Genomic DNA, 144,179 nt, shown 5'->3' on the forward strand with positions numbered 1-144,179 from the left:
ACATATATATATATATATATGTATGCATCGATTGGTGATGACATGGCTCTAGTGAGCATTCGACTTCATATCTATACATCATTCTCGTTTGGCATTGAGCCATTTTCTAATTTCACATTTGGCTTTATATCCCTATGTTCTTATGCTTTGGTGTTATCCAGCTTGATGTATTTAACAGCTTTATAGAAACAAACTACTATATATATATATATATATATATATATATATATATATATATATATATATATATATGTATGTATGTATATACACACACACACACACAGTTATTTTATGATTTTTTCTCAAACACTATGAGCCGGGATGTATGCGACATGAAAAATGTATGCACAAACAAGTCTTGGGCTGATGTATGTGGTAGCAATGTGGTTTCTAATTCCTCACTCATGCAAGCTATGGTTCAAACAAAGAATGTTGAGAATGTAGATGTGGAGGAGTTGAAGGAACGGGAGCGACGTTCCAAGAACATTGTTATTCGTGGAATTTCCAAATAGAAGTTAGAGACACCTCCTTCTGTTGCCATTGTTATTGAAGATTTCTTCAAAACCCACTTTGGCATGTCCGGAGTTATGGTCTATGGAGCACATAGAGTGGGGAAGCAAGGAGCTCCTCGCTCGGGAGAACGGCCAATTGTATGCACCATGCCGGATGAGACCAAGCGAAAGATTATCCTTGATAATAGTTGGATCTATTTGAGGAATACAAAATGTTTTGTATGTGAAGATCGCACTATTAAGCAACAAATATGCGTCGCAAGGCATATGAGGAAAAGAATAATAAAAACAAGGAAATCTCTCATGAAGAAAATGTGCCCAAGGAGGAGGCAAGTCTCTCAAGCAAATAGGGATGCGTGACCTATGAGACCGAGTTACAATTGAAAATATGCTTTTGGAATTGTAATGGATACCCATGGAATGCGGGGTTTGGCATTGATGAACTAACAAGCAAAGCCGATGTTGTACTTCTTGTTGAAACTTGGGAGCATGATACACAAAGGATTAACGGCTTGGAGGATTACAATGTACATTCATTGATGTGGTCAAAGAATCTCAAGCAACGAAGAGGAAAAGGAGGGTTAGCATGTATAATTAAGAAAGGATTGGAAGATTTTGTATCAATTGTGAAAGATGACAAGTACAAACGTTATGTATGGCTGAAAATTATGACACCAAAAAGAGCACCCATTTTTGTAGCCGGTTGCTACATTCCTCATCATGATTCTCCCTTTTATGCTTGCATGGATAGAGATCAACCATTTTCTGATTTGGAAGAGGACATTGCTTATTTCAAAGGTGTAGGTGATGTTATTGTATTTGGGGATATGAATGCTCGCACAAAAACATTGCAACATGATACTCAACAATTTGATATGCCATACATTTCAAGGGAGTTGGAGGAAGTTCACTTGTATGATCGTACTTCAATGGATGAGAAAGAGCCCGATCACTATGGAAAGTTACTTTTACACATGTGTAATAGCACGGGTATGCTCATTGCCAATGGTGTATCTTTGTGGAGTGGAACCAATGGATTTACATGTAGAAGACATAATGGGGATAGTGTGATTGACTATATGCTACTCTTTGAAGCCATCATGTATCACATAAAGAGTTTTATGTTTGGTCAATGGACCCTGGAATCCGACCATCGCACCTTATGTATTGACCTTTCATGTGGAGAAGCAACTAAGCATGATAATCTCAGCCAAAGGAAAGAGAATTTATCACTATGTATGGATTTCAAACGGGCACCAATGTACATTGAAATGGTTGAGCAAAAATTATGGATGACAAAGCTTCAATGTGATGCACCATTGGAAACTAAATGGGAAGCTTTCAAGAAAGCTATTTGTTCTTGTGCGGAAGAATGCTTTGCCATAAAGCATCTCCATGGTATCAACAAAGATAGATCACGCAAAAGGTGGTTTGATAAAGAATGTCAAGATGCTCGAAAGTCCTTGATAAAGCTTGATGCAACTATGGACAAAGACAACTATCAAAGTCATTTGCATACATACAAGGCATTGATTCAAAAGAAGAGAAGAAGATGGGAAGTAAAGCAACAAGAATTTCAAGTCCAAGAAAAGGCACATGCATGTGGAAGATTTTGGAGAAACTTGAGAGGCAAGCGGGTTGAGAATTTTGGTAACTTGAGTCTAGTGGATATGTACACACATTGTAGGCAATTATATGAGCAAGAAAATACTGAAAAAATGCCATTTTATGGTTCACTCCCATGTATGCCGTCTTTTTTTACTATTGAGGATGTATGCGGTGGGCTTGAAAAGTTGGCCACTCGCAAAGCGGGAGATCTTCAAGGTATCAAGCCGGAGATGATCAAATGGACGGGAGATTTTACCCATGAGTGGATATGTGATATGTTCAACCTTGCACTTCAACATGGTATGCCTTATGATTGGAGTACTAATTGGGTTAAGCCTTTGCATAAAGGAGGGGATGTAAAGAATGTAAGCAACTACCGGACTATAATGATTGGGTCTCTTATGGAAAAGTTATTTGGGTGCATAATGGAGATGAAATTGAGTGATTGGGCTGAAGAGAATGACAAGCGTGCAAAGGGACAAGCGGGTTTTCGTCGATGCCATAGCACCTTTGATCATCTTGTCACTCTTCGTGTTCTCATGGAGGAAAGTCGGTTGAAAGGCAAGCGATTGTATTGTTGTTTTGTGGACTTTAAGAAAGCCTTTGATATGATTCCACGTAACAATTTGTGGAGAAGGATGGAAGAACTCCAAGTGCCAAGTGAGTTTATGCTTGCGGTTTCTCGAATCTATGAGAAGGTGATTTGTCAATTGCGCATGGGAAGAGAAATTTCAGAAATTTTTGTAAGCACTATTGGGGTTAAACAAGGATGTCCATTGTCACCAACTCTCTTTGGTCTATGCATCGATCAATTGGAACAAATGGTACTTGAATTTATGCAAGAAGAAGGCATTGAAGAGGTCACTATTTGCAATGCGGTAATCATGCTTTTGTTGTATGCGGATGATGTAGTGCTTCTAGCACACACTTTAGAAGATGCACAAAAGCTTATGGTTGTCCTTGAGAACTTTTGCTTGCATAGTGGGCTGATTGTAAATGAATCCAAAACAAAGGTTATGCTTGTGAAAACCAACCATAAGGAGAAGCCTTGCATTGTGTACAACAACGAGACACTTGAAGTTGTTGAGAGCTTTAAGTACCTTGGCCTTGAGGTTCCATCCAATCACAAGTGGCATGAATGTGCTATGCGTCATTTGGAAGCGGGAAAGAGAGCATATTATGCATTTGAGAACATGTGTAATGCGGGAAACATCAAGTGTTGGGTTCTCAAGAAGTATCTTTTTGATGCATTGGTGACACCGGTTCTTCTTTATGGAGTTGAAGTGTGGGGTGGGAGCATCTCAAAGTCTACTTGGAAAGAGTTTGAGAATGTCCAAAAGCGTTTTCTTACAAACTTTCTCCAAGTTAAGACACAAACACCATATATGCTCCTACTTCTTGAGTCGGGATCTCTTCCAATTGAGGTTATGGGCATGGAAAGGGTTGTGGAGTACATGATAAAGATGCGTCAAAACCCCTCACATCGACTTCCTACAATTGCATGGGAAGCAAGCAAAAAAGTTCAAAAGACGCATAAAAGCAAGATCTTGAGCACGGGATGGATGCAAGACATAAAGAAGTGGTTTGGGAGATGGGATGCATTACACTTGCTACATGATGCTTCAATTGACTCTCAAGTGAATGAAGCTTTTCTACAACGCCAATGTATTACGGCTTGGGAGAAATCCGGTGGGTCACGCTTCATACATTACACCACCTATATTGCCCCCAACTACAAAACCATGTTCTTCGCTGAGAGAGGAAACCGTACTCACACTTACATGCTTGAGCCTATTCCCTTGTCCACGAGACGCACTATCGCAGCAATTCGACTTAGCTCCCATTTCCTTCGATGCGAGATAGGGCGTTGGGGCAATGGAGAAGAGTCAAATCGATTGTGCACATTATGCTCACTGCAAGTTCGAGAGTCTGAGTACCACACACTACTAGAGTGCTCAGCTTTTGATCACATCCGAACTTGCTTCTTTCACATTTTCAGCCATAACTTAGACCTACACACTTTCCTCTCCCAGCCAAAGTGTGGGCTCTCCATTGCGACTCTCATCACTACAATTTTGGAGCATTGAGAGTCACTCATCAGCCGTACACATACTACATCACATGTAACTTTGGTCCCATAGGTCATATTTGACCTCCGAGGACGATAATAAAATCTATCTATCTATCTCTCTCTCTCTCTCTCTCTCTCTCTCTCTCTCTCTCTCTCTCTCTCTCTCTCTCTCTCTCTCTATGTCCCCCCCCCCCCCTCCCTCCACTATAACATTTTCTCAAAGTTTATTGCAAACATTTACCGCGTTTTATAGTGACAAAGTGAAAAATGGAGTGGCCAAAGAGGAGAGAGGGGGTGAGAAGAAGTTCTTTTGAAAATTAGATATTATCAATAGCATTATCGTGCTTGTTATCGCTATTATTATGATGAATTTATCACCCTTATTACCTCTACTATTACCACACAACACTTTGGAGCAAAAAAAAAATCAAATTTGGGATGCTCTTTCTATTTACTAAAAAACAATTTTGGGTACTTCTTTCTATTTTACCAAACAAAACTCTATAGAGCATGTATTTATCATAAAAAGCAAACAAAGAAAATGGCAAACATTTGATCATTAAGTTAATCACATACATATGATTAACATAATTAAAAATGCTTAATTCTTTGGAGCAAAAATATCCAAATTTGAGTACTTATTTCTATGTTACAAAAAAATAGAGAGTATTTGATATTTTTCATGATATTTTTTTAAAAAAAGAAGACAAATGATAAATATTTGATCAGTAAACTATTCACACACATTTGATTAACATAAAATAGAATGCTTGATAAAATTAGAGAGAGAGAGAGAGAGGCGACACGAAAAAAAAAATCTCATAGAATAAAATACTCAAAATGTTTATGAATCATCTTCAAAAAGATCTCTACAAGTGGCATCACCTAGATCTAAACCCATGGCTCCTAGATAAACAAAGAGAGAAACTCAATCATCATTTGTAAATGTGTTGGCTTCATTATCTTTGAATTCGCCATCTTCCATCTCATCATCAACATCATGGAAAACTGCAATCATCCTCTTTGCTAAGATTGGCAATGAGACTTGATTTATTGATCTCTCTCTCTCTCTCTCTCTCTCTCTCTCTCTCGCTTTCCTCTTTGGTCTCTTTCTAATCCATAGTAGAAGGTGGGAGAGGGTTGAAGATGGTCCCCAATTCATTAGAGGCAAAAATGGTTCTTCAACGAGGTGTTAATGGAACTACGAAACAAATTTTTGGTCGGTGAATTGATGGGATATAGATGATGCGCGTGTAGAACAAAAGTTCAAAGTGAGTCACATTAGTATTACTGTACAAACAAGTAAAGATAAATTTTCTAATCACTCACCTGCTCACAAGTGCACGGAAAAACTAAGTTGTCGTACCTCCTTGTGTGGTGCACACTAGAGTTCACCATGCAGAGTCCATTCACATGTTGTCTATGCAAACCAGTTGCACTCGAAGATGAAGGTATAAAAGGTCCTAAAATTGACCTTTATTATCTTTTTGATAGTGACCCTGCAATACCTGGCTTCATCACCATTTGTGTCAAAGTTTCTCATATATGATGCCACAATCCATGGTGGTTCGATGCTTGTCAATGTGGCATGAACACAAGTGTTTACGCTTTGACCACGCACATAGAGCTAAAGGACAAGCACTATAGAATAGAAAAAACTTATGCAATCAATTACAAAGATAAAATCTGAGAAAAAACTATGCAATATGGTGTAAGCATATGAGTACTATACTTTTGGCATGCAACCTCATTCATATTCCCATTCTTTGTCGGTGATGTCCGCATGCCATTGCTTCGTTCATTCTTTAATGGATCCACTGAGCACTAATGAGATTTGGGAAAGATGCAAGGTGTCCAAGAACTAGGGGTGTTGTCCTACTTCCATTAACTTGCGTACATGCTCGGGGCATCCACTAGGAAATATGTAAGATAGCACGTGCAAATAAAATAATGGATTTACAATTAGGTATATTTACAAAAAAAACGTACTTAAAAAAAGGTTTTTCTTATTGAGAAAGTGAAAATTTTCATACATAAGGGGTACATATAATACTTGAAAATATATTGGTAAGGGATTATTTAAATACCTCTTGTTAGCATGTGCTATATACAATTTTTACATGATGGACTCCCGAGAGTACATGCTTATCTCTCTTGCACATGAGTTGCCTTTGCCATTGTGTACACCTCCACCTACTTGTTCATAAACTTTGTATTTGAGGATACATAAATGGTTGACCACTTGGCATAGATCCACATGTCCATGTTAATCAATTTTCCCTTTCCATTAGAAGGTGTGAATTCATCCATGCATCCTCCTCATGTGATCACAAGTAAGGCATAAAGAGTCAATAGAAGCCAGAAAATCCAAAATATCACTACAACAAAAACAAGTGCCTTTGACACAGATTTTGAGGCCAACCGTCAAAAATTGCATCGAAATCCACGCCCTTATGAAACAGTCGAAAGACGCCTCAATATCTACGTCGATAATCATAGTTTTCAACACCTATTTCGACGCCTATATCGAGGACCATATCAAAAAAAATAAATTCTTGGACAGAGGACATGCAGCCTTTCCTGTGCCCAGTGAAAAGATGGACACATCCGCAACTAGACTGCCTGTCCTCTGCCCAAGAAGCGAGCAACACCAAAATAAACCGTGCTCCTGCAAAAATTTCGGCAGAGTTCTCTTCGTTATAACATAAAGTTTTCAAAAAAAACCATATATACGCCTCCTACATGATATCCATGTAGGATCTCACATGAGATTTAAGGCACAACTTGATGGAAGAAATGAAAGTAAAAACGAATTGAACTTCATAACGAACTTTGTGCAAAACCATAATCAAAACCATAACCATAACCATGATCAAAACCATAACGATAACCATAACCATAACCATAACCAAAATCATAACCATAACCATAAAGTTTGTTAAATTCATGCATAATTATCATAACCAAAACCATGATCAACACCTGTCCAAAACTATATATAACTTGTCCAAAACCATGATCAAAACCATCCATAACCATAACCATAACCATAACTATAATCAAAACCATAACCAAAACCATGATCAACACCTATCTGTGCATGTCTATACAAGAAAGAAACAGAGAGATGTGTATGTGTCTCACAAAACATATATAGAAAAACGACTGATGACTCGCGTGTCACAACCTACACATAAAGGGACAAGTACAAAATTAGTATGATATTACTTCACATATACTTAATTAATTAAGTCAACTCACACATATTATTTGTCTCGATCGAATCTCTCACCTCAATCGATCAGCGAGACTCTAAGGCCTCTCAGTCTACAGTCTCTCCTGCGGCAGGAAGATCATTCAATACATCATAAAAACCTTTCTGATATCCATCTGTCTCCTCGTGGCGTGTCGGGGCTCAATGCATTGCAAGATTCTGCGTTTATACAAAAAACAAAGTAATTAAGAATACATGATTCATCGCTCTTGAGAAAAAGCGCCATAGCTAGGAATGGATTGGAAACTCACAAACTCATAGCGAAAGGTGTCAAAGCCTCCGCTGCCAAGATGAGATGTGCCCCTAGTACCTTTGTGGCAAGATGCTGCTGTGTAAACCTCGTGTCCGCTGTCTCCTCCTCCTCCCTGATCTGCTACCACGACTCATGTGAGATTCCCGAAGGCTTCGGCGAGCCCTGCCTGAAAGCTTGACGAGCTGCATCTCGACGATGTTTCACGGTGTCCCGTGCAACATTCGTGATCCACCTCCTCGGAAGCTTTGCTGAACCCGGAGCAGGCCGATACTCTGTCATGATGGTCTCCACTATATAATTGATTTTGTTGTGGTCCTGATGAGTCCAAGATGTCATGATGGTGCTAGAAAACTGCACCTTCGCGAGCTGGCAAACCCGTTGTCTCATCTCACTCCCAACACTATCCATGTCAACCTGTCTATCTGGACGCACAATATAGACCTTGGAGACATTAGGATCATGTGCCCCCCAAGGTGTCCGAGGTGTGCTAAGAGGTGTGTCGAGAGGTGTGCCTGCGTAGGATGGGGGTCGTGAGTGAGGAGGGGTCGAAGCATCCATGGAGCCTCCTCCACAACAACCACCATCTCCACCTGACGATTGCCGAGATCGGCGAGTGCACCTATGAAGCGGAGATGCTGACGTACCCGCCTCTGTCGTACCCCTAGGTGTTGAAGCAGCCGTGATGGGAGACCTCGCAGGTGTCATACCCATAGGCGTCCCCCTCCCCATAGGCATCCCTCCATAGGTGTTGGACCCTCGGGTGTGAAGCCCGGAGGCATGGTACCTGTACCTCTAGAGACGCCTGTGCCATCTCAGTGGGCGTCATCTGTGTGACGAAGACTATAAATTCATCCGTACTCATAGAACTGGGATGTGGCGACTGGTCTGCCATACTAAAGTGTTGTACAAAGAAAGTTAAAGAAACCGTCAGAATACCTTTGTTTAAATTAAGAAAGAGCTTAATTGTAAATCAACATCTTTACACAAACACTTACAATCCTCGACTAGCGAGGCATCATCGATAAGATCTTGCACCATATCATCGTCTATCTCTAACTGCAGACATAACTCTGTCCCAACTCGTTCTGGTGGATTGTTTTCATCCATTGCATCTTCATCTACAAGTGTCATATCTGCCTCGTCTACGTCATCCCTCGTATATCTGTCAGCTTCCTCTGCCATACCTTCGTCTATCTCATCTAATGTCACAATAGTATCTGCGTTGTCTGGCAGACTTTCCTCAAGGAGCTCTTGCCCTTCAAATACTTGTTTATTTCTTGGAGCAACCTGAACCACAAACCACCATTGTGGCTCTCGAGGGTCCAGTACAAAGACCACTTTCTCGCAATGTTCGGGGAGCGCAAACGTGTCGCTCGCATCTACCCAAACCTTTGTAGAATCTATCTGCACAAGCTTGTTTCCATATTTGCGTACTGTTGCATTGCGGCCATAAGTAATCACATTGAACCACTTCACATCCAACAAAAACATCTCAAACCTTCTGAAGCTGACTTTCAAGATATCTAACACCAAACCACAGTAATCCAGGTGCTAGTGCTCTCACTCGTGTCTTTGGCATTTGCCCTGCTCTTTTGCATGAAACTAACCATTACCCCACTGTCAAACTTGTTTCTTCTTCTGTCAATTTGTTGTGTTCTGAAATGATTTCCATGCGGCCACAATGCCATATATGTATGATACCTCGAGTCACATCCAATAGCCAGCTCTTCCTCTTCTGGAGATATGGGTTCTCCGATCTGTCAAGCTGCTCTCACTGTCTTGTCCAACCATGCCATTGTAGGGAATTCATGTAGAGGAGCGAGATGGTCTGGCAAGGGTAAGCCTCTAGTCGTTCGGCTTTGCCTGAAATCGTGTCGCTCCTTATTGAGTCTCTCTTTCTCTTCTTCGTACCTTTCAAGCAATTTTTGCATTGGCTCTGAATTTAGTATACAGAACTTCATGAACTTTTCTCGCATGCCGTCATCCATTTTCTACGGCACCCCTTGCCCCTGCGGCTCCTCTCCCACCAATCTTGCATCCTCCTCATCGCTCCATAGTCGAGGAATTTTTGGGCCAGAAATGGATAGAAATTTGTTCATCAAGACAAGAGACTCTTGCACCAGCCATCCTTCTGCCATGCTCCCCTCTGGACGCGCTTTTTGGCGAACAAAACCCTTAAGTGTTTTCATGAAACACTCTAGAAAGAACATCCAACGGCTGTGGACTGTACATGCCACTGCAACCTCATCTACTACATGGACGAGCAAGTGCATTTGGATAGTTAGGCAGCTCGTGGGTAGATACTTCTCAATCATGCAAACTGCCTCAATGGAGTCATCCCTTGTGACTACAATGGATTCCTCTCGTATCTCCTTGGAAGAGATCCACCGCACTAGCTGTGAAATCTTGTATATGCAGGATCGGACTTCCTTCGTTAAACACCCCTTGATCCCAATTGGAAGAATAAATTGCACGAACTTATGCTAGTAGTGCAATTTTAGTCCTGATAGTTGATCGTCACAGGTGAATGCTATCTTGAGACATCGCATGCATCCTGCTGGCGTCCTGAACTCTGAAATCACCCTTTTGACTTGTCGTTCCTTGCTTTTTAGCAATATCCATGGCGCTCTTGGAAGCTTTGTTTGGCCCGCTGCATTGGTGAAAGGCCACAGCTTTGGCATCTTTCCAACTAATTGCAAATCATCTTGTGAAGCTCGATTGTCTTTCATTCCTATGATTGTCTTCTAGAGGAGCTCTCCCACATTCTTGAATATATGCATTGGATCTAGAAAATGGTTAATTAGTAGATCACCCTAGTACGGCAGCGTATGGAGAATGGACAAACGCTTCATTCCTGGAACAGGTTGCTCGTCATGTTGCTCCCATCGGCGACGCCACTCTTGTACATGCATAGGACGACATTCGACGCGACCAAGCTGACCTTCGTGCAAGTGATGTCCATCTGGAAGATAACGAGGGTGGCCTTGATAAATTGTCTTTTGAAGCGAGGCAGAATAGCAGACATCCAAAGACGGTCCGCAAATTGGACATGCATTGTATCCCAAAGTTGTAAGCCTTGCATTTATTAAAACATGATTTAGTACTACAAAAAGTGCTTGCGAATAGCAAGAATTTTGTAAATCATCCACCATTACCAAAAGCTTCACCGTATCCTAGCCAATCATGCATAGTCCACATAAGAAGTCCATGGATCCTTGCATGCTGTTGTGCTGCTGGTTCAACCGCATCTGCTATGTCAATCCCATGCCATAAATCCTAGAGCTCGTCCACTAGTGGTGCGAGATAAACAGCCGTGTTTTTTGCCTTGAACTTACCAGGCACAATCAAGCCTAATATCAAATGACCCTTCTTGATGGCAAGCCACGGTGGGAGGTTGTAATTGACAAGGAACACAAGCCAAGTGATCCATGACGAGCTTCTCAAGCCAAATGGATTGACTCCATCCATTTCCATGCCCAAACGCAAATTGCACGGTTCACTCTTAAAATGTGGCCAGGTATCTTCAATGTGTCTCCAAGCCTTTGAATCAGCGGACACCCTAAATGTTGCATCACTGGATCTATTCATAGAATGCCACTGCATCAACTTTGCAATGGAACCACAACAAAACATGCTTTTTATCCTCAGAATAATAGGGTTATGCCGCAACACTTTAGCTGGAACTGATTCGCCAACCGCATCTTATTGTTCCGCACTTAGGACACGAGAGACAATCTGCGAATTCATTGCGAAAAAGAATGCAATCATTTGGACATGCATGAATCTTGTTGTAGTCCAAGCCAACTGAGGTCAGTAGTCGCTTTGCGTCTATCCTGGAGGGGGGCATTTCATTGCCAGCCGGGAGTACTTGCTCCCGCAACAACCTCTTTAAGACACATTAAATTAAGACCTCCCCAAGCACGTCACCGTTGCACTCGGAAAATCTCTTTTGTAAGCTACATACCTAAACAAAGCAATGACGCTTGCATCTAACCACCCGTACACTGACTGCAGATTCAAAAACAACAGACAAGTATGAGACACAGATATTTTGACGCCTTCATAGATTGGTTGACGTGCCAACTTTCTCAACATGTCTTCAGGAGATAGATGCACGTCTTCTGGTGCTACTTCATTTAGCGTTCTCCTCACTTGGTTGGAGAAGGCATCCAACATATCCTCCATGTCGTCCTCTTGTGTCTGTAACCCCTCCTCTGTTTCCATCCTTGGCTCTGGATTGGTCAGACCTTCATACATAATCCTTTTTCTCTCTCTCTCAGATGTAGGTGTTATGTCACAAAAATCAATGCCCATTTTGTAGGAGTCGTATCGTAGATTCTGTACGGTTTCTCTAGCAAACTCTCCATACTTGTGCACATGCTCATTACATATCCTAGGCTTGCGCAGGATTTGATACTTGCAGAGCGTACACGAGTATGCAATCTTTTCCTCCATGTTAGCCGATGACGTTGCCATCTACAATGATTATGAATGTTGTCTCAATATATATACTCCTTACAATGTAAACTACCTTGCATTCTCTGGCCTTGCCCGATCTCCGCACACCTCGGTCCAGAGGTGTACGGAGATCAGGACCACCGGATCAAAATGTCGTCTTTATTGGTCAAATCCTATATGGGTGACACATGCATGCACACCCAGGTGTACATGACAATGCATGTAGTGGACAAAACCCCTTTGCCTCTTTTAGTTCCATAGTTTCTTCTAGAGGGAGAGAGAGAGATAGAGAGATAGTTTTTGTCCTTTTCACACAATTGGCCAGCATCCAAGCTAACTCTTTCACCACTGCTTTCTCTATCTACTACTATCTCTCTCTCTCTCTTTCTCTCTCTCTCTCTCTCTCTCTCTCTCTCTCTCTCTCTAGATCTCTCTCTCTTTCTCTACCTCTATCTCTCTCTCTCTCTCTCTCTCTCTCTCTCTCTCTCTCTCTCTCTCTCTCTCTCTCTCTCTCTCTCTCTCTAGATCTCTCTCTCTATCCATCTCCGTAGCTATCTCTAGTTAGTTCTCTCTCTCTCTCTCTCTCTCTCTCTCTCTCTCTCTCTCTCTCTCTCTATTTTTCTATCTTTACCCCTCTCTCTATTTCTCTATCTTTACCTCTCTCTCTCTCTCTGTCTATTCCTCTCTCTCTCTCTCTCTCTCTCTCTCTCTCTCTCTCTCTATATATATATATATATATATATATATATCACTCTCTATCTCTCTTTCTCTCTCTCTCTCTCTCTACTTCCTCTCTCTCTCTCTCTCTCTCTCTCTCTCTCTCTCTCTCTCTTTCTCTATCTCTCTCTCTTTCTCTATCTCTCTCTCTCTCTCTCTACTTCCCTCTCTCTCTCTCTCTCTCTCTCTCTCTCTCTCTCTCTCTCTCTCTCTCTTTCTCTCTCTCTCTCTCTTCTCTCTCTCTCTCTCTCTCTCTCTCTCTCTCTCTCTCTCTCTCTCTCTCTCTCTCTCTCTCTCTCTCTCTCTCTCTCCCTCTCCTACACATACACACACAACAATGTAGCTTGAGAGAGATAGAGAGAGGGAGGGAGATGGGGGGGGGGGGGGGGGGGGGGGGGAGGGGGAACAATACCTGCACTGCAGGTTTCCAAGAAGGGGCTAGATCTATGCGCGCACTTGTAGGCAAAAATGACCACCTGCGCGCAGGTGGGGTTTCTTTCACCATTTTTTTTCCATCGATAGACGTGTCGCTATACGCGTGGAAATACACGCTTTTCGACAGACATTGCCACATGTATTTCCACGTACATATCGACACATGCTATGCCCGTCGAAATGCATGTGGAAAGGTACGCTGCGTCGAAATGTTGCACGTCGAAAAGCACGTAGAGTGTTTTAGATATATAAAAATTCCTCTTGTACAATCTATTCTTTGGCCATTCATGTCTTTGGGTGGGCTTGTAGTTGCACAAAATCTTTGACATTTTTTAGTTATCTCTCTAGAAAGAATATCCATTCTGCATTGACTACTCCACATATAGATATCTTCTCAACCACATGAACCAAGAGGTGGACTTGACTAACAAGAACGGATCGGGTAATTGCATCCTCAAGGGCATACACTTTTTCCATGGCAAGCGTTCGAACAACATGAATGGAATCTATTTCAAGTTCTTTCAAGATTTAAAAATTACAAGATAACATACAAGAGTATCGACGTAGTGCATGTTGAGGATCTAGTGTATATAGAATAGTTAAGTGGAACACAGATATGATGTACCTTACCAACTTGGTGAGTTTGAAAGTAGTTTCCCTCACTTCTTGTCCCTACATGTGCACATACTCATAAGAGAAATGAACTACAATGTCAAAAGATTAAGACAATATATTTTTTTAGTCATACATAAAACATTACAAGACGTTATGTGCACTTGTGAAGGCTGTAGCGACGAAAACACACTGGGTTATTTTCCTCCCCAGCGTTGCTAAAACGTCTCTTCAAACGTCGCAAAGAAAACGTCCCTACAGGTGTCGCTATAAGCGTTGCTATATAGAGACGCATAAATTAAGTGATGCCTATAGCAATGTATATAGCCGCGCTTATAGGGACACTCATAGAGATGCTACAGAACCTCAAATAGAGATGCCTATAGCAATGCCCGGGAATAAACATTTTTGGGTGACAAGGCAATGAATGCCCTACCACCCATCAACTATATTGAACATGAACTTTTCAGAATAAAGATGCAAAACTGACAAAGGTATTTCGACAAAAGTGAAGTGATAAAATTAATACAATGACAAAATTACACACATCATAGGAAAAATCACTGGATTGTTAATCTTTGACCAAAACGTAATAGTTACAACACGATTTTCATTATTGAGAAAATACATCTTTGACCAATAATTACAAAAATGATGTACAAACGTCATCTCATTATACATGCTATGAAAAAAGAAAACTAGTGCTATCTAGCTACGGCTAGATTGACATCGTCTAGCCCGACGTCTCATCGCGTCCAAGCGGCATATCTGCCGGATTCTACAACAATGAGACTTTCTGTAAGTATAAACATATAATGACAAAACAATCTATATTTTAGATTATCATTAAAATACAACAAATGTAAGAGAGTAAAGTTAAATACTAACCATGCCGAAGCGAGAACTGAGAATGTCCATAAGGGCGTTTAAGCCCTTTCCGCCCACATACTTGCATCGTACAGTGTGGGGTCACGTCCTGTCATCGACCATTATTCAAAACATACAAAGAATATGTTATGTTAGAATTTAAAAGTACAATTATCCATAACTACCAAACCTAAAGAGCAATGCAAAAACAGTTACAAAGTCAGCCTCAAATGATGCCCACCTGCCGCTCCCCAAGTGGTGCAAGCTCTCTGCCTGTACTCGCGCTTTGGCTGCCTTCTTTTGTTGCTTCCACTTGCCAAGATTCTTGCGTGCTTCTTGCTTTGCATTTTTTCAATCTGCTTTGGCCAACCAATCTAGCATGTTCCACCCATGCTTTATTGATTTTTGCACTTCAAAATGCTTGTGCTTGCAGTGTTCGCACATACGCACCTTCATCATGTATTCATTGAAGTGCTCATCTCAATTTGAAATAAGAAACTCGTCATGCATCATGATGATGACTCTCTCTTTCAATTCATTTAGCACTTCATCGATGGGGGTACAGACTACAGGTGTCTTCAATGGAGTCTGGGCCCCGAAGCGAGGAGTGACGAGTGGTGTGTAGCGAGGAACGGCCAACAATCGTGCAAAATGTGGAGTAGAGGGCGATGCCGTGGTTGGTGTGGGGGCGGACAAAAAAGGGGAAGGTAAAGAGCCTTGACAACTACGAGGCGGTGTCAAAGCATCAGCGACGGCTTCTCCACAGCAATCACCACCGCCACCACTAGAGCGTCGATGCCTAAAAGAGTGTGTAGATCGTCTAATCGACACCAAACTCTCGGAGCGCACTTATTGATCTGATACGGAGGGAGACGTTAAAGGAGTGGAATGACGTGAGGATGCTCTAGAGCGATGGTGCTCCTCGTACCACCTCCTTTGCTCAGGATCCAAGGAAGAAAGAAACTGATCATCATCCATGCCTGCATTAAATACACAAACATTAAATCTGAAGAATAAATGGATAAGAAAATTTGAACAAATTATAATTTGATTAATCAAAATTTAAAATTTCACAAGTATAGCATAGAGACAAGAATGGACAAAACTCCACATGAATACAATATATATTATAAAAAGGAGCAAAATTGCTTAGATACAATGTTTATGGCTTTAAGAGGTCTCTCTCTCATCCTCGGATAACTAAGTATAACTCCCTATGTCTATATAGAGCTCTCCATTTAGGCATATGTCCTGCGTTTCATTTTGTAGGTCCTTCGCATGCATCCCATAGAGAGTGGCAGCATCAAGCTCGTCTAGCACGTGGCACCACCTCGGTGGCTTCCAAATCAGCATCCTCTCCGATCTTTCCATTGATGCCACTGTGATTTTCACATTATAGCCCTCATATATCCGTGCACTACAAGGGGATACCTCTATGACATACCACCAGCTTGGTGCAGACTTTTTAGGATGAAATATCACCTGCAAGAGCCACATAACTTACATGAGTGCTTCCAAACCCCCAGTCCTCTAAAGTTGGATGTTCAATATTTACAAAATTACTTGTTCACAATGCTCGGATAGCACAAAAGTGTCTCGAAGGTCGGTCCATTTTTTGGTTGGTGAGTCCACCTCAAGGAAACCTGACTCTCCTTTGCGCACAGTAGCATTGCAACCCTTCATGTTTATCTTGAACCATTGCACGTTGAACAATCCACAAAAAATTCTCTATAATCGATCCTCAGAATCTCTTGTAGCATACCGAAGTAAGTGAACCGTCGTCGATTAGATTGTTTGAGTTTTGCCATGATTCCACAATCTTGTGTAAAACGCTTTTTGTCGATCCGTTCCACCCTAAAACGTCAACCTTTACACCATGTTTCCGTGTATGAATTATATTACAACCAACAAAGATTATGAGTGGCCGTCTAACCATCTAGAAAGCCACGAAACGTACATTGCAAACTTACCTTGGTCGCGCAATCCCGAGGGTACTCCCACTCCTCCTCAGTCACTTGTTCTCCACATTGTTGTGCGCTTTTCAATTGGTCGTGCCACCATCTTAAGCTCATCAATGTTGGTAGGCTCTCAAGGCTCGTCGGATAATGTATTGGTGGTCATCTTCCCTGTCTCCACTCAATTCGTACCTTTTGTCACTCTGGTTTTGCATCCTCGTATTATGAAATCCACTTTTGCATCAGTGGATTGTGAAGCATGCACAATCGATTGATCTTAGCCTCTAAATCTTTCGTCATTTTCTTTTCAACACTAAGATTGCATATGAAAATCCTAGATATGCACTCATCATCTATGGTGCACCACAGCGTGTCTCGGGTACGATCAAATCCGTCTAGCCACTCTCCAATGTAAACTAGGGACTCTGATACCAGCCAACCCTCTGCCATGCTACCCTCCATGCATGCTTCTTACGCACATATCCCTTGAGCGTTTTCATGAAACGTTCTAAAAAGAACATCCATTTAGAATGCATTGTGCCTGCTATTTCCACCTCATCAACTATGTGAACAAGAAGATACACTTGACGGTTAGCATGGTAGTAGTAAAGTGTCTCTCGAACATGCATACAACATCCACAATGTTTAGTTTGGAGGATGGTATGGAACCTACATGGATCTCCTGTTGGGAGATCCATTACACCAACTTTGCCAATTTGTAGACTGTGGTATGGATGTCAAGAGACAAACAAACCTCAATCGCCACCGGTAAAATAAACTGCAAAACACGTCTAGCAATGGTATCAAAGTCCACACATGGATATGCTACACAGTTTCCACTATAATATACTCCACTTCAAACATACCTGACACATTTTATGCTAGTCCTGTGACTTCAAGCCAGCAATCTCCCCTTCTTTAGTGAAACATGTTCGGAGCGAGTGCGTTACACGAGTGGGCGTTCGCACGGATTGAATGATCTCTTTTACTTTGCGTTCTTAGTCTCTTGTCATAATTCATGGTACTTTAAGGAGTTTTATAGATCCATCCGGTGCTGTCTGTGGCCAGTATTTCTCCATACGATCCGCATTTCTAAGGTCAATTTTGACTCCCAGAGTATCTTTCTTGCCGATGAGATGGTCTAACAACAGATTACCCACATTCTTGAATATGTGCATTGGATCGAGCAAGTGATTGATCATGAGTGTGGGCCAATATGGTAACTCATACCATAGAGAGAGTCTCTTCATCCCTGGGGGCAAACCGTCATCACACATCTCCTTTTGCTCTAACCATGCTCGAGCAGACATCCTTGGTGGCTCTCTTCCCAAAAAACCAACATGTAACTCATGATTCTCTGGAAGATGCACTTGATGACCTTCGTAGATTTGCTTCTTCAGTGAGGACGCCCAACGTACATTAAGTCTAGGTCCACATGTGACACATGTTTTGTATTTGCTTGTTTGAATCCCTGCATGTATACACATGATAATAGATAAGATTGAGAAAACTAAAGGTTTATAGTGTTTGAGTTTGAGTATATATCACCTAAGAATACAATAGTTCTGGATAGTCATGAATGTTCCACATTAGAATGCCTCTGATCAAAGCATTGCATCGACCTGTGTGTCGGCTCATATCCACCACTTCTATGTCAATCCACACTTGGTGTAGCTCTTCCAATAGTGGATAAAGATACACATCCACATTCTTCACTTTAAACCACCCCGACATAATCAAGCTTAGAAACAAGTGCCCCTTTTTTGTAGTCAACCATAGGGAAATGTTGTAGTTGACCACGAGGGAATGATGCTAGGGTGAACATCAACTTACATTCAAAAAAATGCTCGATGTGAGGCAGTAAAGGAAAGTGTCACAAAACCTTCTATGGATTTTTTTGTCTGTGGAGGTCTACTCGATATCTCTTGGAATCACATTTCAGACACTTCTCCATGTCTATGTATTCCCCTAGGAGAAGAATGCAGTCGTTAGGAAAAGAGTGAATAGAATTTTAATCCATCCCCAAGTTTCACAAGATCTTTCTTGCTTCCTCTCTGGAATTGGCATCACATTATCAACTGGCAATATGTGCTCTTTGAGCAATCTACACAGTGAAAAAAGTGCGGTACACTTGTGTAATTTGATACATTATACATTTAGAGTTTTTATTGAAGTAAACACATTATAACAGATCACCTGAAAAGTGTTGCGATGCTAGTGTCACTCCATCCAAACTATGCCTGCATGTTGACAAGAACCAGGGGTGCCTTCAATTTAGACACACGTACTCCACCACAGAATGGCGTATCGGCTTCACTTCTCATGTCATCATAGATAATCCTTTTTGAATCCATGATCGTCTTGATCATTTCATTGATCTCAGGCTCAAGCATAGCCTCATTGAGACTATGGTCTGCACGATCACCCTCCGAGCTATCAAAGAATGCATCTTGTGGCCTCACATATGCTACTTGACCGAAGCGCCTGCTAACACATTTATTGGGTTGCAAGATTGCTGCCTGTTGGCCAGTGTCAAAGTCCAATGAGTTGTAATTCGCAACAACTCGATCTATAATAGATGGGTCAAATTCGTGAATGTGCTTCAAGGAAACACGTCTTGTCCATCACACAACATCTTTGTATTGATTACAAGGACATAAGATCCTTGTTGAGAGATAGGCGTTTCGGTTGGATGGCCCCACATCGTCATCACTACTCATAATGAATGTAAAAACGTTATAGCATGAACATAAATTTAATCTTCTATTGGTATCCTTCGTCTCTTGTCTCTCTCTCTCTCTTCCTCTCTCTCTCTCTCTCTCTCTCTCTCTCTCTCTCTCTCTCTCTCTCTCTCTCTCTCTCTCATTCTCCCTCACAATGAAGAAACCATAGATCACACTGTAACCTACCTCAAATTCTCTAGCCCTGTCCGATCCCCACACACCTCGGTCTAGAGGTGCATGGAGATGAAAATCATTGGGTTATAATCCCGTCTTTCTTGGTCAATGCCTATATTTGTGAGTACAAGAAATCTACACACCCACGTCTACATGACAATGCATGTAGTGGACAAAACCCCTTTGCCTCTTGTTTAGCTGTAGCAATTCATGGCAGCTTAACATCTCTTCACAGTAGTAGCTTCTTCGAGGGATTACTGTGCACATTACATGTCAGCCTTCATTCTGAGTATCATACCATTGAAAGCTTTCCAACTTAATGCCGCATTCGTGGAAAGGTAGAGAGGGAGAAAGAGAGAGAGATGTTTGCACTTGTGATCTTGCATACAACATCGCAACGTTTTTTGGAGAGAAAGAGAGGAAGAAAGAGAGCGAGATGTTTGCACTTGTGAGCATGAAAACAACAACATACGTAAACTCATGTGAGCTACATGCAAACTACTGCAAACATAATCATAAACCTAACTCTAAATTTAAAACATATTCCTGAAGCTAAAATTTAATATCAAAATTAAATCCAAAATCTAATCTTAAATCTAACCTAATCTCTCTCTCTCTCTCTCTCTCTCTCTCTCTCTCTCTCTCTCTCTCTCTCTCTCTCTCTCTCTCTCTCTCTCTCAAACACGCATGCACATATGCAAAACAAAAGTGCAAATTTTTCAAATGAAAATTGCTCTTGCTACGTCGTCCGCTTTAACTGCTCTAATTCCTACTCAGCACCACAAGTGCTCTCTCCCTCTCGCTCTCTCTCTCTCTCTCTCTCTCTCTCTCTCTCTCTCTCTCTCTCTCTCTCTCACACACACACACACACACACACACACACACACACACACACACACACACACACACAAGTCAGCTTGATATGTTGTGAAAGTTCTGAGTTATCCACTTTCCTCTTCTATCACTCAAGCGCAATAGAAGGAGATTGCTTTCAGCAACTAGTGTGGATGCCTTCCCTTTAAAACATTACAAAGCTAACTAGCTAGCTTCAAACACCTTTAATCTCTACAAAAAAGAGAAAGATGGTTGGGCCTCTTCTTCAGCTCTAAACCTTGAATCTTGAGTTAAATCCTAAACCTAACCCCAAAGCTCTAATATTAATTCTAAATCTAGACTCTAGTTTAAATATAAAAACTAAATCCTAAACCTGTGTCGACTCTCTATCTCTATCTCTTTCCCTATGTCTTTATCTATATATATCATAGTACGTCTATTTACAAAGATAGACATTGGCGAAGCTCTTCACCGACCAATGCACTATTTTCTTGGACAACGCAGACACTATATTAGATCCACAAGGAGTTTATCGGATTGGTCTCATAAATCATTTTGAAATTTTGAAGAAGTTTAATATAAAATTTCATTTTATATTCTCTCTCTTTCTCTATTTTTTAATCTTTACTCTCTCTCTCTCTCTCTCTCTCTCTCTCTCTTTCTCTCTCTCTTTTCCTCTCTCAATGTGTGTGTGTGTGTGTGTGTGTGTGTATGTGTTCTTTGTTTATGCATGTGTGCGTACATTCTTTGCTCTCTCTCTCTCTCTCTCAATGTGTGTGTGTATGTTATTTTTTTATGCATGTGTGTACATTCTCTCTGTCTCTCTCTCTCTCTCTCTCTCTCTCTCTCTCTCTCACACACACACACACACACACACACACACACACACACACACATACACAATGTGTGTGTGTGTGGGAGAGAAGGAGAGAGAGAGAAAGAGGGAAAGGGAACATGAGAGGAAGTAGAAGGAAGGAGATTACTTGGCTCTCCTTCCTCTCCTCGTGTGTGTGTGTGTGTGTGTGTGGGGGGGGGGGGGGAGAGAGAGAGAGAGAGAGAGAGAGAGAGAGAGAGAGAGAGAGAGAGAGAGAGGTGCAGCTATACTTGTTTCACTAGAGCCTCGAAACTCAGATATGAGATCTGAGTTTTTGGTGCTTGCAGATTATTTTTTTACCCTGTTAACCCTCACGGATCACAGACACCCTATCACCTACGACAGACGTTGTACTATTTACTTGGTAGAGTCAGGTACCGGAATTTTCGGTCCAATAGGAATGGTTAAGAGTGATCGCTGATGAGAGGTGCACTCTAAAACTGGAACATATAACGTTTGGGTAAGATTGGCTAAGTGTGGGCGCCCAAGTGTGAATGGGGCGAGCTCATATAAAAGTCAATTAAACCTAAAATTCAGTCATTCTCTCATTTGTGCAATTGAAGAGTGCTCTTGCTCCATCTCCATCTTCTTCTTCTTCATCTCCTTGTGTGTTTATGCGAGAGAGAGAGAGAGAGAGAGAGAGAGAGAGAGAGAGTGGGCGATCAAGCATTGCGGCGGCACAACGGCGGCGAGGCGGTTGAGCACGGCGTAGCGGCGTCTCCCTCTTCTTCGCGGCGAGGAATCCTCCACGAAGCAAGCGTAGAGCGGTGAGTGACACACCATCGTCATCTTTGAGCTTACTAGTTTAGGCTTGTTGTGTGCTTGGAGCCATTTGTGGCTCGCACGCGGTGTATCGCCAAGTTCCTTGCATTGACACGTGCGACATACGCACATATTTTTTGCGCCGTTGTCCGGGAATGCCATTTACTAAGCTTGAATGGCACTCTCTGCTTCTTTTGTGGTGAAATTTCAATTGTAGGAAAGGTAAGGAAGGAGGGTGTGTGTGTTGAGAAGAAGGATTTTGTGTTATACTTTGTATTTTTTTTGTTAATGGAGTTTTCAAAGATACTGTGTTTATTCTCTGTGTATTAAGGTTGTTAGTTTTCTGTGTGATGTAATGTACAATAAGTAGGAAGTAGATCTGTGAGAGCTAATAGAGTGTGTTAGTGTGTAACAGTAGGTGTATTAGTTAGAAGTAGGTAGATAGAGTGTGTGTGTGTGTGCTCTCGCACAGGCAGCGGCGACCTTATCCTTTAAAAAAAAAAAAATAATAATAAATAAATTTAAAGGTAGGACTGAGATCGGGAATATCTCCCAGACCCAAGCCCAGACCCAAGCCCAAGCTCACGCTCAAGCCTAGCCCTCAGTCGCCTTTTAAAATTACGAATTTTAGCTTCACACGTAGCTAAAATTTGATTTTTTGAGGACCAACGGAACTTCAGATGCCTGAAAATTGTGTTGTAAAGCACACAGCGACCCTCTAAGTGGTACGCTTGTTTTGAGCCATCACACACTTTAATCAAAAAAATCAAACAATAAAAAACATTAAAAACATAAAAAACACTAGTGAACACGAACGCTTAAAAAAGGTAAGCGGTTAACCTTCGAGGTTATTCGCCGATGCTTGTAGGGTGCCAAAGGCACATGCATCTGCGCTTTGGTCGTGTGCTAGAGACGGAGCAACTAGAGAGAATTTCGACTTACGCGAGTTCTCAATATCCACCTACTTTAGGTTTTGGGCCCTCGGCGGGGACCCAAGGCAGTACAAACCAAGACCCGAACATAGCGGCTAGTGACTCTTCCTCTGACTACGACGTCATGGAGGGTTTCCAAATGCCTAATCATGATAGCTCAAGCCAAGACATGCATGCCATGGACCGGCGGTCCGGGTTGAGCGTGATTAGCCACTTGAAGGAAACCTTTAGTAGAGCCACTCGCTCTGAACATGGAGCTAATGATGTAAATGAGGGAGGTGGAGAAGTAAATTCTCCATTCGTGACCAACCTAGACCCTATGTCCTTAGAAAATGTGCATGTGAATACTTCATTCACTGCACCTCCTGACTCTTTAAAGTTATTTCCCTCCGAGGTCATATTACCCGATGATAGAAGCCTTGTTGAAGTGCAAGAGGTTGAGCGATATATCTTTGCAGCGAGGGAAAAGGAAGTCGAGAGCTTACGTAAGGCAGAGCAACGAAGAGAGTTAAAATCTAAAGGTCCTATGTCAATATCTTTGCTAAGAGAGCTATCGAGTGCTCCTGACTTAGCAACCGCTAAGGGCCAACCCCTAGAAAGTAACATTGCATCTACCTCAAGGGACACCCCTAGAACCTCAATCCTAGATGGAGTGTTCTTAAATGAGAACTGGGAGTACGAACTACAAACGGAAACTCTGACCGACCTATACACAGGTCATACCTATCACGTGGGTTGGTTAGATGTCCTATAATCCACAATGGGTGCTACTAGTATGGAGGATCAACAACAAAGAGTTTGTGAGGTCATCCATAGAGTCATTGAGTTAGAGAGACAGAACAAGGGGATCAACATGCCTTCAACGGGTCTCATGAGATTCTTAGATACAGGAAAGGCTAAAAAACCGACCTTATTGCAAATGGAGACTCCCTCGGTAAGTCCGATGGATCCCTCATATGTTGTTTTGCCAGGGGTCTCATTGCAATCTGAGCCCACAAGTGATAGCTTCACCTTTCCAAGTCTAGCTCATCTTTCCCTTGATGAAACCATGGCTACCATGCCTACCCCAATGATGGGCATGCCAAGGAACATGCCATGGACCTCATTTGTTAGTAAAGCACCTCTACATGGTAGCTCAATGCCTGCAATAGTACCTACAAGTGTGTACCAATCGTATACATCCATGGGTCCTCATACTCATGTAGTCCCTACTCCTCCCATTGTTTCAACTACCTATGCTCCACAACCACAACACCCAAGTTCTTATTTCCATGGGACTATACCGGCTAGCATTAGTATGTCACATCCGACGTCTCATATGCCTAGGGCCACACATATGAACTATGGACCACCACATGGCACAACATCGTACACAACGTGGAACCCAAGGGCTTCCTATGCGCCAAGCCCAATGCCAATACCTACTCCACAAGTAGTCTCTGGAGCGCCTTCACCCACGGTGCCTGCTCACTTAGGTGACTTGGCAACATTTGCTCAAGCTATTGGTCGATCTATTGCTGAGAATATGTGTAACACGCCTGATAGAGAGCCTAGAAGTAAGGCAGTACAAATAGCCAAGCTCACACAAAAATTTAGTGGAGACGGGGATGTGAGAAAGCATATCAAAGTGTTTGAACAAATATGGGATTCTCTAGGAGAACACAATGACCTGCATAAGAGCAATGCTTTAAGCCTAACCTTAAGTGGAAAGGCCGGGGATTGGTATAGAACCCTAAGGGTGGAAGAAAAAATGATTTACACTACTCTTAGGAGACTGTTCTTGAAAGAATACATACGAGAGGGACAACTTTGGGGTGTAGCCTCTCAGCTCCAAAAAGCCCAACGAGAGGAAGGAGAGTCGGTGAGAGATTTTATTAGTCGTTTGAAGCATTTGAATTCTCGTTGTAATCCAAATGAGCACTTCAACAATAACCAATTGCTCGATAGATTCATTTGGGGATTATGAAATGAGGATATCTACAATGGCCTAGTCATTAGAGGTATCACCACTTGGGAAGCAGTCACCACCAATGCAATCCAATTGGAGGACAATTTAATGATTCAAGGAGAAAGAGTATCTGTTGAGCCTAAATCTATTAGCTCGCAAGCATCAGGGCATCAGCCAATGACCCTAAAGCCTATTGCTAAAGAGCCAAAGATATCTGAGATGACTTTAGCAGATCTCACCAAGGCTATTCAAGAGTCTTAGAGACAATCATGCTCCGCAAAACAATCATATGTATCCAAGAAGGGAGCAGCAATGGTGCTCAGTATGCTATGTACCGCATAGTACTAGTGAATGCTCTACTTTTAGAGTGAAATTCAATGGGAATTGCAATGCATGTGGGAGGTATGGTCATCAAGCTAAGGATTGCATAGTATTTAAGTACGCGATGGCCAATAGACCAACCTTAGCATGGACAGACACACCTCGAGTGCGTGCATTGATGCCGGCCCCACCTCTTGAACAAACAACACAACACATGGTCCCTAGGGCCCAAAATGTTTTTCAAACAACACCCTTACCACCTCCAGTGCTAGGACCGCAACCACCACATCCAAGAATCACTTCTGTGAATCAAGTGGGTTGTGAGTCATCTATTGCTTGTTTGGAAGGTTGTGAGGGATATAGATCCTAATATTGCCTATGGTATGGATGTGCTTGAAGAAATTCTACAATACTACATGAAGGACTATTGGGGGCAAGTCAAACCTGTATATCAAGTAGCTACTCTTGCGGCAAGAGGCCAAAATATCAATTACACTGCTAAGAGATCACCTCTTCAATTCTATGAGTGTGGAGGTCCACATCGTGTAGACGAGTGTCCTATTAGGCTACAAAAGAACGCCACACTAATGCAAACCAACCAAGTGAGCACGTCTACAATGCCAATACTCATGTGTAATCAATGTGGCATAGATCATTTGATTGCCCAGTGTCCAAATAATCCAAATGCACAGAAGATCACGCCATTAAACTTGATTGAAGTTATCGAGGAGCCATCACAAAGTACACTTGTGGTATCTAGTAAACGTACTCACACGATCGATGCTCCAAAAACAAAATTATATTCTTGAGGAAAGAGACACGACATCAATTGCTCAATCTCAGAAAAAGAAGAAAACACGAAGAAAGAGATCGCAAAAAGCAGCGAAGTCAGACCCCAGTTCAAAGACCAACATAGGGACTGGTGACAACCCCGTATATATGAACGACGCTGAAGAAGATTCTGATTCAAGTGAAACCATGGAGACCAAAACGACCACTAAGATAGAAACGAACAAGGAAGATCTTCATGAGCGACAATGGTTAGGATCCAAGAAGAAGATAGGAACTTATCCAAACCCTACAGAGGAGATTGAGCGACTCAAGGAATTAAGGATTTTGGTAGAAGATACCCAAAGGGATCTAGAACCAGCACCTAGGAAGATCTAGATTACAGACACCATGTTCCCTACGCAACATCAACCTCACCATGTCCATAGACCCTTAGCCATACCTAGTGTCATCCAAGAAGAAAGTGACTTAAAGTCATGGGAAAGTGGGCGTACTCACTTCTTGATGGAAAGAATGTTTACAGAGGGACTACTTGATCCTATCGAAGAAATGGAGATCCCATCTTCCCCACATTAAGGGACTCAAGTCCAAAAGGTGCCATTAAACATTGCCAAATTGATGGATTTCATGTCTTCAGAAGTTAGAACCACCATCATGTCCAAACTATATAATGATCTTGAGCTAGTCTCAGCTCTTTGAGCCTTTCTCAATGAAGAACTAAAGTTTGGACTACCACAATTTGAACATATGGATGGAGCTGGGGAGATGCCAACAGAGGAGGAACACTGAGATCCACAACCCATCCTAGATGAGAACCTTGTTATAGAAATACTTGTTAAAAAGTTGGGACAATACTGCAACCATACCAATCACTACTAAGGGATTAACTGTGAAGGGAATCCTTGATGGTGGCGTTGGGGTTAGCATTGTGACAAAATTATTGGGAAACTATGGGAAGACCTCACCTTGTGACCACAACCATAGTAGTGAAGATGGCCAATGGGTCTATTGTTAAACCTATTGGGATGCTAGAAGATCTCAAGATCAAGGTCTTTGGACATAAAATAAGGATTACCTTCATTGTTATGGATTTCTCCAAACACACTATGGCATCGGAGATGATCTTAGGACGTCCTTTCATGAGGGAAGAAAAAATGGTGCATGACTGGTCTAAAAACCATTTCTACTTGCAGTTCCAAGATTTTGTCATTCGAGTGGATCTTGTTACTGGTCGAGCACATCCTCTAGGAAGCAGGTTTATAATTGATCATAGATATGACACAACAGTTCACTTGGCCCCATTGCAGTATTGTTACAGGTGTAAAGCAGACACTGATGTTGGGGAAGATTCTCCTTATATGGATGTACTACCTGGGATGACTGAGTCGGACAATGTGGATTGGGTCCACCTAGCAGCAACCATAGACACTTGGGTAAATAAGGGGATGACCTGGGTAACACCTGAGGGGGATGAAATGCTCATACCCTTAAATATGCTACAAGCAATGTATATAGCTTCTGACAAGACTCGTCCTAATATAACGAAGAAAATATACAAGTGGGTCCCTAAAGCTTGTTTAGCGACCCTAGCTAGTGCTGAAAAACAAAAGCCTTGTAAGAAACGTCCCACTGGCCCCAATAAATGTTGTGTTGGATTCCTAAAAAAACTATTGGAAGCCCAAGGCTACTATCAAGAAAATGATCAAATCTGGGTGCAAAAACGTAGATTGTGTTCCTATCTGTCACCTGAACCATGTGAGCCCAATCCCGTAGCTCCAAAACGAATCAACAATCGCGGAAAGAAAAAAATCACAAAATGCTACACACCCGCTCCAGAGCTAGTTTGGGTACCGAAAAAAGAACGATTTGTTCCACCTAGCTCAGGAAGGGGGGAGTCCCATGAAGCTTCTAGCTCCTCATGTAATGCATCCATAGAGGTAAAAGATTCTCCACAGCCTCCACCTACAATAGTGGACCTCCATAAAGCTACAAAGAATTCCACACCTCCTAGTGTTCAAGAATCAAGTGATGAACCACTTCAATTTCTATCCTGGGGAAGTACCTTACCACCCTTGCAACTCGACGAGGCACCTAAGGTAATAGAAAACTACTGGCAAAAATCCTCACCTATTACCAACTGGAACAATTGCTTTCAAAAGGTGACGAGCACATTTCAAACTGTATGATCTACCCAAGGAAGGAGGGAGTGTTTTCTGACAGTCATCATTCACTCACTCCCCTCTCAACCTTCCTCCCTGACCTCTCAATCTCCCAATCTTAGGGAATGTACATATAAAGCCTTATACTCACAAAAAACAAAAATAATAAAGAGCAAGAGCAATTAGCAAACGAGTATGCACAATAAAAGTCAAAACATTGACCCAAACCTACACATTCACATCCGTACACTGAAACAGAAACCTATGTCATAAAAAACCTTTGATCCTCATCACTCGAGTGATGGAGGGTAGGTAGGATTATTACAATAGGAGTGTTTCTGTTTTAGAGTTGAGTGATTAGCAAAGTTCTTTCTTCCCACTGATGCGCCTCATGGAGGTATTCTTTGTGTTTCCTCGTGTGTACAGGAACGTGTTGCTGTGGGTAGGATTTGGACCTTCATGGAATCTTTCTCTCGTTCACACTTCAAATCAAGCACGACCATCAACACAAACATGTGTTTCTTGTCCATTAGCATTGCCTCTTATCCTTTTTGCATCCATGTTTGTCTGGTTTGATTGTGATTGGTAGCATAATATTCAGCGCATTTGCTTAGTACCAAACATGAAATTCAATGTAATTTTTTGTCATAATCACTTGTCTAGATTTAAAAATCAAGCAGTCCGACTAAGCTAGTTTGACCAAGTTAGGCGTTACAGATCTTCTCTTAATACCATGGGGAATGCCTTTCTAATAATCAATGGTTACTTAGGTTCTTACTCCGATTTAGGAAGCATTGCGTGAAATGTACTAGGGCTTTTTAGTGGGCTTAGTCCCTATTGACCTTTAGCTTACGTATTATAAAGGGAGTTTACTAGTGTGATGAGCCTGGGAAGGTGTAACAGTGTTATATGACTCCCCAAAGTTACAAAATCAAAATGCTGAAAACGAAAAAAAAAAGTGCCACAATCTAAAATCTTAAGCTGGAAAAGAAATCCCATCTTGATTTGGTACTTCACTCACATGTATCGCCTATGGTACTAGAGCCCTAGAGGTTCCCAGTGTGGACGTCGCTTTTCCTCGAAAAGCAAAAAACCCAAGGCATACAAAATAAGCACACACATCAAAATTGAAACAATGTGAAAAGACTTTGGGGGGTCAAAGAAAAGGTAATCAGTCAGGCGATGATTTCATGAGCAATTCCTTTTATCGTAGCTTAACTACTGATAGCCATTTTTTGGCTGTCCAAATTGCCATAGTGAGCTACCTCACCCTACCAAAATTACCCAAACACTGTGGCTATCCCTACCATTTTACTGTGCATAGGCGTGTGTGAGTTATGGGACTTTCCCCATATTTTCTTAAAAACCCTCAATTAGCTAGTCACTGGGCTAGTTGAGCCAAACAAAAAAGAGGTATATTATGGCCTCTTTGTGTGTAAATATTTCATTGTATATAAGGCCTAAATATAAGGAATTTTCATAATTATTTTGGTATTTATTTAAATATTTATACTTAGGTGTGTGTTATTTATGCTATGTACATTGACTCACCATTACCACAATTTTTCTTACCATACTCTTTATTCCATAAAGAAACAATTTGATGCAAGCTTCTCTTATTTTTGGTGTAACTCCATCCCAACAAAAATCCAAAAAAGCTAGTTTTATTTATGTGTATAGTTTTTCACTATTGTGATTTTTTTTCTTCCTACATCTATTCTCTATTACTCTCATAAATTAGAACACCAAAAATATTCATATTTTTATGGTAGACTTATAATAAGAGAGATTTATTTTGACCCCTTTATATTTTTTTCACCTGTATTATTTATATTTGACATGCACATATTTTTTTAGACCCCTCAATATTTGATTTCCTTAGTTGTACTATTCATTTAATTATATCATGATTTCAACAATATATTCAATTATAGACCTACCAAATAAGGTCAAGGGTATGTGGCATTCATGCATGCACTATCGAGGGCTCACTCTTGGAGGCATTCAAAAGAATCATCCAAAGAAGGACCCCACAAGGACTTTGTGCAGTGGAAAACGGCAGTCGGTTTTGCTGAATTTTCAAAGGTCACTTTCTCTCCGAATTTGAAAAGGTGATACAAACAAAAGTGGTAGCTCATGAGCTAAAATTTTACCTCAAATGTTTTCATATTTTTTTGAGCTACAAGCTGTGAGCTATGATTTTATTGGTGGACCCCAGTTTGCCCATGCTATGTAGCCACACTCCCTCTTCCACTTTATCATTTTTCTCTTTCACACACACTTCCCCACTCATCATCACCACCTGTCTCACCACTCCTCTCTGGACCCTACTCACCTTCTTCTCAACCCTGAAGAATAAGAGAAACCATGGTGAACTCATGTCTCCTACACACACTTCCATTCCAAAACTGACCACCTAGTCTCATTTTTCCTTCTCCATATTACCCATATCTATCAAAAAAACCACAAAATTCAAAATCTTCTCTTGAAAGACAGCATCATGGTGATTGATTACTCATATTTAATTACCTTGGCTCCCAAGGAAGGTCAAGTGTGGAGAAAAAATGTACCGTCAAAGCTAGTGGACCGTCAACAAGCGTCAACATTGACCCTACTCAAGATACTTGGAGCATCAACATTGTAAGAAATCCATATTTTCTTACCTATTAAGAGTTTTTTCTTCCTTATTTGTATCCTACATGGATACTCCCATTGTAAATATCCAATTCCATTTGTAAATCAATAAAAATAGTAACTCTACTAATTTACTAACACTAACCTACTATGAAAAGTCCTATCACCTCCACTTCTCTCCTCTCTGTCTTCTTCATCTATCTCCACCAACTTCTTCATAATTTCAAGCAAAAGAAATTAGATAAGTGCTGAAAATATAACCCAAGCATCGTTAGAGGAGTAACCCTAGCCCTCAAAATTGCTATAAAAGGAGGGTGTAGCTAGCCCAAAAGGGGAGGAGCTATAAGCAAGAGCACTATGCTATAGCTTGAGAAGCCAAGCTCAACCTCTCTAGAAGGATCTCTTGAGTGGAATCTCATTGTCTTATGCATATGCATGTGTTGTAGTAGGGGTGATTAGCAAGGGAACTCTATGCCATTGTAAGAGAGAGTGATCAATCAATTGAGAGTAGGAAATCTATCATTTCTCCTACTAGTGTAAGCCCAACATTTGCTGAATAAAGGAGGGTGGATTTGGACTAAGCTTGGATACTTTGTCTCTCTTCCAACGTGAAGTAATGGACAACAATGATGTGTAAGTGTCTTGGTGTTTTTTAAGTTCTTGATAGCTTGTCTCTGGGTGTTGTCATCAATTTACCCATAAATGCCACATACTGTAAGAGGGCGACAGGGTGGAGAGGACTCCCCTGGTCTTAATACAGTGATTGGGTTTGGCTTTTCTTGTGATGTGTTGTGGTGTAATTTACTCAAGCTATGTTGAACAAATGCTAATCTCACTTTGATTGGTCATGACAGATTTGTAAGAAGGTATTAATGCAACAAGCATCCCCTCCCCCTTATCTCTCTTTCTTACATATATAATTGTGTTTTCTTGATCACTACCGATACATTTCAAAGTATCCTGAGCACTATCGCTCTCTCTCTCTCTCTCTCTCTCTCTCTCTCTCTCTCTCTCTCTCTCTCTCTCTCTCTCTCTCTCTCTCTCTCTCTCTCTCTCTCTCTATCTATATGTGTCCTAGTTCGCATCCAAAACTAGGTGGTGCCCCAAATTTCTGTAGGGTTAGGTTGCGGATTTGTGCGTGTGTTTGTTGTTTTTTTCCAACCCCAACCCAATTGAGCAGCACGGGAGCCTAGAAGAGTGCTTAGAGGCCACTCTTCTTTTTGCCCATCCCGGACCGCCTCAAATTGGTGCCCCCACTGAGGAACCAACTTGTGTATGTTGCTGTGTAGGATCAATCTTTAGAATAGTGAAGTAGTTTGCATGAATCACGAGAATTTGTATGATCTTTTCATTCCGATTGCAAGGCAAAAGGTACACATAATTGTTAGTACTAAGTTGCAATTTCAACGTGTAATTCGTAGAATTTTAGGTTCTCTTAGGTTAGCTGAAATAAACGCTTCGGTAAATCCTTTTATTTTGCCTCTCATTAGGTACGACCTTAGTTTGGATGTCTATATTTTTGTTTTGTTTTAAGAATTAGGTCATGCATAGACCATGGATAATGGCCCAGGAATAGAGGTTTTCCCCTTTCATTTCACTCCACAGATTAGAGTAAACATTGCAATTAGTAGAAACATCCATTTTCAACAACGTATGGTGTTCATGTTTGGTGCCCAAAGAGTAGGAGAAATTCTCGCGTCACCAAACCCTGTCATTCTACCTCTTATTGATTATCATAGGTCATTTGATGTGAATATTTTTATTTTGTTGTAGAATAGATTGCAATTTAGAAAATATTATTGTGTAAATCTTTTAAAGAAAAAAAAAACAAAAACGCGTCACTTTGAAATCAATTAAATGGAGAGCCAACGCCAAATGTCTAGATATCCTCTTTTCTTTGGAGAGCGTGGAGAGGATGCATAATTATTTTTAGCGAATTTCAAGATGTCTTGCCATATCAAGAGGATAGTAACTGATCAAGAACGTGTAGAAATGTTTGAGGTGGTCCTTAGGAAAGATGCTAGCACTTGGTTTGACTCTTTGCCTGAGGAAGTTAAGGGGAATTACACAGAAGTTCTAAATCGTTTCAAGAAATACTTCTTTGATCCCCAAAACACTCAAAAATTATGGCAAGACATTGTTTCTCATAAGCAAAAAGACTTAGATGACTACTACTTGTAGAAGCAAGAGTTTCTATGTCTTTGGGCTCTATGGATACGAAATGTTTCTAACCTTGGTGATGGTGAAAAATTTCTAAAGAAGGAGAGGTTCATAGCCGGACTCTTTCCTGACCTTAAGGTAAAAGTTGAGGTGGGTGCACCTGCTACTTTTGATGCAGCGGAAACTAGGAGTGCTGAGAAGTATAGAAAACTCAAGTGCTTTAGGGGAGAGGTTCCAATAGAAGGTCTTAGATCCAAAGGTAAGTCACAAGCATCAACATCTAGGGATATTCCTGAGGTAACAGCAGAAGTGATTGAGAAGTTAGATGAATCTTTAAGCAGCTTGTCAATTCACCTTGCACAAGCTGTAGGTCCAAAGGGACAAGCAAAGAAGTCTGAAGAGCGAGATTCACGACCTAGGAGAGTCTTGCAATGTTGGAATTGCGGTGAGTCTGGACATGGGATGTATAATTGTCCTTGGCCCCGTGAGGAGCCAGGGAGACCTAGCTTGAATTACCCAGTGATGAATGCAGGTGACGGAACTGGTCAACAACCAAGGCTTCTACAAAAACCAAATGGACGAAGACCACCTCCACAAGGGGTAGAAGGAGTTCCACCTTTGCCAGATCCAAATGTGCATGTGGTAGAGGTGACAAATTCAAATGAGGTTGACATGGAAGAAAATGGCATTAAGCCTGGCCGAGGGAAGGGTAAAGAGAAAGAAGGTGTCACATCACAGAGTGACCATGGACGAGGCAAGAAGGAAAAGGAGACCAAGGAAGCTAAGAGGACTCGACGTCGTATCAATTTCCAAGACTTCCCTCTTGGACATGGTATGGCTCCATACAACCTGTTAGAAGACATGCGAGGTAAGGGTCCTGATATTTCATGGCCTCAATTCCTTGCATTATGCCCACAAGTTAGAAGGGATTTAACAAAGGCATTTAGCACTAGGAGAAAGGTAAAAGAGAGTGTGCCTGTTGTAAAAATTGCACAAGCTGAAATGAATGAGAATATTACACCTGTGCTAGATTGTTACATCAAAGGAAGGTTGGTTAGGAAAGGTCTAGTGGATGGGGGCGTACAAATTTGCATCATGACAGAGGGACTCATGCAAAGACTAGGCATGCACATCCATGAGACACCTGAAATTAAAGTCAAGATGGCAAACAATAGCAAGGATAGGTGAGTAGGCATTTGTAAAAATGTTTTTGTGGAGGCCTTTGGCATTAAGAAGGCAGGGGATTTCTATGTCATGTCTACCAAAGGAAATGGTTACCTATTTATCCTAGGAAGACCATGGCTAATGAAAATGCGAGCTTTGTAGGATTGAGAGAGTAGAAAGCTAATTTGCAGGAATGACAATAATAAGAAGGTTGTCTTTGACATGAAGGAGCAACGCCAAGAGGAGATCCATGAAGAATCATCTCAAAGTGAGACGGAGGAAGGACCGATAGCACTTCAGAAGGAGAAAGTAGCGGCAGCATTACTGAAGAGGAGTCTTCCATTGAAGTCATGGGGGTAAGGTTTAAGCCACACAACCAAGAGACCTCTTGCCCAGGTTTGGAAGAGGTAGGTTCCCAAGAGAACCAAAAGGTGGAAGATGAAAGAATTCTAGAAGGTATGTTATCTACAACACTTACAAAGGATGGAAGAGAGGAGCTCAAAGGTGTGCTAAGGAAATTTCCTAGGCTTTTGGCTAAAGACTACACCAATGTGCGTGGAGTAGATGCTGTTCAACACAAAATTGAGTTGAATCCAGAGGCCACACCTAAGGCTCAGAAGCTACGAAGGCTAGGAGTCATCAAGGAGCAGGCTTTACTCAAGGAGGTAAGAAAGCTTCTAGCAGCAGGTTTCATTTATCCAGTGGAGAATTCAAAGTGGGTCTCTCCGGTTGTTGTCACTCCTAAGAAAAAAAGCAAGTGGAGAGTGTGTGTGGATTACCGACCACTCAATGAGGCAACAAAAAGAGATCACTTTCCCCTCCCATTTCAGGATGAGATACTAAATGAGGTAGCTGGTCATGAGAAGTACACTGTGTGTGATGGCTACTCGGGTTACTTTCAAACAGGTATCACATTGGAAGATTAGTTGAAAACAACCTTCATCACTCCTTGGGGTTGTTATATGCTTTTAGAGTCATGCCATTTGGTCTGACAAAAGCTCTTGAAACTTTCCAACGCTTCATGAACATGGTGTTTCAAGCATTCTTTGGAAAGTCCATTAGGGTTTTTATTGATGATTTTTGCATTTATAGCTCAAATCATTGCATCTACAAAGGGTAGAAGAAGGTTTAAAGAAGCTTTACGACATGGGAGGTCAACTCAACCCCGACAAGTGTCACATAGGTGAGGATGAAGTGATCTTGCTTGGTCACAAGGTTTCCTATAAAGGCATTGAGGTGGATCCTTCAAAGGCAAAGGCTCTTATTGAGCTCCCATCACCTAAGAATCTCAAAGAGTTCATCTCATTCATTCAAAAGGTGAAGTATATGTCACGCTTTTTTCACTTAGCTTCGGAGTTGCTTCATCCTTTGCAAAAGTTGACACAACAAGTAGAATTTGCATGGTCTGATGAGCTTAAAGAGTACTTTTGTAACATTAAAGTCATTTTATCAGAGCTACCAACACTCATGCCTCCTTGTTGGGAGTACACATTCTCTGTTAGCTCTAGTGTTGGAAGGGAAACAATTGGTGCTGTGTTGCTACAACAAGATCCCCTCTGTACCAGGATGTGACCCATCTACTTTGCTAGTAGGGTCATGAATGCCTTGGAGAGAGGCTACATAGAAGCAAAACTCATGATTCTTTCTCTCATGTTTGCGGTGAGAAAGTTTAGATCCTACTTTCTACCAAAACCTTTTGTAATTCTCACTGCAGAAAATTTGTTCCCTTGGGTGTCATCTCAAATGAATCTTAGTACTAGGATCTCAAAATGGATTATGGAGTTGCAAGAGTTCCAATACTCTTTCAAGGTAGAAGATAGTGCGCGTGCACAATTGGCAGGGATTCTCACTTATAGGGTACATGAAAAGGAAATTAAGGTGCCTGAGGTAAAGACCCTACCATTGCCACCACCAAAAAGTATTCCTAATGCTTTTACCTTGTTCTTTGATGGAGCTTTTCGACGAGCCACCGGTAAAGCAGGGGAAGGGCTAATGTTGCTCAACCCAAGTGGAGAGGTGTTCATGAAAGAGAAGGTCAATCTACCACGTTCAACTAGCACCAATGAAGCAGAATACGACAGACTACTTCATATGCATTGGCCAAGGTATACAATGTCTCATGGTAAAAGGGGATGCACTTCTCATTGTGAAGCAAATTTTAGGCATTTGAGCATGCAAGAAGGAAATCCTAACGACAAAAGTTCATGCCATTCATAGATTGTTTAATCAGTTTGAAGAAGTGCAACTATATCATATTCCTAGGAAACAAAATGAAGATGCCGATTTACTTGCACAACAAGCAGTTACATGTGTTGAGAAAGAAGTGCAGGTCATCATGGTGGCAACAACTATTAAGCAACTGAGATACCAGGGATTGGAGTCATTGACTTCCATTATTGGCTACATTTTGGAGGGTGAGTTTCCATAAGACTTTACGAAGGCTCAGAAGAGGAGACTCGTGAAGAAGGCAAGCGGGTATCTCTTCCTAGAAGGATCCCTCTATCAAAGAGGGAAGGATCAAGTGTGCCGAAGAGTACCAACTATTGAGGATATCCCAGCCATTCTAAAAGGTTTGCATAAAGAAACATGTGGTGGTCATTTTGCCCAAGAATTAACTGTGAAGAAGATTTTGCTTGCGGGGTATGTTTGGCCAAGCTTGCATGTGGATGTCCAACATTGGTGTAAAAGTTGTCACAATTGTCAGGTAAATTAGAATAGAAGATTGGTTTATGGTCCAAGGGAAATCGTGCTTGCAAATGGACCCTATGAAAAGTGGGGCATTGATGCTATGGGTCCTCTGTCTAGGAAAAAAAATGGTAAACTCTACATTCTAGTGGCTATAGACTATATGACTAGGTGGGTGGAAGCACAAAGTGTGGCAAAGGTAAATGAGAGGAAAGTGAGCAAATTTGTCTACACTCACATTTGTTGTAGATTTGGTACACCTTTGGAAATTGTTTCTCATAATGGTCCAAGGTTTAGAAAGGGCTTGCTCACAAAAGTCTATGAAGAATTCTTTATCGTCACAGTACACCCTACTATCCCTAGTCAAATGGTCTGGTAGAAAAAGCTAATGGTGTCATTGCAGGCATCATTAGAAACATGGTGAGAAACAAGAAAAATTTGTTGGATGACTTCTTGGATGGTGCCTTATGGGCCTATCGGACTATCTACAAGGAAGCGACAGAGTTCACACCCTTCCACCTAGTCTATGGTAAAGAGGCTTTACAACCAATTGAGCTCAATATTCCAAAAATGCGACTTCATGGCAAAGCAGGACAAGATGATCAAGAAGCATGGATGGATCGACTTCTTACCTTAGCTGAGCTTGAATGGAAAAGAGAAGCAGCTTACAAGTGCTACAAGAGGAAAGCTATGCAGGCGAAGGAGAAGCTTGACAAGAAACTAAAGGACAAAGGCATCAATGAAGGAGATCTTGTGCTAAGGTATGACAATCGACTCGATAATCATTTTGATGCCAAATTTGAAACTAGATGGCAGGGGCCATACATAGTTAAGAAGGCGTTCAATTCAAGTTACTATCAACTTATCGACTTGAATGGAAAAGAGCACTCTAGGAAGGTAAATGGTTATCGCTTGAAGCCCTATTTGAGTCGCCTTCTACCAACGGATCTACCAAAGATCTGTCAAAGGGCAGCTATCTCATGTAAGTATTGTTTCATGAAGCATGAGTGTAACTCGAGCCAAAATGCCAAGGGGCCAAACAATGAAGATCTTGTCAAGGACTGTGAAGCACTCTCTTTGGAAAAGATTCTCTATGATGGTACATGAATATACCATCGTCTGGGGGAATGGCATAGTGAGCTACCTTACCCTACCAAAATCACCCAAACACTGTGGCTATCCCTACCTTTTCACTGTACATAGGCGTGTGTGAGTTATCGGACTTTCCCCATATTTTCTTTAAACCCTCCATTAGCTAGTCACTAGGCTAGTTGAGCAAAAAAAAAAAAGGTATATTATGGACTTTTTGAGTGTAAATATTTCATTGTATACAGGGCCTAAATATAAGGATTTTTTATAATTATTTTGGTATTTATTTAAATATTTATACTTAGGTGTGTGTTATTTATGCTATGTACATTGACTCACCATTACCACAATTTTTCTTACCATACTCTTTATTCCATAAAGAAATAATTTCATGCAAGCTTCTCTTATTTTTGGTGTAAATCCATCCCAATAAATCCAAAAAAACTAGTTTTATTTATGTGTATAGTTTTTCACTATTGTGATGTTTTGCCTTCCTACATCTATTCTCTATTACTCTCATAAATTAGAACACCAAAAATATTTATCTTTTTATGGTAGAATTATAATGAGAGAGATTTATTTTGACCCCTTTATATTTTTTCACCTATATTATTTATATTTGACATGCACATATTTTTTTAGACCCCTCAATATTTGATTTCCTTAGTTGTACTATTCATTTATATCATGATTTCAACAATATCTTCAATTATAGACCTACCAAATAAGGTCAAGGGTATGTGGCATTCATGCATGCTCTATGGAGGGCTCACTCTTGGAGGCATTCAAAAGAATCATCCAAAGAAGGACCCCACAAGGACTTTGTGTAGTGGAAAAAGACAGTCGATTTTGCTGAATTTTTGAAGATCACTTTCTCTCCGAATATGAAAAGGTGATACAAACAAAAATTGTAGCTCGTGAGCTTTACTTTTACCTCAAATTTTTTCATATTTTTTTGAGCTACGAGATGTGAGCTATGATTTTATTGGTGGACCCCAATTTTCTCATACTATGCAGCCACACTCCCTCTTCCACTTTATCATTTTTCTGTTTCACACACACTTCTCCACTCATCATCCCCACCTCTCTCACCAGTCCTCTCTGCACCCTACTCACCTTCTTCTCAACCTTGAAGAATAAGAGAAACCATGGTGAACTCATGTCTCCTACACACATTCCATTCCAAAATTGACCACCTAGTCTCATTTTTCCTCCTCCATATTACCCATATCTATCAAAAAAACCACAAAATTCAGACTCTTCTCTTGAAAGATAGCATCATGGTGATTGATTACTCATATTTAAGTACCTTGTCTCCCAAGGAAGATCAAGAGTGGAGAAAAAACGTACCGTCAAAGCTATTGCACCGTCAACAAGCGTCAAAATTGACCCTACTCAAGACACTTGAAACATCAACATTGTAAGAAATCCATATTTTCTTACCTATTGAGAGTTTTTTCTTCCTTATTTGTATCCTACATGGATACTCCCATTGTAAATATCCAATTCGATTTGTAAATCAATAGAAATACTAACTCTACTAATTTACTAACACTAACCTACTATGAAAAGTCCTATCACCTCCACTCCTCTCCTCTCTCTCTTCTTCATCTATCCCCACCAAATTCTTGATAATTTCAAGCAAAAGAAATTAGATAAGTGCTGAAAATCTAACCCAACCATGGTTAGAGGAGTAACCCTAGCCCTCGAAATTGCTATAAAAGGAGGGTGTAGCTAGCACAAAAGGGGGGGAGCCATAAGCAAGAGCACTATGTTATAGCTTGAGAAGCCAAGCTTAACCTCTCTAGAAGGAGCTCTTGAGTGGAAGCTCATTGTATTATGCATATGCATGTGTTGTAGTAGGGGTGATTAGCAAGGGAACTCTATGCCATTGTAAGAGAGTGATCAGTCAATTGAGAGGAGGAAATCTATTATTTCTCCCACTAGTGTAAACCCAACATTTGTTGAATCAAGGAGGGCGGATTTGGACTAATCTTGGATACTTTGTTTCTCTTCCAACGAAGTAATGGACAACAATGATGTGTAAGTGTCTTGGTGTTTTTTAAGTTCTTGATAGCTTGTCTCTGGGTGTTGTCATCAATTTAGCCATAAATTCCACATACTCTAAGAGGGCGGCTCGGTGGAGAGGACTCCCCTGGCCTTAAGACAGTGATTGGGGTGGCTTTTCTTGTGATGTGTTGTGGTGTAATGTACTCAAGCTATGTTGAACAAATACTAATCTCACTTTGATTGGTCATGACAGATTTGTAATTAAGAAGGTATTAATGCAACAAGCATCCCCTCCCCCTTCTCTCTCTTTCTTACATATATAATTGTGTTTTTTTGATCACTGTCGATAAATTTCAAAGCAGCCCGAGCACTATCTCTCTCTCTCTCTCTCTCTCTCTCTCTCTCTCTCTCTCTCTCTCTCTCTCTCTCTCTCTCTCTCTCTCTATGCGTGTCCTAGTTCGCATCCAAAACTAGGTGGTGCCCCAAATTTGTGTAGGGTTAGGTTGCGGGTTTGTGTGTGTGTTTGTTGTTTTTTTCCAACCCCAACCCAATTGAGCAGCACGGGAGCCTAGAAGAGTGCTTAGAGGCCACTCTTCTTGTTGCCCGGCCTCGACCGCCTCACTACAAGGTCTTCTAGGTATAGCCTCTAGTCAGCCCTCGGACATGAAATACTTGGCTCTCGCGATTAAACAACTTAATTGACCAGAGAAAATTGAGAAGCTTACCCATGGTATTAATAGTCGATCTTTAGTGCCTTTCGACCGTTAAATTAGCGACCCCAAACTTGTTTACTTTTTTACCTTTATAGTTTTTTATGCGTTTGATTATATTTCAATTAATGTTTATTGCTGACAAATCGTTTAAAGTTCTGTTACCAATCAAATTGTCTGCCTACAACTGCATATGCTTTTTAATTGCTTATGAGAGTGCAATTACTGTGCCAATGTTGTTTGATTTTGCAGTGAGACTAAAGAAGGCTAAGGACACTCTTCGCAAAGGCTCTTCCACCTCGACGAACGAGCTTCAACTCAATAGCTTCCGAGGACGGAATCTACATCAGGAAGGGGGGCATGTTAACCCTCACGGCTCACGGACACCGTATCACCTACGATAGACGTTGTACTATTTACTTGGTAGAGTTAGGTACCGGGCTTGTTGGTCCAATAGAAAGGGTTAAGAGTGATCGCCGATGAGAGGTGCACTCTAAAACTGGAACATATAACGTTTGGGTAAGATTGTCTAAGTGTGGGTGCCCAAGTGTGAATGGGGCGAGCTCATATAAAAGTCAACTAAACCTAAAATTCACTCATTCTCTCATTTGTTCAATTGAAGAGTGCTCTTGCTTCATCTCCATCTTCTTCTTCTTCATCTCCTTGTGTGTGTGTGTATGTGTGTGTGTGTGTGTGTGAGAGAGAGAGAGAGAGAGAGAGAGAGAGAGAGAGAAAGAGAGTGTGATCGAGCATTGCGGCGGCATGGCGGCGGGGAGGCGGTTGAGCGTGGCATAGCGGCATATCCCTCTTCTTCGCGGCGAGGAATCTTCCACGAAGCAAGCGTGGAGCGGTGAGTGACACACCATCGTCATCTTTGAGCTTACTAGTTTAGGCTTGTTGTGTGCTTGGAGCCATTTGTGGCTTGCATGCGGTGTATCGCCAAGTTCTTTGCATTGACATGTGTGATCTACGCGCACATACCCTGTCGGCGTCGCTATGATCGTTGATATGCAACAAATAACATAGCGACGAGCATAGCGACGCTGTGGATTTTCACATTTTAGCATGGCACTTCTAGTGTCGCTTATATGAAGAACCTCTTGTAGTGAAATTCAATATCTAAAGTAAATGAGGGACAACATAAAAATTGAAAATTACCTATAGCATCTTGTGCCAATCGTGAAACTTCAACCTAGACAGTTGAAAGCTTCCACCTTTCTTTGCCTTTGTGAAAGCTCGCTTTAGTGATCTCATGTATCCTATTGGTGTACAAATAGAAATAATGGGACCGTTTCCTCGATCAAGCTTATCTTTGGCTGGGCTTTAGGAAGCACAATGTTTCCATCGGGGTCTTGGCATGGAGTGGTGTATGTAGGGAGACATTTCAAGGCCCTCAAATGTCCTTAATGAGTCACTTTTGCCCATTATGTGGTATGTGCATGGTATCCAAGAGGTGCTTAATTTTCAAGTCCTTCCAATATGGAAGCCTTCCAAACATGGAGTACCTTGATATACCTTTTGGTAGAGTAGATGGGGTGGAGCATTGCTATAGTGCTCTTACCAAATGCTTGCCCAATTTTCCATTTTTTAACTTTAGAGGGGTCTTCCTATTTGTTGGATCGTTGTATTTTCTATGACTTTGGGGTAGAAAATGATGGTAATTTAGATAGATTACCTTGTGCAAGGAATGTGGGCGCTCTCAAGAATTAAGAACGCATTACTTGTACTCTTGTAAAACTAAGGAAAACTTACAAATATCTCTCTCAACTTGATAAGAATCGTTCAAATTTGCTAACAATAGAAGCTACATACCTCTTTCCTTTACCCTCTTAGAAAAACAAAGAAATGAGAAGACATCACCTGTATATGCATATATGCACGTACATCCCCACCCACAAGCAAGAATACCATGTGCTCTAATACCAAATGTGAGACGCTTGTGTCGTGACAATGGAAAACCATTCACTCATAGATAAAATGAGAGAGAGGACATGAAATTAAACCAAAGTGTGTGTAATACTCGACCCAACCTTTGCTTATGTAGGAAAAGCCCTTGCCCTTATAGAACTTTTAGAACAATCCATGAAAATTTGCCTGTGAGGTTCCATTGGAGCATCCCCCAACACTCCTTGGATTTCATGGCCCATGCTTGTAACTTTTCCATCTTATAAGCACCCTCCAACGTAGGCTAGATTCTTGACTGCATGCCTGTGAAATTTGGCTCCTTTGTCGTTGTGATTTGTAGCGCACACTAGACATGCTTATCCATCAATCTTGTTTACATACTTGCACTTGGTCTCACTTTAGGACATTATCCTTGTCCTAAGACCCCAGCTTTTCCTAGATTTTGTAAATTCACTGAACTTTGACTGCTTGTAACTTTGTAAATATGCCACATTTTACTACATGTCTAACAAGTTATCTTTAGGAGAACCCTATACTTAGCAAGCAAGCCGACCTTGCCAAGCACATTCTCATACCATTGTTCTGACATTAATCCCCCCTTAAAGGAGAGTTTTCTTCCTCAAAATTCTCAATGAAAGACGTCTTCCTAAGAACACCAATGTTGCTCTAATCTAAACATGCATCAAGTTTGCTCTTCCACTTGAGAAATACTGAATCTTGTACTCATATATAGAGCTATCTACTCGTAGCAAGGCTTAATGGTGTAAAATTAAATGATTTCAATCAAAGTTAAAACAATCACCTATAATTAGAGACTATCCATCATTTTGCTCAAAAGGATCCCTACCTTGATCTTAGACTATGATAAGAGCATGCCATTTGGCCAAAAGGGATCCCTACCTTGATCTCATACTAAGATAAGAGCATGCCTAAAACAAATTCTATAACTAAGCAAAGCTTATTGCTCCTACTCTTGAAGGAATTCCTTTCGTCGAAAATCATGGAATTCTTACGAAGAACTAGCGCAAATCAAATGCACCAAACCTGCTTCTAACAATGTCAGTCAAATCCTACCCTTCTTCCTCAAAGAACCCTCTTCCACCGCTGCTTTGCACGAGTTTAAAAAATGGCATCAATGCTATTTTTAGCACCGATATCACTGCTCGAGGGGTGCACTATGTAATCAAGTTAATGTATAATGTGAGTTTGAAAGGAGGGGTTTTAAAATATTAAAAAAAAATCATTTAGAGATGTTAAAAGAAGAGTTTTTTTAATAGCCACCACTGAACGCACGTTATATAGGGGGGGACTGAATAGTGAACAACCTCCCCCCTCCCCCGGCCTGAGTTTCAGTGTAAAGCTAGAGGGAAACTCACATGTCTATTCTCTACCCGTCCACATCCCTTTATAAACTCCTTGAGCTATCTTTAGGAGACCCTTGTACTTATCACACAAGTGGGCCTTGCCTACATATGTATTTTGCAAAAGAAGGTTAACTTTCCTTTGTCATGCCATGCCTTTATAGAGGACTCTTTGTACTCCGTTTGACCTTTTTTCATACAATTATTGTTCTAAACAAAAATAGTATTAGGAAATTAAAGAGTAAAGTCGTGATAATGATGGTGGTGTTGCTATCTGGAGATGAAGCTGCTCTTCCTCTGAATTTTTGAGATGTCGTGTGGTCATGAACATACATCGGAGGATCATTTTTTTCAACAACGCACGTCGAGTTGGGAGAGAGAGAGGAGGAGGAGGAGGCTGTCACGAGTCGAGTCGACGGTGGATGTGTGGCCGACATATGCCGCCCTTCAAAATTGACCAACCAGTTTCTCACCACTCGCCCGAGCTCGCCTTCCTCGTGGTCGTGCTCTCGAGTCTCGCTCCGCTGCTTCTCCCGAGTCCCCTGCCTATTCCCACGCCCTTGACCTTTGCCTCCACCGCCAGCGCGCAATCGTGCTGCGTACCCTGGCCGCCCTACATTTCCCTTATTATTTATTAATGCACATTGCTTCTACTACCACACTATGCTTTCAACTCGTCTTTAAGAGCCGAGTCGCACCAGTGCTAGTAGGGGTAAGTGGGGAGAAAGAAGAACGTGGTCGCACTCAACAGAGAGAGTAGGAAGGGCTGAGAGAAATGAGTAAAAGAGGTTCAACTGTGATTGGTGAATCGGTTCATAGATTTACGTTGCATCAATTTCTTGCTGAATAAAGTGTAATACCTTCAAAATAGAAGGGGATAGTAGGGCACTTGCAAGACTACGAGAATTGAGGAAGCTTTCTATTAATGGAGAATTGGATCGGTGCTTAACCCTGCTACTGTTGAGTGTGACCCGGCCCTAAGACTCCTCTAGTCAATGTCTTGTGATTGCTCCTTACACCTATGTAGATAGCCATTCAAGTGTTGTAGGCCAATAGAAGGCGTAACCACCATGTCATAGGAATACAAGGTTTAGTCTCTCTGTCTCTCTCTCTCTCTCTCTCTTTGGAATACTACATTACATTATATTACAACCATCTAATAATTAGGTGGTAAGTAGCATCATGATCGTTACCCTCTCCAACTACATCTTTCATGACTTTGATCTTCAGTACATTCCAAGGTAAGACAGAAGGAAAGGGATTTACATGATCTAGAGCAATGAAAATTTTAGTGTTCTAGATAAAAGATAGGAACCAGGTCCTAAATGACTGTATAAAAAATTGAAGGCCTTCACCTAGGGAGAATGTATGCCCAACTATAAGCTTGAACTTTGATATCTTACTCTCTCAAGCATTCACCTAGTGGGTGATCGCATCCATCCACAATGTATGTACCTATGAACAATTCTAAAACATGCTTAAGTGTCTTTGATTTCTTGCATCAGAAACAAGCACCATTTTACACGTCATTCTAGCCATGAGTTCCCCAATGTGCAATGCACCACTAATCACTTGTCACATACTTACCTTGTGCTTAAAAGCCATGGTTGAAAACCAAACCTTTTGTAGTTTGAAGAGCCACCTTTTCGAGCTTCTCGGTTGATTCCACATCTGTTTGCATTCAATAACTACATCTGTAGGGGGCAACAAGGCGACATTAAAAAAATTGGAACTAGATTTCCAACAATTGATGGAGGTTTCGGGTAATTTCCAATCTCTTTATCTGTTAGTTATATTGAAAAAAGGTGTGATTTTTTTGCTAGCGGCATGAGCCTATAGCATATTCCATGCAAGTGGAAGACCTTGTCCCAACGTGAATGTTTGCCTGGCAAAGTGCAACCAAACGATCGTCAGAGTCCACAATTTGATCTATTGAGCTTAATCCTCTTCTAAAAGAAGCAGAGCTTGCCTCCAAATAAACATAAGTCCAAAAGTAGGACTTTGCTCCTAAGAGTGTCTAGTGTACAACCAAATCCAACCCATATTAATGTGGAAAAGATCAATTTCCATGAATGTATCATGCATTGTGGAGTAGCACATGAGACATCAGTAGGCAGAAAGAACATCTTATCCCATGAGGCAATAGTCAAGTCCCATGAAAATAAACTACACCTTTATCAACAAATAAAGACAACATAATTCCAGCCCAAATAGATTCCGATCGTAACAACAAGAAATCATATAAGGGTGTAAATCCATAATTTCCAATCCTCCCCTATTGATAGGCACTTGTGCAATGTTGAACCACTTCAGTAGAGGAATCTAATTAATAATGTAGGGTTATTAAATGGCATGAACGATCCTCAGGTGTACATGAATGGGCCACTATTTACAGTGCCATGACGCAATCCTTGTCTGCACATGATCCATCAATGAAGACATTTCCTACATTAGGAAAAGTTTGGACTCAAATTTGGGCCTTGTAAGAAATACCTATCATCCTAGAGAGATATAATCAAAATTTCAGTTTCTCCTTATCCATACATCCCTTCCAAAAATCCAAACATGAACTCATTATAAGGTACGTTTATTAAAAAACCCAAAAAGTAATCCAATCATGATAGCACTTCACTGAATTGTGAATATCTCAATCTTCGGCATTTTCAAAAACTAAGCTCCACATTTTCAACTCATTCTCCCCTCCCCCCTGTTTTCCCCCTTTGATCTCTCCTACACGAATATTGAATGTTCTTTCCTCCATAGCCCTCACCTCCTTCTACAGTCAATTTCAATGAATCATGTCACAGTTGACGCTTGTACATTCTCCACATAGAACTTCTACAAGGAATCATATAGATGTGTAGGTCATATGTACATAGAACTCTCACAGGAGTATGAGCCCATGTAGAAGAAAAGCAAATGAAACACCATTTCTAAAGCTTTGCAAGAGAACTTCACATCACAATGAAATTAAAAATGCACATCTTTTGATGGATGGTAAATGTATCTTAAGCATCCCGCCACAAAGTCCACCCCACCTTTCAAGGATATAACCTCTTTAGTGAACTATTGGGAGATGGTCAAAATGGTTCTTATGCCTACCCCAAGTAGTTGGCCACAAGAAATGATGTTCTGATGTATATATTATATACATATACATACATATATATATATATATATATATATATATATATATATATATATATATATATATATATATATATATATATATATATATATATATATATATATATATATATATATATATATATATAGAGAGAGAGAGAGAGAGAGAGAGAGAGAGCATGCAAAGAGAATGTGCACTTACATGAGAAAATAGTGCAATGTGCTCAATAAGTTGAAGGAGCAAGGACACCATCAAGGAGATTATGCAACAACTCAAAGAAAAAATATAGTGCTAGGTCTTAGATAAAGAGAAAGAAGACTACAGGACATGGAGGACTTGAAGGTTATCTTGAGAGGAATTAAGAAAAGAGTTCCAATCATCAAGTAAGTCCATCTATACTTTATAAGTTTAAATTTGGAAGTTCGTATACATGTTTCTTACTTTTGGTATGCATCCTCAAATCTTTGTTGCACCCTCACAAGGAAGCGGAGTACAACACAGCCACCTCCTTGGCTCCTTATGGACTCATATTGAATTCGAAAAAAGTCTCTAGCCTCTTGGATGACAAGAGATATGATAAGTGCGTTACCAAATAGCTTGACAAAATTTTGAAGGAGAACGAATTCGATCCATGCATGGGATGTTTCGTCACTTTTGGATGAAACAGGTATTTTAAATAAATGAAATGATGCCATGTACAAATATGTACAAGCATTTTCTAATTCACTAGGAAAGGGTTTGGCTTTCTAACTCCTCCTAATCAAGCCTATGAAAAAAGGGAAAAAAATTCACATCAAGCACGCACTACTTCCAAACCCTTTCTCTACTTGAAAAACAAGACGGAAAGTTAACGAGGAGTGTTTCAAATTCTAGGAATTCCTTTTTACATTGAAACAATATACAAATTACACAAAAGCGGAGGAATTGACTTATGAAACGTATAGCAATTTTTTTATCATTTGATTGCCTTATAGACATACAGTGCAATTGTCTGATGTTGCTTCCAAATAGTGCAACGATGTCCTAAATTTTGTTGCCAAGCTATTTGGGTGCGAGCTTGTAAAAGAATCAAAGGTTGAGCGAGTCATAATCACACTCATGAAGAGAGCCTTGGATGCAAGCATTGGACTGGATGACCCTAGAAACTTTATTGTGCAATTTGAGCACAATATTTTTCTTCTTGCTACCTTCTAGGTGAGCTATTGTTATGTTTAAGTTGTATGCTTTTGAATGTGAATTCTAAATAAATTAAAATCACCCTTTCATGTGCCGACTGAGAACTTTGATATATTGAATTTGGCTTTTCATCAAGCTAGCATCCCAAAAACATCCCAAAAATAATAAGCAAACAAAGAAATTGAAAGAAATTGGATGTGGACGACAGGGGCCCCTACACCGTTGAGTGACACATGGTTAGATACTCGAAGAACTTGAAATACATGTACAATGTTTCCAAAGGAATTTGATTATATTGCATGGGAGGGGTTCACCTCCTGGATAAACATTCTTGGAGAAGATCATGGGATTGATTACCCATCTTTTGACCCTTTCTAGATAGCTCACTATCTAGGGTACACACATGCGCAATGCATGCACTTTGTATACTATTAAAAACTATTATATTTCTCTACATATGTTTCACATGGACCACTTGACCTCTCCCTACAAAGAAAAGGGAAATATCAGCCTTAAAGAAAATTTTCTCGGAGATGGGTTTGCAAGGAGGACATACTAAGATTGATCAGGATGAAAAGAGATCTAAGAATGGTTAGGATGTTCCACAAAAGCTATCCATTGGTGGAGTCGCGGACATGTATATGTCTAGATAGGGTGTCGAAGCCTTAGATGTGGTGCCAAGTGGTCTCTTTTGGTTCTAGAATATGAAAGTAATGCAAGTGGTAAGTGTGGGTACTCTCATCTCAACCCAAAAGTGTTGACACATGGAGTAAATGTCTATTTGTAGTGCTCGATATGCAATGATAAGAAAATCATCTTGGAAGTGGTCAAAAATGGAATTTTGGCATGTGGAAATAAAGATTGGGTATCAAGGATCAAGCCTTGAAGATTTGGAGGAAATTAAAGTTGATTTGGCTTTTTCTCAAAAAAATGCTTGCCAAGGGTCAAAAGTAGCCAAAACTGGCCCTAAAAAGGTAAAAAATGGGTCAAACAGGTGTGAAAAGGCATATTTTTGACACATCCCTCACGGTTACTTAAGTGCCCAAGTTGAGGGAGAGTGTGTGTATTTCAATATCAAAACTTTCACCTCTCTATGTGAAGGAGGAAGTAAAATTTCTATAGATGGTCCTATGCAATCTCCTCTTGTCTACATCCTATTTCAAGTGTGCGTCTCTGCAATTTTTCACTTGTGAGAATCTATGGAAGATATGCTGTTTCCATCAATATGTGCATGCAAAGAATTGAAGGAGGAAGCTCCAGCTAAATCACAAGACTTCAATTTTTGTGGAATTACTCAAGCAAAGGAGAAGTGTCTCCAAAGAGATGGCATATAGCAAGCCAATATTTACATGGAAGGAGAATGTGAAGGACTATATTGTTGACTTTGAGTGGAATACCCTTGGTGTGCACATTGTAATTGATGAAGCAAAGATTCATGTATTTTATCTTACACTAAAAGGGGAAGCTTGTGAGCGGTTTGAATGCTTGGAGAAAGACAAAAATCAGCATGGGAGCAGGTGAAACATGCAATTTTTCATAGGTTTGGAAAGAGACTACCAGTGATAGAAGCAATGACAGAGTTGAGAGGTTTGCAACAAGATGTTCATGCTAGATTTCAAGAGTTTTTTAAAAACTTCAAAGGACTTTGGATGCAATCTAAGATAGAATCTCAAGTACCACCAGGGGATTTCTTCTCAGTACTAGAGTTTATACAGTCTGCATTTAAGTGTAAGGGAGAAGGTTGATCAAGGGGATCTTGCTATGTTTGAAAGAGCACACCACCACAGTAAAAACAACATCAACCATTCTTTGCAAATGGAGAAGATACGGCCATCAATAGCGTTACCCTTGAGTAGCAAGGTATGGATGTTTTGGCCAATAAGAGAGCCAAGCATGATAAGGAGAAAGAGATAGAAGAAGAGAAGGAAATAAGAGCAAAGAAGAGGAGAGCTAAAGTATAATATAAACCAAAGATAACCAAAGGTGGCGACAAAGAAAAATAGATTCAAAGGACTACCCTCTTGTTCAATGTGTTGAAGTGAATGATATTGTCAACAACATGCAAAATCAAAGATTAATATATATTTTGTTCAATTGATGGTTTTGAACACTAGATTGAGGAGGCAATGGAAAAAATGTGTGAGTATGCAGCTTCCTTCCAAGAGAGAAAAGCATCAAAGTATGGTGTCATCTTTGAGGGTTGTTCATGCTATAGATATAGTGCCAATAGTTGAAGCTATGTTTGGAAAGAAAAGAGAAGTAAAAGCATACGTGGATGGTGGTGCCCAAGTATGTGTTATGATCAAGGCTATCATGAAGGAAGCACGTATCAAGATTTTAGTGAATGGTTCGATCCGTATGAGTATGGCCAACCACAAAAAAGCAAGGTGTCTTGAGAAGATAGATGAAGATATCAAAGTGGGTGAAAATGCTTAGATAAATGATTTTTGGGAGTTCATGGCTTAGATATCTTGGTGCTACGTAGAATTGATTCTGGATTTGATCACCATTCCCGACCAAGAGAAAGGAAGAAGCATAGTCTACAATATGAAGACACATGAGAGCCATACATAGTCTTAGTTGACATGTAAGATACGGATTCAACAGAAGAGTGTAGAGAAAGTCTTTTTGTAGTATTGTCCTGATTGTTTTGGAATAAGTGTTGAAAATGGAAGCATCTTTTCATAATGTGGAGGTTAAGGAGGAGAAAGAGAATCCAAAAGAAATCATAGATCCTGCCAAAGTGAACATAAGAAGCATTTTGGGAGAAAAATTGACAGATCAAGAGAAGAAAGAGTATTGAGATATGTTTATAGAGTTTCCAAAATCTATTTACCATTGAATACACGGAGCTAAAAGGGGCAAAAGGGTTGAAACATAGAATCAACCTAAAAGAAGGTGGAAACGGGATGGTTCAAAAGCTTAGGAGATTGGGCATCCTTCATGGGAAGGTAATTTGTGAAGAGGTGAAAAATATTTCAGAAGCGTACTTTACCTTTTGAGTGGAGGAAGTTGAATGGGTTTCTCCAGTAGTTATTGTGCCCAAGGAGAATGGAAGTTTAGGGTATGTGTTGATTCCAAACCTTTGAATATATGCTGAAACAACCAGAGATCATTATCTACCTTTCCAAGATGAAATTCTCTATCAAGCTGCAGGTCATGAACGCAACTCAATCATAGATGGATTTTTGGGCTACCTTCAAATCTTTATAACGATTGAAGATTGATTGAAGACTATATTTGTGACTCCTTGGGTTGTTTTTTCCTACAAGAGAACTCCTTTCAAGGGTGAACGAATAAAGTGTTTGGTCCCTACTTGGCCAAGTTCGTTCAAATTTGTGTGGATGACATTATATGTTATAGTTCCAAGATGACATATTTGGACAAGCTGAGGCTAAGTTTTGAAAGACTTCAACAAGAGGGTGTGAAAATCAACCCAAAGATGTGTAAGTTTTCTCATGATAGAGTTCATTTTCTAGGACATGTGGTCTCACAAAATGGAATAGAGAAAGGTCCTAAGAAAGTTTACACTTTATTGCTTATGGATCCACCCAGCAATGCAAAGGATTTGGCATCATTTGTGCATAAGCTCAGGTACCTATCACAATTTTTTTGGATGCTATGTCAGTATATGTATCCTCTTCAGAATATTATCTAGAGAGTTCAAGGGTTTGAATGGAATAAAGACATGGAACAGGATTTTGATGGTATCAAGGAGGTACTGTGTGCTTTACTAATAGTGAGTCCTCTTGACTTGGAATCCATTTTCTATGTATCTATTAGTGTAGAATCAATAGATTTTGGTTCGTCCCTCTTATGAAACCTGGGGGGAGACTTCAAACTAGTCTATTTTTAGATCAAGACAAAGAATGCAAGTAAAATCTCCTACATAGAAATAGAACAGTGGGTACTATGCATTGGTTCTTACCTATCATAGGTTCAAGACATATGTGCTGCCACAAAATTTCTATGTGCTCAGCACATTGGACCTTTTGCCGGATGTACAACATTTGAAGCCTAGTAAGCCCATCTTAAAGTGGACTATGAAGCTGTAAGAGTCTCATTAGGGAAAAGTTGAACTCTCAAAGGGGCCCTATAAGGAGGTTTTAATTTGCATAAATGCTTTGTCCAAGCCCATCAAACAACATATCATTCGAAAGATGTTCAGAAGTAGGTTCTAAATCCCCAAACTCCAACCAATTTGGATTCGATACAAATTTGGAGTTGATTTGTAGAAATTATGGCCTCCCCACTAAAGCTGAAATGTGGGGGGAATTCTATTTATAAGACGGAGTTGTCACATCAAAAAATGGAATCTTCTAGAATATAAGAAATCTAATGGCATGCTATATATCAATGGATAAATATCGATGAGTACATTCTAAATCCAAAAGGTCCGACAAGCTTCAATTTCATTTGTAAAAAAATTACCGTGCACCCATTGTGGACAAGAGGGAGAAAGTAAAAGTCCTTATAGGGCCCATTTGAGGCTCCAAAATTCAAACTCCTAAAGGAGTTTGAATTCAAAATGGATCATTTGGTTAAAGGTCACTTGGTATACATAGTGGTGCATAAGGGGGAGAGCTACCATCTTACCCAAGAGTTGACAAGGATAATCATGAAGTGTAAGTGGATATTATAGATTCATATACAATGATGTTTGATGGTGCATAGAAGAAATCTCTTCAAAAGGCAAGCAGTGGGGTGATCATCAAGGATCTAAAAGGTGATGTAATATTTTCTAGAGCTTATGATCTTGATGAAGTTGTAAACATTAATGAGGGCAAGTTCCTCAATCTTTTCCTTGCATTGAAGTAGTGTGTTGAGTTTGGATTGAGGAGAATCATCATGAAAGGGGACACATTGCTAGTCATGAATCAGTTACTTGGTTTGTGGAATGTTAAGAAAAACAATTTAAAGAAATGATTTTATGGCATCAAGAAGCTTTTGCATGAGTTTGAGCAGATACAAATTTAGCATGTTTTTTGTGAGTTAAATAAAGAAACTGATGAGTTGTCTAGGGACAAGTTGGTAGATCCTTTAAAGGTCAAAGAGGCCTTGAATGCAAAAAGGGAGTCACTACAAGATGTGGAAGTATTTCTTGGTAAAGGACAATCTCTAGAGGCCATGTCAAAGGTTTTGTGTAAGAGAATATTTGACAAAACAAGGAACTACACATTGGTAGGTGAGGATATCATGTTTTATGAGAGAGACAACATTTAAAGGAAAGTACCATACACTTAAGAAACATGTTTGATTTTGAATCATTTCCACAAAGAAATAGGTCATCAACGCAGGGTCTAGGTTGTATTTTGTATTCCAAGAGATGCTTATTTTTTGTGAGAGTCATGCTATGAATGCCAAATGTTTGCAAATTGAAAGTTCCATAAAATCTAATATCTACCTATCCCAAATGATTTTCTGATACTAAACTCGCCATTTACTATGGGAAGATAAAAAGGAACAAGAGTTAGAATATTGATATGTGGTGTTAGATCTATTTTCAGCAAGGGACCAAGAGGAGAGATAGGCTTATCTCGATAAGGGTCCAAATGGAGAGAGGTCTACCAAAGAGCAATGTAAACCTAATAAATCTTGAAATGACCTTAGGGTACTAAGCTTCATTCAAGCCTCCAAAGCATAATAATAAAGTCCTTAGGCCTAGGACCAATGGGTAAGACTTTCACCAACATTAGGTATTCTGGACCCTTTGAATACAAAGTCTAAGGTTGCAAGTGGGTTGCAACTTGCAAGGGGCGAGCCCTCTTTCCAGGGGGATGAGAGAGCACACACACACATACACACTCTCTAGAGTCACCCCTTGCACATAAGGCATAGACACATGCCACTCCCCTAGATAGCTTTCCCACAATGAATCTTATTGGATCACCAAAGTCGAGGACCAATAAGAATTAAGATTTCTGAAAACAAGCTTAAACCTTAACGCCATATTAGATGAAATGGGAAATTCTCACTAACTTGGGAATCTGTATCCATCCCACTTAAAATAATCCCACTCGATTTGGGAAAATGATTATTGAATACGTGTTTTAACACTTATAGATTTCTTTTTTATTTATAAAAGAGCCCACATCTCATATGGTATGTGGTGCTAATAAACACGTTAATTACCCCACAAACATAATAACAAGAGTCTTAATCTCATATGGTACATGAACGTTTAGAGAAATGACACCAAAATGGATTAGACCATTACATAAGCTGGCTTAAATTTAAAGGAATTTCTAATGGGTGCGCATTTCTCAGTGGCTCAAACAAATCCATGATCATAATCTTATCCTTCTTTGAGAATGTTCATGCTCCATTGAGACTTTTCAAAAATGTTCTTTGGGATATTCAATCTGTTTGGATTCTTTCGTTGCCCTCTTCTCACCCATGAGAAGGCAACTGCATCGCATCCTCCCATACTTATGGATCTCTTACATTAGCTCCCCATTGCTTATCCCAACAATTTTCACAAACCTCAACATCACTCACACCCTTCTTCTCGTAGACCGGTGCCCAATATTGAATAAGGAACTTCTTAAAGTTAGTTGAATTAGGATCAACATCAATATCAGATTGAGAAACACCTAGCCATGTCATAAAATCTAATATCTAGCCAACCAAAATGATTTTCTCATATTAAACTGATCACTTAATGTGGAAAAATAAATGGGAACAAGGGTTAAGATATAGATGTGCTTATAGATCTATTTCAACACGGGGCCAATGGTAAAGGGATCCAAATGAGAAATGGTCTATCCAAGAGCAAGGTTAACCAATGGCGAAAAAGACCTTAGGGTTATTTTCATAAAAGCCTCCAATAGTAAGTGTTAAAAGCCTTAAGAGATAATCTTTGATTTTTACTCTTTAGTCAATTAAGGTCCAAGTAGGCAAGGGGGAAGCTTGCTTAAGCCAGGGCTGTGCTTAAGTAGTGGGCCTGCCTGCTACCAATATCAAATATCTTGCTACAAAGAGGGGGGAAATCCCTACAAAGGAGGGATGTGTGTAGTAAGTATGCACCTCACCAAGGACCCATACTCTTATGAAAGGAAAGGGGCCACATGTCAAGTGTAGAGGCACGTTGCTCAAGCAGGCAAGGACTATGCTTAAGCAAAGGCTGTGCTTAAGCAGGGGGGGTGCTAGCTTAACCTCACAAGAGGGAAACAAGGACACTTGTCAAGAGACTACACATCATCTTGCCCCAAAGGAAGCCAAGCTCTCATTGGCTAGAGGGCTACATGGCCCAATGAGCTTCAAGGAAAGCCTAGGGAAGTGAATCGACCTACCTACCCCCCTCTCTCTCTCTCTCTCTCTCTCTCTCTCTCTCTTTCTCTCTCTCTCTCTCTCTCTCTCTCTCTCTCTCTCTCTCTCATTTGAGCATCTCACGAGCTCTCTCTCTCTCTCTCATTCTTCTCTTCACACACTCTTGTGAAGCAAGGATTCCATTTCCTTCTCCAAGCTTGAGAAGTTGAGTGCCTACTACCATAAGCTCTTGGCTATGGATGCAAATCCATACGAGAGAATGCTTATGCTTGCTACCAATCTCTCTAATCTCCATTAACACTATGCTAAGCTATGCTACAAGAGCTATGAATGATTATGTGCAAGAGGTTATTGCTTTCTCGTAGAGCTACTTCTACTTCTCTCTTCTTCCTCACTCCCTGCCATCTCTCCTCACCTTTCATGGTGTTTGAGGACTTGGGATTGAGGCTCGGCATTCTTCAAGTTCATGCTAATCATGTTTATTGTTGTTACCAGGCTAATTCTTGGTGATTGAATTTTACCATCTTCACCTCATCAAAAATATTTCAAGGAAACACATTAAGCTGTATTGTAAACAAGTCTTCCATCATGGAAGAATCTATAATACATTTGCCTATTGGAGGGGGGACAACCTCCAACTAATCTGGTCCTCTATTGGTGTCAATTTCTCTAAACTCTCACTCTCTTTTACAAGTATTGTTCATGACATGTTAATGAAGTAGTGCGTTAGTGTTGCTCTCTCCATCCAAGCACTTTCTTTCTCAATCTACATCTACAAACAAAGGAATGCTCAAGGAAATTCTCGATATGTTATTCACTTTCCACTCCCACTCAAGGTAAAAGGCTAATTCCATTAAACTAGTATCAGATAATTTGGTTTCTTGTTTCTTGTTTAAGAAGAGAGGTCCTTAAGTAGCCTATAAATGGTTGATGTTGTTATTTATATTAGGGTAAGTGGAACTGGGATCTATTATCGGTTTTGTTGAGCCCACTATGTGGGGTATGGTGCACACCTAGGGAGCTTTGGACTTAATAATGGAGTCTTTTTAAACCTGCCTACGGCTTTACCATTATTGAGCCATAAGAAGTCCAAAAGGAGCTAGCCCTCGGCAACTCTCCTATGTTGGACCTACTCCTCTAATCTCTATATTTAACCACTTTTAGCCGTGGGTGTAGATACTTAAGAGCTGATTTTCAAAGGCTAAGAGGAGTGGCAACTAAGGTTTTGAATTGCCAAAGCATACACTAAGCACATATATAAATTTTGTTAACATGGCTGACAATAATCAAGAGAGTAGAATGAACATTGATAGCTTTGATTTTGCACATGAAGGTGTTAATGATGATGCTCCCATGTTTGTGAATTATCTCGTCACTAGGTTGCTACAAGCTATGGGAAACCTTGCTTTGCAATCCGAATTTACTCAACAGATTCGTGCTTATGGAATTTTTATCTCACTTGCTCTCCCAAAGGAGAGAGAACTTAGGAGGCCTCTTGAAGAGACACCCAAAAGAAGACTCTCTCCCATACAAGAGGAGGAATCCAAAGAGCAAGAAAGCAACGAAAATTTAAGTTCCTCTGAAGATGTGGCTCCACAAAGACAGTAGTCTAGACGATCACCTACTCCTCCCAAGGGGAAAAGATCAACACACAATCCTTCTCTTCGTCATTCCGAAAGAGAAGAGAGGAAACAAAGGAAGAAAAGGGCTAGGAAGAGGTCACCCTCTTGTCCTTCATCTTCACCTTCCTCCTCTTCGGATAAAAGCTATGGATATTCTCCTAGAGAATACAAGAGGGGAGGACATCGCAAATCATTCCCTGCGTGGAGAAGGTCCCAAAAGTTAAAGAAGTTCAAGGAGGGAGTAAAGAGTATATGTTTTCTCACTTATGATGGCACCTTTGGTGCTACCGACAAAGTGTTGGCCTTCATCTAGCAATTTGATGCGTCCTTTAGAGACGAGGGCTTTACAAAGTCCTCCAAGCTACACCATGTAGCTATGCACTTTCAAAAATCAGCTTGTCAATGGTGAGCTAGCCTTCGTGGCAATGGCGAAGCCCCAAAGACATGGAAAACTCTACAAGTTTCCATCATGAAGCAATTCCTTGCAAGCGATGCAAAGGACAAAGTGTCTACCGAATGGCGCAGCTTGAAGCTTCTCTCTCATGAGTCTATCCACAAGTATGTAGACAAGTTTTGGGATTTACATCACAAGGCTACTATCTTTCAAAAGATAGACTTTGCCAAGCAAAGGCAGCAATTTTGTGCGGGATTACCTGAAGAGATAACGGAATACATCAACTCTCAACGGCCTGGTACTATTAGCGAAGTAATCCATCACACCATGGTTGCATCACGTATCAATTTCCATCAAGGGGCTGGGCGTAATGTCAAACCCATGGACAACAAAGGAAAAAATGATGCAAAGAGTAAGGCCAATGCTCAAAATTCTTCCCAAGGCACTTCCAACAACAACAACAACAACAACAATCGGTCCAACGAGAAGGGAGTTTACAAAGTAAAAAAAAACTCTCTCTTGAAGATCTTGAAGCTTTTCGCAAGGATCATAAGTGTTTCAAGTGTGGGGAGCAAGGACACGTCTATCGTTCTTGCCCCAGGAAGAATACTTGCAATGAGACTCCTAGGGCTTCCACCATTGAAGCTCCAAAAGAGGATGTTCATTGCAAAGTCTCATCACTCTCTTATGCTTGGGGAAAGGTAAGAGAGCATGATGCATTCATCTTGTTTGATCCTGGCTCTACTCACAAATTCATATCAATAGAGTTGGCCACCAAGTTGGGCATTCAAGCTTTCAAGATAGAAGATATGGTAATGGCTGACAAAGCTTTCAAGGGACAACAAGCCTCTGTTACTCCCTTGATTGGGAAATTGAGGCTTTATGTCCAAAGCTACATCGACAAAGAATACTTCTTCATCTCTCCTCTCCAACATGAGGATGTTATCCTAGGGGCACCATGGTTTGATCGCATGGCTGCCAATATGAAATTCCCTGAAAGGAGAATCTACTTCACCTACTACAGGGGAAAGAATATGTATATAGATGCTAGTGAGCATGGTCGCACTATTCCACTTGTAAATTCTTCTGCTTTTGATAAATCAATGAAGAGCTCAGTTTATGCGTACATGATTTTTGTCAAAGAGTCTCTAAAAGATCCTAATCTTTCATCAAATGTAGATGGGAGGAATCAAGAAGAGTTAGACTTGTCTAATTTTCTAAAAGGATTCCAAGATGTGTTCATGGATGATATCCCTATGGACTTACCTCCAAAATGAGGGGATGATGACCATCGTATTGAGCTTCTTCCAGGAAGCTCACCGCCTAACAAGCCTCCTTATCGAGTCTCTCAAGCTCAACAAGAGGAGATCATGAAGCAAGTACAGGAATTGGTAGACAACGGGATGGTGAGGCCTAGTTCCTCTCCCTTTTTTTCTCCAGTCCTTTTAGTGCAAAATAAAGGTGGTACATACCGTATGTGTGTGGACTATCGAGAACTAAACCATATCACTATCAAAAAAGAATTTCCCATTCCTCGGGTAGAAGATCTGATTTATAAGCTACAAGGCTCTACCTACTTTAGTAGGATTGGCCTTAAGAGTGGCTATCATCAAATAAGGATAGTGGATGAAGATATCCTTATGTCATGCAAAGGGAAATGCCGAGTGGTCAAGGACCAGGCTCAAGGGGCCGACTGCAAGTGTGGATAGGAAATGAGGCCCAAGGGGCTATTTAGTGGGAGGTTGGGAGGTTCATTCTCAAGGAAGTTCCACCAGGGGCCTTTTACTAGTATCAGATCTCCGGTCTATTCTAGGCAAAGTGGGTCGTGGACCTCCACTTGATGCATGCTCATGCAAGCTAAGGGCGAGATTTGGAGGCGGGCATGGCCGCTTAGCAGAGAGATTGTCGAGGAAGAAGAAGGAGCCACGTACAAGCGCCCTTAAGCCGCGGAGGAAAAAAAGTCTGGCCTTTGCCAAAGCGGGTGCAGAGGAGCACAACAGGATCGCGCAGCCGAGGGGAGTACAACTCGACCCTGGCGTGCTGCAAGGTGAGCACCACACTGTCCGAGGGCAGCCCTTTTCTCTTTCACGGTTGCTCTCAATGCGCCATGGCCGACTGGGAACTTACGCTTTTCATACACAGGCGCCCAAAGGCCTTTGGCCTTAGGGCAATACATTTTTACACTAAGGGCTGGTGCCCACGGAGTTCACAAGAAGGCGCCCCAAGTTGGGCACCATAGCCATAAGGGACTTAGCCATGCATTGAGGCATGCTTTTCCATGCATGGGAACCCCCCATATTTTTTTCTCTTTTACCAAAAATATTTACTATTATATAAGTTACTTTTGATTTTTCTTCCCTTTTCACAAACGTTTTAGCGTTTATTAAATAAATAAGACTTATCCTAATCAATCACGATGTAGCATAAATAAGTAAGCTTTCTTTGTTGATCTCTCTTTTGACCTTAAATATTAAATATATATATTCTAAATTACATTATATATTTTAGTATTTTCTAATATATTTTTCATGTATATATATTATTCCACCCTACCAAATATTTTATTCACTAGTTTTCATTTTCAAACCTCAACCCCACTTTCAAATTTGAATAATACCTCCATCTAGATGATTACCAATATTTTCAAAACTCTAGGTCATGTTTTCATACACATGAAGGAGCTTACACTTGACGGCAAGAGACAAGTCCACTCAAAGGGGACCACCAAAAGACTTTTGCAGCCACAAATAATACATTATTTGGCTGAATTGTTTAAGTAAAGAAGAACCCCGAATCTGAAGGAGCGTTCAACATGAAAGATGTAGCTCGTGATCTCAACTTTTAGCTCAAATTTTTTCAGAATTTTTGGAGTTATGAACACGGAGATATGATTTTTGTAGTGGACCCCAGTTTTCTCGTGTAATGGTGACACAGGCCATCCCCACTTTTCTTCCTTCTAGAATGGCTATGGTTCTACAAGTCTTCAAGCATGATTAAAAGAGACAAGGCTCTTTTAATGAGGTCTTGGCTAGTCTAGAGTAATTCTATCACCATTTTTGGAGGATCCATCCTCATCAACAAATATCCACCTTCGACAACCTCTCTTATAATTTTCTTACCTCTCTCTTCTCTCCCTAATAAGCTTATGTCTATCCAAAGCTAGACTATTGTAAATATTTCCTATCCTCTACATCCTATCCACATTCTCTCTTTTTCTCTCTCTATTGACTCTGGTATTTTAAATAATGAGGAGACAAGATGGGAGCCACAGTCACATGCACCCCATTTTCCTAGTCACCAAAGTGGGACACTCACCTCAAATAGAAATATTACTAAATCCTCCCCTCCTTCCCTATATAAGGAGGCCATGAGAGCTCACTTGGGGGACACACACACACACACACACACACACCTATCCATACACACTCTTGTGCTACATGCTTGTAGCATGAACCCTAATCACATAATCACAACACCATCATCATCACCATCACCATGCACAAAAGATGAGCACCACACCTCCACACCATTTGTAATTAAGGGTTGAAGGCACAATTTCAAGAAGAAGAAGGGTGGACACACTCATGATATTCCTCGCCATCAACTCCCATCTCTCCATTATGCCTCCTACGATCTTGTCCCCTTCTCATTTTCTTGCCATACGCTACCTATTGTATTCATCTTTTGCAAGCAATCAACACACTCCATCTTGGTGCCATACTTTGTGTCGCTTTGGATACATCTCATTGTGAGTATGGTATATTCTTGTTCCTTGCCTTTTTTTTCTGCTTATGTAAAGGTGTGCGGATTCGCCACCATACACACACACACTCTCTCTCTCTCCCTCTCATATTCCTATCATCTTGCTACTTCCATCTTGAGGTGTGCGGATTCGCCACCTCTTGTATGATAAGTGAGCATACTCACAAGTTTCCCCTACGTCATTATCTTCCTTACTAACATGCACGAGTAGCAAGCCCATTCTCACTCATTCACCACTCCTCTCACCTTATTCTCTGACCACCCCATTCCACATTTGGGCGTGGATCTTGAAATTGTTTTCCATGGTATGCTTCATTGTGTATATGTATGCGTCCTAGCCGCATATCTTGCTAGGTGGTGCCCCTATTGTGTATCCTCCATGATGAGGCCATTGTGCATAGTCTTAGTGTAAAGGCCACCGGGTCTATTTTTTCACTTCCGCCTCTCAGCATCAATGCAAAGCCCTTGGGGTTTCGTAGCCTCGGCGAACCAGATTTCCATGTTTTGAGTCGTAGATACAAGAGATGCTGAAGCCTTTGGAATTGTGTGGTTCACAAAAACAAGGATCTAAGCTCGGCCTTGTTGACTTGAGCAACAATCATGAGTGCAACGTTCTGAAGGTTTTGTGGTACCTGACGATATGCAAGAGATCTATCAGCTATGTAATGTTCTCGCGACTAACCTCACCATGGACGGTTGGGTGGAAATTCTACAGTTTACATGGGTAAAAAATTACAAGTTCCATGTAACAAGTTACATGTTGAACAACGGTTGCTAGAGGAGTCTCAATGAGTAGTTCTTGTCTTGTGAAGCCGACCATGAGTATGTCCTTGCCGTGATGTCCTTGCATGGAATTCTTGAAAATACTCGTCATGGCTTGTGGCTAAGAAGGTAAGTTGGCACAAGTCAATAATGAGGTATGAATTGTTTTTGAAGTTGTTTGGAAAATTTGCTTGAACATGATGAGTGATTATTGTCTTAGCAAGGCTGCTGTACAAGTGATCAATCTACATTCATTTGCATAGTTTTGCTAGCATGAATGATCATCATACAATCACGACCCCTGCAAGGTAGGTGGGTCAAGATATGTTTTGTTTTTTTCTGTTACCTCTCTTGATGAGAGCATCATATCAGAAAATTCCCGCACCAAGTTTGTATGCTCATAGCATAGTCCAGTTAGAGGTAATAAAAGCATGGCCTAACCCAAGGAATCTACATGAGCTAAGAATCTTTATTGGTATGTGTGCATACTATAAACACTTCATAGCAAAATTCTCCCAAGTCGCGGGACCACTACATGACTTAACTAAGAAGAACATTAAGTATGTGTGGACTGTTAAGGAGAAAATTGCTTTTGACAAGCTCAAGGAGAAGCTTACCTCTCAACCAGTCCTCATGCTTCCCAATCTCTCAAATCCATTTGAGGTCCAATGTGATGCTTGTGGTGATTGCCTTGGAGCAGTTTTGCTTCAAGAAGGGCATACCATAGGATATGAGAGCCAAGAATCAATACTGATGAGCGAGTCTTTGGCATTTATGAGAAAGAGCTTTTAGTTGTTTTTCATGCCCTAGACACATGGAAGGACTACCTATTGGGGACTCCATTTATTCTGCGAGCCGACCACCAAAGTCTCAAGTATTTCATGACACAAACGAAGCTCTCCGACAAACAATTGAGGTGAACAAAATTTCTTTTGCAACTTAACGTTCATATTGCTCACATTGCTGGCAAGCACAATCAAGTGGCTGATGCACTTTCAGCACGACCATCAGCCACTTGATTGGCAAGCACAATCAAGTGGCTGATGCGCTTTCACGACGACCAAAAGATAATGTAGTGTCTATAGCTACTCACAATGACCTATCTTCTATGATAGACGAGTATGCTACTGACCCTGATTTTAGAGACATAATATCAGCCCTTGTTTTCGGAAAGAAAGAGGAACCATTCACCTTGCAGGATGGTTATCTTCTCCACGACAATAGGCTATGTGTTACCCATTCCCTTCATGAGAAAGTTAAGTATGAATCCCCTTCTCCTCCCTATGCGGGGCATATAGGTATTCAACCTAATATTTAAGGAGTAGAGATGTATTTCTATTGGCCTACCATGAAAGTGGACATACAAGAGTATGTTTCAAAATGTGTACTATGCCAAAAGACCAAATATGATAGAGGGAAGCAACCTGGATTACTCCAGACATTGCCTATCCCAAATCCACCATGGGAGAGTATATCCATGGATTTCATCTTTGGATTACCCAAGTCTATCTATGGGAATACGGGAATATAAACAATAGTCGGTAGGTTTAACAAACAAGCACACTTTATTCCTGTCAAAAAGACTATTAAGGCACACCAAATGGCAACTGTCTTCATATTAGAGATTTTCAAACACCATGGATTACCCACATCCATTGTGTCAAATAGAGATCCTAAATGACCAGTAATTTTTGGAAAGGTCTCTTTGAAAATCTAGGACCAAGATTGAACTTATCTTTGGCCTACCACCCTCAAATGGATGGCCAAAGTGAGATAGCCAATCTTAAAATACTCGATCTACTAAAGACTTATGTCATAGAAGTAGATCAACGCTCACAATGGGAAAAGTACTTACCACTTGTAGAGTATGCTTACAATAACACTGTGCATACTTCTAAGGGAAAGGCACCTTTTAAGATCATTGAGGGAGGACCAAAACGTCCCTTGCTACTCAAAGTACATGGGAAGATCTTCACCGCCGCTGATGAGAATAGCCGTGACCTACAAGAATCTTTTCAAAAGATTAAGGAGGCTATATCCATCTCTCAACAAAGGCAAAAAGCTGCTGCTGACAAGAACAAGAGGGCCTTAACATTCCAAGAAAATGATTGGGTCTTACTTAAGTTTCCAAAGGCTCAATCAAGGCAAACAACGGGCAAAAGTCCTACGTGCCATCAAAAGTATTATGCTATGCTAGCAAAAAGATACTATGGTCCTTTTCAAATATTAAAACCTATCAAGGAAACGGTTTACCAACTCAAATTGCGGAACCATTGGCTCATACATAATACTTTTCATGTGAGCCTACTCAAGCCCTACAAAGGAGAGCCACCAAGTGAACCAACTATTGAAGACCCTCCCGAAGTTGAAGACCAAGAAGAGGTGCTACAACCTGAAGCTATACTTTGGCAAGAAGACAAGGTACTATGGCATGGTAATATTATCCAACGGTATCTTATTAAATTCAAAAATTATCCTTTTGAAGATGCTAGATGGATGTAAGGAATACAGCTTAAGGATAATATGAACCTTGTCAATGCGTACAATGCTACATTAGAGTAAGCAAATGTACAATGTTTTTCTAAATGACTCATGTTTTTGTCTTATAAGACTAATGCTCTTTTTATTGTGCACAATTTAAATAGTATGTATGCTTAGAATCATGTTTGTGATGACGACGTCTCTCAAACACCAAGTAGAAATTGTCACTCTACTTTGGGAGAATGAAATGGACTAAAGAGTAGACATGCTTGCGGCAGCTATGTCTCCCAAGCACCAAATGGATTAGTCATCCATCTTGGAAAGATGTCGTAGGGTAAAAAGGGATCCTCCACCCGCTAAGTAAAATTCACTAATGACTACGACTTTATCTCTTCTACCTCATAGTCGAGGACGACTATGATTTCAAGAGAGAGGTAATGTCATAAAATATAATATCTAACCAACCCAAATGATTTTATCATATTCACCTAATCACTTAATGTGGAAAAATAAACGGGAACAAGGGTTAAGATATAGATGTGCTTATAGATCTATTTCAACACAAGGCCAATGGTAAAGGGGCCCAAATGAGAAATGGTCTATCAAAGAGCAAGGTTGACCAATGGAGCAAAAGACCTTAGGGTTGTCTTCATTAAATCCTCCAAAGGTAAGTGTTAAAGCCTAAGAAATAATCTTTAGTTTTTACTCTTTAGTCAATTGAGGTCCAAGCAAGGAAAGGGGCAGCTTGCTTAAGCTAGGGCTGTGCTTAAGCAGGGGGCCTGCCTGCTTACCAAGATCAAATATCTTGCTACAAAGAGGGGGGCACGCCCTTCAAAGGAGGGATGTGTGTAGTAAGTATGCACCTCACCAAGGACTCATACTCTTATGAAAGGAAAGGGGCCACATGTCAAGTGTAGAGGCACATTGTTCAAGCAGGCAAGGGTTGTGCTGCAGCAAGGGCTGTGTTTAAGTAGGGGGGGTGCTAGCTTAGCCTCACAAGAGGAAAAGAAGGACACTTGTCAAGAGACTACACATATTTCCCCAAAGGGAGCCAAGCTCTCATTGGCTAGAGGGATACATGGCCCAATGAGCTTCAAGGAGAGCCTAGGGAAGGGGGTCGACCTAGCTACCTCTCTCTCTCTCTCTCATTTGAGCATCCACTGAGCTCTCTCTCTCTCTCTCTCTCTCATTCTTATCTTCACACACTCTTGTGAAGCAAGGATTCCATCTCCTTGTCCAAGCTTGAGAAGCTGAGTGCCTACTACCACAAGCTCTTGGCTATGGATGCAAATCCACACAAGAGAATTCTTATGCTTTCTATCAATATCTCTAATCTCCATTAACACTATGCTAAGCTATGCTACAAGAGCTCTGAGTGATTATATGCAAGGGGTTATTGATTTCTCCTAGAGCTACTTCTACTTATCTCTTTTTCCTCTCTCCCTGCCAGCTCTCCTCACCTTTCATGGTGTCTGAGGTCTTGGGATTGAGGCTGGGAATTCTTCAAGTTCATGCTAATCATGTTTATTGTTGTTACCAGGATAATTCTTGGTGAGTGAAGTTTACCATCTTCACCTCATCAAGAAATTTCAAGGAGGATAATGCTTGGTGAGTGAAGTTTACCATCTTCACCTCATCAAGAAATTTCAAGGAAACACAATAAGTTGTATTGTAAACAAGTCTTATGTCATGGAAGAATATATAATACAAATGTCTATTGGAGGGGGGACCGGCTCCAACTAATTTGGTCCTCTATTGGTGTCAATTTCTCTAAACTCTCACTCTCTTTTACAAGTATTGTTCATGCCATGTTAACGAAGTAATGTGTTAGTGTTGCTCTCTCCATCCAAGAACTTTCTTTCTTAATCTACATCTACATACAAAGGAATGCTCAAGGAAATGCTCAATATGTTATTCACTTTCCTCTCCCACTCAACTTAAAAGGCTAATTGCATTACAAGCCATGTTGGGTATACTACATGAGAAGGTCATACCAAGATGAAGTCTCCTTTTTTGACATCCATCAATTGTGCAAATGAGTCTTTGGGCCTTTGGTTTTGTGGACCATAATAATGGTCAGTGTACTCCTCATAGCCCTCAAACTCAGAATCCTCTTCCATCTCCAAAGGCATCATGTAGTGGGTTCTTCTGATAGCGGCGAGAATCTTTCATACACATGTGCGTTTGGCAAAGAGGGTTTCTACAATTTAATGACCATTTTCTTCCAATACTCAATCACAAGAATGATGTGCTTTTCATAAGTTGACCCAAAATCCTTGATGCCCACCCATTTCTCCCATTATCTTATGTGGTCATGTATCGCTCAAAGCACTTGGATATTGTCCTTAACAAAATTTTCTAATTACAAGACCACTGGTGAACCTTGAGGAAGAATGACCTTCCCAGTATCATCCCTCTTCCATAGCTCTATCCCTCCCTATGACGGTTTCTAATCAGGCATTTTTGGGTGCACCTTGTATTGCATGATAGGTACATCATCTTGCATAAAAAATCTAAATTTCATTGGTTTTCAGTGCCCCACTAGAGCATCTGGACTGTCACATAGATATCCATCCACAACGCTCTTGAAGGCAGGCATCTGCCTCTGCAAAAATGTTAATGGTGATAAATTCTCACATTGATGAAATATCCATCAAATGAGGGAACATGAAGGCACTATTATTCCTCAAGCTTTCTGAGAGCTTGCTAAACATGGCATCTATGTATTCATGCATGTGTCCCATCATTAAGAAATCCAATTGCACAGTCTTGAAGACACCACAATCTACAAGTAGAGAGAGATATGCAAACATATATATGTTCTTGTTTTTAGTTGCACAATTACTCAGGTAGTGTTTTGAAAGCTCTCCGGGTTTGTTCATGGCCTTCTTACTGAGTTGGTTGTATACCTTCATTATGGCTGTTTGAAATCCCTACATGGGAATTATTTGAATGTTCTCAATTACTTAATCTCTCAAAGCACTAAGACCATTCCTTTATCTTGCATAATAGCTTTTCCCATTCCAACATGATGCCTTGACCTTCCCACATGGACAGTGCTCCCATGCATTGATACCCGTGCTCCTAATTCAAATTGTTTCTTTGGAGTCCCATGCAACTCACACCATCCCTTGCAATCTATATCATTTCCATTCAATGAGAAAGTGTATTGCATCTTCCCATGTTGATCAATACGTTGAGCTATTCCAAGGATATTGTATACATAGTTCGTGCGAGCTTGTTGACATTGGCCCCAGAGTTCCCTTCTTAGAGACATTAACATCCCACGGTCTACTAATTGAGAACATTTCTTTCCATAATAATCAATAGTCGACACTTGTTACACACACTCAATAGCCATATTTTTTGGATTTTGTTGGTTCTCTAATCACATGTTTTAGGTCATCATCCATAGCATCCCAATTGTCCCCATCTGACTCATGCTACATAGCATCATCATTACACAATGGTGTGCCATCCAAAAAAGGGACTCGTGCACATGGTCATGCAACAAGGCTAATATTGTCAACATTAACTAAGGTACTTGTTGTAGAATCACACATCCTCTGTACCACCACACAATTTTTTCTCTCTCCAAGCAATTCAAAGTTAATTGCATCAAATGGCATGACACAAAGGACAATCCCTTCACCCACACACCTGGTCCTACCTTCATTCCAAAGTTGAACCCGGTTATCTTTCCATTATGCTGACATACATGGTATCTTGCATAGATGATTGGAGGTCTCATTCACTTTTGCATCCAACATCAGCAATGGGACTCATGGAATTTCTAATTTGCTCAATGTCCATGTCAATGTCATGTACACATTCTTAACTCCACTTCATCACACTATCAATTGCATCACCTATGGTAGATGCATCCATGGTTGGAAAGGGCAATAGGATTTCCTGACAAACATGATCCTGTATAGCAACGGTGACATTTCCTTTACCAATGGGAGCTCCATTGAAAAATCCATTGGGGTCAATAGAAATCACAAACCCTCGTCCAACCACTTTCTCCAAAACAATGAGATCCACCCTTGCACCTACAGAAAGGGCATCTCTGGACCATGCAATACAAGAAAGATTATGTAAAAAAGAAACAACATAGAAATTTCATCAGTATAAATTAAAGAGAAACTAGTCACAGAGATTTGGCCAATTGTCCAAACCTTTTGCATATACTTTACTCTCTAATGATAGGGCCTCAAATTGTTTGAGTTTGTCCACGCAGATAAACTATTAAATAGAGACACGTCTATTGGGTGTAATACGCTAAACTCATAATATCTTGTGATTTGGATGGCTAGAAAAATATCTTGTAATCATTTTGTGATAGAAGAGCACACTGTAATAGATTCCAATAAGAACTCATATCTATTATAGTCCAATGAGATTTTGCCAACCATCCAATTCTCATACCCTAAACAATGAGCTTACATGGATTCTAGTGTACGTACTCAAATACGTCCGGAAGCCACAAGGTACCATCTTGAACGTAGGTAAACAAACTTAGATATCACCATTTCTCCATGAGATTTGGTCATTCATCCAAATCTCACATAATCATTATCAAGTTCCATAAGCTTTATCGTTTTTGAGGGGTGTCAAGGTAGTATGATCAATATGCATAATTGTGCTCAGTATAACCATCCTTCTTTGAGTTCAAAGACAATTGAGATTGGCCAATCATCCAATCCTCAAAGATCTATTTTTTATAGAATCAAGCTTCCTAACAAGGTAATGCACCAGAGTCAATGTGACCTCAAGTATGTGTTATGAAAGATTGTCATTCACATACCCAGTCTTTGCAAGTAAAATCTACCAATCATCAAGATTCATAAGATTTGGCATGTTGTCGAAAATTCATGTATTAATGTGCAATCAATCTTCAAACATTGCACGCAGTGAATGCATTCAAACTACTAGATGTTGGCAAGGGGTTATATAAAGCTTGCTTGAACTGACCAAAGTTTCCTTGAGCATATATAGAGTTTCAACCATTGTGGATTACACTAGTTATTGCACATATATTTACTATGTGTATTGGACCCATATGGTGGAATCATGAACCATTGTGTGCCAGCTTAGATATAGGCCGATTCCTTTGAGATTTGGCCAGTTGTCCAAATCTCACACAAATGCACCACTAGGTGTGGTAGAATCTTCACACTAACATATTTAGTCTTTCTAAGCAAGATCAAAAAGTTATCAAGATCCATGAGATTTGGCCACGTGTCCAAATATCATGCATAGTTGTCACTTCATGTTGTCAATCATATCCCCTTTCTAGAAGAGCTATTACAACATGACTACCCAACCATGCCAAGTGCTATGTAAACTTAGATTGAATCAACCTTAGACTCTATAAGCATATCGATGTCTTCAACACGAGGATTCCCATTAGTTCTAGTGCACATATATTGTGACGTAATTTAAAACTTCATGGAAACACTTAGTCCTTTGCAAGTGGGCATAGCTCTATCGGCCAATTCCCCTAAGATTTTGCCAATCGTCCAAAACTCACAAAAATATATTACAATGTGCTATTGATCTAACTTTAAATCCCAAGTTTTGAACCTAGGGCTGAGGGTCGATGTAGGCCTTTCAATTTAGAATTTATATGCTTATGTCTTATGATACTAGAATTTAGGGTAGAGTGTATATGATTTAATATTTAGGGTTTGGTGCTTGGAGGCAAGAACTTAGTGGTAAGGGTAGTAGGGTTTAGCATTACAGGCTTCAAGTTTAGGATTGTACCTAGAGGTCCCTATGTCGGCCCTTGGTTGTAAGACACACAAGACATGGAAAACAGATACCTACGGGCACCTATGTGGGCCCTTGGTCGTAAGACACACAAGAATGGTTTCGTGTGGTGATGTAATAATTCATGATCTCAAGGGCTATGGTCACTTTGCCTTTGCTAGAATATAACTCAAGCTCTTATCCTCTAATTTAGTTTGTGAGGCAAAGGAGAAAAGATTGGACTATACTTATTTAGTAGATCAAGACAATTGTGAAGCAATTGCAGAGTCTAGACGTGATTGATAGATGGTTACCAATACACACACACACACACACACACACACACACACACACACACACACACACATGAAATGGGAGGGGAGGTAACTTTTTCAAATCCATTAGTGGAGGGAGGAGGGAGTATTTCAAAACAATTACCCCTCTTCTTGTGGAGGCCCTTTTAAAAGCAAGAAGGCACGTATGGCAACACGGAAACCAAGCTTTCAGTTTCAGTTTCATTGTTTGCAAGAAAATACATGTATCTAGGAGCAGTTGAATGCTACATGAGGCTAAGTAGTACCCAATTTGCCTCTTTGTTGTCTTTGATCTTGTTTGCCTCTACATGTGCTCATGTTTTGCATAGTTGTCTTGTGCATGAACATTGCCATGCACAACAGATTGTTAGCGCACTCAAGAAAGTTCATGTTTTAGTGGAATATATGGATAGCTAATGGAATCAGTAGCCAACTGACAACCAAGGGTTTGTGTGAATGTGAGAAAGGCCATTTATAAAAGTGACACCATCTAGACGGTGAACACAAAGCTCTAGCAAAATTTAACTCTGAGTGATTGTGTTCTTTCTTGAAAGATTTCTCTTTTATGCATGCAATGTGCCTTGTTGGGCAGCATCCATAGTTGAGGATCAATGGGCGATGAGGGATGGAGATAAGAAGAAGTGCAGTAGAGAAGGGGAGGAAAGATTGTTTGCACGTACAAAATCAATCAACCAAAAACAAGAGAGAGAATTGATTAACACATGATAAGAGACAACATGTAAATGGAACTTTGTTGCCAATGCAATATGAGAGATCGTGGTGTTTACCACGGGCCATTACCGCAAAACAAGAGAGAGGAATTCAAAATAAGGAGAGAGAAACCCTTTTGATGTTCAAGCAGGATTTCACCGCAGGTATTACCGCGTGTATTTCCGCGAATATTGCAGCGTTCATTACCGCTAAGGCCATAGACCCCCTTCCCCCTCTCCCTCTCTCGCGGGTTTCCATTTAAATCCAATACAACTCAAAATGTATTTACACACTACAACTCCTACACTCTCCAGAATGCTTGCTCACTTCACTTAATCTCTCTTTCACTCTAAAAATTCTATACATAAATCATTGAACTCACAACAAAACCATTACAAATACTATTCATAAGCACATAACGAAACATTTGCAAATTAATCATATACTACACCAAGTGAAAGAATGGAGAGTTTTATTAATTCTCATCTTGTATAAGATCTCTACAAGCACTAGGATCCATATTTAGACCCATAGTATTCAAATCAATAAACAAGTTTAGAGATTCTTCCTCCTCTCCATCACCTCCTGTAGAATCATCATCGCTTTCTCCCTCTTCCTCCTCCTCAAGATGACTATTTGCAAGGCTTGGCTGACCTTCTTCAACTTCTACTACATCTTCCTCTGCATCTTGTGGTGATGGTATGATGGGATCAATTACTGGCTCAATGTCCGTCTCTGCAAAGATAGATCTACCCCGCGGCGTGACTGGAATGACATACCAAAGTCTTCTTTGATATATACATGTCACATAAAAGACCTGTACGTCACACACAAAGATAAGCTGATATACATATATTAAATTTTTAGTCTAAGTTAATTGCACATAGCCTAAATTACCTGCTCGCAACTACTAGGATACACAAAGTTGTCAGTTTTTCCCCGATGGAATTGGGTGGAATCCACCATCATGAGCCCATTTTCATGTCTTTTGACCTCACCCGCAAACCATCGGCACTCAAAGACGAATTTGTGAAAAGATCTGAAATACACTTTGATTATTCTCTCTATACTACCACAATATCTGACCTCATCTGTTGTTGTGTCAAAGTTTCCCATCACGCCACAATCATTAGTGGTCCGACGCTCATCTATCTTGCGGGTGCGAAAATGTCGGCCTTCGGACCAAATGGAGTTAAAAATGAGACCCTACAATCACAATGCATAAGAGGTTACATCACATTTCATTAAGTGATTTGCATACATGCATACATAACATATACACACTCACCTTGCACAAGCATCCTCGTGCATACTCCCATTCTTTAGGGCTTATTTGTTCTCCTTGTGCTTTGGCATTGGTCATGGAATTATGGATCCACTCTACTTGAATCAAATTAGGATATTTTGCAAGCTCTTTAGGAAAAGGAGGTGCACGTCTACCTCCATGGGACCTCTTCCATGCATCTCTATCCCTTTCTCTAGCTGCGTGGGCTTCCAAGCACATATTGACCCATTTGGTCATGATAGTGGCATTGAGTAAATAGTAGTTGTTGACTATGGCATGAAACTCTCTATCCATGACCAAGAGTGATCCTTTTACACAGGAAATGGTTGAGTGCTTCCTAGGATCCTCTTCTTCACTCAACAGACGAGGCAATCATGGATCCACTGTGCTGAGATACCGTGAGACATACACAAATGCCTTTTGCACCACCCAATCTTCTGCCATGCTCGCCTGAAAACATTAAAACCACATATTTTTATTAGTAACTCCATAGTGTATAAATGCTATCTATATTGTATTGATTTTGCATACCTCCGGTTGTGACCTCAATGTAACAAAATCCTTTAACACTAGGTTGGTAATGGGACACTTTTATGTCCTGTTAAGTGACCATTTTTCTTGAATTATGTCAAGAGTTTCAAAATGGATTTTGAGGTGCTATCTATCTAGAAATTTGTCTCATGAGCTGAAAAAAACTTGACATTTTTTTGGAATATCAATTCCATCTTTAACATTGTCCTTGCACAACATTTCACAACCTAAACTGTGTGAAAAAACAGGTCCTATTTTTGGCTTTTTTCAACTTTTTGCAACTATACCACTCTAGAATTCATGTTTGTGAGGTCTATAATGCTAGAGAACTATCTTTAGTAGTCCTCAACATGTCCTGATGCTTCTAGGGAGAAATAAATATTAAACTTATAAGTTATGACCAAATTACAAAAATTATCAAATCCTACTTTTTAGCCAATTTTATCTCTTCTATGATTTTTTTGGTGGATTTCATGATATCCAAATGCATTTTTGATTTTCTATGTCGCATATTGTAAATAAAGCTAACATTCCTTGAGTTTTGGGGCACCTAATACCCTATTTTGCATAGTTCACAATGATGGTTGATTTTTTCAATTATAGAAGAAAATGAAACATTCTAGTATATCAAGTATATCTTTTTCAATATTGTTAGTTTCTTGTGACAACTACATGCATTTTGTAGGTAGTAACCATATCTAGTCATAAGGATCAAATTTGGCTAGATATTGAATAGTTTCTATGGGATTCTACAACTCATATTGTTGAACCCAGTTTTTTCATGTCTACTGTATTTAACACTTCATCTTTGTCCCCAAGATTCCCCTAGGTAAGAGATGTATTATTCTTTTGACATGCTCCATGGCTCCTTCTGAACATAAAGGACAATAGGAAACTAAGAAAACATGCATATATTATTTGTATTGAGCGTGGCTATAGAAACTTTGATGATAGGTTTGCAGAATGGTAAAAACTCAACTTTTTTGTACCTATTTATTTTGGCAAAACAAAAAATAGTGAGTGAGAAGCAATCATATGTTATGATCACCAACCCATGGAAGTTAACTAGGGAATTTATCTCAAGTCCTACAAAAATCCCTAATCTTATTTTTATGCAACAAAACGTAAGAAATGATTGTTTTGTTGAAAATTCACTGGTCCATCAACTTTGGAGGCTTGGTGAGACCAAAAGATGAGAAATTTTACAAGTTTCTTATTTTTTCCATGTTTAGTAGGCACTGAACTATAACCTCATGAAAGGATTTTACAAAATGAGTGGATCTACTATGGTTTTGGAGGTTTTTTTCAAAACCCTGAAAGGACACTTTTATGCCTTGTTAGGTTACCAACCTAGTGTTAAAGTCTTCAAGAATCTCTCCAAGAAGAACATACATCTAGAGTGAACCACCCCACAAATGGAAATCTCCTCAACAAGGTGAAGCAATAGGTGTATTTGGCTAACAAGGATTGTACGTGGGAATGCATCCTCAATAGCACACACTGCCTCTACTGCTAGCTGATGGGCTACTAGTATGGCTTCTACTTCTATCTCCTTGGAGCATACAAATCTACAGGGCACAAATAATATAGTAGATGAAAAAAATTCCATTGTTCATGCATGCACAACATGATATAGTACTTGAAAAAAACCCATTACCTCACAATCTCACCCACTTTGAATATTGCAGCCTTCACCTTAGTGTCCCCATAACCATTAATAGTTATGAGAAGTACAAACTACAAACAATAAAACATCTTAGTGAATGTCAACCTATATATAAGGACACATAGACACCACAAACTGTTCTACTCTTACCTGAAGGATTTTATGCCAATCATGGGATTTCAATCCATACAATTGAGTGGAGCCACCCTTTTTGGTTTTTGTGAAAGCACCTTTGAGTGATCGCATATATCCCGTTGGAGTTCTGATGGATGCAATAAACATGCATAGGGTCCAATAAGTGCTGAATTTTCAACGAAGCCCAATAGGGGAGCGACAAGAAGATTGAGTACCTCGACATACCCTTTGTCAACCCAGTGGGAGGCGGTGAGGTACCATGATGCTCCTCCCAATGCTTCGCCCAATCAGCCATGTTCCAATGGAACGGTTGCACTCCATTGATAGGGGGAGCATATCTACGATGTGAAGGAGGTAGGAAGCGATGGTTGTTGGGATAGATCACCTTCCCAAGAAGAGGAGGTCTCTCTGTCACAAGGGAACGGACACAAGTGGGACACACACTATGTCTAGATGTTGCCAATCCTACCAAGAGGTAAACAAACATAACACATGAGATGATAAACCTAAAGCAAAGAGTACAATTAACATGGGCATACTTACCAGATACCTCTCCAAATCCTAGGTAATCATGCATGGTCCACATGAGGATGCACTTGATGATGGCTTTGCGGTCTCGTGGTGGCCGTGAAATTTCAATGACATCTATGCCTCTCCATAGTTCTTGAAGCTCATCAATAAGAGGCTGCAGATATACATCCATGTTTTTTACCTTGTGCTTTCCTGGAATGAGAAATGATAGTAAAATGTTTCCTTGTTTTGTTGCCTCCCAAGGAGGAATATTGTAGTTTACAACCACCACCGGCCAAGTGCTCCATGAAGTAGAGCGGTGTCCAAATGGATTCACTCCATCACTAGCTAACCCAATCCTCAAGTGACGAGGCTCATCTCTGAACTCTGTCCATGTGTCCTCTATGTGGTTCCACGCTGGTGAGTCAGCTGGCACTCTCATAATACCATCTGTGGAGTGATTTTTTGCATGCCAACTCAAAAGCTCGCTCGTACCCTTCGATCTAAACATGTGTTGGATGCGAGGTATGAGTGGAAAATGCCTCAAAACTTTACGTGGAATTTTGTTGCTTTGCATTCCTTCTTTGAACCTAGGCTCCCCGCACGATGGACATGTGTCACAATCGGCATGCTCATTACGAAAGAGCACACAATCGTTCACGCAAGCATGAATGCGATCATAATCCATCCCTAATGTAGTCACCACTTTGCATGCTTTTTGTCTATTCTCTGGCATGTTATTGCCAGCTGGCAGCATCTTTCCTAGCAACCTATCACAAGAAGAAAGTACATTAGAAGCTAATTTATGCACTCCACAAGCATCCTTCACAATCTGTATACATACCTCAAAAGTGCGTCGACACTAGCATTGCTCCATCCAAACATTGCCTGAAGGTTAAGGACTTCGAGAGATGCCCTTAAAATGGAGTAAGAGCATATATCATATAGTGCGGTGTGTGCCGAATTGAGTAGCTCACTCCTCCTTCTTTCGGAAGCTTCTTTGCATGCACGCTTTGGTTCATGCTCCTCCTCTCGTGCAAGGAGATCCTCAAACATTCTATGCAAATGGTCGTCTTCTGCATCCACGTAAGGAGATGGGATGTGGTCACGCGTAGAGTGAGAAGCAGTTGGCTGATTTGATGTGCTTCCTCCCTCTCTAATGGATTCATGGCGCATGCGCTCTTCCACCCTCCTTTCCCCTTCTCCACCAACCACACGCCAATGAGGGGTGACCTCAATAACCGCTACAATTCGCGGATCGTTTGTTACCATTCGTGCATGCTAAGTCGAGGAATGGCGCATTTGCACCGCACGCATGGGCATGGTAATCGCTCGGCCAACCACCGTGATCTATCCGGTTCAGTGGACGGGCCAAACTCATCCCAAGCAACCTACATTAATAAATTACATACACTATGTAACATTTAATGGCCTAATAACTTGTGTGTAGCGGAAATGAGCATGAACATAGTGGGCATTTCATTAGAATAGATTCCTAATAAGAATTACAAGAGTGCTTGGGTGGAGAGAGCAACAAAAATCATAACACCTAGTTAGATAGCATCGACAATACTTTCAAAAGAGAGAGAAATTAAGCTAATGACAACAGTTGAGGACCGGATTTGCATGGAGCCGGTCCCCCCTCCAAAAGGCTTTGTATTATGGTTTCTCCCATCAAGAGAGACATTGTACAATACAATTCTTTGTGTTCCTTCAAGACTAGCTAGTGCAATGAAGATGAAAGCTTCATGCACTAAGCAAAACACTTAGCAAACACAACTTGAATTATCCCCATTCTCAGATCCAAGACCTCACACACCTTCGAAGATGGTGAGCATTAGCAGGGTATGAGAGTAGATTGAGAGGAAGGAGTATCTTACGAGAAAGATGTACATCTCCTCACATAATCACTCATATTAGCATAGCTTAGCTTAGTAATTAGCTTGGTAGAGGAGATGAGCATGCATTGAAGCTTGGCTCTTGGTTGGATTTGCATCCACAAGCCAAGAGTGTGTTGATGTAGGCTTCTATCTCACAAGCTTGGAGTAGGTGATGAGCTCTCCATTAAAGCTTGGGAAGAGATAGTCTTCTCTTTCTTCACACATGAGATTGTGTGAGTGTGTGTGTGATAATTCCTTGCAAAAATCAGCCCCCTCTCTCTCTTGGGAGAGCCCTCTTGCTGAGCCCTCATTGGCTCTCCCCAAGTCAAGCCAATGACTATTAAGCAGCATAAGTGATATCCTTTTGACATGTGTCCCCCTTTCCCCTTTTGTGAGAGCTTTACGTCATTAAATAATTAAACTAAACTCTCATTGGACCCCTTTGCCTCCTGGCCAATAGGAATCAGGCAAGCCATTGGGCTCCTGAATGCTCATTGGACCCCTTGTGAGACTTCCCAATAGTCTTCTAGGAGACTTAAATCTAATTGGTTTCTTTTATTAAATGTTTTTAAATTAATTAAACTAGATTTACTCTAGCTTAATTCTCATTGGTCCACTTCAAAGGTCATCCAATAGAACCTGGGCACACCTTGTGGGCATCTGGCCTAGGGAGCTGACATGTGTCCCTCATTCCCTTTGTGTAATGGGAGCTTGTGTGTGTGTGTGTGTGTGTATGTCTTTCTCTCTCATCCCCTAGAAGAAGGGCTCGCCCCCTCCCATGTAGTGATATGTGTTGACTTTGGAGAGCACACAAAGCATCCAATTTCCCCCTAAGCTTTAACCCTTTGGACACAACCTTTGAATTTTGGAACCTTAGCATTTTGGAAGTCTTAATGGGCTGAACCTTAGGGTCTTTTTAGCCCATTGTTGCACATGGATCTTTTGCAGATGGCCGCCCATTTAGATCCCTATTTTCCCTTCTTTGGATCCCTACTGTGGCCGGTCTGCTAGCTTAACCAATATTCTGGCCTTTTCTCCCCTGGTACTTCCCCACATTAAATGATCAGTTTAATATGATAAAATCATTTAGGAGAATTAGATATTGATTATTATGACATTACCTCTCTCTTGAAATCATAGTCGTCCTCGACTATGGTGTAGAGAAGATAAAGCATATCCATGAGTCCTTTTCTTAGCGGGTAGAGGATCCCTATGTTACCCTAAGACATCATTCCACAATGGATGACTAGTCCATTTGGCTCTTGAGAGCCTTAGGCTGCCGCAAGCATGTCTGCACATTAGTCCTATCAGTCTTCCATAATAGAGTGACAAGCTCTACTTGGTGTTTGGGAGACGTCGTCTCCGCAAACTTGATCTAAGCATGCATACTTCTTCATTTTTGTGCACAATAAAGAAAAATAAAGTCTTATAAGACAAAAAATTTATTCATTTTTAACATTTTGTACATTTGCTTACTCATTGGGAAGCTTTGTAAGCATTGAGAAGGTTTAGGTTATCCTTTAATTGTATGCCTTGCATCCATCTAGCATCTTCAAAAGGATAATTCTTAAACTTAATAAGATATCGTCGGATAGTCTTACCACCTCTTAGCACCTTGTCCTCATGTCGGAGAATGGACTCGGGCTGTAGCACCTCCTCTTGGTCCTCGATCTCCAGCGGGTCTTCAATAGTTGGTTCTTGAAGTGGCTCTCCCCTGTAAGGCTTTAATAGGCTCACATGGAAAGCATTGTGTATGATCCAATGATTGGGCAACTTGAGTTGATAGGCCATCTCATTGATTGGCCTAAGAATATGAAAGGGACCATAGTACCTTTTTGCTAGTTTAGCATAGTACTTTTGGTGGCCCGTAGGATTCTTGCCCGTCGTGTGCCTTAATCGAGCCTTGGGAAACTTTAACAAGACCCAATCATTTTCTTTAAAGGCTTGGGCTCTTCTGTGCTTGTCAGCAGCAGCCTTTTGCCTTTGCTGTGAGATAGAGATAGCATCCTTAATCTTTTGGAAAGATTCTTGTAGGTCTCGGCTATACTCATTTGCAGCGAATATCTTCCCATGTACCTTAAGTAGCAAGGGAATTTTTGATCTTCCCTCAATTACCTTGAAAGGTGCTTTTCCTGTGGAAGTATGTACAGTGTTATTCTAAGCATAGTCCACTAAGGGTAAGTACTTCTCCCATTGGGATCTTTGATCTACTTCCTTTACATAGGCTTTTAGTAGATCAAGAATGGTTAGGTTAGCTATTTCACTTTGGCCATCCATTTGTGGATGATAGGCCAAAGAGAAGTTTAGCCTTGTCCCTAAATTCTCAAAGAGACCGTTCCAGAAATTACTGGTCATTCTAGGATCTCTATCCGACACTTATGGACATTGGCAAGCCATGGTACTTGAAAATTTGTGAAATGAAGAGGGTTGCCATTTGATGGGCTTTGATAGTCTTTTCGACAGGTATAAAATGAGCTTGTTTACTGAACCTGTCTACTATCGTCCATATTCTAGTATTCCCATGGATAGACTTAAGCAATCCAAAGATAAAATCCATGGATATGCTCTCCCATGGTGAATTAGGGATTGGCAAGGGTTGAAGCAATCCAAGTTGCTTCCCTCTATCAAATTTTGTCTTTTGGCATACCACACATTTAGAAACATACTCTTGTATGTTCACTTTTATGGTAGGCCAATAGAAATATGTTTCAATTCCCTTTAAGGTAGACTGAATCCCTCTATGCCCCGCATAAGGTGGAGCATGAGATTCATACATTACTTTCTCATGTAGTGAGTTAGTAATGCATAGTCTATTGCCATAGAGAAGATAACCATCTTGTAAGGTAAATGGTTCTTCTTTCTTCCCTAATGCAAGGGCTGAAAATCACATCTCTAAAATCGGGATCAATAGCCTACTCATCTATCATTGAAGATAGATCATTGTGAGTTGCTATGGAAACCGCATTCACTCTCGGCCATCTTGAGAGTGCATCAACTACTTGATTATGATTGCCAGCAATGTGAGCAATATGAAAATGAAATTGCGACTTCACCATCACTTTCATAAGAGGAAGAGGATGAAGAAGATGGAGAAGAGCATGTCCTCTTTCTCGCCTTTTTCTTCTCTTGCTTTTTATCATCCCTCTTTGAATTGTGGTGAGGAGAAGATTATGATGGTCTTCTCCGCTTTGGTGGTGATGGAGAGCATTTAGCCCGCCGTCTTCGTGGAGCCATCTCCACCGAGGTGGCGGGAGACTCGCTTCTTTCTCGTTCCTTCGGTGGAGGCTCTTGGTTCTCCTTTGGGAAGGAGATGCATCATCAAGAAGTAAATTCTTGAGCCCTTCATAGGGATTCTCTTCTTCTTCCCGAATCGGAGAGAGACCTCTTTTCGTAGTCTCACAAGGAGGCTTCCTAGGTATTCTCTCGTCATGGTGATGAGCTTGGAGAATCCCGTGAGCACGGAGCTGCCATTGCACTTCACTTTGGAGAGATGGATTTCCCATGTCTTGTTGAAGCCTAGAAACAAGATAGTTAACAAGCATTGAAGCAACATTAGTAGCTTGCTCATGAGCAAAATCAAAGTTATCAACATTAATTTCACTCTCTTTACTATTGTAAGCCATTCTAACAACTTTTAGGTGTAAACTTTTTAGGTGTACTTTGGCACTTCAAGCCCTAGTTGCTACTCCTCTTTACCCCTTTAGAAAAAGCACTCAAGCTATTGTACCCGCAGCTCGAATACCATTAATTGCAAGGAATAGAAGAGAGGGTCTTTCGACACCAAAACAACACCGGCTCCTGTCAAGCTTCTAATAGCTCAATAGTGGTTAAGTCGTAGGCAAGTCGTAGGAAAGCCCCGTAGGACTCCACTATTAAGACCATAGATCTCGACGCTGATGCCCCGTTAATTGCACAAAGGCAGGAGCACTGCAAGGCTGAAAAATCCCTATTCTACTTACTCACAGGCAATTAATAATACCAACCATTTGTAGCTAGCTTGAGGACCTCCCTTCTTGAGCAAGAAAAGAGAAACCTTGTGCTCTGATACCAATGTAACATTTAATGGCCTAATAACTTGTGTGTATCGGGAAATGAGCATGAACATAGTGGGCATTTCATTAGAATAGATTCCCAATGAGAATTACAAGAGTGCTTGGGTGGAGAGAGCAACAAAAATCATAACACCCAGTTAGATAGCATTGACAATACTTTCAAAAGAGAGAGAAATTAAGCTAATGACAACAATTGAGGACCGGATTTTCATGGAGCCGGTCCCCCCTCCAAAAGTCTTTGTATTATGGTTTCTCCCATCAAGAGAGACATTGTACAATACAATTCTTTGTGTTCCTTCAAGACTAGCTAGTGCAATGAAGATGAAAGCTTCATGCACTAAGCAAAACACTTAGCAAACACAACTTGAATTATCCCCGTTCTCAGATCCAAGACCTCACACACCTTCGAAGATGGTGAGCATTAGCAGGGTATGAGAGTAGATTGAGAGGAAGAAGGAGTATCTTACGAGAAAGATGTACATCTCCTCACATAATCACTCATATTAGCATAGCTTAGCTTAGTAATTAGCTTGGTAGAGGAGATGAGCATGCATTGAAGCTTGGCTCTTGGTTGGATTTGCATCCACATGCCAAGAGTGTGTTGATGTAGGCTTCTATCTCACAAGCTTGGAGTAGGTGATGAGCTCTCCATTAAAGCTTGGGAAGAGATAGTCTTCTCTTTCTTCACACATGAGATTGTGTGTGTGATAATTCCTTGCAAAAATCAGCCCCCTCTCTCTCTTGGGAGAGCCCTCTTGCTGAGCCCTCATTGGCTCTCCCCAAGTCAAGCCAATGACTATTAAGCAGCATAAGTGATATCCTTTTGACATGTGTCCCCCTTTCCCCTTTTGTGAGAGCTTTACGTCATTAAATAATTAAACTAAACTCTCATTGGACCCCTTTGCCTCCTGGCCAATAGGAATCAGGCAAGCCATTGGGCTCCTGAATGCTCATTGGACCCCTTGTGAGACTTCCCAATAGTCTTCTAGGAGACTTAAATCTAATTGGTTTCTTTTATTAAATGTTTTTAAATTAATTAAACTAGATTTACTCTAGCTTAATTCTCATTGGTCCACTTCAAAGGTCATCCAATAGAACCTGGGCACACCTTGTGGGCATCTGGCCTAGGGAGCTGACATGTGTCCCTCATTCCCTTTGTGTAATGGGAGCCTGTGTGTGTGTGTGTGTGTGTGTGTGTGTGTGTGTATGTATTTCTCTCTCATCCCCTAGAAGAAGGGCTCGCCCCCTCCCATGTAGGGATATGTGTTGACTTTGGAGAGCACACAAAGCATCCAATTTCCCCCTAAGCTTTAACCCTTTGGACACAACCTTTGAATTTTGGAACCTTAGCATTTTGGAAGTCTTAATGGGCTGAACCTTAGGGTCTTTTTAGCCCATTGTTGCACATGGCTCTTTTGAAGATGCCCCCCCCTTTGGATCCCTACTGTGGCCGGTCTGCTAGCTTAACCAATATTCTAGTCTTTTCTCCCCTGGCACTTCCCCACATTAAATGATCAGTTTAATATGAGAAAATCATTTAGGAGAATTAGATATTGATTATTATGACACACTAATTAAAATCAAATTACCAAAAAATAGGGGCACAAAATATCAGTAAAAAGTAAGAATTAAACTTTTAGGTAAAATGTCATTTTCAAAGTACTAAGAATACTTTCATTTTATATATATTTTATAAAAAACATAGTACCAATTGATTTTGAGGATCAATAGTAATAATGTCAGAACGTGGCCATCTATGTGTATGGCCCGAAATTGCACCGCGGTGATAGAGGCGAAAATGAACGCGGTGATGCAGGCGGTAATATGCGCGGAAATTCAATTTTCAAATTTTTTTATAAATAGGGGCACCCGCGTGCCCTGCAAAGTTCAAAGACCTAAAATTCGAATTTTATCGTCTTCTCCACAGAAGTCGAGAGCGCGAACCTCACAACCTTGAGCTCTACCTCCATCTCTACTCTTCTACTCTCCACCATCTCTACTCTTCCACTCTCCTACACTCTTCTACCCTCTCCCAACAAGCTCTTCAATTCCATGTAAGTTTTGTTGTTATGTTTTTTGATTTTTTCACATGCATCCACACATGCATACACACACACACGCATACACACATGCATACACTCATACAAATGCAGGCACACACACGCATACACACATGCATACTGTTAGGAAATAAGACGTAGCTAAATAGATAATTGAGTAGATTACTTAACACTAGAATGGTAACAGGACACTTTTATGTCCTTGGACACTTTTGTGTCCTGTTAAGTGACCATTTTGCTTGAATTATTTGAAGAGTATGAAAATGAATTTCTAGGTGCTATATATCCACAAAGTTGCCTTATGAGCTGAAAAAAACTTAGCATTTTTTTTGGAGCATCGATCTCACCATTAACCTTACTCTTGCACAACATTTTCGAACCTAAACTGTGTGAAAAAATGGGTCCTGTTTTTGGCATTTTTTTCAATTTCTGGCAACTATACCACTCTAAACTTCATGTTTGTGAGGTTTAGATGGCTAAAGGTTAGTCCTTCATAGTTCTCAACATGTTTTGATGCTTGTAGGCAGACCTAAGTGTTAAAATTGAAAGTTTTGGCCAAAATTAGCACTTTTATGATTTTTTTGGTGGCTTTCTTGATATCCAAATTCAATTTTGATTGTGTAAGTGTAATGTATAACATAAAGCTAATCTTCCTTGAGTTTTGGGGGACCTAATATGCTATATAGCATAGTATATGATGATGGTTAAGTTTTTTGATTGCTGAAGAATACGATACATTTTAGAGTAGCAAGTATAACTTTCTCAATATTGCTAGTTTCTTAGGCCAATTGTGTGTATTTTGTAGGTAGAAACCATATCTAATCATAGACTACAAACTCGGCTAGATATTGAGTAGTTTCTATGGGTTTCTAGAGGTCATAATGCTAAACCCAGTTTTTTCATGTTTGCTGTATTTAGCACTTTATCATTGCCCCCAAGGTTCCAATTGTAAGAGATCCATTATCCTTTTGACATGCTCCATGGCTCCTTTTGAATCCAAAGGCCCAAAGTAAACTAAGAAAACATGTATATAGTATCTGTATTGAGCGTGACTATAGCAACTTTGAGGATAGGTCCGCAGAATGTCAAAAATGCAACTTTTTTGTACCTTTTCTTTTTGCCCAAAAAAAATTAGTGAGGTAAAAGCAACCATATGTTTTGGTCACCAACCCATTGAAGTTAATGAGGCATTTTATCTCATGTCCTACAAAAATCCCCACTCTTATTTATATGCAATCAATCGTAAGAAATTGCTGTTTTGGGCAAAATGCATTGGTCCATCAACTTTGGAGGCTTGTAGTGACCAAGGGATGAGAAAATTTACAAGTTTCTCATTTTTTCCATATGTAGTAGTTATTGAACTATAAGCTCATGAAAGGATTTTTTAAAATGAGTGGATCTACTATGGTTTTGGAATTTTTTCCCAAAACCCTGAAAGGACACTTTTATGTCCTGCTAGGTTACCATTCTAGTGTTAATGGAGAGAGACATATTTATATACACGAGATTATAGAGTAGAGAGAGAGAGAGAGAGAGAGAGTACACACGATATACGTGGTTCACCCAATGTGGGCTACGTCCACGGGAAAGCAGCCACTCAATGGCTTTAGTACTTCAAAACAAGAAGTAGTTTACAAAGGGATTATACCCTTAATGGAGCTCCCGCCTTGCTTCACTCTCACCACCTCACACTCACCTTGTTGCATCAGCTTCAAACTATGAAATGTGTGTAGAAATGGCCTCCTTTTATAGGCCAAAAGGGCTGCCCTCTCCTATGAGAGACAGCCATGTGTAGCCGCCCTTGTGCGAATAAGTCCAAATCGGACCCTCCAATCCGCCCATGTGTGGTCACCCTTGAGAAGACAAGTCCGCTTTTGAATTCGGCCACCGGCCATTGAATTCGGCTACCGGCCACCGGCCATTGACTTCCGACCACTGGCCATTGACTACCGGCCACCGGCCAACCGACCGGTTGTTTTCTTACCACTTTCCGCCCCCGAGGCCTTTAAAGTTGCCCCTAATTCTTGTCCGTGAAAATTTTGGTTTCCGGTGAGTGATTTTCCTTCACGCACGATGGCTTCTCCTCATAATGGGGGCCTTACAAATGTGCGCTTTTACCACATAAAATTACAAGGGTAAATCAGGCTGCATACTTAACAATCTCCCACTTGGAGATTGATCTCCAAACCAAACCTGTAACTGCTTTCCATTCTGGCTTCTTATCCTTGAATGCTGATTGAAGATGAGCAAAAGCTCAACTTCTCCTTGTTGACCACCTTTGTAAACATGTCTGTAGGATTTTCACTTGTATGCACCTTTCCTAGCTTTAGTTGTCCCTCTTCCAAAAGAGTGTGTATGAAGTGATATCTCACCTCAATATGCTTTTTCCTTGAATGAAAGGCTGAGTTCTTCGTAAGATGGATAGCGCTTTGGCTATCACTGTACAAGACACAGTTGTCTTGTTTGAATCCAAGCTCTTCTAAGAATCTGTGAAGCCACAGAATTTCTTTGCTTGCCTCCGTCATTGCTACATACTCTGCTTCCGTGGTAGAAAGTGAAACCACTTTCTGTAGCTTTGAAGCCCAGCTTACTGCTGTGCCTCCAACCGTGAGCACATAGCCAGTAGTGCTCCTTCGAGTATCTTTGTCACCTGCCATATCTGCATCAGCATACCCTTCTAGAAAAATATCAGTTCCTCCAAAATATAAAACATTTGTTGTTGTCCCTTTTAGATACCTAAGTATCCACTTCACAGCTTGCCAATGCTCTTTACCTGGGTTGTCCATGAACCTACTCACAACTCCCACTGCATGTGAAATGTCTGGCCTTGTCTAGACCATAGCATACATTAAAGAACCTACCGCTGCAGCATATGGAACTTTAGACATATAGGCTATCTCCTCTTGTGTCTTTGGACACATATCCTTCGTTAGTTTAAAATGACCAGCCAAAGGTGTAGAAATTGGTTTTGCATTTTGCATTGCAAACCTTTCTAGTACCTTCTTGATGTAATCTTCTTGAGATAGCTTTATTGTCTTCTTCGTCGTGTCCCTTGATATTTTCATACCAAGTATCCTCTTTGCAACACCTAAATCTTTCATTGAAAAAGATTTGGACAGCTCCTCTTTTAGGTCTTTGATGTCCTACATGTTAGCACTTGCAATCAACATGTCATCAACATACAACATTAGGATGATGAATTTCCCATCTCCCAAATTCTTCGTGTAGACGCAGTGATCCGAGTTGCATCTTGTGAATCCATGATCCAACATCCATCGATCAAACTTCAAGTACCATTGTCTTGATGCTTGCTTTAAACCATACAAGCTCTTCTTTAATCTGCAAACCATTTTCTCCTTACCTTTTACTTCATACCCCTTTGGTTGAAGCATGTAGATTTCCTCCTCTAAGTCACCGTGAGGGAATGCCGTATTTACATCCATTTGCTCGAGATTTAGATCATGAGCAGACACAAGGCTTAAGACAAGCCTAATTGAGTTCATTTTTACAACAGGAGAAAATATTTCATTGAAGTCAATACCTTTCTTTTGAGAAAAACCTTTTACCACAAGCCTAGACTTGTACCTTTTCTTCCCACCTTCTTCTTCCTTTAGATTGTACACCCATTTGTTTTGAAGTGCCCGCTTACCTTTAGGCAACTCAACCAACTCCCATGTTTGGTTGCAATGTAGTGAGTCCATCTCCACCTGCATGCTCTTCATCCATTCTTCTTTGGATTCATGTTGCATAGCTTCTTCATATGATTCCGGCTCTCTAGAATCTGAGATCAAGAGATGGTTGAAGGAAGGAACAAACCTTTCTAGAGGTCTACTTGCTCTTGAAAATCTTCGGGGAATAGGTTGAGGCTCCTCATTTGGTTGACGTTGTTGCACATTGTCACCGTTTGCAGTCCTTGAGTCTTCACCGTCCTCAAGCTCCATGTACTCATCACCTGTTTCTTTTGTTTGTTTTCTTTCCAAGTAACCTTTGTACATATTTTTTTCGTTAAAAATTACATCCCTACTCCTTAAGATTTTACCATCTTCAGGATTCCATAGGCGATACCCAAAGTCTCCTTCTCCATAGCCAATGAAGAAACACTTTTTGGACTTTGCATCTAACTTTGATCTTAGGCTTCTATCTATGTGCATGAAAGCCTCACACCCAAATACTTTGAGAAATGCATAATTCACCGGTTTACCTGTCCATGCCTCTTCTCGAACTCCCCCATCCAATGCCGTTGAGGGTGACCGATTGATTAAGTACACAGACGTACTTACAGCTTCCGCCCAAAGCTCAAGCAGTAGTCCTGCATGTAGCCGCATGCTTCGTGCTCGTTCCATGATTGTCCTGTTCATCCTTTCCGATATCCCATTTTGTTGAGGTGTCCTTGGGGTTGTCCTTTGCCTCCGAATGCCATTGCTAGCATAAAATCTTTCAAAAGCTTGGTTGCAATATTCGCCTCCATTGTCGGATCTGAGGCATTTAACCTTGGTACCTGTTTCATTCTCCACAAAGGCTTTCCACCTTTGAAATATGGAAAATACATCGGATTTATTCTTCATGACATAAACCCATGTTTTTCTAGTCGCATCGTCTATGAATGTTACATAGTACAATGAGCCACCAAGTGATGGTGTACTTGTAGGACCCCAAACATCAGAATGAACCAACTCAAGTTTTTTATTTTTTCTTTCATTTCCTGATTTTTGAAATTTTACCCTCTTTTGTTTACCATAAACACAATCTTCACAGAACTCTAAGTCCACTTCTTTCAAACCTGGTAGAAGCTTCTTTGTTTGAAGGATTTGCATTCCTTTGGCACTCATATGCCCAAGTCGGTAGTGCCACACCGCACTGTCAACTTCTGTAGTTGCTGCACAAGCTGAAGGTTGCGTGCTAACAGTACACAAGTAAAGTGTACCGACTTTTTCACCCTTGGCAACCACCAAAGATCCCTTTGAGATCTTCCACCGTTTGTTTCCGAATGCAATGTTGTGACCTTCATCGTCCAATTGTCCTGTAGAGATCAATTTTTTGCGAAGAGAAGGAACATGCCTAACATCTTTAAGCTTCCATTCATTTTCGTTAGCAGTTTTGACAGAAACTGTACCTTTGCCAACAATCTCCCAAGCTTCATCATCTCCCAAGTATACATACCCAAAATTACCTTTGGTGTAGTCTTGGAAATGTTGCTTGTGTGGTGTCGCATGGAATGAAGCCCTGAAATCTACTATCCAGGAATTAGACACATTGTCTAATGAGAGAATTTGAGCATCTTGCTCTACTTTACCTGCCACGTTGGCCTCCGATGTTGGCTTGTTGTCTTGAGACTCTGTCTCCTTCTTCTTCTTGGACCAGCAATCCTTCTTGACGTGGCCCTTCTTGCAGCAATTCCAACATTCAAGAACTGACTTTGTGCGTGACTTGCTCCGCCTTGAGCGATCACGACCCTTTTGGTTTTTGAACCTCTCCTTAAGCCTTCCTCTTGTTTCCACTGATAGTGCAGCACTTGATGATTCTCCTGTGCTTCTCCTTCGCATTTCCTCGCTTAGGAGAACACCCACAACATCATCAAACTTAAGAGTATTTGTGCCAGAGATAGAATTACTTACAGCCATCACAAGGCTGTCCCAACTATCCGGTAGAGATGATAGTATAAGGAGAGCTCGTACTTCGTCATCGAAATTGATTTTCACTGATCGAAGTTGACTTATGTTTGTGTTAAAGTCATTTAGGTGTTCTGCAACTGAACCATTCTCTGCCATCTTTAGATTGAACAAGCGCTTCATAAGAAATACCTTATTGGATGCCGATGGTTTCTCGTAGAAGTCGTCAAGTGACTTCATCAAGTCCTCCGTGGTCTTCATCTCCGAAACATTGAAGGCCACTGTTGACGCCAAGCTTAACCGGATTGTTCCCAGTGCCTTTCGATCAAGGACAATCCATGCTTCATCTGCCATTGTTGCAGGCTTCTTCGCAAGACCGCCTAGTGGCAAATAGAGGTCCTTCTGGTAGAGATAGTTTTCAATTTGCATCTTCCAATGTTGGTAATTTTTGCCGTTGAACTTCTCAATCTTGAGCTTCCCTTCCTCCGCCATAACTCCCACTCAATTCAAGGAATCCTTTCCTTGAGATAATTTAGCTACGAGCAAACCTTGCTCTGATACCAGTTGTTAGGAGATAAGACGTAGCTAAATAGATAATTGAGTAGATTACTTAATGGAGAGAGACAGATTTATATACACGAGATTATAGAGTAGAGAGAGAGAGAGAGAGTACACACGATATACGTGGTTCACCCAATGTGGGCTACGTCCACGGGAAAGCAGCCACTCAATGGCTTTAGTACTTCAAAACAAGAAGTAGTTTACAAAGGGATTATACCCTTAATGGATCTCCCGCCTTGCTTCACTCTCACCACCTCACCCTCACCTTGTTGCATCAACTTCACACTATGAAATGTGTGTAGAAATGGCCTCCTTTTATAGGCCAAAAGGGTTGCCCTCTCTTATGAGAGACAGCCATGTGTAGCCGCCCTTGTGCGAATAAGTCCAAATCGGACCCTCCAATCCGCCCATGTGTGGCCGCCCTTGAGAAGACAAGTCCGCTTTTGAATTCGGCCACCGGCCATTGAATTCGGCTACCGGCCACCGGCCATTGACTTCCGACCACCGACCACCGACCATTGACTTCCGACCACCGGCCATCGGCCATTGACTACCGGCCACCGGCCAACCGACCGGTTGTTTTCTGACCACTTTTCAACCGCCATCCGGCCATAATATTCCGGCGAAAAGAAAAATCTTGGGGGCCTCCGCCCCCGAGGCCTTTAAAGTAGCCCCTGATTCTTGTCCGTGAAAATTTTGGTTTCCAGTGAGTGATTTTCCTTCACGCACGATGGCTTCTCCTCATAATGGGGGCCTTACAAATGTGCGCTTTTACCACATAAAATTACAAGGGTAAATCAGGCTCCATACTTAACACATACACTCATACAAACGCATGCACACACATGCATATTAGTGCATGTGTTCTTTACATACACTAATTAGTGTAAGTAAAGACACACCAAAACCTAAGTTTGTTAATTATTAGTTACTTGCAAAATTTAAACTTGTTAAATTTGTCAAATTTGTTAAATTTATTACTTGCAAAACCTAATATCTTAAATTTGGGTTTGGCCATGCACACACTAATTAGTGTGTGTTAATACACACTGATTAGTGTGTGCATTGGCCAATGTGATTGGTCAATGCACACACTAATTAGTGTGTGCATTGGCCAATGGGATTGGTCAATGTACACACTAATTAGTGTGTGATTAGTGTGTGCATTGGTCAATGGGATTGGCCAATGCACACACTAATTAGTGTGTGATTAGTGTGTGCATTGGCCAATGTGATTGGTCAATGCACACACTAATTAGGGTGTGATTAGTGTGTGCATTGACCAATGTAATTGGTAAATGCACACACTAATTAGTTTTGGATTAGTGTGTGAATTGGCCAATGCACACACTAATTAGTGTGTAATGCACACTAATTTGGATTGACCAATGCACACACTAATCACACACTAAATAGTGTGTGCATTGACCAATGTGATTGCCAATCATGACACTAATTAGTATGTAATTAGTGTGTGCATTGGTCAATGCACACACTAATTAGTGTGTTAACACACTAATTAGTGTGTGCACAAGACAATTACCCAACCCAGTGCACACACTAATTAGTTTTTGAGTAGTGTGTGCATTGACCAATGTGATTGGTCAATGCACACACTAATTAGTTTGTGATTAGTGTGTGCATTGTCCAATGTGATTGGTCAATGCAGACACTAATTAGTGCGTAATGCACACTAATTTGGATTGACCAATGCACACACTAATCACACACTAAATAGTGTGTGCATTGACCAATGTGATTGCCAATCATGACACTAGTTAGTGTGTAATTAGTGTGTGCATGGGTCAATGCACACACTATTTAGTGTGTGCACAAGCCAATTACCCAACCCAATGCACACACTAATTAGTGTATGTTAACACACACTAATTAGTGTGTGCACAAGCCAATGCACACACTAATTAGTGTATGTTAACAAACACTAATTAGTGTGTGCACAAGCCAATTACACAAGGCAATGCACACACTAATTAGTGTATGTTAACAAACACTAATTAGTGTGTGCACAAGCCAATTACACAAGGCAATGCACACACTAATTAGTGTATGTTAACACACACTAATTAGTGTGTGCACAAGCCAATTACACAAGCCAACACTAATTATGTTAAATTAAACAGTAATCAAAACAAAAACGTAAACATACCTCCATGATTAAGTCGTAGGTGACGTATTAGGCCTCAATGGCCATCCAAGTGATCGTGCAATCGGTCAAACTAATCATTAACACAATAATCTCTTATTAGTCAATACGTACACTAATATTTGATTAACACTCAAGGCTTTGCAAGACTCTTTTATAGGTTGTAGAAACACCTTGGATTCTTTCCACATTGGATTCTTTCAACATTGGATACTATAGAGAATCCAATGTTTGAAAAAAATAAATGTGTAAATTTTTAATCATATATTCGAATTTTATACCCTAGTTTAATCTTTGTCGTAATAAATGCAGACCATGTCTTTCTTCCATACCATGCTCTCGCAGCATTGAGGATTTCATGGCCGACGGGATGTCATATCCTGACGCTCTCTCTGCCTATTATTCACAGTCGTTGCCTCAGCAGTCATCATCAGGGTTTGGCTGGTTTCGGGATGCTCTTGGTGGGTCTGCTACCGTACCTATGACCGATCCAGATGTGGAGAGGGCATTGCGTCTTTGCGCTGAGTGGCTAGGTTTGCAGTAGACCCTTACGCAGCGCTATTTACCGGCACAGCTAGCAGCTTTTGGATTATCAGAGGTCTCTACTCTGACTGGTGGCACTCCATACCTGCATAGTTTTCCAGCTACAACTCCAGGTTCAACTTTTCCTTCACAGGGTCCAACGCCCCAGGGTCCGATGCCACGGGCGTCCACCTATCCATCACCTATTCCACCTTCTGTCCCATATTCACGTCGGCGCTCTTCAAGCAGTCAGTGTGAAGGCAGCTCGCGCGCTAGCGCCGGTCGATCTCGACGAGGGAGCCGAGCTAGTTGTTGTTTTGGGGGGGGGGGGGGGGGGGGGAAGTACTACAGATTCTCCTCCACAGTCACCGCTCCCTGCTCCAGCAGAAGATGAGGACCATGACATGCCTTCACCGAATGCTCGTGGGTTATACTACCAGGTTCATAGAGGAGGTATGGTGGATCTCGGGACAGTGCATGGCAGGAGATTCCGCACACACTTCAACCAATTAATCCACTCCACATATATCAATTGTTTTCTCAAATTTGATCAGCAAGATCCCTACAACCTCACATATATAGAGACAACCATGCACATGCGTTTCCCCAACCCTGAGGGGCAACAATTCTCAAGGAAATGGTTGCAAGAGCATGTCAAAACATTTCTCAAGAACAAAAAATCTAGTGTGAGGAAAGCTGCAAAGAAGACAATGGAGTCTCCAGAGCATAGCTATCGGCCAGGAAATGTCCATGACGTGGAGTGGGAGACAGCTACGGGTGAGAAAGAGGACGAAAGGGCAACGGGTGCGAGGATGTATACGCGTCAAGTTGAGGCCAGATCCCATCAGACTCCTACGCATTATGGTTTGGGAGGAAAAACGGCTTGGAAAGACAAATATGTAAGTAAAAATATTTGTTTTATTGTAAAAAGTCTAATGTTTTTCATTTAATTAATTGGTTGCTATTTTTTGTCAGTATAACATTACCATGAGTCGCCTGACCAGAGATTTGCAGAGATATAGAGAGAACCATACCGAGTATCAAACTTGGTGTTGGTTGTTTCAAAATCAAATGATCTCTCGAGAGGAGTTCGAAAATGCGTGCAGAAGTCTGCGCAGAAGTCTGCAACATGTAAGTTTAATCTTATTTAAATAATCAAATTGTTGATTTTATATCAAATATTAAATAACAAAGTGTTAATTGTTTCTTTTTCTGGTTTTGCAGAGTCAAGGAGTTCCATGTGAAATGCCGTCATCTCCCCCATGAGCATCCTCTATTTTTTATACGCGGGCCCCGTTTGCCCTATCCCACATGACCATACTCTATTTTGTACACGCTGGCTTTTTTTGCCCTTTATGTAAATGCAATACCTATCATTTTTTGGCTCAATACCTCCCCCAATTGTAATTCCACTTATGTAAATGATATTATCATTCTTTATTTGGCTCAATGTATTGTCCAATTGTGATATTTTGTTGTAATTAATAATAATTTTGTAAAATATCTTAAATAAATGAAAAAATAGATGACCTTTTGGATGGTCCTGCAAAGGACAATCCAAACGGTCATCTGTTTTTTTATAATAAACCCGCCCGCGGTAATGCCTATGATAACATCGACGCGGTAACTGTCGAGGGTATGCTTGCAGTAAACGACGCGGTAATAGACACGGAAATATAGCCGTAGCCATTACCGCGACTGTTATCGCTAGACCATTACCGCAAATGTTGCCACGGTCTTTTCCGCATACGGGAATTTTCATATTCCAAATTTGTTTGTTTTTTTGCGGTAATGTGAGCGATAATACCGCGCATATGTTATAGTGATGCAAACTCACCTAAAACTATAGTTCCCTCTCTGCTTTGACCTACATATTCTCTTAGCTACACACTCATACGAGGTGAATCCCACATGAAATATGTAACTCTTACTCCACAAGCTTAGAGATCGACCCATCAATTGTGTGACAAATCCCAATAGTCTCCTCCTATTACACAACTCCTCCCTAGTTCGTACCTAACCCAAAGAAAAAATCTCCATCACAGTAAACTAATAGTACAACATAGACTCCACCATGCATTACCACAAAATCATAAACAACCATACATAGCTGATCTTACCAAATTGGAAGTGTTTGGAACCCACAAAAATGGAGGTTATTGGCCAAAAAGTACTTTGATTGTAGAAATCCAAAATGACAAGGCTTTATTATATAAATTAACTCTTAATTTATGATTGTTTGCAACAACATCCCAAATAGGTTGACATGCTCCGCAAAAGTTCCAAAAAAATAGATTCATAAAATCCATTGTTACCTTCAACTTCAAGGAAAACATACATGTAATTGTCTAGCTTCAAGCACCATCAAAATTGATCGTTTGGAATTTTGGAGCCTCCTCCATTAGGAACTTTGGGAATTTCCGATACAAATTTGTTGTAATATTTTTGCTAAGAAACTGAATTTTTTTATTTAAAAAAAGTGACGTGAAGAAGCCAATTCAAATTTTTATAACAATATTGGTGCTTTGAAAATATCAAAAGTGGTGGAATAATTCTATCTATCATGAACCATGTCAGAGAATATGATTACTGTTAAAGTTTCAAGTCCAACATTTCTACTTTAATAAGGTAATCAATCATGTTGGCATGAAGGTTTGGAATTATGTTTTAACATCACTTTGGATTTTCAAAATTATCTAAATCATTAGCTCTAGGCGTGGGAAGAGTCTACAGTAACTACCAATCAATCGGGTAGTAAAGTAGAAAAATTATTGAAGGTACCTAAAAGGTAGGAGCAATTTCAGGAGGTTCAATAGGAAGAATTGTAGGAGTGATATTAGCCATCTACAATAGTGATCTTGTGGAGCAATAGAAAGATAATTTTTTGTTAGAGAAAGCATGCAACCAAACCATGGTGCCTTTAGGATAACATATTCATGCTTGAGTGGAGGGATGAAGAAATATGCTTTATCAACATAGATTTGCACATTGAGCCTTAGATTCCCAATCAACGAGTGATTGAGTCCTCTTGACCTTTGAAAGCTTCATCCTTCTGTACCACATCTTCCATCTCAAAGTCATGAATTCCTAGCTTGGTATCTAGCTCAATAGAAATGAAGTTGTGGATAGAGCCACAATCAAACAATATGAAAGCATCATGGTCTCTTACTTTTCCCCAAGCATAAGAGAGTGGTGCTCCTTTACAATGGAATTCCTCATTTAGAGCTTCCACCATGGTTGCTCTAGGAGGGTCATGATGTTCACTTCTCTTGGACATGCACAAGAAATATGACCTTTCTCTCCAAAACACTTGTTATCTTTGCGATAACAATCTCTTCAAGAAAAGTTTATTTTAACCTTTGTAGCATTTTTCCCTTCCCTTTCCTTTTATTGTTGTTATTGTTAGCCTTGAGAGAATTATGTGTCACATTGTTCTTTCCGATTGGCTCAATTGACTTCTTGGCTTTCGCTGGCTTCGCGCCCAACTTCTTACTCTCTTGTTGAAAATGAATCCTCAAAGCGATCATAGTATGATGTATGACCTCCAAAATAGTTTAAGGTCTCTATGAGTTGACATACTCACTCATCTCCTCAAATAGGCTAGCACAAAATTGTTGTTTCTGTTCCTCAAAGTCTATCTTTTTGTAGAAAGTGACTTTGAGATGTAATTCCCAAAACTTATCCATTGGAAGATCATATTGAAGAAGAACCATGATGGATTGACAGTGGGACAATAAGCTCCCACATGACCTCACTTGTTGAGTACTCTTCTAAGATGCAACAATGGAAACATATACACAAAAGATAATACTCTTAATACTATTGGAGGGAAATGAAAATACCCATTCATTTGAGCACATGAATGAAGAAGACTCTCTCAATTGGAGCTATGACAGAGAAAGCTCTTAAAGTGGAGTTTGAAGGTAGCCAATGCCTCATTAGAGACATAAAGAATAACTACAAAGTGACTCCAAAGGAAAGAAGCATGAGAAGCTCTTCAAATTAAAAGGAGCACCCTCAAAAAATTTAGCTTATAATGGTGGACAATCGTCCCATTTCACACCCATTGAGATATGGCATGAAAGGTATGGATATTAAGCTTCAATAAAATGTGTATGCTAAAGAGTCAAGGCATGGTTTTGGGTATTTCACACCCGCAAAGTTATGGCATAAAAGGTATGGACATTTAAGTTTCAATAACATGTGTATGATAAAGATTCAAGGCATGGTTTTGGGTATTCCAACCCATAGAAAGGATTGGAAAAGTATGTGAAATATGTTGTTTAGGAAAGTAGTTTAGAAGCAAGTTTCCAAAGAGCAAAACTACAACATTTGTGTAAGATTCCCAAATTTGGGTCTCTTTTGAAAATAAGAAAAATAGATTCTAATGTCGGTTTTGTCAAATTTGATTTAAGGTTCTTGATTGATAGTACTGTAAGGTTTTGTCGTTTCCATGTTCCACTAGCTCAGACGAACGTTTGGTTCAGTTTTGAGAAAATCTATTATTTTTAGTTTTTTCATGCTTTTTATGCTTTTAGGTGCTTTTTTGCAAAAAGCAGGGTGGGATCCTTAACCTACGTGTCCTAGGAAAGCTATAATTCAATTTTGTAAAAAACTGTTGTTTGAGTACTTTTTACACCATTTTTAGCTTTTCATGACTTTTAGTGCTATCTAGTGAAAAATAAGTCCGCTTTCTTATTCCTTTGGACAAGGGGAACGCGTGGTTCAATTTTAGAATTTTTTTTTTGTTTTACGCTATTTTTATCTTTTCGTGCTTTTCGGTGTTTTTGAAAAGCAATGTTCTTTTTAGGATGACCTAAACATAAAAGTATTAATTTTAGTCACCGTCGGATTTAAAAATGATCACCTGGAGAAAAACGAGGCTAAACGGATTTTTACGAGAACTATTTTTATAAAAAACAATACCATAAATACGTCAGGTAGTACTGGAAAGGGGACATCAAGGTACAACATAGCCTAGCCAAGGTTTCATTAGTTGACCGGATAATGTTCAATTGAGCAATTTTAGTGTAAAAATTGGAGAGTAAGTGGGAAAGTTGACCACCAAAAGCCAAGCCATGTTTTTAGCAAAGTTCCCAAAAGCTTGCAGCTATTCCTGGCTCAAAAACTAGCACTAGTTTTCTGCCTGGGGCTCACTCCAGTCTTGCACAGTGCCTATAAATTCACTTGCAGTGCTCAGTTTTCAGTGTCGTCTGTTGCGTCTACTACCGAAAGGCAATACTTACCTATTATACGGAGTGGTACAAGCTCTTCATCAGAATTTCCATAAGCTCTTCTCTCTTGTTAATGGGAAGAGGAAGAAGAAGAAGAAGAAGGATATTGTCTCTTTACTTGCTTACTATCTCCTCTCTCATTTCACGGTGTACGCGCTCTCCAAAAGCTCTTGTGGTAAATACCTCTACGTAGCTCTCGTCACCGCTCTCTTGCAAAAAAGAAAGAAGCCTTTTGATAGCCCCTAATCAATTCTAAAGCATGGTGAGAAGCTCTAAACTTGATAGCCATCATCATCTCTCTCTCTATGTCGTTTTTTCTGAGTAGTCACCCTCTCGGTGATTGTTTTTTTCATATACCGGTTTATTTACGGATTTATCGAGTATGTATGAAGTTTTTCCATGATTATTTCATCATGTTTGACACATTGATTTATGCACATGATGTGTTTATGATCATGTGCATGCATAAAAGCGCTTTCCATTTCACGTCATAGAAGCGGTAGAAACACTATTTTGGTCATAACTCACAAACAGTTATGAATCAAAACACATCCTTTAGAACATTTTCTCTCTTAGGTGTCATGTGAAAATCACGCACGAGCCAAGAGATATGGTAAAAAACAGCTTGTTGCCCATTGCACAGACAAAATTTTGGACCCCAGGCTCCTTGGAGAACCACCATATAGGTTTGCCGGATGGGAAAAACCACTTAGACAATTGAAAATCTTGACTAAAATTGATGATAAATGTATTTAGGTCTCCGTTATCACCTTGGGTATGCGAATTATTAATCATTCCATGATTGGTTTTACCTACGCGTGTAGGGTGCTACCTAGGGGGAGTACCATATGACGTCGTGAGTTAACCAAGACGCTTATGTATGATTTATCGTTTATTTTGGATAAATGGAATACACCGAATAAACGATTTATACACCGAACCTACATTGCTTAGCCTTAGATAAATGGATCGTTCACCTAGGGCTTTGCTAGATCGGGGGTGTTTCCTAGGTCTTCTTCTTTTTGTTAGGATCATCTACGCAGATAGTGCATCGGGGGTTGAATGACCTACACGGCTAACTCAACAGGGATTTTTCCTTGGCTTTGCCTAAACACCTGGTGTTGGACATCGAAGAGGTTTGGCTTTGCCTAAACACCGGTAGTTGGGCATCGAAGAGGCTTGGTGCCTACCACCTATTGGTACTTGGGATCCCTTCCAGAATCTTGGGTTCATGGAGGGAGGCAAAGTGGCCTCAGCTTATCTCTGGCTCAGGTAGGTTGGAGGTGTTCTAGCTCGCTCCTGGTGGCGAACTGAATTTCTATCTATCCATAGTAGAGCGGAAGTGGATGGGTGGACCGGCATCCCTACATAGGATCCGGTGCTCTACTAGTTATTTTGTCATATTCTTTTTGATGTTATTGTATACCCAAATTTTATCATTACATTAATACATGGTTGTATGTTTCATTTAGATAAGGAATTTAAAGATTCGTTGTTGTCATTCCCTCATGTCTCTGTGCACTCTATTTCACCCTCCACTAATCTCTCTCTCTCTCTCTCTCTCTCTCTCTCTCTCTCCGGAATGTGGTGTACACATATATTTACCCTCTACAATGTTATATTTTCCTTGAGTATGCTTTCATTCATAACATCCATTCAGGGGTGGAAATAATCGCTAGGTGCCTCTGGATGCAGTCCGTCTCATGGACTAAACTCCATGCTTGGTCAAGCACTGAGAACTCCTCCCCTATGCAAACACTTTTGAAAGTCTAATGTATATTGATAATTGTATAAAAGTGTAAATTGTATTTTTTGTGCATAGACCCCTGGGGAGGGGTATCTCTCACATGGTAACATAGTTTATGCTTAAGGTTATGGGGATAGACTAAAGCTTGATACTAGTTGGATTAGTTATGCATCATGCACGCATTCATGCATGGAGTTTGGGAAAGAATATAGTATTCATGGTGCATCTTCAAGTGACATTGGTTGGTGGTACCTGCTTGACTTGTCTTCTTGAATGGAGGTATTTGGTTTGAGTCATGGTGAAGTGGTTCAAGTGCTCAACAACGGCATTGTAATTTCTTTGAATGTTATTTTGTAGTAACAAATGGCTCCCAGAGTGATGTCTAAATGCTTTAGCCAAGGAAATGAGGTTTTGGCCATAGTGTTCAATAATATGGCAACACAATTATCGAGGGGGATGAAAGGGAACTCTTTTACTTAGAAATTGGGACCAAAGTCTTTAGCATGCCAGGAAGCACAACTTGTTGAAAGAGTGTTGACCATAGTTACCTTACTCGGCATCAAGAACCCTTCCGTCAATTCTTTATCTACATTGATGATAGTTCACGAGACTGGTTTGCCAACCTCAGGCTACTACTTCAACTGAGGATGTGGTTAGGCCTAGAAGACATGTTCTACTACTTGGAAATACGCTCCCAAATGTTAAGGATTGTCAAAGTTGCTATTAAGTTTGAAGCTCTTGCAGCTCTCATCGGGAAAGAAAAATTAAAAGAGAACTATAGACCACATTGTCGCGTGGGAGGTATGAGAGAATACCCTGTTATACGAGTTGAAAGAATATTTAGAGAAGTGGATTCAAGGCATCCATAATATTGTAATGAAATCATAAAAATCAAAATTTTATGAATAAAAGAGACATAGATTTGATTTTGGTTTACATGTGTACTAAGTTTTCTCTCTCCTTGTCTTGTTTTTAGATGGATGTTCTTAATTTTCTAGATGAACTTGCAAACTGATTTTGCAAAAAGGGTCTTTTTCAATTACATGGTCGGATTCAATATCCACTAGGGAATTGAAGTGGTTGGAGCTTTAAAGGGGGCCAGAGACTACCTTGTTCATAACACTTACGTACCATGGGAGTTGTATGTTGAAGCCCAACATGAACATCGGACACAAGTTCCTGATAGGTTTATGACCCATCCAAATATTTGGATCAAGGAAAATATCCAAGAAGGTGACGTCAAAGTACATGGATATGTTCTTTACCTTAACCTCTGTTCACTTTTGGACATACCAAGTCAAGAGCTCGTTCTTAGTAAGAAGGCTCTCATGCTAAACCAAAGATACGGATTCTATGAGAAGGTCATAATCAGGGCTTGGAAGAAGTCAAATGGCAACAACCGATTCTACTACGTACCCCAAGAATGGTTCAATAGAGTCTATGGACCCATTCTCAAATACAATGCTTACAATGTCACTATTACCTTTGATGACACGAGAAGCTCAGATGCATTAGTGACTTTGCTCAAATGCAACCAATGGTAATGAACTCGAGTAGATATTTTTACAGAGATGATATAAATGAACTGCACACTCATGTATATTGCTTAAAATACTACCCACGGATGTATCACGAGGAGAAGAATGGTACAAAAAAGAAGACGTGAATTTTAGTGCACAAGTTGAAGTTTAAAACTTTGAAACTCAAGATGTGAACAAATATAGGGGTAGAACCTTGATTTTTAGGAACCAAGAATTGATTCATAGGACCCTTTTGTATTCGTGTATCTTGCTAAAGACACTATGTATCTTTTTGGTTTTCTACAGTTATAAAAACTTGATTTTGATATGACTTATATTGTTTTGAGGTCATAATAATTGAGTTTGGATCTTGGTTTTATCATTCTAGATAACTTGAGTGAGGGTGTGTGTGTGTGTAGATGACTGACATCTTATCTTGAGGAATATGGGCATATATACTCTCCCATCTTATGGTGGAGGAGCATCTTCAATCGGGAGTGAAAGTGCAACGACTTGTCACTACCATGCATAATGGGAAAGGGAAGAAAAGGTTAATGTCTACGGATTGTATTGTGCCTAATACATTCCGAGATACCATTATGCTGCAAAAAACCTCAAGTTTAAACCACGTGGACATAAATCCTCGCCTATTGGGAGTATCGAATGCATACAATCCAAGTTGGGAAAGGAGATCATTGTCACTTACAAAGTGTTGTACATAAATTCTTATGAACTTACCTTGAGGCCAACATACTTCCCTTAGTAATTTCTACAGGATGTTTCAACATTGTCATGTTCAATGTATGGGGCCATCAATACCTGACCAATGACCAACATTCCTTTAGCCTGGTACCTTGAAATTTGTTATTTGATTTGTTTGGAAAGTCCCTAATCCACAATCCTCACCATGTAAAAGTTTTATACAATGCCTATAACAGACCCCAATGCCTTTTAGATTGTGCGAATATACACATATCTAATGGGTGGGACACACAGATGTGTTTCCAAAATAATTTTCTTACTTTGATTACTATTTTGGGTACAAGAAGGCAATAGTTCATAGCGGAATAAGAGTACTTGTAACTAACTAATCTCTTACCCAAAAATGGTATGATTGACACGCTAATGAGGAAATGTTTCAACCAAAGATAAAAAAGGATTATTGGGATCACCTATCCAATATACTCAAAGAATGCAAGAGCTATGCTTCATTGGTGACAGGATGTTACGATGGCTACTACCGGGTGCATTATGTCCAAGCCACTAGGATTTATTAGAAACTTTTGAGACACTTTGTAGACTTTTTGGAACCCCAAAGTTTTGTGATATATAAATTGGATTAATTTGGTCATTGTTCTTTCTCCTATTCTCTCTGTTATCTTATCTTTACCCATGTATTTTATTTGGCTTAAAAATGACTTTGAGCGGATTAGAATATTGTACTAGGTGTGACCTTGGTTGATATGGTGCAGTAAGTTACCATGCCTCCTAGAGGAAATGTAGTTGCTCCTAATGCAAATTCACCTATTGTTCCTCAACACACCATTTTGATAGAGACATTAATGCTATGCAAGTCTCAACCTGGAAAATTTATTAGTGAAGGAAAAGATATAGGCAAAGTTGTTGAAGATTGGTTTGAGTGCATGGATGACTACTTTGATTTGGCTCATTCATTTGCAGTAAATAAAGCTATCATCACTAAGTTCAACCTAGAGAAAATAGCCAAGCATTGGTGGAGAGACAATTCCACAAAAAACAATGTTGATCCTAATGCAGCAACTTGGGATTATCTTAAAACCCAGCTCAAGAAGAGTTCTATGAGACAAAATTTTATCATTTAGACCGTATGAATGGTTTCCTTGATTGTACCCAAGGAACCAAAGATTTGAAATCATACTATCAACATTTCTTGTCAAGTATGCTCCTGCAGGGATGACTCGAGAGGTCAAGGTAGCTCGATTTGTGTCAGGGTTACATAAACCTATGAAGAATAGACACCAGAGTCCTCGTATTACCAACTTTAAAGATGTCCTTGATGCACGCAAACCCATTGAACTAGAGTTATCCAATAGCAAAAAGAGAAAACTAGAACCTGCTTCTGTTTGTGATATCAAAAGGCCCCGTCCCAAGGAGTAACAAAGGTCTAGAAATCCACAACAAAGAAGAGAGATCTTATTATGTATGAAGGCTAGATGAGACCGCCACTTGTGCTACACTTGTCTTGATTCTAACCACCATCAGTCAAGATATTGTGTATTTAACAATTCAAGCTTCACAAGATTGGTGGACAATCATGAACGTATAAACTTCAACCCGAATCGGAATTTCAAAAATTTAAGACCTAGACCATCTACAATTCAGAGGAACTTCAATCAGCAGAAATTTAACCAAAGTTAGAGAGAACCTCAAAACCAAGGGAACTTTAGACCAGGCAATCCACCTTTTGTTTGGAATGGACAGCCTGCCAACAATAACAACAGTGGAAATGTTAACCATCAACCTCATCCAACAGGAGGAGGAAATCAATGGCCTCCAGGAAGACCTCAAGGTTAACAGAGCTCAAGGTGCTAGAGGCAAAGGAAATCGGGCAAATGTGTATGTTCATGCTGCACTTGAACATTAGGGAGTGAATGAACAATATTCAGTAATTCAAACCCTAGTGGAGTATCAAGGTAACCATTTTAACTTATTAATTGATTCAGGGAGTACACATTCTTTCATATATCCTAGGTGCGTCAACAATCTCATTTTACCTGAACATCCTGATACAGACCTTACAATGGAATTAGCTATCGGTAGGAAGGTTAAATCTTTTACTTTAGTGGGTAGCTTGAATTTTGTTTTGGATGATCACAATGTAAACTTTAGAGTCTTACCCCATAGGGATCTATGATGGAATCCTAGGAATGGATTGGTTTAAAGCCAATGATGCTCACATACATTGTAAAGATGCTTCATTGACTTTAAAAAATGACCAAAACTCTAGGGTTACAATAAGAGGGAAACAAGAAAAGCCTAAACTTAGATTATTGAATTTCCCCAAACTTATAAAGATCCATAGGAAGAATGAAAAGATTTACACAGTAAAGCTTAACCCTAAGGAGAAGAAGCTAGAAGATTCACACTACAAGAGGTTGTGTGCTCTTGTGACGTTGTTAGCAACGGAAATACATTGGGTTTTTATAACTCCCGGCGTCGCTCACAGCATTGATACGGGAACTTCGCTATAAGCGTCGTTATATGTGTCGCTATAAACGTCGCTATATAGCAATGCCTGTAGCGACGATTATAGCGATGTTTGTAGGCCATCTATAGCGACATTTATAGCGACACTGTAGAGCCTTATATAGCGACGTTCATAGCGACACCCGAGAGGAAAACTTTTGGTGGCAAGGCATTGAATGACTTGCCACCCATCAACCATACTGAATGTTTCATTAATTGATCCACCTTTGGAAAAAAGTGCAAAGGTAGATATAGAACCAAAATAGTCACCCACAAGACAATCTAACCATTAACTCCATCATCCATAGTACCTATTGTTTTCAAAATAAAGATACAAAACTGACAAGCGTGAATTGATGAAAGTAAATCAATGACAATTGTACACATAATAGGCAAAATCACTTGATTGTTAAACTTTGCAAATGTAATAGTTACAACACCATTGTCAGTATTGAAAAAATATATATGGTTTTCAAAAAAACGTATAAAATTCATCTCATGATACATAAGCTATGACAAAAAGAAACTAATGCTATCTAGCTATGGCTAGACTGACGTCGTCTAATCAGACGTCTCATCGCGTCTAAGCGGCGTATCTGTCGGATTCTGCAAAAAAAACAATAAGATAGCTTTCTGTGAGTATAAACATATAGCAACATTTATAAAACAATACAACAAATAGAAAAGAGTAAACCCTAATACTAACCATGCCGTCGTGAGAACTCAGAATGTCCATCAGGGTGTTTAAGCCCTTCTTACCTGCGTATTCGCGCTCATACGGTGTGGGATCACGTCCTGTCATCGACCACTGTCAAAACATACAAAGAATCCATTATGTTGGAATTTAAAAACCCATAAACCCTAAACTATCAAACATAAAGAGCAATGCAAAAAAACGTACAAAATCGGCCTCAAATGATGCCCACCCGCTGCTCCCCAAGTGGTGTGAGCTCTCTGCCTCTACTCGCGCTCTGGATGCCTCCTTTTGTTGCTTTCACTTGTCGGGATTCTCGCGCGCTGCTTTCTTTGCATTCTTCCAATCTTCTTTGGCTAGCCAATCTGGTCTGCTCCACCCATGCTTGATTTCTTTTTGCACTTCCGAACACTTGTGCTTGCAGTATTCACGCATTCGAACCTTCATCACGTGTTCATTGAAGCGCTCATCCCGTGTTGAAACAGGAAACTCGTCATGAAGCATGCTGATGACTCAGTCTTTTAAATCATTCGGTACTTCACCCCAGGTGTTTAGTATTTAGTGTCTAAACACCTGAGAGCAAAGACCGCGCATGCGCGAAATCACCTTCTTTCCTTCATCATCCAAGATGATGCCGCCGCTGAAGTCGACGGAGTAAGGCAATCCCTCTCGCCGCTGACGCGTGAACCTGGGTGTCCCGGCAGGGGTCTCTAGCGGCGTGTTGACAGGGGTACGGACGTAGGTGTCTCCACTGGAGTCTGAGCCCCGAAGCGAGGAGTGTCCACTAGACTGACTCCTGGATGAGTAGCTAGTGGTGTGTAGCCGCTAGGAACGACAATCAGCCACGCAAAACCTGGTGTCGATGGAGATGTCGTGGCTGGTGTCGGGGTGGGCAAAGAAGAGGAGGGTAAAGAGCCTCGTCGAACATGAGGCGGTGTCGAAGCATCGGCAGCGGCATCCCAACCACAACTGCCACCGCCACCACTAGAGCGCCGGTGGCTAGACGAGTGTGAAGATCGTCTCGTCGACACCGAAGCTTCGGAGCGTGCTGAATGCTTCGAAACAGAGGGAGATGCGACTTGAGTAGGAACGCATGATGGTGCGCCAGAGCGATGACGCTCCACGTACCACTGTCTTTACTGGGGTGACAAAGAAGAAAGAAACTCCTCATCATACATACCTGCATTAAACACATGAACATTTAAACTTAATATTGAATGAATGGAGTAGAAAACATGGACAAGTAGATAGATAAAGAGAGAGAGAGAGAGAGAGAGAGAGAGAGAGAGAGAGAGAAAGAGAGAGAGAGAGGAGGAGGAGGAGGGATCCTGTGTATAGAGTTTTCGTTGAATGAGGGTGAATTTGTAAAAGCACTGCACTCCGGGTGCAATGGAGACTGAAGTTGCAATCGCGAAGGAAGTCCATATCTGCTCATAGAAGTTGCTTGCCCCACCACTAAATCTAGTTGATCGGGTGAAAGAGAGGCTAAGAAGTAGTAGTAGTGCTTCTTAGCGTCTCTTTCACCACTAAATCTAGTTGATCGGGTGAAAGAGACGCTAAGTAAGCAGTAATAGGGCTTCTTAGCGTCTCTTTCAAAGGCTAGCAGCAACAAAACACGTCCTTCTTCTATTCAACTTGAGTGATGGAAGAGGCAAGTCGATAACTTAGAATTTTCAATCGAAAGAGAGAGAGAGAGAGAGAGAGAGAGAGAGAGAGAGAGAGAGAGAGAGAGAGAGAGAGAGCGTGCACACAATCAAACCTTGCAGTCGAAAAACCAGGTGGTGGAGCTGCATGTGGCCATGGATTGCCCAGGATGTGAGTGCAAAATCAAAAAAGTGTTATACAACATGGAAGGTACTTAGAGGGCCAGAGTTTCTACGAAACAGAGAAAAATTGTTCAAATACAATATTTATGGCTTTAAGAGATCTCTCTGTCATCCTCGCATAGCTCATCATAACTTCCTATATCTATATAGAGCTCTTCGTTTAAACAAATGTCCTCCTTTTCATTTTGTAGATCCTCTGCATGCACCCCATAGAGAGTAGCATTGCTGCTTGATGTTTGTCTGGCACCACCTCAACAGCTTCTGACTGAGCATCTTCTCCGATCTCCTCCATTGATGCCACTGTGATTGGCACATGGTAGCCTTTATACATCCGTGCACTACGAGGGGCTAACTCTATGACGTACCACCAGTTTGATGCAGACTTTGTAGGATGAAATATCACTTGCAGAGCCACATAACTTACATGAGAGCTTCCAAGCACATAAATTATAAAATGGGATGTTAACTATTTACATACTTACTTGTTCACAATGCTCGGGTAGTACGAAAGTGTCTCTTAGGTCGTTCCATTTCTTAGTTGAATCCACCTTAAGAAAACTAGACTCTCCTCTACGCACAGTAGCATTGCAACGCTCCATGATTATCTTGAACCATTGCACGTCGAACAAGTCGACAAAAAATCCTCTATAATTGATCCTCAAAATCTCTTGTAGTGTGCCGAAGTAAGTGAGTTCCGCCACCACAGGATCTGCATCAGAGGACCGTTGTCGACTAGACTGTTCAAATTTTGCCATGATTCCACAATCTTGAGTAAAATGCTTTTTGTCGATCCGTTCCACCCTAAAATGTTGACCTTTACACCATGCTGTTGTGTATGAATTATACTACAATGCACAAAGATTATGAGTGGCCGTTCAAACATCTAGAAAGTCACTAGTCGTACATTGCAAACTTACCTTGGTCGCGCAACCTCGAGAGTACTCCTACTCTTCCTTAGTCACTTCTTCACTGCACTATTGTGCGCTTTTCAATTGGTTGTGCAACCATCTTAAGCTCATGAATGTTGGTAGGCTCTCCAGACCCGTCGGATAGTGCATCGGTGGTTGCCTTCCCCGTCTCCACTCGATTCATGCCCTTTGTCGCTTTTGCTTTGCATCCTCATATTGTGAAATCCACTTTTGCAGCAGTGGATTGTGAAGCATGCAAAATCGGGTGATTTTATCCTCTAGATCTTCCGTCATCTTCTTCTCAACACCGAGATTGCACATGAAAATCCCAGATATGCGCTCATCATCTATGGTTCGCCATAGCGTGTCCCGGGCTTTATCAAATCCGTCTAGCCACTCTCCAATGTACATAGGGACTCTGATACCAGCCAACCTTCTGCCATGCTACCCTTCGGACATACCTTCTGACGCACATATCCCTTGAGCGTTTTCATGAAACGTTCTAAAAAGAACATCCATCTGGAATGTAGTGTGCCAGCTATTTTCACCTCATCAACTATGTGAACAAGAAGATACACCTGCATGGTTAGCATGGTAGTAGGAAAATGTTTCTTAAACATGCACACAACCTCCGCAGCGTTTAGTTTGGCGAATGGTATGGAGTCTACGTTGATCTCCTTTTGTGAGATCCATTGCACCAACTTCGCAAGTTTGTAGATTGTGTTACGCACGTCAAGAGTCAAACATCCCTCAATGGCAACCGGTAAAATAAACTACAAAACACGTGCAACAATGATATTAAAGTCCACACACGAATTTGTTACACAATTCCCACTATGATATATTCCACTATGAACATACGTGACACATTTTATGCTAGTCGTGTGACTTCAAACCGGTAAGCTTTCCTTCTTTAGTAAAATACGTTCGCAGCAAGTGTATTACGCCAATGGCAACCCGCAAAGATCGAATGGTCTCTTTTACTTTGCGTTCTTGGGATCCTCTGAAAATCCATGGTGCTTTAGGGAGTTTTATCGATCCATCGGACACTGTTTGCGGCCAATATTTCTCCATACGATTCACATTTCTAAGGTCAACCTTCGGTCCCAAAGTATCTTTCTTGTGAGTCAGATGGTCCCATAGTAGATTACCCACATTCTTGAATATGTGCATTGGATCGAGAAAGTGATTGATCATGAGTCGGGTCCAGTATGGTAACTCGTACCATAGAGATAGTCTCTTCATCCCTGGGGGCAATCCGTCATCACACATCTCCTTCTGGTCTAACCATGCTTGTGCAGACATCCTCGGTGACTCTCTTTCCAAAAAGTTGTCGCGTAACACATGATTCTCTGGAAGATACGCTTGATGACCTTCGTAGATTTGCTTCTTCAATGAGGGCGCCCTACGTGCATTTAGTCTAGGTCCACATGTGGCACATGCTCTGTATCCGCTTGTTTGAAGCCTTGTATGTATACACATGATAATAGATCAGCTTGAGAAAAACCAAGATTTACAGTGTTTGAGTGAGGAGTGTAAATCACCTGAGCATTCTGTTAGTCCAGGATAGTCATGCATGGTCCACATTAGAATGCCTCTGATCAAAGCATTCCCTCGACCTATGTGTCGGCTCATATCCACCACTTCTATGCCAATCCACAATTTTTGTAGCTCTTCCAATAGTGGACGAAGATACACATCCATATTCTTCACTTTATATCACCCCGACACAATCAAGCTTAGCCATAGGTGCCCCTTCTTAGTAGTCAACCATGGGGGGATGTTGTAGTTGACGATGACAACGGGCCATACACTGTAAGATGTTGATCTTTGACCAAATGGATTTACGGCATCCATAGCTAGGACTAAGCACAAATTTCGAGCTTCCCTGGCAAAATCCAACCATGTTCCATCTATATGTTTCCAGGCTGCGCAATCTGCAGGAATCCGTAGCACACCATCCGAAGATTTATTCTCCTCATGCCATGATTCTAGGGCGTCCATGGACTTACATTCGAAGAAATGCTTGATGCAAGGAAGCAGAGGGAAATGTCGCAAAACCTTTTGTGGAATTTTTGTTCCATGGAGATCTACTCGATATCTCTCGGAATCACATTTCGGACACTTCTCCATGTCTATGTATTCCCCTCTAAAAAGAATGCAGTCATTAGGACAAGCGTGGATCGAATTGTAATCCATCCCTAAGTTTCACAAAATCTTTCTTGCTTCCTCTCGGGAATCTGGCATCACATTATCAGCTGGTAGTATGTGCTCTTTGATAAATCTACACAACATAAAAATACGGTACAATTGTGTAAAAATCTATCAGATCATTATACATTTAGAGTTTTATTAAAGTAAACTAAGTGTAATAGATCACCTGAAAAGCGCTATGACACTAGTGTCACTCCATCCAAACTTTGCCTGCATGTTGAGAAGAACCAGGAAGGCTTTCAATCTAGACACACATGCTCCATTATACAATGGCGTATGGCTTCACTTTTCATATCATCATGCATAAGCCTTTCTGAATCCATGATTGTCTCTATCATTTCATCAATCTCGGGCTCAAACATTGCCTCCTTGGGAATGTGGTCTGCATGATCATCCCCCGAGCTGTCAGAGGCTACATCTTGTGGCCTCACATATGCTGCTTGACCAAAGGCCTGCGAACACGTCTATTGGGTTGCAAGATTGCTGCCTGTTGGCCAGCCTCAGAGTCCGACGAGTTATAATTGGCAAAAACTTGATCTATAATAGATGGATCGAACTCGCCAAATTCACAAACGTGCTACAAAGAAACGTGTCTTGTCCGTCGCACATCATGCTTGCATTGATTACAAGGACATAAGATCCTCGTTGAGAGATAGGTGTTTCGGTTGGACGGCCCAACATCCTCGTCACTACTCATAATGAGAGTAAAAATCTTATAACCTAGACAACAAATTTAATCTTCTATTGACATTCTTCATCTTTTATCTCTCTCTCTCTCTCTCTCTCTCTCTCTCTCTCTCTCTCTCTCTCTCTCTCTCTCTCTCTCTCTCTCTTTGTTCACAATGTAAACTACCTTATATTCTCTAGTCATATCCAATCCCCGCACACTTCGGTCTAGAGGTGCACGGAGATCAGAACCACTGGGTTATAATCTCGCCTTTATTGGTCAATGCCTATGTTTGTGGGTACAAGAAATCTACACACCCACATCTACATGATAGTGTATGTAGTGGAGAAAACCCCTTTGCCTCTTCTCTAGCTGTAGCATTTCACAGCATCTTAACATCTTTTCAAAGTAGATCTTTTCACCGTTCGTCTAACTCTAATTTTTTATTGTAATCTCAAAGGTAGACTCTAATATAAAAAATCAATCCAAAATCTTATCTTAAATCTAACCTAATTGAACATGTGGTGATTCGCTCCATTGAAGGGTAAAAGATATCTCAATGGGGCTACTAGTTGTGTACATGTGAATGGGCCTCACATATACAAATACTTCAATGCAAGAGTTTAATACTCTCACCTCTCCACCCCATCAATCCATGACCCAGGTGATGGGACAAAATCCTCCTCGAAGCTGGCCCAGCTGCCACTCCCCAAGTGATGGGATTATCCCGTCTTGATGCAAACTCTTGCTGCGTCACTTTGTTGCCACCACCTGTCTGGATTGGTCATCCTATCCTCCCTGATACCCCTCCACTCCTCTCTTTCACGCCAGTCAGGTCTGGCATCTGTGCATCTGACCTCCGATGCTGCATGTAGTCGCGCATGCGTCTCCTCATCCAAGCATCATCAAATGTATTCTCCAGAGAGGGAACTAGAAACTCTCGATGCAGCGTCGCAATAAGATAATCCTTAGAGGCTTTATCCTGATCCCTCCAAGATACCATGACAGACTATAGTGTGTCAAAAAACTTGTTTACACAGCTGTTGTATGCAGCCCATCACTTGCTTCCCCTCAGGGGTCAAAATGGTCTCATCGGACATACGATTGATGAGGTAGGCGCTCGGTAGGCGTATCACTTTGGCATGTCCCTCCCATGAACTATAGCAACCCTGTCTTATGAATGCTCATCATCCAAGCCTCTAGGTGACCCCGACGCAGTGTTCGGGTCACTCCTCAGCATCTCCGACACAGTGGCCAGGACATCACTCTCAAACACGTAGGCAGTATAATCCTTTAGTGTACTCAAAATAAACCTTAATCTGATCTAATCTAACCTAAAGAAACCTAAATCTAATCTAACGTAAATCTACATCTAACCTTATCTTAAACAATAAAAAGAGGAAAATAGTATAACCTTTCTATCACCCAAGTGGGGTAGATTGGTTATGCCATTTCCCTCTTCAATAACAGGTAAACAACGTAAATAAACCTAAATCTAATCAAATGTAAATAAACCTTAATCTAATCAAATGTAAATCTAACTAAAAATAAACCTAAATCTAATCTAGTTTAACTTAAATAAACCTAAATCTAATCTAAAGTAAGTCTACATCTAACCTAATCTTTAACGTCTTTTGGGATAGTTTCCTACGATGTTAAAACTCTCTTCTTCTCGTGTGTGTGTGTGGGTGTGTGTGTGCCAATAAAAAGAGAAAAATGGTATAACCTTTCTATCACCCAAGTGTGGTAGATTGGTTATGCCATTTCCCTCTTGAATAACAGGTCTTGAGTTCAACTCCTCCTCGGCTAGATCTTTAAGGTCTCTTGAATTAGTTTCCTACGATGTTAAATTAAACTCTCTTCTTCTTGGGTGTGTGTGCACGCCAATAAAAGGAGAAAAATGGTATAACTTTTCTATCACCCAAATGTGATAGATTGGATATGCCATTTCCCTCGTGAATAACAGGTCTTGATTTCAACTCCTCGTCGACTAGATCTTTAAGGTCTCTTGGGATAGTTTCCTACGACGTTAAGACTCTCTTCTTCTTCTTCTTCTTCTTCTTCTTCTTCTTCTCTCTCTCTCTCTCTCTCTCTCTCTCTCTCTCTCTTTTCCTCTCTCAATGTGTGTGTGCATTCTTTTTTTATGCATGTGTGTGTGCATTATTATTTATGCATGTGCTATCTCTCTCTCTCTCTCTCTCTCTCTCTCTCTCTCTCTCTCTCTCTCTCTCTCTCTCTCTCTCTCTTCCTCTCTCAATGTGTGTGTGCATTATTTATTTATGCATGTGTGCGTGCGTTTTTTGTTTATGCATGTGTTCTCTCTCTCTCTCTCCCTCTCTCAAAAACACAATGTGTGTGTGTGTGTGTGAGAGAGAGAGAGAGAGAGAGAGAGAGGGAGAGAGAAAGAGGGGAAGGGAATATGAGAGGGAGGAGAGGGAAGGAGCATACCTGGCTCTCCTTCCTCTCCTTGTGTGTGTGTGTGTGGAGAAGAAAGAGAAAGAGAGAGGGAGAGCGCGCGTTGCCTTTGCTTGCTTGGGCGCGCGCCGAAAACTCAGATCTGAGATCTGAGTTTTCAGACGCTCTCGGTTATGTTTTTACCCCTGACGACGTCGCTATAAGCATCGCTAAGTTACTTATAACTTAGCGATGTGCATAGCGACGCCATGGGTTTTCACATTTGAGCATTGCACTGCGAGCGTTGCTAATATTAAGTACCTCTTGTAGTGTCACTTGAACCCAAATGGATAACAGAATTTGATGATGTATTTTCTCAAGAACTTGCACAACTATCACCTAAGCTGGATGTTGATCATACAATAGAGCTTACTAAGTAGCTCAACTAGTTTCCCATAGACCATAAACAAAGTGAGTACTTGAATCTGCGGAACTCAAGGAGCAACCAACTCAACTTCTTGAAGAAGGCTTCATTCGACCCACCGTTTCTCCATCGAGTACTGTTGTCCTCTTTAATCGGACGAAGGATGGTACTCTACACTTTTGTATTGATTATCGTGGATTGAATCACAACTATCACCTAAGCTGGATGTTGATCATGCAATAGAGCTTACTAAGGAGCTCAACTAGTTGCCCATAGACCATAAACAAAGTGAGTACTTGAATCTGTGGAACTCAAGGAGCAACCAACTCAACTTCTTGAAGAAGGCTTCATTCGACCCACCATTTCTCCATGGAGTACTGCTATCCTCTTTAATCGGACAAAGGATGGTACTCTATGCCTTTGTATTGATTATCGTGGATTGAATCAAGTGATGGTTAAGAGTACGTACGCAATACCAAGGATTGATGAGTTGTTTGACTGATTACATGGAGCTTCTAGCTTCACAAAAATTGATCTTAAGCCAGGATATTACCAATTCCAAATCAAGGAGGAGTACATACTAAAGACAAGATTTAATTCTCGTTTTGGACATTATGAATTTAGAGTTATGTCTTTTGGACTTACAAATGCTCCTGCAAGTGTTAATCATCTCATGACCGACATGTTTTGAGAGAATCTTCATGATTTTGTTCGTCTTCTTTGATGATATCTTGGTTTACTCAAGAAATAGAGAATAACACAAACAGCATGTGTGATGAGTACTTGTACTTCTCCATCAAAATCAACTTTATGCTAAAAATAGCAAATGCACTCATCACACATCCAAGGATGGCCTTTTTATTTGGAATTTATTGTATCAAGGATGGTGTTTCTATTGATCGAAGTAAGATCAAAGCTTTAATAGCTTGGCCTACATCAAAATTAATATGAGAAGTACATGGCTTTCTTGGTTTAACAGGATAGTATCGTACATTTGTTCAAGGCTATGCTAAGATTTCATCTCCATTGACTAATACACGTAAAAAGCCTAAAGTATTTACACAGAATAAACATGCTCAAGGTAGTTTTGATCAACTCAAAGAAGCTTTGGTGAATGCTCAAATACTACAGCTTCTAGACTTCTCAAAGGCATTCATTGTGCTCACTAATGCAAGTGGACAAGAAATTGGTGCCGTTTTGTCTCAAGAAGGAAAACCAATAGCTTATGAATCTCATAAGTTATGTACACATGAGTTAAATTATCCTATACATGACTTGGAATTATTGGTCGTTGTGCTTGCATTTAGTGCAAAGAGGTTGCGTTCAAGTATGACTTGGCGATTCTCCAAAGTCTTAAAAGCATCCATATCTAAAAGTCCATGATCTCCTAGATCATCATCATCACACATACGAATTTCGACAGCACTCATGGTGATTGGATTTTGATGTACGTGCTCAAAATCAAAAGTGTGTGTAGGTGGGATATCCTCGTTGGCCATGGTAAACACATGCTATGTAGAGAGAGAAAAAATTCAACTTGTATCTTGTAAATCTTGAAGTCTTTGTGTTTTTTATTTATGCTCGAAAATTTTGTGTTGCGTGCGATCCTTGCCTTGTGGAAATTGTAGCGCTTCACGTCTTGTTCTTTGTAAGAACACCTTCGTTGATTCTTCACAAAAACTCGTCGTTTTTGTGAAGGCTTTTATTCACTTGTGAAGCTCCTTCCTTGAGGAAAAGGAATTTTGGAAGAAAACTTGTCTTTCTCTAAGGAGTGAAAAGGAAGCGTGAAACTACTTCCTTGAAGTTTGTAGCTTTCATTTACTTCTAGCTTTCTTTGTCAACTCAAGTATGCTATCTTTCTTGACCTCTTACCCCATGGGGTGGGTTAATCCCTCCTTCATGCAAGGGTTTAGAGAGCCTTTCAACAAGTTGAGGGCTAGGTTTCACCTCCCTTCACAAGGATTGAATTAATACCTCAAAAAAAAAAAACTACTATTTTTTGCTCTTTGACAAGAAATTAGGATCGTTCCTTGGTTTTAATAGACTAGGTGAAGCTATGGCTCCATTTTATTTTTTGTAAATTACCTTTCACTTTTTTTGGTTTTTTGTGGCTTTTGGTGCTTTTAAAAACCAACATGCTTTTTAATATTGTCCAACCCTAGATGTGTGAGAAATAGACGTTCTATGAAGAAACGGGATTAAATAGCGTTTTCTGAAAATAGCTTTTATAAAAACCAACAATGTAATTACATCAAGGAGGTACATTATAGCACCGTGGTTATGCCGGGGTAGTAAGGTGAGGCCATACTCACCCTGGGTTGTATTAGATGCTAAGATTCCTTTTACTAATTCAAGTAGGCCTAGAATTAAATGGCTAGAATATAAGGAGAAAAAGTAGTGTGGGATGGGTTTTTAACCTCTCTCCTACCTTATTGCAAACATAGCGAGAACCACAAACATAATTGTTAATCCATGGGATGAAGCTGACTCGACCAGTGCATAGAAGCTACATGAGTGTGTCAATCTCTTGAAAAACAACATACAATTCGCATCTAACGCAAGTTACACTCAAATGACCAAAGTCACTAGAAGCTAGTCACTATACGGTAAACAAAACATGACCATTACAGCATCAAACGACATCCAAATGTTACAAAACTTCTAGGACATGTATATAAGACCTAAGCACACATGCTTATGGTCTCATAACTCACTTTAGGTGAGCTTTAGGTCAAGTAAAAACATCACAATTATTGACAGCAGTGAGTTTTTGACCTCCCAAAATGCATCTACTTGCTTAGCAATGATGCTCCAATACCCCACCTATGCTCACTTTGTGATTTCCTAGCTTGAATTCTTACTTATGAGATGCAATTAGGCAGTGGGTTGGTGATGCCAAAAGCTATTGATTACCATGATATGTTTACATCAATGAGTAGAGCTCTTATCTGTGGTTGCAACAACACAACAGACGGCACTGCCATGTGGCAATCGGGAAGGGGGTGGGAAGCGTGAGAAGGAGACAAGTGAGCGTTGTTAGCTCACACTCTCAAAAACTAATAATTTAGGAGCTCTAACTAAAGATAAGTTGATACAATTTGAAAGCTTATAGCCACAGCTCATCGATTACACTATCCATCTCGAAAATAGGAGTTATGACATTCTCAATTTATTAAAAGAATAAGTGTTTTTACAGTAAAATATCCTGAAAGATGTTGTCTGAGTTAGCTTGCTACTATCATTCCCTCTCTTCTCAATTGTGTCATCCCTTGACACAGCTTCATGGACTGAAGTAGTATTCAAGTTGATGGCTGGCGAGGCGGTCTTTAAGTGCGTTGGTACAGCCAAATGCTGTCGGTGGTAGAAATGGGCCCAAGCAGGGCTATGTGATCGAGCAGGTGCAGGCTCATGTGATAATGCAGCTGTGAAGTGCGGCTGCAGCTAGGTGGAAGTGGAGATGTATGCTTGATGCGGCTTTTTAGGCTGACGATATGCTGCAGATGGCCAAATAGGGAGATGGCCCTATATACCCGAAGTGGTGGTTTAGTGTGCCAAAATGTGGTGCTCGGTGCGCTTTCCGAGCAGTTCTAGATGACTCGTCAAACGGGGAGCCCAGATGAGAGATATATGGCCGTTTGAAGTGGGGTGCATTGCAAATCCTCGCCGAACAGGGCAAATGGGGGCAGGTGGCCCAGGCTGATTCAGTGCATATGTGTGTAGTGCTCGAGTTATGGGGGCGTGCCTGTCTTCTGAGAACACGAATCGGAGCTCTAGATAGCAAGATATGGTCATTAGAAGATTTTCCGGGGGCCAGGTCTGAGCCCACTTGGACACATTGGAAGATGTGCCATCTGGCGGTTTTTGAGCCTCGCTAAGGTTCTCAGTGATAGAGTGAGCCAGGAGGAGCTATTCGGAATCGACCACACGTCAATCGGATATTCGGTTAGTCAGATACAACTAGACGAAGTTGGGATCATTCGGTAGTGAGAGGCCTGCAGATGCATTTCCCGGTTTTTGGTGGCCTCAGATAGCTAGCTCAGAGAATCCGAAATGCAGTGGGGTTTGCACGGCTCGAGGGCCAACTCAGTGAGAATCCGGTGCGGTTTTGCGGCTCGATCATCGGACAATGGAGCAGTGGAAGGGAATTCGGGGAAGAAAACCAGGAAAAGCATTTTTTTTACTGTCACAATTGGATATCTTTGAATGAATTTGGGGATCCCAAAGGGCCATCACCCTTAGTATCACAAGGTGCGGAGTGGGAGCTCTTGGAGCTCGTGGCCATGGCGGAGCGCTGGGCGCAGGCGGCAGGTGGGTGTCGGTGGCAATTTTGGCCGATGAGGCGGCACCAAGGGCGGCGCGCCCGCGTGGGGAAGGTGATGATGTGCCCTCCTTAGATGGGCTGTGTTCACATGGGCAAGGCCGCGACCTCCCAAAACCTTTTGAGGGGAGAGTTTTCAGCGAGGAGCAACGACGGCGCCGTCGTTGCTCCCTCGGGGGTTCCATATGTGTGAGAAGGAGATGAGAGACTTCGAACCAAGTCTCCAATCGGTCAAAGCCCGCCAAGTGGCACAAAAATGAGCAAAATACTAAAATCAAGAGGACACTATCATAAAAAACGTTTGGTTTCTCTTTTGAAGAGGGTTTTTTCGAGGCTTTTTGGACTGCTCGCTCGTTTGGAGCCACAGGAAGCTCACGAGGAGCACAGGCCATGGAATCCTTGAAGCCGGGCTTGAGCGGGGCTCACCCTTTCGTGTGTTTTGGTCCATGCCGGTTGCGACGATGAGGATTGTACAGTTTTTTTGGTCTGCCTATGAAAGAGAAAGCCCCCATTGCAGTGGATTTTTTTTGCGTCGTCTCGCCCCCCTTTCCCCCCTTCTCTTCTGCTCTCGTGTGTGTGCGTGTGGGCGTGTCGGAAAATGTGTGCCGCCCCGACGGAGTGTTGCAGAGATAGAGAGAGTGCGTGTGGTGTTTTGAATGAGTGGGAGCATGCAAAGGCTATTGCAGATGGGTGCGGGTTGTGTGAGTTCAAGTGTGTCTATGTGAGCACGTGTGCGCACAGAGTTTGGTGAATCGAGCAAGACGAAGGTGCTCGCAAAGTGGATTGGGGTGCAGTGTGTGCCCTGGGCTATAGTTGGAAAACCGTGTTGGCGTGTTGGGCGTGCTCCCCCTTCCCCCTCTCCAGCATGTAGAGATTTCTCATATCTTATTTGTTTTTCTTTGTCAAGGACTTGAAAAAATTGCATGGTGACTTTTTTTTAAAGCTCAATGACTGAATAGCCAACAAATCTTGATGTAAGGTTGCTGATCACTGGCCCAAAAATCTTTGTCTGCCATGTGAAGAATCTAATATAAAATACCTCTTCAAATTCCAACACATTACTTGATGGTAGGAGCATGCATCTAGCGTAGAAGCCATAGAGGACTTCTTGTGAGGGCTATCCACTCAAATCATAGCATAGACCTTTTTTTCCTTCTAGGAAAGACATCGAAAGGAAGCTCTTGCTTGCTTGGACTCATGAAAAGCTTGAATGCATGTAAGCAGCATTCGATAGATCTTATAGAGCATAGCACATGAGAGGTCACATAGACTTTTGAAGAAGTTCATGGTGCTGGTTAGGGTTTTCACCATGTATTCCTCTGTTGCTATTCCCTGCTCTGGAGATGGCAGTCTTGGGTACTTGAGCCAAGTTGGTCTCTTCTTCCTCATTGCATCGTGTGCCTGCCACGTCCCTACCCTTGGTACAAGATAGCATGTGGGGTCATTCTCTATCGTTGTAGGTGCTCTTGGAGACATTTCTTTCTCCATTTGGGGTGGAGAGCATTTGAGCCTTTTGTCTGCATATCCTTGTAAAGTCTTTCTTTAACTTGTATTAGCTCCACCTTTATCAATGGTGGGTAGGGCATTGATTTGTTGGTTGGGAGTGAGCTGAGTTACATTGACTGAGTGGAGAAATCTCAACTCCCAATCCATTGTCGCTTTTCATTCATCATTTACTACATGGACTATCTGCTCCTTCAGAGCATCTTCTTCAGCTTAAGAGAGTTGGACCATTGGCACTTGTTCTTCTTCCATGATTGATACTTGAAACATTGACTCCCCTGCTAGTCCTTCTGATGGCTGTGTTTCCATATCTACAAAGGAGATTGATGGTATGTCTATGCTTGGTTGTTTAGAGGTTCATGCCTCCTCTTGAGCTTCTGTATGTCCTTCTCTTAGCAGCTGGTTAGCTCTCTTCAAATCTTCTATCTCCCTGAGTAGTTGTTCTTCTCTTTGTACCCATATTAATGCAAGGTCTTGTCTTTGTTCTTGTTCAAGCTTCAACTCAAGTTCGAGGTCCTTGTTCCTCTTTTCCAAAGTCTTGTAGACTTCATCTATTCCCTTGAGTGAAGCTACGGTGGGGTTTTTCCTTGTCTGCCTTAAAAATGACGTTTGGTCATTGATTCTTTGCTCGGAGTATTTCAAGGAGGCATTGGCTACATCTAGTTGCACTTGGATCTTTTGGATTGATTGAGTAGCGATTTTAAGTTCGTTGGTCACTTTAGTCAATTGTTGGTCCTTACTTTATCATGCATCAGACAGATTTGTGAGGAGCTCCCCCAAATCTTCCATCTCTTTCTGTTGTCTTTCCTTGATCATTTGGTGTTGTTGTGCTTCATATTTTAGCTCTTTAATCTATCTTTAAAGATCTTCAATAATATTCATCCTGGCTTCGAGCTCAGCTTGTAGAGCATTTATTACTTGTTCTAATTATTTAGCCTTGGCACTACGGCTAAGTGTTGTTGTTCTCATCTTTTTTGTCATCATCTGCATTTTCTTTTCATTATCATTTAATTTCATGATCACTTCATCAATGGGTTTCTAATCTTCAGGTTCTCCTTCGGGCTGCTTAGACGTTTCAACAAATTTGGTGTGCGGATCTTTCGATGGTGCAACGGATTTTGCTTGTGGCCTCGTAGGTTCAGTTGATTCTTCTTGAGGCTTCATTGATGCCTCAACTGACTCTTCTTGAGTTTTTGTAGAATGTGTATCTTGAGTTTTTGTGGCTTCCTTGGGCTGTTCAAAACTTGCCTCTTGTTGTTGCTTTTCTTTCCCTTTGCTTCCTCACCTTCATTGGATTTAGCCGTTGGTGAAGGGCTTGGACTTGCATGGGCTGATCTTCTTGCTCTACAGTTGGTGAAGAGGGTCTTGGAGACATGTCTCCTTGTTCAGGTTGTGATTCACTTTGTTGTGCAGCTTCTGCTTGCCTTTGTTGCTCAGCGGCTTCTTCTCTTGCTTTCGTTTGAGCTTCTAGAGCTTCATGAATCTTCAATGCTTTGGCTTCAGCATAGATCCGCTCAAGTAAATCCTTGGGATCCTCTCGAACCTTCTTGCGGGCTTCTTGGTCCTTGGACCCTTGATCTCCCTCGGGCTCCATGACTCAGGGTTTTCGCCTACAACTTGGTGGCTTCTTTCATAAGATTATTTCTCCCTTTCAAAACTTGCCTTTTTTTGTTGAGGTTCCTCTTGATGAGCTGCCACTTATTTCTTCTTCATTTCTTCTCTCCTTGCCCTTGTTTCTTCATTGTCAGCGCTTTGGCTACTGTGGGCTTCAGGTGTGCTTTCTATTGATTCCTCATCTGATCTAATATACTCTTTTCTATGTTGATATCGTGGTTTGTGGAGAAGGTTAATTTGATATTATCCATGTATTCTGATCCAGGGCTAGTGGCAAGCTATCTGCCATTCCAATAGCACGGTATGCAATGCATGTTAGAACTTTTGGAGCACCCAGATATGCGATCTTACCTTCTTTCTTTTGACTCATGAGTGTTATAAGCACGTATTGCGCATGATCTATTGCCTACCTTGTCATTGACTTCAACACTTGCGTGAAAGTAGTTGCAATTGCATGATTCAGAGTTCTATATTGTGGCGTTCTCTTTGAAAGTAAGTGGAAATACTAGTGGTAAAGACAAGATGGATCCTCCACTTGCCTTACGATGAGATCAAAGAAGGTGGCGGCAACGGTATCCTTGGTAAAAGTTACTATTGTTTTCCTATCCCTGGCCTGCATTTTCATACCTTTTGTTGGCAGCTTCCATGCCTTGGCTACTATATCTTTGTTGATAACCACCTTAACTTTTTGCCCCTACTGATCCGTGATTTGAGTAGATCCATCTTCTTTAATTGTGGATAATAGTTCATAGGATCTTTGGAAATACACTCCGCATGGCTCCTGATCGTAGAAATCTCTAATCCCCAGTCTTCTGTTGGCCTCTTTAGTGTCTGGCCTTGCGACTATAGCATAAGCCTCCTTAGGTAGCATTTGTAACTCTACCTGGTGTTTTTTTTCACTCTTGAATCTGGCAGTGAACACCGTAGTGTTGTTTTATTCAAGGTTCTCTTTAGACAAGTAGGTTGCCTTTGCCATTTTCACAGAGATTGGATCCAACTGAAATGGTGGAAATTCTTGCAGCTTATCTTTCTGAGATATCCTCTTCTTTGCCTTCTCAGCCGATTGCATCGCACCTATTAGGCGAATACAGTGTCAAAGTTAGAAAATTTTCACAGATGCCACTCTAAAAATGTCGTGAGTCTAATTTGCTGGCAAATGATTTCCATTTTCCTTCAAATCAATTTTGGAGCATGCATAAATGCATACAAACATGTAGAGATCAAACTCATGTAATCTAGACACAATTTGCAACTAAAATAAATAATCGTGATTATTAACATCTGGGAAATTTTCCAACTTTTTGCATTTTTGACATCATAGGCTTGATACATGTGGTATTTAGATACTCTGAATGAAGTGTAGGCTCATTTGAGTGCATTGGGTGAAAATGGTGCCAGATTTAAACTTCAGACTCTGAAACAATAGATATAAAGAGATTTTGAGTTTTTGATATCCAAACTTAATTGGTAGGCTCGGAACATCATGTGTAAAAGTGATAGGTGAAGTGAAAAGATGAATTTCAAGCCAAATAAGCACAAAAGTAAATAATTGTGATTATTTACAGCAGTCACTTTTTTGCATGAATGATAATTTGTTGACCTAAACATCTTTAATACATCTAAAACAAGTCCTAAAATGAATTTGGTAAAGTCTGGTCTTGTAAGCATCACTTTGTGCTCTTGTCGACTTTGAAATCACCGATTTTTGTGACTACTTGGCACGTAGAGTTGGTTGGTCACTTTTGAAGCCATGGTCTTGTCTGTTATATAGTCCTGATGATGCTCATCCAATTTGGGCTCATTCGGAGTCAGTTTGACTTCTTATGTCAAATTTGACACTTTGTAGCCTTCGAGTTGATTCTTGTTGTTTGAGAGCATGCCTTGATTGTTTCCTTGAAACCATCTAGGTACATTGTGTATAGACTTTGTCTATAAGCTCCCCATGGAGTCAGAATTCAATTCAGGCATATGGCAAAAACCTAGATTATTTACTTGGGACCCCCTCTGACCACTGCCAAATGGTCATCTAATGATATGGAATTTTTCTACTACATAGAGGCATGCTACAATTCAAATCTCGTTCAGTTTGGTTGAGCTGACAGGCCGCTATGGTCAATTTTGTGTCGTAGGAGTTTGTGCGCAGTTGGGATTCTAAGCTTTTTTCCTTAGTGTCGACTGGCTACCCAGCTGTATAGAAACGTTCTTTGATGAGTTTAGAACTTGCACCTCATGTCTCGTGTGAGACAACACTAAAAATGGGCGACTGTGGACTACGAAAATCACCCACGAAAAAGGTAGAAAGCTCTCTCCTCCAAGACTTACTAGTAAAAATGAGGTGATTTTGGGCTACCTTGGATATCTATACTCGGACTTCCTAAACTAGTTTCCCCAGATTCCCTTGCTAGTCCTCCTAGGCCATGAAATCTATGTTAGACTCAAAAATTTCTTCAATCGGATTTCGTTAGCTCATTCTGCACGAATTTGCAAAAGCAGGCCTAGGCAACCTAATTTAGGCTTCCATCTTCCGTTTGTCGTTTTGATTGAAGATTTTTGTGCTTGTCCGCCTTGTTCTTCTAATCATTAGCATATCTTAAGTTTCTCCATCTGAGCTTATTTATTATTTATTATTATTTTTTGAGTTGTTTACTGAGAAAATCAAAGAAAATAATAAAATGCACTAAAAAAGACGAGTGAAAAATCAATAATTGATAATATCCATTGAAGAACACTATTTTATTGCTTTTTGGTATATTTCTCCATTTTTAGGCTCCAATATCAAGAAAAATGATAAAAATAAGCAAAAAAGGCTAGTTTTTTATGTATTTCTTGATAGTATATACACTATTTACACTCATTGAGAAGAATTTATCAGTTAAATTTTCCTTGTTGATGATTTTTTAAAGTCATTATTAGGTAATTTTGCAAAAAATCGCACGTTAGCATCCAACTTTTTCCTCCCTCTTCAAACATTACCCTTAATTGTTAGTGAAGTTTAATAAGTGGAGTTCCCTTCCATGCATCCTAGATGGAGTACTCTGGGACGACTGTGTGCATGGGTTGAACAATTGTGTCTATGCATAGCCATGTTTAGCTCTACCATGCTTTCAAGATCAGAGCAATTCAAACCAATTTGTTGTGCAAGAGTTGGGTCTTGAGTAATTAACTCAAGGGTTTCCGTGGTCGAGGTTTCCTGTTGATGTTTCCCAAAGAGCAAAATCTGTAGTTTGTGTGCTCTTTGTCTGATCGTACCATCTGGATGATTTGGCACATTGATTTCCTGAGCCGTAGGTATCAATGATGACAGTTGCTCAACTTTAACTCTCCACTGGTAGCTTGGTCTTCCGTTGATGAACTGTTGTGGTTGAGTGTTTTGAGACTTAGACTTCCACTGCTTCATCGACTTTACAGTTTGTGGAGAAGATAAATGCTCCTATTACTTTCCAAACCCATTCAGTGCTAGTTTTTCTTCTGTCTGATGTTTTTCTTTAAGCAGCTAGATTTGAAACTTTCTTTGGTATGGTAGATGAATTTTTAGGCACCCAAATCTGAGACGGATTGTCCTTGAGTTGTGCTTTTGGCACCCATATTTTCTTGAATCCTTGCATGCTACTTGTAGCATTTCCTTGTCTAGAGGATGAAGAAGATTTCCTACTCCCTTGTGTCTTTTGTGGGTAACTTCATTTCCATTCCTCTTTGCTCGGTGCAATTGGAACAATGAGTTGTCCTACTTTAGCTGATAGCTTGAGTTGATTGGTGTCCCAATCTGGTACTACTTTGTATGTCTACATCCATGATATTCCAAGAATCAATGTTTCATTCATGTGTTTGTCTGGTATGCATACAAATTGATGAGGGCATGAACATCCATGTACTATCACATTTAAGTTGACTACTCCCAATGCCAGTGTTGGGCTTTTGTTGCATCCTTTGATAGCAAATATTCCCGATGCAAACGGATTGTTTGTATGTGGAGTAACTAACTGCATTCATTCGAGCTCCGGTATCTACCAGTGCATTTGTGCTATGATTGTTCATTTGTACTTTGATGCCAAGGTCCATTCCATCCAACCATTCATCATCCATTAACAATGCATCCTTCTGCAATCCCCATAGTCTTTCATCTGGTTCCAAAGTGTTGATGGAAATTTAAGTTTGTTGATTTTTAAAAGCAGCTTTCCTTTTGAGTACTCAAAATCAAGATTCCTCTTGGGCTTCATCAATAACGTGATGTCGCTTCATCTTTCTTTGCTTTGCTGCTGCATCGTTTCTAGCAAATCATTGGTTAGTGGAAAGTGGTACTTCTTTAAGCGGCATCCACTAGTCTAGTTAGCCATTGGTTCACCATCTAGAGTGGAAAACTTAACTGCTCCACTTGGGGATACATCTTCATTTGATAAACAATCCGTTTCTCTTTTTCTTGAGCTTGGGGATGTGTTGCTTAAGGGAATGCACTAAAACTAGGTCCCTTTTTTATGATTTTTGTGACTAGATTTGAATCAAAAAATTGTTTTTGTTTTCGTTTTTGTGCATAGATGTGAGCTACAGCTGTTAGCCTTTGCTCATCAAGCTTTTCTAAATATTCAAGCCTCTCTGACAGTTCATGTTTGGTCCACTCTAGATCCTTAGCTACCCTTAGTGTCGGCAATATAAATTCTATCGACAATATGGAATCAAGACCATAAACAAGGTTACTCCACTTAGGAATAAATGAAACTTGAAATAATGTCGCATGAGGTATGGGTGCTTCTTTCTGGCATTGAAGATAGTTTTTTACAAATGAGTGAACATCACTTCTCATGGTTGGACAAAATACTTCAAGTCTCAAGATCCGTTGCATAGTTTGATCTTCCGCAAAGTGAAGTCCTACTATGGTAGTGTGAACTTGACTTAGGTATTGGGTTTTCTTCTCAAGATTTATGCAGTCATGTCAGCCTCCTTAAGAAATATGTTGCTGACCCTCTACATGTTTTGAATCATGATGGCACCATTCTCGTCAATCAGAAAGAATTTCAAATGGAACCAGAACAAGTTCTGGAAACTAAAGAGAAGCAACTGCGGCACAAGACAATTCAAGAAGTACTAATCAAGTGGAAGGGCTATCCGGTTGAAGATGCTTCCTGGGAAGATTGGGACTAGCTAATTACCCAATTTCCAAGTTTTGGAGGATGAGCCCATGTAATTCATCTTTTGGAATCAAATCAATATCTCCATTTTCTCCAAACCCTTGATCATGTTTTTGGTTGGTTCTTCGGAACAACTTATAATTATTCTTCAAGATATCGATGGCACTTTTGATGTACTTTTTATGCGGATGTAATCAATCGTCATATTTATAGACTTCAAGCATCTCTAGTCAGTCAATTGTTTTGAGATTCAAATCTTCTATGGTGTTTATAAGTCTAATTGTTATGATACGTGAAATATCTGATTACCAAGTGAAAGATGATGTAGTAAGCTATAGACATAAGAGAAATAAGGATGGAGGAAATAAATTGGGTACACAAGGGAGGAGATATTGCAAGATTAATTGAAAGATTAGTATGAAATCCTTAACAGTCAATAACATGGTATCAGTTGGATGATATCAATAGAGAAATGAGTCAACGCTCAAAATGGAAAACAATTAAAGTCTAGGTAAGAATGGTAAGAATTTTACAAAGCATATTGAGATTAGATAGAGAGCGAAGTGAAGAAATGATCTTCAGACCTCACAAAAGAAACACAATCCGGTCACACCAAGGAAAAACACCTAGTTGAGTAAGATCACATTCAGTAATTAAAGTAACCCTGAGTCATTAAGACTTCTTTATGATTAAGACTTTTGAGTCAGCGCTAAAAATGGAAGAGAAGCGTATTATTCAAGGTCCATATCAGCTTCACTATCCTTTAATCTAAATACCCTAAAGTAACTGACCATCTTCAATATAAGTTAACCAAAGATTGAGTGTGAATATTTTCTAAAGCATGTCCCGAGCTGAGGATAGCTCTTTCATTTTGTTGGGGAGAGGTCCCTCCCTAAACCCTAGAGCCATTGAGAACTTTTTCAGCCTAGAAAATAATTTAGAAAAAGCAAGACTGACAAAGAAGTCATGCAGACAACGAGACTTTACTCCAGAATGAAACGACAAGGATATTCCGGATAAGAAATTACTTCATCCCTATAATTTTTTCAAAAAGATTAACATTATTTTAATACTTCTTCATCAAAATCCGCGTGGGAAAAGATCTAGATCGAGAACAGGCAGAAAAAGGGACTAACTTGATTGGAAGATAAAGTTAAGAGATAGGATTTGAGAAGAAATTGGGGTCCAATAAGAATTGGAAGAGAATTGGGGTCCAATAAGAATTGAGAAGAAACTAGGGTGCAATAAGAATTGAGAAGAGAATTGGGGTCCAATAGGAATTGAGAAGAAATTGGGGTCCAATAAGAATTGAGAAGAGAATTGGGGTCCAATAGGAATTGAGAAGAAATTGGGGTCCAATAAGAATTGAGAAGAGAATTGGGGTCCAATAGGAATTGAGAAGAGAATTGGGGTCCAATAGTAATTTAGAAGAATTCAAATTGAAATAAAATTCTTTGATTCAAGAATTCAATTTAGAGTAAAATTCTTGAATGAGTCAAAAGTTACAACTTTCCCCTCATTCTCTCTCTAGCTTGCATTGAAGGTGAGCCCAACCACCCTCCCTCTCTCTCTACTTTTGTGGGTTTTTAGTGGGACTATATTTGTAGTTTTTCATCCACTCCCCCCCAGTAATATACACTATATTCTACCCACCATTTCCTATATAAGCACCCCCTCTTCTTTGTACTTTTACACACATTGTTAAGCTACTTGCATACTTGCCATGCTCAAGATTATGCTTAAGTAAATCAAGGTTTCTGTTAAACCTTGCTCTTGCTCTCTCACTCTCTTGAAGGCCAAACCCTTTAGGGTTTTGTGAAGAAGCTCCTCTCTCCTTCCTCTTCATCCTAAATCCCCTTCCTTCTTCCTTGAGCCTCACATCTCTTCAATTGAGGACTTCAACCCCACTTCCCTCTTGTTTAGAGGAGGTAATCTTCACTCTAGCAGGATTAGTTAACCTAAACCATGTGTTTTAATACTAGGAAGGTTTATGTGCATCATTTAGGGGTATAAGTATGTTAACTTGTCATGCTTTTTGGTGTCCTGGACAATGCTAGTAAGAGGTGCTTGTTAGCATCTATTCAAAACCAAAGAGCAAGTGAAGTTTGAAATTTTAATAACCATTAGGAAACATTTGGACTCACAAAGGGGCCCTTTAAGAAGTTTGACTTTACCTCTCTCTACCAAAAGGGACGCATGGATAAATTTTTGCAAAAAAACTCCAAAGTTGGCGGAGGGTTGACAGTTAGAATGTCCTCTTCAAGCTCTATCTACTGATATATAGCACGCCATGAGATTCCTCATATTTTAGAAGATTCTTTTTTTGATTCACCTATGATGTGACAACTCTTTCGGAATCTAAGTGAATCAAAAAAAGAATATTGTAAAAAATGAGGAATCTCATGGCATGCTATATATCAGCAGATAGAGCTTGAAGATGACATTCTAACTATCAAACCTCCGCCAACTTTGGAGTTTGTTTGCAAAAATTTATCTATGCGCCTAGTTTGGTAGAGAGAGGTAAAGTCAAACTCCTTAAAGGGCCCCTTTGTGAGTCCAAATTTTGCCTAATGCATAAGATATATTATTTGTTCCCTCCCATATGGGGTGTGGCCTCTGTTTTCAGTTACGATGACGACGTGGGGTGTGGCCTTTGTTCTCTCTCTCTCTCTCTCTCTCTCTCTCTCTCTCATTGCTTCTTGCCTCGAAGTTGAGTTGTCAAAGCCTAGCAAACTTGCAGATATGGAAAACCAACAGACAAAATTATTGCCACTAGAAATGGAGGCAAAAGGAAGCCATTACAAGAAATGAATCGCAACTACCAGCATCCAACTCTTTCTATTATCAGAAAATATGAGACAGAATGAAAGCGTAAATAGGGGGAGCACCGATAGATGACAACTAAACGAGGACATCATGCTATCGATGATGAGGAGAAAAGGAAAATCTCCTTCGAGATTTTGAAAGCTTTCAAGAGCAGGACTGAAGGTCTCAACAAAGAAGCAAAGTGTGAAATCTGGAATCTTGTTGCTCAACATCCGCTTGTTCGGGCAATCTGTGATTAGTCTTTAAAGGAGGAGGCTGCTGTGCGGAGTGCAATTGTCTCCAATGTCCGCAACACACTAGCTATCGTCAAGCAGCCAGCTTCTAACGAGGAGCTTTTTTTGAAGAATGCATCACTGCAGATGATGATAAATTCAAAGGAAACCATGCCTATTTCCAAATTCTCCAGGGTCCTAAAAGTCGACTATCGCAGCTTGTTCAAAGCAAAATCACGGCAGGTGAAGTCTGGTGTCAATGCTCGACTGTTTTCATTGGCTAAATGTCACAAGCAACAGCGTCATAGCCCTATCACAGATGAAATTAATGAATTGGTCTACACATTTTGGACAGAGGAGACTCGTGTTTCACCCAACAAGAAGGATGTTAGTCAAAAGAGAGTGGGAAGGAAAAGCTACATAAAACACCCTGTGCACATCTTGGATGAGTCTCAAGTGATCAATGACATACTTGCTCCATAACTTATGCATTCTAGCATGCTAGTAATCTACCTAGCATACAGAGCATGCTAGTTATCACAATATTTTATGCTATGTATGCCACCTAGCATGTGTGCTAGTTAGCATAGTCTCACTCCTAGTATGCTGGGTATGCTGTTTAACATGATAAGTATGCTGTCTAGCACAATATGTAAGCTACTATAACACCCTTTACGCTAGTTAGCATACCTATTATACTAACTAGCATGCTCTGTATGTTCTTTGACACAATGAGTATGCTAGCTAACTTTCGTAGTATGCGAACTAGCATAATGGGTAAGCTGGTTTATGGTATATGCTAGTTAGCATTCTTGTATGGTGGGTATGGTGTTCAGCATAAATCTTGTGCTAGTTATCATGCCTAGTGATCTTGAAGACTACGCTGGTTAGCATAATATGTCTGCTACTTTAACACCTTTTATGCTAGTGTGCTGGCTATGCTATTCAACATAACAAGTGTGCTGGTTAACACAATATGTATGCTAGTTAGCATACCTTCTATTCTTCTTAGCACAATTTGTGTGGTTAACCATGACTCATATGTTAAACTACACACTGATTTTGTTTGTTAGCACAGCTAGTATGCTAGTTAGCATACTCAGCTACCTAACTAGCATGTTGAGTATGCTAGTTAGCACAGCTAAGAATGCTAAGTAGCATAACGGGTAAGCTGGTTTATGCTAGTAGGCTAGTTAGCATATTCAGCTATGCTAAGGAGCATAACGGGTAAGCTGGTTTATGCTACTATGCTAGTTAGCATATTGAGCTATGCTAACTAGCATACTCAGCATGCTAGTTAGCATACTCAGCATGCTAGTTAGCATACTCAGCATGATAACTAGCATGCTCATGAGTATGCTAGTTAGCACAGCTGAGAATGCTAAGTAGCATAACGGGTAAGCTGATTTATGCTAGTTAGCATTCGTAGTGTGCTGGCTATGCTGCTCAACATAATAAATGTGTTGGTTAACACAATATGTATGCTAGTTAGCATACCTTCTATTCTTCTTAGCACACATTCATGTGGTTAACAATGACTCATATGCTAAATTACACACTGATTATGCTTGTTAACATAGCTAGTATACTAGTTAGCATATTCAGCTATGATAACTAGCATACTCAGCATGCTAACTAGCATGCTGATGAGTATACTCAGTATGCTAACTAGCATGTTGTTGAGTATGCCTCGTATGCTAATCTACACACTGATTGTGCTTGATAGCACAGCTAGTATGCTAGTTAGCATACTCAGCATGCTAACTAGCATGCTGATGAGTATGCTAACTAGTATGCTAATGAGTATGCTAGTTAGCACAGCTAGTATGCTAACTCAGCATGCTGATGAGTATGCCTCGTATGCTACACTACACACTGATTGTGCTTGTTAGCACAGCTAGTATTCTAGTTAGCATACTCAACTATGCTAGTTATCATACTCAGCTATGATAGTTAGCATACTCATCTATGCTAGTTAGCATACTTAGCATGCTAGTTATCATACTCATCATGCTAACTAGCATGCTTAGTATACAATGTTATACCGAATTACATGCATGTTAGGACCATACAATGTGCTCTTTAACACACCAATTTGTTTCTATGGTGGATGTATTAAGTAGCAATGCGTATAGTTTTGTTTGGATTATTTCTCCTAGTAAACATACTGATCAAATATGGATATTGCAGGTTGAGATCTTTCAAATATTCAAACAAAAACATCTAGATTGCAAGATTGACATGAGGATGTTTGAGATGTTAAAGCCATTCTTTTGCAGGAGGCTGAAGGATATGTACACATGCTGTTGCGAATACCATGTGCAGATGACCTTTTTGAAAGACGCACTGAACCACATGCGCTCTCGTGCTTTTGGGCTACATGATACATGTTGCAACTGTGTATGCAATATCTGTGCTACAGGCATGAACATTAGCATCGGGGGCTGCCTGGCTTCACATCACACGTTCAAAGGTGTCACACAGATGTGGGAGTCCGTTCTCTGTCCAAAGCCAGCAGATGCAGTTTTCCATAGAAGGGAATGCCTGATGGGAGACTGTAAGATATGTGGAGTAAAGAAGTTAGAATTATGTTGCTTAGAAACATCAAAGCTAGGTAAGAGTATTAATGTGAAAGTATTTGCGTATGTAGAAGCAAAAGATAGGCATGGAAACAGAAAGAAAAGAAAAGATCTTTTGCATAAAGAAATGCAGTGCTGGGAGTTTCTTCGACTGTTGCAGACCAAGTTGAAGCTCTTCATCACTCATAACTATGTGGCACGATGGCAAGGACAACAATTTAAGGATTTTATACTTCGCTTTACGGATGATGTCATTGTCCTAGTTGTTGACTTTGCTGAGAATTACGCCTTCAAGGAGAAAAATGAGATTCAGTCAATGCATTGGCACTCTAGTCAAGTAACTATTTTTGTACACATAACGTACTACCGCAAGGCAGGGGAGGTAGTCAAAACAATCCACTTCTTCATATCAAATGATAGGGTGCATAACACATTGTTTGTGCAACATTGCTTCATGCTACACTGTGACTGGTTACAACAAGAGGGTGTCACTTGTAAACAACATTGGGTGTGGTCAGATGGTGCGGCCTCGCAATTCAAGGGAGCCAGGCCTTTCTATTTTGTTGCAAGATATGGTGGACTCACAGGGATTGGGATGAGCTGGTTCTTCTTTGGATCAGGGCATGGCAAGGGCGAGCATGATGGTGCAGGAGCAATTGTGAAAAGAACCTTGACCCATGAACAACTAAAACCTAATGGAGCTATATTGTTGTGTGCAGCAGATGTGGTTTCTTATTGCCAGGCCAACCTATCGCAGGGAGAACCTGCATCATATCCTTCAAAAGAAAGGGAATGTGCTCGTGTGTTCTGGGAGGTTAAAGAGGGAGATGTTAACAGGGAAGTTAAGTGGAATTGTGCCACTGTGGAAAAAACTCGCTCTTTGCATGCTATTCGTGGTCACAACCCACAAGATCCAACTGCCCTTGCAACAAGAAAGTTGGCATGCTTCTGTGATGCATGCATGAACGGAAGGTGGAATTGCTGCATCAATAAAGCTCACGTGGAGGCTTGGGATTATCAGATTCTGCAGCCATTACTTGAGCAAACAGAGGAAGTCGTTGGCTATGATGACTTCACATACGAAGGTCATCATGATGTGTTGAGTAGAGCTCTATGTTCTGGAGATACATTTGCTGTAAATCCAGATGCTTTAACCAACGCTGAAGATGTGGATTTCTATCTGGTCAAGTGTGTTGCAGAAAAGGAGAAGATGGAGAAGGGGTACATTGATGAATGGAGCAATGTAATTGACAAAGTCTCATATGTTGTGCAAGGACTGTATTACAAGCAATTGGATGCATACACCTTCAAGCTAGACCACAAGCAGCCTATCGTCCACCTACTTTCACATCTGGTGCGATGTATCAAAATACCCATGGAGCACGTCCCAAGGAGAAGGCAGGTGTACACAATCACTCCAGAAAGCTATGAAGCAATCTATAATAGCATGCCCTTCAGCTTTTAAGTTGTATCCAATGGATTTTCTATATACCACTTTGCTGTAAGGGTATGCAGTTTTATTATAAGGTTGGTTAGCATGCTAACTATCAAACTGTTTACATTAATTTCCAGCATGCTAACTATCAAATTGTTTACATATTTGTCAGTATGCTAACTATCAAACTGTTTATATTAATCTAATTATTTACATAGGGTTCAATTTTACAATGACAGTCACTGCCCCAAAAACCCTTAAGGCCTCCTTGGAGGGCGCTTGTAGTGACCAGGCTGTCCTTCTCACTGTTTGTCTTCTTCCTGCTACCTCTTTTCTTTTCTCTCTGCTTCCTCCTTTCTCTTTGCTTCCTTCTTTTTCTCTGCTTCCCCCTCTGCTTCTAGGTTGGCACTATGTTTCTCACTTTCTCTTCTTTCCCTCTCCAGCTTTTCTTTCTCTCTTTCTGCTTCTAGGTCAGCTTCCCGCTGTTTGCGATGAATTTCTTCCAGTCTTTTAGCCTTATATCCCTCTTTTGAATGTCAAGCAAACGTTTGAGGACTGCATCAGAAAACTCATCTAATCCTGTCTCAAACACATTATCAGCAATATATTCTTTCCGATCATCCGTTTGTAGCCAAAGAAAAAGACAGGACTTCAAAGTTTCTGTAAGGAACTTTTCCCTCTGCTCAGTACTCTGGTGCTCTAGATTGGGAGTAACAAGCCAAGTTTGTGGTGGGTTCTGAAACACTTTGTAGAATCTATTATCGATTATAAGTGTGTTTTGGGCGTTGTATTCCGGAGTGTGTTTCCGGAACAAGGATAAGTCTTTCATAAACACAGGTTTTCTCTAGATCTTCCAGGATTGCTTTGTACAGTGCGCTTGAGCAAAAAACCCAATAATCTTTGGCACCTGCTCTTTAAAAATAGTACGGCAAATACTCATGACTTTACTATGGAGGCTTGTGCTCCATATAAACACATTAAAGAACTGCAGGCACCAGTCCAAAAAAAAAATGGATGTCCTTGCGATAGAACGTCTGCTTATTAAGTACATCGTATTTCAACATTTCATTTGCATATGCCGGGGGCTTTTCACCAAAGCGAGGCTCTACCACTGCTACCAAAAGACCGTTGAGGTCCAGCACCAGAGCCCTTTTTTCATCACATAAACGCTTAGGCACCCATATTAGGTCTGGTAGAGGATACCATTCAGCAAAAATAACCGGCCCACTTGGGTACACATAATTTAGGCACTCAATAATACTACGGGCGAGCTGTGAATATCATTCAAGGCGTTTTTCAATCTCCATTTTCTGTCTCCTTAATTGCCTGGCTTTGTTGACTCGCCATCTCTGTAATTTTTTCCATTGCATGGCCGCAATTGCATCAGGCATGACGATTAATGCCTATTTCTCTTCCTCTGCAGGGAAACCGCGATACGAAATGAAAAAGTTTAAAAAAGAAAAACCGCAAAAATTATAATGAACTATTACAATGAAATTCTGCTCAGATTTATATTGCACAAAATTACATTTTCATTGAAAACAAAATGCATGTCAGTTACAATACGCATTTGGGTTTCAAAATGGTCTAGCATATATAGTGAAGGGCACAACCGGGTAGGGAGCAATAAGTCTTAACACAATTTTTTGCAAGATCTTGAGCGGGTGGCTTTATTTTCACCTTTGGAGATTTCAGCCTTGTCCAAACCAAGCTGTGCTTGCAATGTCTTCGGGTACCTCTTCAAGGCCAACTTTTCTTTTCAACTGAGCTTTACGCACAAAACCCTCGAGAGGGCTATTGTCACCAACTTCTTGCTCATCTTCTATGTTGTCATTCTTCAAAGTTTCCCCTGAGCCACTGTCTGTTGAGAAGCTTCTACTTTGTCAGTTGCAGCGGGCATCGCTGGCACACGAGGCACACGAGGAGCCATGACAAAAAAATCATCTTCTGAGTTCCTGATCACATCACCGCCTTCCTCCGTTGTTTTCATGCTTTCATTTGGCATCTGATGGGAGCCCTCATCCACCCCTTTACTCCTTGCATCCAGCTCAACACCCTTCTTCGTCGAAGGGTTCTCACCTGTATCCATCTCATCACTCTCCTCGATCGAAAGGTCCTTCATTACAGCCTTTCCCTTGCCCTTCGTGTCATGCACACTGCCCACATTACGGAGGGACTGCCACAGGCCTGCAACAAAAAACATGGATTAAGACTCATATAAGCATGTCATGTATGCTAGAAAATGTTTGATATGCTGTGACTATGTGTGCGGCCTGGAATACATTGGAATCCATTATGCTTACAAGCCCAGTATGCTAATTCGAATTGCTGAGTATGCTAACTAGCATATCCAATATGCTAGTTTGCATCTAGAGATGGTAGCTTACTTACTAGATTTGCCATTATGACGAACTTACTCTAGTCTGTACACTGAGCACAAGTATGCTAATTAGCATACAAGATATGGTAATTAGCATATCTAGTCAACACACTCAATATTAGCATACAAGATATGGTAATTAGCATATCCAGTCAACACACTCAGTATTCTAATTAACACTGTGGGTATGCTAATAAGAACACCCCGTACGCTAAAAGACAGTCCTTGTATGCTAGCTACTAGCAGTCCCAGTATGCTAATTAGCATACCTAGTATGCTATTTAGTATTCCCAGTATGCTAATTAGCGTACCCAGTATGCTAATTAGCATATCCAATATGCTAATAATCATATCCAGTATGCTAATCAACATACTCAGTACGTGAATTAGCATACCCAGTATGCTAATGAGCATTCCCACTATGCTAATTAGCATACCTAGTATGCTATTTAGCATATCGAGTATGCTAATTAGCATATCCAATATGCTAATAAGCATATCCAGTATGCTAATCAGCATACCCAGTACGCTAATCAGCATACCTAGTATGCTAATCAGCATATACAGTTTTCTAGTTAGCATTTGGATATGGTAGTTAACTTACTAGATATACTAATATGACAAACTTACTCTAATCTGTACACTGAGCACAGGGTATGCTAATTAGCATATCCAGTATGCTAATTAGCTTACCCAATATGATAATTAGCATACCCATGTATGCTAATTAGCATACCCTGTATGCTAATCAACATATCTTGTATGCTAATCAGCATACCCAGTATGCTAATCAGCATATGCAGCTAACACACTCAATATTCTAATTAACACACTGGGTATGCTAATTAGCACACCCTGTACAATCTTACCAGATGTTGGTGTGATTGGATGTCTTTGCCCTATCGGTTTCCAACACCATTCTTGTGGTATCCTTTACTGGCAGGTCACAGCTCTACATTTTGTCGACAAGGAGCATGCAGCTGCAAAGAAGAGAAAGTGGTAGCTATGCCCACAGGGCATCTTGACCATGGCATTGGTTCCCTTCACTTCAAGTGGTAAACTGCAGCCACTGCACGGGTTGATCATCGTCCCATCGCATACCCCTTCTATACTTTCTATAAAAGTGCCCATAGCCATATTACACAGGGCAGTGGGAATGGAGGAGCCTTGTAGCATCTTGCTCATGTGCATTAGGAGCTGCAGTTGACCTTCACATGCATTCACTTTTGCTTCCATAACCTCTACATTAATCTGCACACCAAAAAAAAGAGGAGCATGGTAAGTACATATGTTTGTTGTGCACATATTCTAATCATACGGTAGAAGCATAAAAGTCACGCACTTACACGCTGACAAGTTGAGTCAACAGCAAGAGTGTCCTCACTGTCAGGAAATGCCAAACCTTCCAATGTCTCTATTTTTACTTTACACTCTATTTCCCTCTTTGCATCCAAGTTGTCGCTCTGTAGTAACCTCTGTAATTCATTTTCAGCATCGTGAAGCTTTTGTCTCATAGCAATCACAATTGGGGTGACCCTAGCATTGCTTGCTTGGACAATCCTCGCAGCTTCAAAGTCTGATTTTGCAGTTAGAAGATGTTCTTTAGCATCTTGAAGTTGTTTGCTGAGAATTTCAGAGGCAGCCTTTATGTGCTACAAATTCTCAACACCAAAAAATGACAGGCTTTCAGCCTGTAGATGAGTGCTATGGCGAGAGATGGGTGTCTCCTTGGTATCCTCCATTTCAGCTTGCACCTCCTCGATGTTTTGACATACATTGCGCATCCTCCACTTTTTGACATGGGCCTCATAGTACCCTTTCTCTCGGAGGTCCTGCAAATGCTGGATAGCGAATTCAGCCCAATTGAATTGCATGGCTGAGCTACTTGCAATTGCCGCTGGGCTGAATTCTTTTACAAACCCTTTGGCAAATGCAGAGTTGATCTCCATGTTTGTTGGGGGCTTCTAGTACACCTTGTAATGCAGCTGCATCACCTGGTCGAACATATCAATACGCAAAAAACTGCATTTAATGCGATAGTGACTACGATTCTTTGACTCTCTGAAAACATTGAACCACTCCACATCACTGATCTGATCCCACCTAACTAGTTTGGGGTTGGCACGAGCCAGGGAGAGGCCATGAACATCATTGAACTCTTCTGATATAATACAAAACTTGCTCTGTACTGGGACTGTAAACTTTGGAGCTTTCCATCGGCCTGCACACCCCCAATGTCACAAGATTAGTAGTAGGAAAGTGCAGTATTGAGCACTTCCTTCCAATTTCAAGGTTCAAATCAAACACTGTTTTGTGCTTCTTGAGCCAGACTTTGACTTGAGCGATTGTATTTCAAGTGACTATTCACAAGATGTCCTACTGCTAAAGCCGACATCAAGGGACAACTCTCCAGCCAAGACAACACCAGCAACTATCCTCGAAAATCATAATGAGGTAGAGAGAGAGAGAGTACCTCATTCATCCTTCCCCTTTGTATGCAAGTTCTTTGCCATTGGGGATGCTGGGGAATCAGAGAGCTTCACCCTTTTTTCGGGGCGGAGAAGAAGCAGAAGAAAGTTCATCCCTCGACTTTTTTTTTGGTTCTCTCTTACATCTGGCCTCTGCACCCCTCTTACCTGTGGCCTCTTCGTCCCGCTTCTCTCCATGCATGTTGACTACCCCACTCCTCTTCTCTCCATGCAGTTTGACTACCCCACTCCCCTCATAGTAAAACTGCGTAAATGGTGAGGAAAGTGGATTCAGGGTGGTCTCCCTATTTTGAAATATTTGATGGATTCCCACACATTTGAAAAGTTAAACTCTCATCATGCTTACAAGATATGCTTGTTGCCACATGATAACTAGTACAAAAAGCATGACAAGTTAACATGCTTACACCCTTAGGTTTAAGCTTTAATGGTAACCTTGGAATTAGAGTTAAGTATTAATGGTAGCTATGCATCATTAAGTTAAGATTTCAAAGGTAAATTTGCACTCTTAAGCTAAGATTTAATGGTAACTTTACACTTAGGTGTAAGCTTTAGTGACTACCTTGTATTATAGGTTTAAGCTTTAATGGTAACCTTGGAATTAGGGTTAAGTATTAATGGTAGTTATGCATCATTAAGTTAAAATTTCAAAGGTAGATTTGTACTCTCGAGCTAGGCTTTAATGGTAAATTTTCACTTAGGTGTAAGCTTTAGTGACTACCTTCTATTTTAGGTTTAAGCTTTAATGGTAACCTTGGAATTAGGATTAAGTATTAATGGTAGTTATGCATCATAAAGTTAAGCTTTCAAAGGTAGATTTGCACTCCTAAGCTAATCTTTAATGGCAACTTTGCACTTAGGTGTAAGCTTTAGTGACTACCTTCTATTTTAGGTTTAAGCTTTAATGGTAACCTTGGAATTAGGGTTAAGTATTAAAGGTAGTTATGCATCATTAAGTTAAGCTTTCAAAGATAGATTCTCACTCTTAAGCTAAGCTTTAATGGTATCTTTGCACTTAGGTGTAAGCTTTAGTGACTACCTTGTATTTTAGGTTTAAGCTTTAATGGTAATCTTGCAATTAGGGTTAAGTGCTAAGAGTATCCATGCATCATTAAGTTAAAGCTTCAAAGGTAGATTTGCATCCTTAAGCTAAGCTTTAATGGTAACTTTGCACTTAAGAAAAGCTTTGAAAGACAAACTTGCAATTTAGGGTTTAGCTTCCAAGGTAACCTAAGATTGATCTTAGGGTTTGCATGTCTCTTTACGGTAGGAAGAATGTATGGTTATAATCCTCTCTTCCAAGATTTAATGGAAAGCTCTAGATTCCCATTTTATCTCCAAAGAGATCTTTAATGGAAATCTCGAAGACTCATAAATTATAGGACGACCTTCTAACTTCCTAAATGGAAAGCTAGGCACCATAAGAAAAGACTAGTTGTCTAAGCTCGAGAGAAGTAGTTCAATTTTTGGTATGGAAGAGTATTTCTAAAGTTGTCATTTTCAAGTTTGTTTGCAAATACGAGATGGGGGAGATAGGGGATAACTTTGTGGAATTGATCTCCGTGTTGTTTTGAACCGAAAACTCTACAAGCTTCCATGGAGATGCCCCATGGATGGCAAAGGATTGCAAAACCTGGGAATCGTACAAAATGAGGATTGAACTTAAAAAGTTGGCATTTTTGAAGACATTAATCATCGAATGCCTATGGAAAAAATTCGCTTGTATTTTCTAAATAAACTTAGCTGACTGATAGATAATTAATGTAAGTAGGAAATAAGGTTGATAAATGAATGAACCTAGAAATTACCAACTAGGAGTTGAAAAGGAATCTCGAGAGGTGATAGGAATAGCCCATTGCAAAACATAGATTTAACTAGGAGTTTTGAAGATTGTCTAGAAATGACCGAAAACCAAGAAGGATCTTCTTGGGGTCAATTTGATTGAAAGACCGACCCAGTGAGAGGATTCTCTTGGGGACCTTGGCAGAGATTGACCCTTTTCAGCTAGGGCACCGTAACCGACAAGTTTTTTATACCTAGGTCATTCGTTCCCGAGGGATAAGGGATGAATGGGTTTGTTTATTTTTTCTCGGCCAGGTGAAGTACCCGCGGTTTCTTATTGGAAAATGGCCATAATCTGGGTATGGCCTGTTGCCAATAGTTGGATGAGAAGGTCGTACTCAGGGAGGATGATGTGAATTGAATTAAGGATTTTGATGGCTGGTATTTGATTATCTTGGTCCTGAGATGAATTGGTTGAAACTAAATGTGTTGAATGATTAGTTAGGAAACTAGTTAGAAGCTAATTGTAGCAGATAAAGGTAAAGAAATGAATTAAAAGTTTATAAATGAAGATCTGGTGGGAACAACCAGATGAGTCTCCCTGAATGAGGGTATGTAACAGATTGTATGCTGCTTGTTGTCTGACGATGTCTGATAGACTGTCTTTCTGATTTTCATAGCTAATCTCTACTTGCATTGAAGAGGTGATCTCTTGAATCCTCAATTTCTATTCATCCGATACTCGTGCTTCCATGCCCTAGCCGGGTTGCTAATCCATGGATTTGATAATTTTGTGTGGATTGCAATTAGGTTGTGCTAAAACCTAATTGCAATTAGGTGTGTGGATTGCAATTAGGTTGTGCTACAATGCCTCCCAACAAGTTGTGAAATTAGAATTTAAGTACCTATTCATGCAAGGTGAGTGCCCGACAGAAACAAAGGAAGAGTGTGTAATGTAAGTGCCAATTATGGACACTCTATATGCATACAAGAAATTTGTCAAGAAAAGTATGCATTGCAAAAGTGGAATTGATGGTGCTTCAAGGAAAAACTGTAGCTCATCAAAAGACGTCTCAAAAGCTTTCATTTTTTCAAGAAGGGTTTTTAATTGTAGAAGCTTATCCACTCACATCTCATAGTTCTCAGTGTGTGAGTGTCTTTTGGACTTTTCTCCTTGGCTGCACCTTGCTTTAAATACATATACTTCAACTCTGATACTCACGTACACCAGCATGAGAGACACAAATGAAATATACTCAACTCTTCTATCCCAATTAGTACCTAGATAGTTAAGACTCTTAGACCACAAAAATATTAATTGAAGCTTTGGAACTAATGCTTTGCTCATTTATTAGCTTAGCTGCCCCACTTTGACTATGCTAGAGAATGTTTTTTGCATCTTAACAACTTGACTAGAGATTTTTGAGCTTGCATTATAGATATTTTCAATAAAGGCAAGATGGTACCTTCAAAAAAAGGAATATAAAAGAACAATTTGGGATCCTTTTCTTCTTTTACTATACATTTTGGTTGTCTCTAGTTTCTCCTTCTCTTGTTTTTTGATATGGTGCTTGGTTGACTTTGATGATGTCTCCTTCTCTTTGACTATCCAAACGTACTTATGCATTGATATGCTAGACTTTTTAGTTGGATTTTCTCGCGTGTATTAAGCAGGTTATTGCTGGTTAAGCTTGGGTAGCCAAATATGTTTGTTGCCCTTGTAGAATCCTTGTGTTGAAGTAGCTTCATTCCAACCATCCATTGTTGTCCTTGAGTAATGTTACACCCAAATTTGCTTAACCTTTTGTTGCATAATGTATAATAACATTCTTCTTGGACTTTGCATTTGCTTTTGGCTTCCTCCTTGTGACAATTGCTTCCATGGAAGGTCTTTGAAGTGTTTGATCAATTGATAACTTTATCCATTTATTTCTTTAGCAATAACCCACATGTTTTTATTTCCTTGGAAGTTTCCTTGTGATTGAAATGGCTGCCTTGACATGATCCATCCTTCTATTCTATCTTTATGATGCAATTGACCTATTAATACCCAAACTAGCTATGAACTTGAATATCAATCAAGGGAACCAACACTTGGTTCTTATTTCTCTTTTATAATGCTTTTAAAGATGTGTAATTTGGTTGATAGGAGAATTTTTTTCTTGGTTACCTATGGAATGAACATAAATATCATAGGAGAGAATGAACTTGTTTCCATTGTGTTAGCTTTGGTGGTAGAGGGGGGATATTTTTTGGCAAGCATTTTTCGATGAGCTCTTTTTTGAAATCCGACGAGCACATTCCAAAAAGATTAATTTCTCTCTTCTCAATTTTATTGTCTCTCAGGATCCTCTGCCAACCTCTTTTCCTCTCTCTCTCTCTCTCTCTCTCTCTCTCTATGTCATACACAGGGAGAAATATACACCTAAATCAACTTACATCAAGATTTGTGCTAACAAAAAAAGAGACAAAATGATTTATAAACCAACTGAGGATAATCTAAAACATCTTCGCCAAAGGTCCAATTTCTACACAATTCATGTCAACTTTTCCATGTACAATGCATGGCAAAAAATGTGTCACAAAATTGTACAATCATAGGGATTTACTCTTAGTTTGGATATGTGTGTTCACGGCTAAGATCATTTTAGACATCTACTTTGCTTAGCATGGGTTGATGTATGAACATGTTTTCATTTTGGCTCAATCCAAGAACTCTCAAGAAAATGAAGTACAAGTTCTTGCAAGACAAATAAGATTTTATCTTGGCCTCCCTCTCAGTGAAATCATCAGGTCATGTGTAGTAGGGCTCATCCTTGATGTGCACCTTATACACCCCCACATGTCCATCTACTACATGATGCTCAACCTTGAAGATTTCATGTGTGTTGTCTACAATGCATTTATCTTCAATCACCTTAGCCTTTTAAACAAAGAGCAAGACCAATTTTCTTACCTGCCTCCTCTAAAATGGAAGTCCAAAATTTGACTCTTATTCCATTTCTTAGTATTGATCCACTTCTAACTGCTTTTGTTGAAGCGGAAGAGGAATCACCTCCACCATTGGGAGGAGTTTTCATTGTTGTTGCACTCTCTTGATCTTTTCCGACTGTCTTCATTTGAAATCCTCCTTCAAGAAGTACCTCAACTTCTTCATTGGTGATATTTGTTCCTAGATTAACATGCCAAATTGTTGGAGGAGGTCTTGGCCTTGGTTCTATATTATGATCCATAACATTTTTGGGACAAAACCAAAACCACTCTTTGAATAGATCATTTGGATGTTTTCTATACCCCTCAAAGGATGGTGCATGACTCCCTTTACTACATGCCACTATATTTTGCCCACATATTTTTCCATCACCGCTGGGGGTTCCACTACATGTCACAAAACTACCAAGAGGGGTTCTTATGATTGCCCACATAGCTTCATTGACCTTTCATTCCAAACACAAAACTTCATCTTCTCTTTGGAATTCTCACTCCCATCTGCTACCCCTGAATCTTTCATCAAAATGATCTTCATTGGCCTTCCGTGTGTTGTGCACTCAGATGTTTTTGCATTGTACTTTGTTCTATGTGTTGGTTCATCCTCAACATCGATCACAATTGATGGCCCTCACTTTTGTTGGAACGGTTTCTTTGTCTCCTTCAAAAGGGGTGTGAGCCTTATACATGGGTGTTTTAGATGTAGCCTCATCTACTACTCTTATAACTTGTGTTGAACTAAAGGAAACTCTTTCCTTGAGTCTCTCTAATGAAGGACCCTTTTCCAATATATTTACCTTAAGAAATTTCCTTTGTGCTTTTGCATTTGCCAAATCTGAAGTACATGTGTCATACAATGAGTTTTTTTTTTTTTGAATCCTTTGAGTGCAAGCCAGCTACTATGCTTGCTCTCCGCCAAGTTGGTTCTTGGAGTGTTTTCCCCATCAACACTTCTCTCTATTGCTATGAAATACGCACCTCCCACCAACTCAACCAAGAGTCCATTGAAGGGATTTTTTTATCCATGCAATTTGCATTTTTCCACCATTGTCAAAGGAGATGAGACTCCGCTACAGCACCCTCTTTAGAGGTTGCTAAACACCACTTTTCACACATGTCTTTTTGAGTTTTTTTAGATGAAGAGACAACGTACTTTGTGGTGTGTGCCACCATAGGGTGAAAGCATGTTAACCTGTCACGCTTTTTGTGCTAGTTAGCAGTTTCAAGTTAGCACATCTTCAAAAAGTTGGGCATCCGGTAAATTTTTTACAAATAATATCAAAATTTGTCAGAGATTGTACATTTGGATTCCTTGTTTCAAGTTCTTTCTATTGATATATCATATGTCATAGATCTTGGAGATGTAGCTCAAGTTATTGTAGTAGTTAGCATATGTCAAAATTGTGCTAGCTAGCATTGTCTGGGACATGAAAAAGCATGACAGGTTAACATGCTTTCACCCCATAATTTGTTTCCAATGAAAAAGGCAAGATCAATATCGATGTTGTACAATATTGTGTTTACCACCATTGAACACGGTGAAAACTGCATTTCAACTGCCTTGAGCTTTGTCCACCATGAATCCATGGAAATCCGCTCTCTCACATCCATGACCATCCATAACTTCATTTATGCACTGCCAAAAAGGACTTTGTGCTTCCATGTATTCCTCTTTCATCTCACAAGTGGAAATAGTGAGGAGATCTTGCATGCTAGAACATAAGACATGCATATTAG

The 144,179-nt window shown here is 40.5% G+C and overlaps 1 protein-coding gene across 1 annotated transcript; it reads right to left on the reverse strand.

The window, feature by feature from the left end:
• Positions 1 to 15,287: 15,287 nt before the first annotated feature.
• On the reverse strand, positions 15,288 to 76,764 carry LOC147462101 (uncharacterized). Its single transcript, XM_086507075.1, has 13 exons — positions 76,701 to 76,764; positions 75,368 to 75,447; positions 74,998 to 75,054; positions 74,839 to 74,918; positions 74,532 to 74,749; positions 73,182 to 73,219; positions 73,080 to 73,100; positions 72,654 to 72,743; positions 72,452 to 72,571; positions 72,141 to 72,182; positions 40,562 to 40,610; positions 15,736 to 15,787; positions 15,288 to 15,606 (listed from the first exon to the last, which is right to left on the reverse strand). The coding sequence occupies exons 1-13, from the start codon at positions 76,762 to 76,764 to the stop codon at positions 15,288 to 15,290; spliced, it is 1,230 nt and encodes a 409-aa protein (XP_086363201.1).
• Positions 76,765 to 144,179: the final 67,415 nt, after the last annotated feature.

Source organism: Adiantum capillus-veneris, chromosome 3 (genome assembly GCF_014529385.1).
Source record: "Adiantum capillus-veneris isolate H3 chromosome 3, ASM1452938v2, whole genome shotgun sequence".
Taxonomy (NCBI): Eukaryota; Viridiplantae; Streptophyta; class Polypodiopsida; order Polypodiales; family Pteridaceae; genus Adiantum; species Adiantum capillus-veneris.

Coding starts and splice junctions, on each gene's coding strand:
- LOC147462101 (XM_086507075.1), bottom strand. CDS start 76,764: ATGGTAACAAACGATCCGCGAATTGTAGCGGTTATTGAGGTCACCCCT. Junction 75,055..75,367: donor GACCTCCTCTTCTTGGGAAG/GTGATCTATCCC, acceptor AAAACCAAAAAG/GGTGGCTCCACTCAATTGTA. Junction 15,788..40,561: donor TGCTGCTCAATTGGGTTGGG/GTTGGAAAAAAA, acceptor TATTTAATGCAG/GCATGGATGATGATCAGTTT.